Consider the following 110,108-nt stretch of genomic DNA (forward strand, 5'->3'; position numbering starts at 1 on the left):
ACTTCCTGTTAAGGCCCAGACAATCGAATTTGACAGTCGCCAAGAAAATGAAAAACAGTTCAGCTATGAGACTGGGGGTGGCGCTATGTGCCCAGAAATACAAGTTCATCGATCAGAAACTCAACGACTTCTGCAATTTTTAAAGTCTCAATTGTATTCATTTTTGTGTGGTGGTAGTGGTGGGCTGGGTAAATCCAATTTTAAATTACATACACAATTTTAACTCAAATGCCCAAAAAAAGCACAAAGGGGTTGAGGGGTTAGCACATCTGAATTACAGAGCTGATGTTCCAGGTTTAAATCTAAGCCGTTCTTTACATGTTTTCCCCACGGGTTTTCTCCAGGTGCTCCCACTTTCCAAAAGGACGTTCAGTTTCATTGAGTATTGTAAACCGTCCATACTTGTAAATGGTTGTTTGTCTATGTCCTGTGATTGACCACCTCCCGCCCAAAGTAGGCCGGAAAAGGTTCCAGCTGACCTGTGATCTGAATGAAGACTAACGCTGTAAAAAAATGGACGGACACACAAGAAGTTTAGTAAAAGTACTTTTATTTAAATTACAATAAAAAGCAAAGAAAAAATATGACATTTAATAAGACTACTGGCAACTTCTAAACTCTTAACATGGTAGAGCTTAATACATGTTTTTGAAGTTGGAAAAAAAAAATACTATAAAAATAGGCTGTGGTCTGTACATTTTCCTCAATATTTTAAAAACACTTTTCTAATGACGTGTGTCACATGATGCACTTTCTATAGAAGAGATTAGCGACGTGTTAGATGGCCTTCACTATGAATGTCACAGGATAGAAATTGAAGTGGCAGCATTGCATCCAGAAAAAAAAAAAATGACACTGTCCATTCCCATCCAAATTTAGGTCTTATAACGGCAGCGCAAACCAGAATAAATTCAACATTTTGAACTAATACATTTATCTATGAAGCAGCTTTCAAGTACCTGACTTGGTGTCAAAAGTATTGTGCAACATTTTAAAAACAATAGTATACAGCGGGTATGAAATGTATCCAACATGAAATGAAAATGACTTATTGAAGGTATTGTAGATCAGCAAGCCGCAGCTGGAGGCTGAAAGGTTCATGCAAGGTGCACTGTCACTGTTGCAAGGGTATAAAGAGTAAAACTTGTAACTTATGTACAGTATGTCAGTGGGAAAGGGGGCAGTTGGAACAGTAGGTGATAAAGGGTGGGTGTCAGTAATGATGTGGGGTCTACTCTTGGGCTTCTTTTCCAGTCATCTTGTAGATCTCAGTGGGACCGTCAACGTGAGTGATGGTCGTAGTCAGCTGGATGTCTTCCCCACTGTTTGCAGCGGCATCTCCTGCATAAATAGATATGGCCTCTATTATCGCAGGGCTTCTCTAGTTTTCTGCGTCCAAGGACCACTTACTAAGGGAGAGATTTTTACAAGATCCTCCTCGTAAACCTAACAGCAATCAAACAAACGACCCCATGTACCCCTACATGTCACTGAAATTAAAAAGTTGCCCGTTTTAGCGGGGACCAAAAAAAAAAAATAGTCAAAGTTACAATAAGACACAATATCTTTTAGAGGAAAAGGGTTTTAATTAGGGATGGTCGAATACCGATATCGGCCTAATTTTAAGGTATCAGGTACTCATGGAGACTGTAGATACCAGCCAGCAAAAATAAACAAATAAATATATTATATATATATATATATATATATTATATATATTATATATATATATATATATTATATATATTATATATATATATTATATATATATATATATATATATATATATAAAAAATACATACATATATAAATATATATACACAAATATATATATATCTATATATATCTATATATAAAAAAAATAATCGTATTTTTCAACTACAATTTTTTATGAAGCTTGTAACCGTTATATACTTGAGTAAAATCTTGGAATTAATGTGGAAAAAAATGTAACATGTTTATTTGACACAGACAGTTTCATCAGTGCCGATTTGTCTTCGGAAAGATTTTTGCAAAGATTGACAAGAGGCTGCGCAATCTTAAATTATGATCGTGCTCGGCAATGACTGCGCACGTGTAATTTGTGGTGGCATGCACGGTCACTCGTTGAAGTCGCGGTGGCAGATGTGTTTGTGCGAGTGCATTCCAGCAATGCGCGAGAATAACTAAGCGCACCAACCGAAGCTTTGTGGCCAGGGTCCGCTTCATGGCGTACTGGCACTTTCTTCCGCAAGTTGAGAACAGTCGTGCAACCCCAGTTTCAGAACCTCTGCTTTACAGGTCACGTGTGGTCTGCCTTTTTGTAACTTGCTGTCGGTGACTCGACAGCACTAAAGGCCAGGTGAAGTAAATCAACACGGTGGTGCGAAACACACATCTCATGAGACCGGTTGATGCATTTTTGGGAAAGCCTCCAAAAACATCAAACCCTCCAACTTGTCTCTGACACCGGAATCGTGAGAGATGAATGGTTTCATTACTTCCTAAACCCTTTTTCTCTCCGTTGCCTTACTTTGAGGCTGGAAGGAAGCCACTCAAATCTTATTCTCCAGCCAAAAAAGTCTCAGGGAATTCCCCACCAAATAATTAATTTTGCTAACGTTTGCTGTTTTAAATATCCCAAACTAAGTAGAGTTTTCGGCCTCGAATTTACTTATTGTGGAATAAATCAAAGTCCCCTCCCTTCCGTCTTTATTACAGTTTGTGCTCGCTAAAATGATCACAAAGTTTCTGATAAAAAAAGTGGAAACAGCTACTGTTTTTGTACTGATATTCCCTTTATCAGGGGGTTATGTCCCAGAACCCCCCCGCAACAGTCAAAATTATGTGACGTAGCGCTCATACACTTATTGTATTATCAATATTATTTTTAAGATATATGCATAATACTGACACGAAATTTGCATATGCATTCTTTCTGTCCACTTGTGGATCGTTATCCTGACTTTCTACACTGTAGCATCTGTGATTTTGAATGTGTGTGGCTTTAAATGGTAGGACCTGGCCTGTAGAGTGATGTGAGAGTCACACAGTGAGAGTATTAAATTGGGCGTTGGCTGAGGACAACAGCCATGCCCATTCTTGGCCACCTGTGGAGGGATTACAATTTGTTCTAACTAGCGGTGGTAGGCTAACGATGTTTACTTTACCATAGACGTGCTGTTTCATAGGTTTTGTTTTGCTGGAAACAGACTGCAGTGCTTTGTTGTTGTTTTTTTTTTTTAATGTGAACTGATCCAAAACTTGAGACAATCTTTCTTTTACGCACTCTTAGCTCCTGGCTCACATTTACATGCATCCGATGTAAAATGCTTTGGGCTTGACCAATACGGAGTTTTTGAGGCCGATGCCAATTCCAATATTTGGCAGAAAAGAATACTGATTAATCGTCCGATTACTTTAAAAAAAAGGCGTCAGTTCGAATGCACGTTAGGGCACGGAGATTTTGAGTGCCAGTCTGGGCTCTAATTTTAATGTATACTGTACATATCCCACCTAAGCGTAATTTGCAGCAGAAGTCAAACCATGAAAACAGTGCATTTTATACTCCAAAAATATGGTAAATAAATGTTTAAAACAACCATTAAACATGAAACGATTGGCGGTGATTCTTTTGAGTACTTCTTGTGATGTACTTGAATGTGCTTTATAAGGTATTGTTCCACTGCACTGAAATGGCTCTGTACTTCTCTCAGTTTGGGACGGTCGGTTTCCCACTTTATAACAGCACCACAGGAAAGTAAGAAAACCGCCACTGACAGAATGCAGTATGAAAGAAGCGGTTAATTTAAACAACAACACATGAAAACAAGTCTCCGTCCGATATTCGGGTGAAGTGATGCGGCAGTAAGGAGACATTTATTTTGACAGAAGAAGTCAGATTTGCGCGCAGAGTAAAGTTTTCAGAGGAGGGAAAGACGACGTAATCATGTGGCGCTCTGACTATTCAAGAAATGAAATCAAACGTTACCAGTGATGCATTGTCCACTTGACTGGTCGTCTCCATATCGCTTGTGAGAAGGGGCGTACAAGAACATGATGGCGAATACATACAGATTCCACATTCCGTAGATGCCTGTGAAGAAGGCACTGTTGACCTGCACCGTGTGCTCCCCCCAGTGCCAGTGACCTTCATTCACCTGGACAAAGATAGGCAAGTACAATATGGTTTGTCCTACCAACTGCTCCAAAACTGTGAATAGACACTACTCACAAAAACTTGGGGATATTCAGCTTCCTGGTGAATTTGAACCCAAAATACACTACAACTTTTACACGAGAACTAAATGATAAATTTGTTTTGGCTCTTATTCTCTATGAGCTGAACTGAAACATAGATTTGAATTTGGACGTATAAGCAAATTTGCGGGTGTTCGCCCCCCCCCCCCACTCACGTATCAAATTTGTCATACACAATCAGATTTTTTTTTTTTTTAATATTTAGATTTTGTTTTTTTATCCCCCCCAAACACACACATTTTCCTCATTTTATGTAGAAAGCGCATATTTCACGTTTATCAGCATTATTTTTATAGATTTTTTTTGTCTATTCCCCAATGGCCCAACGGTGCCCAATGTGTGTGTGCTGCACAAAGACCGACTGCGTATGACACATTGAAGTCTTTTGGCATTTTGTGTGTGCAAAAACACATTTGAAGCGCCAGAGATAAATCAATTTTACTCAACTATAACTGTAAACCATTTACGCTGCTTCTCTAAAAACAGATATTTTGAAGTGTTTTTTTTATTATCATATTTGTATCATTTAATTTTGCTCCCTTTCGAGGTGACTCAGCACCCAAGTGCCCTCTATTGACAAGGTGCCACTGAGGGTATATCAATATGATGATTAGACAGCAAGATTATTGCACAGGTGTGCCTTAGGCTGGCCGTAACAAAAGCTCACTTTAAAATGTGCAGTTTTACTTTTTGTGAGTCGCGAATTTAATATTACAAGACCCACCTGACTGATGATGAAGAAGATGACAGTCATGGCAGCACAAGCCAACGTGACCAACATGAGGAATTTGAATCTAAAAATCAAACCCTGTAAAACATATGGCAGCATTAAATTAGGGTTGAGTGCACAGTCATTACTTTCTGGACAAGTTGCATGGAGCAAATGAAGAGACACATGTTGCCAATAATACACACCTCATAGTGGAGGCGTCTAGCCTTGGACATGGCGGGCAGTGAAGTCCTCTTACCACTGATGTTACGGAAGACTTGGAAAACCATGAAGCAGAGGAAGAGGAAGTACAAGCAAGCGCAGATCCCCGCCACTATTATGAAAGCCATCTGAGCAAGCAGCAGTCAAGGAAATAACATCTCCCCTTCAGGGAAATAAAATCTCCACTTCAAAAGGATGTTATCGTCTAATAGAACATACCAAAATAACAGACGTGTAATAGAAAAACATTTTACTATTAGGGATAAGCAATTCCCAATTGACAACCGAGCACTATTTCAATCTCATGGCAGAATTCTTCTAAATATTCCAAACTCCTGCTTCCATGCCGGTCTTGTACTGAAGAACATTGATGCCCGCAGGAGTGGCCATAGCAGAGGTCAGTGTGGATGTGCAGTAGCTCTATTTTGACTCACCTGCTCGTGAAAAGAATTTACAAACAAAGGATTCTGCACATTTGACTACCGGTAAATAATTAACAATAGCTATCTAAAAATGTAATGCAGCATTTTTTTGTCCATCAAAAGACCAGCACAGATAGACAAAAGACTGGAAAAGTGATGTTTTAGTGCTACTTTTTAAGATGTCAATTCTCTGCCTGCCAAGCTCTGAAATAAACAACAACAAAAATGCACCCATCCTGGTGACAGCATATGGCATTACTGAATTATTCTTCCTCTTATTAGTCAAGGGAGCCAATCTAATTGAGAACAACAACAAACCATGAAAAATGTAGTGAACCTTCAAAAAGCAAAGTTGGTCTTTTATCATGTACATATCTTGAGATAGCGATTTCCAAGTTTAAATATGGTTTTGGAGTGACATTCATCTAAAATGGGACATGTTAATTTGCCAATTTCCTGTTGTTGGCCACAGACTGAGTGCAAAAAGGATACAGCCAGCTCAGTCCCAACATCAGATGCCCAGATGCTGTAGAAGGGGTTTGTCAACTGGACACCTCTGGTGACAAAACAAAACAGTACATTTATTTATGAACATTTATAACACAAGCAAGACATTTAGTGTGAATCCTTTTTAAAATAATACTATTGCCATTTTAACAGAAACAAAAACACTTCTCACCTCTCGCACATGTCAAAGATGAAGAGACAGAAAGACCCAAACACGATGGGCCCGACTTGCTTCCAATACACTGAGAAACGATTTCTCTCCGTCTGGTCCTGAGAGAAGGGAACAAAATAAATGTCTTCAAGATGACTTGTGAGCAAACAGCAGTTGCCAAGCTCACAAAAAATAAAAATAAAACAATTTAAAAAAAAGAATAAAAAAAAAATAAAAAAAAAAGAGTGCCAGACACAATACCATGAGGTGCTCCCCGCAGAAGATAATCCAGAATGAAAGCAACATGGAGTAGAAAATGCCTTGTCGAATGTCTCCAAAAAGCAACATCCAGGTCCAGTTGAAGCCAATTGAGAACCACTCCACCGGGATGTTGATGAATGTCATAGAGATGCCCAGAGCAAAGATCACTCTGCAAGAGCAAAACATGTTTTTGTTTTTTGTTTTTAAATACAAAAAAATATTACTCTAAATTAATTGAAAGCTACGTGTTGGCATAATAGACCCCCGAGCGAGGGTAGCCAATGTTGATTTTTCTTCAGGGTTCATTCAAGGTCGCAAAGACGTTCGCCAACAGTTTTAATGGCCGCAAACAGTTTTTCTTGTCGCCTAGAATCGTCGAACCTCAACCTCAAAATGTCTTTGTTGTTCTCCCGTTCAGTGGGTTATGTGCACCCTTTCGAGTCTGTGACTCTCCCTGAAATCCTAAAAGTTAAGATTGAATGTAACAATATACTGTAGTCTACTGTCAAAGTCTGACTGTGAGGTAATTAAAGCTTCAAAGACACCGAATAGAAGTTGTTTTGCCAGCGGCCTCAGCAGGTCCCTGCATGCCACCAGCAGATGAAAGACGATCATAAAATATAGAAGCTAGCAAAACAGTAATTACAGCAACCACAGTACAGTACCGAAAGTACTGTATAGAAATATTTAAATAACATTCAGGGTCAGCTGTTTTGGCCAAAATAAAAGCCGACTGAAAAAACTGACTCCAAGTACAATAGTAGAAATCTGTTTTGACGCAGTGTCAGAAGTTCAAATCATTCACATCATCTCCAGACTCAACTCTTCAGCAAAGCTTTATGAAGCGAACAAGTGAAACCTCACTCGGGTGGTATGCGTGGAATGTGCCCTGCGCAAAACCAACAGAGTGAAGAGCACTATGAGTGTTACCATGAAGGTTTCAAGAGTGTTTTGGACACATGAAATGAAGGAGACAAAAATCCCCATGGAGGAAATGGCGTATAAAAAAGTGCACTTTACCAACAGAATGTGACATAGACACATGTCCACAAAAAAGGGGTAAAAGTTCTACTTCCTAAGAGCCTGCTGCTCATTTGGGAAAAAGAGCTGTGAGTCGCAAAGAGCAAAAAAGAGATACTGGCTGTGTGTGTGTGTGTGTGTGTGTGTGTTGGTTGAGTGCTCGCAGATTTTGTAACGTGTTTCACGCTTCGCCAGGCTCTCCTTGTAGCGCGGCACACTGCCTCTTACAAATGTCTTCCCAGCATGGCAGGGGTTACACGAACACTTGCTCCCAAGTCCTCAGCTTGAACTCCAACTACCCGTGTGTTACTGGATTTTTGCATTATGTTTGTTGCGAGGAATGATAACACTCAATTCATCCATACGGGTGTTGAATAATAACAAGTCAAGTGCTTTCGGTTTATCCGCTCAAACAAATCAAATGTAAGGGTAAAAAGGTGACAGCAATGTACCTCTATGAATAAGTCAACCATCATCACGCGACCCTTTGTTTGTCCAACACCTTACTGACGCAGTTAAGCAATATGAATGCTCCTCAGACGCACTTATCTTGCTGGCCCTAAGTGCAAAGTTTGCATGACCCACTTGCAAATTTCATTCATAGTTAATAAGCGCCCTAATGCAGTGCCTCAGTGGCTTGTAATGAAACTATTCGTTTTTTATGCTCTGGCTGCAGTACTATGCCCCACCGTGCCTTCTTCATCTCGTCGTGGTCATTTAAGTTGCAAACACAAATCATTTCAACTGTGACGTCACATTACTAGACGTTGTGGTAGGGTGTGGCCTTACTTCTCCAGCAGCACAGGGGGTCTAGTCATGAGAGTGATGCGCCTCCAGTACCAGATCATGATGATGAGGATGCTGGGTGTCAGGAACGTCTTCATGGCAAACCAAACCTTAGTGAAACCTCCATTTTGGTGGATGCCCTTGGAACAGAAAACAAGATGCCTTGCAAACTCATGCGCTAAAATGCACATGTTCAAAAGGAATCCCTTCTTGAAAATTTCCCCACTGTGGGATCAATAAAGGCATTCTTATCTTAAGCCATGTGATGGCATAACAAACAGACACCCGAGTGTGTGCTCGTGTGGGTCTCAAGTCTGGGATGCAGGACAGTTATGCATCTATGTAAGCTTGTGATAATAATCAATAGAATTTTAAATATAGTCAAAACAATTGTTCTTAAAACTATGCTGGCATTGCAACGAGACACCTGCATGTGGCCTTATGGGTCTCAAGGCTGGGACACAGGACCGTTACAATGTAATCTTGTGAATACAATAAATATAGTCATAACAATACTTCTTAAAGCTACATGTTAGCATAATAACAAGATACCTAAGTCAGCGGCCTTGCGGGTCTCAAGGCTGGGAAGCAGGACAGTTAAATGTTGCCTTTGTGAATAGAATGAGTGTAATCATAACAATCCTTCGTGAAAGCAAAGTATTGGCATAACAAACAGGCACCTGAGTATGTGGCCTTGGGGCTCTCCAAGGCTGGTACACGGGACAGTTATGTGACTATGTAACCATGTGAATTCAATGAAAGAATAGAATAATGAATTGAGTAAGATAGTGAAAAATGCAATCACCATTACATTCCAATGAAGCTTCACTGTTTTACAACTATTAGAATCTAACAGAATGCCAGATGATCCGCTGTTGAAGTTGTGATGATCACACAAGAACAATTAGCGCTCTATGAAAAATGTCGAGACTGCTCACACTTAAGTTAGAGCGAGAAGGCAACTTACAACCAGGCGAACGTCCTTAATTTCTCCGATTCCAACATTGATCTTCTTGCGCTCATTGACGGGCAGACGAATGTTGAGGAGATAGTACTTATGAGCCACGCTGCCGACCTCCATGAAGGGCAGAAGGTCACACTCATAGTAACGGCCCTCATTTTCAAATGTCTGAAGAGCGTAAACAATGTCTGGTTAACGCACATTGCGAGAACGAAGTTCAACTTCAGACAGGACAGCTTAAAAAAAAAAATCCTCATTGTTTACACACCTTGGAAGTGGTGAAATTGCAGTTGAGCTTCCGTTGTTCAAAAGAGTGAGCCATCTCGGTCCACTCACTGACTGTATCATCTCTGTAGGCCAGGCCCACGTCAACAGTGACCATCGCTCCATCTTCTGTACACAAGAATAGCTGATTTTAACACAAGGTCACTTGGAAAAAAAACGTTTAGTGGTTAAAAAACAGAAAGAAAAAAATGCATTCACCCCCGCCCGTGCAAAATTTGAATTCCTGATTTAACTTTTTAATCGTAAGAGTGATGAGGTCATGGTGACAGACGGTCGTGGCCTTTTTTGCAGCGACAGGGAGAAAATCCCAACCAGACTGCAAACATAATGTTCCTTTTCAGCTAACATATAATGGGATGCTAATGTATTCAGAGTGGCAGAAGTAGAGAGGATCATTAAATCATTAACAGTCTGCGTTTTTGGACACTACCACACTTGTAACCAAAATCTGTATTTTGGCCGTTCGGCTTTTATTGATTTTTTTTTTTTTCGCCCCAAAAAACGGTTTACAGTAATACATCCATCGGCAAGATAATCATGCTGTCCCAAATCTAGGTTACTTCTCAGTTGATACAACAACACATTGAGATGGCCTCCATGAACCCAGCATACAACTCCTAATCCAAGCTATTAAGACAGCATCTTTAGATCCTGTTACGAATCCAAGTGTTCTCTCCTCCACCCTGCATGAGAGCCCTCTTGTGCCGTTATGAAACAAGCTGGAATAAAGAGAAAGGAACACAGTATCCTGTGCAATGGGAAGGGCTAAAATACAGGAAAGGGCAGAGGGAGTCAGATGAGAGCTGGCAGCAGACATCTCTGTAATGCCCTTCACAGTCATTAGTCTGCCAGTCCGGCGCGGATGTGAGCTCACTTCATGCAACATTCCACTCCAGTCCAGTGGCCATTGCCACGGAAACTAAGCCTCCTCAACAGCTGTGTTATTGCTGGAGCTCAGCCAAGGGGTGCTGCAGGTGGGTGGAACTCTTAATGAGTGTAAAGCTCCTCTTTGGTACAAACACGGTGATCCAGATATGGTCGTTGACCAAGGGATGGGCCCCCGAACACAACTTTCTAATATTTGCCAAAGCAAGGGTTCAGAGGTTAGAATTAAGAAACATTTGGAAGTTTTCACAGAAAATTACATAAGACCCAGAGCGTGACAAAGCCTAACCTGACTGGGATGGACTATACCCCACCCTCCCCGCGCCCCCCAAAAAATAAAATAAGACAGATGAAGACTCACACCCGCACATTGAGCAAGTGGGTCCTAAATTTCAACAGACTTGTTAAAAAGGAAAAACTGCAACTCTGTATCGGGTTTTGATGCTCCACACACAGTATATTGTATTGTATTACTTTTATTACGCCGGAGGAAAAGAGAGGACAGGCTTGAAAAAAACATTTGAAATAAACCTTCACACAATTTTTTAAACTACACGCTGTCAAAATTTCTAGAGGAAAAAAAAAATCTATTATTTGTAAGTTTAATTAAACTGGGATCATTTCTTTTTGACTCTCCCTTCAACAATATTTTTTTTTAATGTGATGTTTGAGGGCGGGTGGTGGAACAGATTAATGTCATTTCACTTGATTTCAATAAAGAAATTGAATTTGATTAAAAAAAATAATAATAATAAAAAAAAAAAAAGTACAGAACAAATTGATCTCGTAAGTTAAGGTACCAGAGGCGGAGCTACAGGGTGGCCCCCTGGCCACAACCATACCTAGGGGAAAATTTTGATGTCTGTAATTTTTATGGCATTTTCACATGGATGCTTGATTGTGAGTGTGATAAGCATTGTTCGGATTATTTTTGCAATTTATTCATGAAATTCATGACTTTGGATGGTATGATAAAGAATGACGGACACGCACGCCCACCCTCACTGAAAAGAAAAATGGCTATGGCCCCGTAATGTACTGTAGTTTTATCTGTCCCAATAGTGAGTATTTCTAACACTGTGTTAAAAAATGTCAACATCATATTTGTCTTACAATCATTCTTACTCCTACAAGCACTATCCCTTACCAGGCTGACCTTGCTCCATTAACTCTTCATATTGTGGCACTTCCTGTGGCTGAGAATCATCAAAAAGGCTCTTCAGTCCATGACTGAAACATCTGTCTGAGGTCCAGCTGAATCACAGACTCATCTGTCTGGCAGCCAGACAGTAAACAATCCCCAGTTTGCTTATACACTTCCAACAAGGCAGAGAATGTCGGCACATTAATTGTGCAGAGGAGCTGCCCATTACTGTGACATGACTATTTAGACAAGCAAGGCCAGAGAGGATGGCTCATAAATAATTACAACGCAAGCATTTCAACTTTTTGTCCACAAAGCTGTTGCCCTACAACTATTTTATTACTCAGCTCGCTGCAATGACGCACAGTAACGGCTGCTTTGTGTGTTAAATGGACGTGCTCATACTGCGACTACTATATATTCTTTTAATGAAAGAAAGAAATTACAGTGGTGCCTTGACTTATGAGTTTAATTTCTTCTGTGACCACTTAGGTAACTCAAAATACTCATATCTCAAATCATCCCCATTAAAATGAATGGAAATGCCCTAAATCCATTCCAGCGCCTCGAACAGAAATAATTTTGTAATGTGTTGTTTTTTTACATTTGAAAATAGCACTGAACAACATTTTACTTTATCAATACAAACTGTAATAACAAATGGAATGTCAAAAAATTCAACAGTGCATCATGATTTCATGTAGGGCTGTCACTCGCAAATCTTTTTAGAATCGATTATCCCATTGATTACTCGGGGAAATATGGTTCCGGCCGGTGCAAATGTGGTTTAAAATTATTCATTAGAGTTTCGAGGCAGAAATTATTGTGTCGACATATTATTGTGGTCGACTTAGCAGAGTTAGCTGATTTTATTCCTAGCCTCCCATTTGTGTTCAAATAGACGTTTACAGGTTTGTAAATGCTGCTATTTTTATGCTAGTTTTGTTAGCTCGTCAATGCTAATGGCGTTTCCCATTATTTGTTAGCATTAAACTATCATACTTTAAGGCAAACTTATGTGATGTGGGACACACGAGGCAAATGTCTTTGGTTTATTTATTTTATATTTAGTTTTGCAGTAAACTAACAGGGAATGGCAATAAACAGCTTGAAGCAAGCGCTTGCCTCTTTTGAAGAATTGTTCACGATCTGCTGCTTGCTGTGAAATTTACTGCCACCGTCTAGCACTCGTAACTCAAATTTTTGCTCGCAACACAAGACAAAATAACTAAAATAAGTGGCTGAGTGACTACTTGTATCTTCAAAAGAAAAACTCGGGTCCCTCTCAAACTCGTCATTAGTAATCTATTGGGGTCTCACATTCTTGTGGCCATGCCCTGACAACAGGTTGGAACACCTGACATCCTGCCACATTTATCCAGTTTTTTTCATGTTCAGATATTAATGCCCATATAGATGGGCTTATCAAACTAGTAATAGAGAGTAATCTCCTCACAGCCATTAGCTATTTGGGTGTGAACCCTCCAAACATGTTGGTATGGTTTTAAGTTGTAGTGGCACCACACACACACTCAGTTAAAGGGGTGTAAATAGTCAAATCCACCTGTTTTTGTCCATCTCAATAGGCGGCCATTTTGTGAAAATGACATCACAGTTGCTCAGGGCTCAGGTAACAACCAATCATGGCTCAGCTTCAGAAAACAGGTGAGCCATGATTGGTTGTTACCTGAGCAACCGTGACGTCATTTTCAGTCGACAGAAAGTGACAAAATGGCCGCCACCCGAGATGGCTAAAAATGGGTGGATTTTGCAGCTTAACTCATATTCCATAAATGCACTATCAATCAGAATGGCATATTTAGACTAGTGGAGGCACATAGTTCATATTATTGTAAAAATAAAAATAAAAATTTGCTTGACTCCCACTTCAACAATGCTGATGGAAAAAAAAAATCTAGTATGCTACATATCAAGTTTATTGACAAAGCCTGAGGACACATTTTGAGATGCCAATCACAGTGGCATGATACTGTACAGTACACTAGTGCTGAATGTAAGAATGGAACAGAAATAACTCACTGCCAAAAAGAAAATAGAGTGGATTATGATGAGAGAGGGTTCAAAGATGCGTCTGTTTTTTTTTGTTTGAAGATTGTCAGCACCCAGCACTTTCACTCTTATTCACTTGTGGAATGCCAAGCCAGGTCAGGGTTTTCTGTGCATCTATGAGTTGAACTGAAATGCTCCATGGAAACATGGCTTAAATCACAGGTATCCATACGTGACTGGAGCTCATTTAATTTACACACATTTTAATTTGAAATATAAACCTTGATAGGCTTATGTTTCACAAACCCAATGAAATTTTATGCTCAAGAGCAGCATAAGAATTTATCAGTTTACACAAATCAGTGCATAGTAAATAAAAATGTGGGTTATTAAAGCCAGTGTGGCCAAGAGTTACAAAGCTACAGAGCTGGAGTGTGATCGGTGCTGAACCTCATCACCCTGAACAAGAGCAGTGACGTCTCGTTTACAATAAACAGTGAGGAGGGAAATTATGGCAACTGTAAACAATATCAAATCATCATATAGGCACGTGCGCTCAAATACAAATACCTGTGATAATCTTGACTAATAAAAGTGACAAATTCAAAATCAAATACATTTTAGTGTGACTCATGTAAGCATACAAAAATCTCAATTTCGGGACAGGTGGCGTGTAATGATGTCTTTCATTGCTCAAAGGCAAGAAGCTGGAAAACAGATCCAGCGAATGACCCGTTGATTTCTCTTTATGCCAGTCAATTGTCTGTCAAGACCAGCGAAACCCATCCCCCCTGCCCAAAGCCCCTGGCCTGTGCCAACTATAGAGAACATTACACAGGGCATCCATCACTGTTTGCGAGCTTTCAGTCTAAAAGGAATGCAATCATATGAAAAATGGATTGTAGTATGTTCTATGATAGACTCAGCAGAGTGAGGGAATGTGAAGACGGTTAATTCTAGTAGTTGCATGACTGTACTCTTGAATTCATTATGTGAGGTGCAAAGGGATATGAATTTTTCAGAAGCCAGCTCAGTCTCAATGAGTCGCTGCAAATATTTGCCACGAGTTTGAAAAATAAAGAAACGGGATGGAGGCCAACATCGGCTACTTTTACATGGACACATTTCGCCAGATTAAATGCTTGATCAGAATAAAAATGCTTCATGTACAGAATATTCCAAATTGGGTCCAATTGGAATATTCTCACCCGATCAAGCCCATTCCGAACAAGATTTTATTCAGAGCGAGAGGGGTGTTTCTTGTCGATTGATAAGCCGATGAAAACAATTATTCAGAGAATTTGGAATAAACCGACGTTACCGCGCATGTCTGTGACGTCAGTATACGCGTTTCTGTTATTCCCGGAAGCTAGTAGAAGCAGAATGACTGTTTGTTGTTTGAGTCAATAAAGTTCGGAAAAAACAATAAGCATAGCAAGCAAAAGACATGGCGGGCACAAGACTGAAATGGTACTTTTGCAGGTTACGAAGTGTTAACTCGACATAACAGCGCAAACAGGAAAAATATGCAAAGTAACACTAACGTTTAAAGTAGAAATGGACGGAGCGATGTTTTGTCGACACGGAAGTCACTACGGCTTCTTCTTCCACTACTAATTACGGTATAAAATAATTTGCTCCGATCCGATATCAAAATAATTTGTTCCGATACGAAAGTGTGATGCATGAACACGCAAATCCTAATCGGATCAATATCTATAGTATCCATGAAAACAGTGCATCGTATCATAATTTTAATCCGAACTCTGATCTGATTAAAAGAATTTTGTCTGCGTAAACATAGCTACTGACACTTCATAAGAAAATACAGAAAGATACAGCACACAGACAAAAGCAGACAAGGCCGTATTCAACCGATATTGAAATCATAAAGGATGCGTTTCTCACCTATCTGGTTGTACATCTTGAACGCGATGTCAAACTGCAAGATGACCAGCATGAACTGGAACCAGGGGCTCATCTCCTTGTTGGGCAGAGGAATGTGGACAGCAAACACAATGTTGTTGGCCTCGATCATCTTGGCCGGGGCCTCGTCAAAGGACCGGATCTTGTCGCATTGATTGGGACCCCAAGGCATGAACCACTTTGCTTCCTGGCGGTGCTTGACAGTGTCCACGCATTTGGTGGCCATGTAGTGTACTGCCGTGGTGGGGCTGGGAGCTGATGAGACAGGAAAAAGCACAGATGTCATTTCAAGGAGATTCACTTCAAAGACAAGAGCTGCACATGAAACATTCCGTGGAAGGGGCTAATATCAGAGGATAGCAAACATTCGGGATAGTCAACAGATTTTGATTGAGTCCAAACACTTCATTTCCTCTTCACACAGCACTATCTCTCGCTTCCAGATGGAATGAGAAACATTCCTGACCACACCAATTAAAGCGTCTACACATTGAGACGCTTGAGCTTTGGTGGTGTTGTTGCTCCTCACCGGGCTCTTTGTGGCACTCGGGAAATGCCCATCCTTTGTTACGAGAACACGATAACAGTGAAAAGGAATCAAGTGTTGCGTTGTAGCCTCAAGGAAAAAAGCAGAAGATTGCATCACTCCAGTGACTGCACTTGAAATGTCCGATAATGTTTAGATTTGTTCGACATGTTTCTTGTGCACGGGCATTTCCAATATTAGGTTTACTGAAGCCCTGCCAATTCACTGTTCAGGATTCACGTTTTTTTGTTGTGGATCCTAACCTTAGCCATTCACTGAAAAACTCACCTATTTACATTTGATGTGCTTTTTCTATAGCGCTTGAGAGATACCTCAAGATTAGACTTTTCACCGTTTTTTTTTTTTATTCCACAAAAACCTGACATTAGACCGGGCATGTGTAAACATTTTCACTCCACTGTATGTACAACCAAGACTGAGATTGGCAATGAGAGCAAAGTTCCCACTTGAAGCAGTTCTGAAAGAAAAAAAAAAAAAAAAAAGGAAAACCACCCGTTTCTTCCAGGCCCCTAGTGACAAATCCAAGACGACTCCCTAATCCGTGAAGATGAGTGATTCAGGAAAACACAGACTCATAGACGTGCACTTCAAAGGATGAAGATTTCACATTCGGCTCATGAGAAAGCACATATAAGAAGACTTAAAAGTAGTAATCGGTGCCAAATGTGCTCCTAAGCAAGCAACTGCTCAGTGAAAGAAACACATTTAGTTGACGGTCATTCTGGAACTAGAAGGAAAACTGTTTAAAATCAACATCTCGGTCACCTTAGCTTCACTGAAGGCTTTGATCTCTCCTTTGGCGGTTATGAAGGCCAACTTTGCTTCATGCTGCATTTAGTCGCACCGCATCACTCACTGGTCCATTCACAAAACACTCTTCCCTTTTACATTCTTGCACATGCTGCTGACTAATAGGAGGAGAGAGCGATGTCACATGGTCTGCTGTCATCGTCTGGAGCCGGGGGGGGGGGGGGACGGGCTAAATTTACATGCTGCTTTCACAAGATATTTTATAAATAAATATGTACTTTTTAAAAAAAAAATGTGTCATTTCGGCTGACCACGACAACTGCGTTTTGGGGATGGATAGCGCACCAGTCGGTGTATTTCAAATATTCCAATCAGATGATTCTAATCTGTGCATTTATGTTGCAGGCACATTGGTAGAGTGACAGCAAATCAAATCAAACAGTAAATCATGCAGTGAAATAAGAGCCGTAGTTCCGCCTGGAATCTGGATTTTATAATCTCACCAAGGCATTTTGGGTAGTTCTATGCTTTGCCTCCAAACTGGTGTGGAAGAACATAGAAACCCCGATCTAAACCCCATGCTTTTTTAAATCCTATATATTGATGCACGTATCGATGCAGATACTGTCCGTCGCTACTTGTATCTAAATCGGGGGGAAAAACAATCCAATACTTACAGTGGAAGTCAACCCAAACATTTTTTTTTTCAAGAATATCTTCTATGCAGGCCCACTAGTTGAAACAAAGCAATATGATTAATATCGCATCTATGGAATGAGAGTTAATCCCCCCGTTTTTTAACGACCAATCACAGCTCACCTGTTTTCTGAAGCTGAGCCACGATTGGTCGTTATCTGAGCCCCGAGCAACTGTGATGTCATTTTCAGTCGACAGAAGCGACAAAATGGCTGCCCCCTGAGCTAGCTAAAAATAGATGGATGTCTCATATTCCACAAACGCAATATTAATCAGAATGCCTTGTTTCAACTAGTGGGCCTGCATAGAAAATATTCTTGAAAAAAAATATGTTTGAGTTGTCTTAAACACCGATACTATAGGTGCAATAGTAGTCATGTCATCCATGTGGAGATAAAGAAAAACAAATGCCAAGTACAGATGTGGGCACCACTATTTTCAAAGAATGCTGTCAAAACAATGACACCAAAGTGAATCAAATCCAGTTATCTGAATCCCCTTGGAGTTCAATTATCTAGTGACCCTGAGCCCAGCGGCTGTTTCAGAGTGCACAACAGTGTGTCCAGAATAATGGCCATCCCCGCAGCCCGCCAACCCCATGCCATGCTCTCGGCGTTTGTTGCAAAACGAGTGTGTGTGTGTGTGGGGGGGGGGGGGGGCCTTTCCACTTAATTGTCCCCAGTGCCCCCCGGGCCACCAAGCAAGCACAAAGGAATCCGGCTTCATTAAAAGCATCTTAGCCAGACGGGAACCAAACGGGCTAATTTGTCAGCGAGAGCGACGTTTCCAGATTAAACGTACACAGGAAAGCCCTTCTTCACTTCAACTTCTGTGTGTGTGTTCTGCTTGTACGTGAGTGGATTTGAAGAAATTTGACAGTGAACCTAGCGCAGCCCCCTGAAGACAGGCTCTAACTTTGACAGCTGTGTGCGTGTCCCTGTGCCTCGGTGCAGCTAAAAGTAGAAGGAAAACACAAATGCGTTTGCTGGGAGGCCACTGGGATTTGGGGAGAGTGGGATCCACACATGGGGGGAGGTTAGCGGAAGGTAGAGATGCTGCCTGGGGCCTCGCACAGCAGACAGACATGACGTGAGGGAGGAGGGGTGACGAGGCCTATGAGGATTTAGATCCAAGAATTTAAAAGTAAGAAACAGCTGGTTGTAATTTATGACGGCAATCAAATGTGAACTACAGGGCGATTGAAAAGAATGTGTATTGGGTGTTTGTGTTTTAAAGTGGTTAATGTGTGCAGATACAGGTATTGTGACTAAACTAGTTTGTGTGACTTGACTTACAACTTACTCAACCCAAATAATGAGTCGACTTGCTCGAAATCTAATGAGAACTCAACCTGACTTTTTGCCAGAGTAATTTGAGACTTGCTTAAAACTTGAAGGTTAAAGACTTGACACTCCCACCTCAGCCTTTCAATATTTGTTGTATCTCAAAGAATGAAGGAAGGACCACAACCCAGTCCAAATACGCAGTTACTTCCCAACACTGAGACAGGGTGATGGAAAAATAACTTCTGATTCAGATTTGTACTGACACATACATATTCTTTTTTTTTGGGGGGGGTACCTGTAATTTGTGTATTTAGTCTTCTGACTACTTTTTACTTTTGGTCTCTAGTGCTGTACTTTCAATTCAACTTCTTTTTTGATACATTTTTTTTCCAACCTCAGTGGATGACAAGATGACGTAAACAAGACACTCACAGAGTGGTGAAGTCAACTGGCGTTGAGACGCAGTGATAGGGAGAAACGTGAACTAGGAAGCACAACAATAATGGCAACAGATTCAGAGAAGCAAGATACTCCCCATCCACAGCCCCATTTAAGAGACTTGTTTGACATTGTCTGTGAATGTGCTATCTTGCACCTGCACCACCTTTTGATGTTCATAAATTCTCCATCTAATCTGCAAAAGCACACACAGTTAAATGGTATATTTAGAGCTACATCTAACGATTACTTCAATAATCGATTAATCTGTCCATTGTTTGACGATTAATCAATGAATCAGATTTTTTTACGCATGTTTTAATTTTTATTCCTACATTCAAAAATAGGACAAACCTACAAATTGACAGGGCAGAAAATGTACAAACATACGTTAATTAGGATTCAGTTACTGGTTTGGTCCGTAACATATCAGATAATAGGCAAACAAATAGACAAAAAACATCCGTTTTCCAAAGCACAAGCAAATGTTTGTTGATTCAATGCAAAGACCAAACTGCTGTCATGGAGGACAACACAAATATAATAATAATCGTAATATTTACTGTTGAGAAACTTTAATTCAGAGCATTTGGACAATTTTAAATTAAAATGGGTATCTAATCAAATCAAAACTTATTTGATGATAATTTGATAATTGACTAGCTGTCGATTAATCGTTGCACCTCCAATATTTGTTCGGTTAACATCAGCTAATTGGGCGTTTGAGTCAGTTCACATGCTAGCAAAGCTATGGGAACACATTCTGACAACAACATTCATCCATAGATTACCTTAACTTCTGTACATTTGAGTCAGTTTTTTTCACGTTACGTACAGCAGTTGAACCAGTATTTCAACTTTTCAGTATTTTCTACGTCTCTTTTTACTCAAGTATCTGCACTTCTGCAAGAACTGAAACAACACTCAATTTTATTCACAAGTGGCGTGTAAGAGAAGAATGACCGCGATGCATAGCAGTGATTTAGCTCAAAGTTCCGTGTTGTTTCAAGGCCAGGCTGAACAAGGTGAACACATAAACGCGTACTCTTTTCTTTGTCACAAAAAGACGCGTATTAACAATAACATGGAAGCACGTTGATAACTACCTAACTTTTCGGTTTTGTCGTTTTGCATTCGACATTAAAAAAGGTGCAAGATCGCGAAACAAAATGATAAAAGAGAGCGATAAAGAGGAAAAACTTACCAATTAACCCACCGACCATGAAAGCGAACGCCTGGAACAAAAGCAGTATAACTCCCACTATCACCAACTTTTTGGTGCTCATGTTCTCGATAATTGCCCCCGCCATCGTGATGGAATAAGAAAAAGGACAATGTGGCTCCACAAAAGAGACGAAGTCGTTGCATCCACGACCAGTGTGGGAAGGCAAGAAAGTGGTTGCTCCTTTCCGCCGCTCGGCTCCTGCCTTTCAACTTCGAAGGAAGAAAAAGAAGAGCAAAAAAAAAAGGGGGGGGGGGGATCACATGACCGTACGGCGCTCGGCTTTAGTTTATCCCCCCAATGAGCAGCGGGAGGCGGGGAGAGGTGCCGGGGAGCTCCGCCGCATTACATTATCCAGGTTAGCATGCCACTGGATGCCTATCATAGCGTCCCTGTTGTGTCGCTCCTATTTAAAGAAGCTTGTTCCAAGTCCCATCTCATGTTGTTTTGTACTTGATGACCCGCTACACATCTCATTGACGACCTTCACCCACAAATTTGTGTGTGTGTGAGCTCTTTTTTGTCCATCACCATCAATTCATTTTTTTAGGATTACAGTAATCCCACTGACACTATTCACGTACTCAACTATTTTATCTGTGGAACCTAGATGTTCACTGAAAAGATTCCTTTTGAAACGACCAAAGATGCCACAAGATGGCGCCAAAATCTTGTATAATAGGAACATAGTACAATGAATGATAGACTGAGACCTACCGCGCAAAGTAAAAGCAGTGATTGATGATTTGTATATATATTGAAAAAAAAAATCTTGAACGAACAGTCAAATCTGGGAATAAGAATTTTCCATGGAAAACAAAGGTTGGCGCACCCAAAAACCCAAACAAAAACACCCGAAAATTTGACAAAAAAAATCTTTAAAAACATTTTGGGTTGTTCGTGGATGCCGAACCGCAAGGATCTACATTGTAATTGGATACTGTAATTAGCAGTGGTAGACATTTTACAAAATTTTGCCGGTCCGTCATTCGTCATCAGTCAGTGGCCAGGGTACCCATCCGTCATTCGTTAGTCCGTCATTTTTCATGACGAACTGAATTGTAATCGTCAGTCCATCAGTCAGTCTGTCAGGAGTCCGTTGGTTCAGTCCCCCCAAAAAACATCAGAAAAACGGGCATCTGCCAGTGACGGCCAAAGGTCCGTCAGTGATGGACTGACGGACGCGGTTAGTGACATTTACACTGATGAAGGGAAACTCACTAGTCAGTAGTCAAGTCCATCATTTTTAAAAAGTGTCTCATCATTGATCAATCGTCAGCAAAACGGGCGCCCGTCAGGGACGGACTGATGGACCGGTCCGTCAGTCTAACGGAATGCGCACCTCTAGTAATTAGTACTCATTGTCTCTTGACTTGCGACTTTAATTCATTACGTGCCTATGCTAGCAAGTGAAGACAGTCATCTCAAATCACCTTTTCTCCTTGAAATCCGTTCCAGCCCCATTTCACATTATTTTTGGTGTGTGCACCTTGGCCACCAAGGACCAGTATAATACACCAATGAAAAAGCTTTTCACAATATGGGTTGTTTTTCGCTGAGGATAAAGAATGTATGCCTGTGAGTACTGCATTAATATTGTCTGTCTACAACTGTTGCTGCACCATTTGTGTTTAAATATTCAGTGCTTAAAAGGTTAATAAATTGCAACATACTGTACACATGCTATTCGTCAGCCCATTTATGGCATTTTGCATAGTGTATTAGAATTAAGCAAGCAAGAAAAATATGTCAGTGATAATCAACTTTGACTCTACTTTCAACATGTCAACTACAAAAAAAAAAATTGGTCAGTCAGCCCACTAGATGACGTGAGCACATTCCGCCTTCCTTGGATTAAAGAGGTGAGACATTCTTCTGTATGATTGCCCACGTTCGGATTTGTTCCATACACGTACAACGTGTTACAACTCAAAAGAGTTTTATTTCAAAGCCTTCCATGAGAGCATTTCATGGACACAGTGCTAAATTGTGGCATGTGTGCATGCATATACTTAGACACGTTTCACAGCAGGATAAAAAATGCAGCATGCAACTTCTAGTATGTGCAACATGAATCCCGTACTAACTAGCGACAACACAACACTGTGGTAATGGATTAAATGGTGTGGGTGCATGTTGATATTACAACTGTCTAAAATGTCTTGCATATATAGCTTTTTTCAAAACCAGAAAAGTTGACAAAATGAGGATGGCACATTGTTGAATGTAAATGACAATTATTTGTCAACTGAAGAGGGAAAGCATCATTTTCTAAAACACTGCACAACTTCCTCACCAGTGCGTGCTATCAAGCTTTAAATGTGATTACAGTTTTGCGTTTGGCACTTAGGGATTAGAGGTAAAAACAACCAAAATGGCAACTGGCGCTAAATAGGTACAAAGTCGTCGAAAGACTTTGCAGTTTGGTGTTCAGAAGCGAGCGCAGATTCTGTCCAAGGGGTCCGTCTCCCACATCTTGGGGTCCCAGGCATGGAACCAGCCAGTGAAAATTGGCGGTTCTGCTCCCTGCTTGATGGTGGTGATGGGCAGCCCCTTGCGGCCGGACGGGTCCGAATCCAGATAGTCCCTTGCTGGAGGAGATGGGTGGAAAAATGGGAATGTGATTAAAAATAAACAGACATCTTTCTGAAATGTTCAGTTTCATACAGTTTATCCAACTGCACATGCAAACATCAAATGATAGGTGGATACAATTCTAATATTCTCTCCTTGACAAATGGGTGGAGAAGAGTAAGAAAAGGGAATCAGCACAGCATTTACGTCGTAAGCAATATCGCTCCACTTATGGGGCAAAACTGAAAAGCAACATTTGAAAGCCGGCGACCTTCAGTGCCCCAGGGAGCACACCAATAATAATCTACAAAGGATAAGCCCTGCTTTGACTCGGGAAGAAAATATACTGTACAGCTCCACAACCTATACAAGATTTGGATGAAAAATTATGTAAAAAAATAAAATAAATAATAATAATAATAAAACATTTTGATTAACACTGCCAAAAAGAGAGATAGTTATGTTTATCATTGTGGTTGTAGTTTTCAGTGGTGAACAGCCGAGAGGAGTTTCTTTATCTCCTATGTCACCAATTTAAAAAATGTAATCAAAATCCGTATTAAAAACACTATGACATGGTGGTACCTTGACTTATCAGTAAAATGAATTCCACGACAAATCTAACTCTAACTCTCTCTAAGTTTTACTGCTTCAACTCAATTTTCCTCATTGAAATGAATTGAAATGCCATTACACTTTTCCAGTCCCTCAAAAGACAAAATGATTTAAATAGCGCTTCACCGTAAAAATAAATTGATAAATAAATAAATAAATAAAAGGGAACATGAAGAAACAGATTTGTTTTGTTAATTGTAATTACTGTACACACCGTAGTATTTGTGTGTTAGATGTGTGCCTTGAGGGGGTGTGGTCTAGTGAGTGAAGTCAGGAGCACGAGTTGGGTTATCTGCGTGTGAGCGTCTGGGCACGGGTTGTGGCCAACAGCAGCTCCTTGCTAGTGTTCTCATTTTGAATTTTTGTGTTTTTATTCAATAATGTGTATTGACAGCTCTCCTTGCCCAATGCAAGGGCATTACAGTCCCTTCTAATTGCTCCATTTTTTTTCTCCACTCCATCAGAGAGGCGGGCAGTGTATCTGAAGCTCACTTGTGAGTCAATTATTTATTTATTTATTCTCATAACACAAAGCTATAACTCGACCAAGCTCATAATATAAAAAACTAAGTTGGGGCACTTGTATGTCGAGGTAGCATCGTCTATCTTTGCAGATTTTTTTTTTTATACGTCTCTTGTTGTCCCTAATAGAGTGTCTGCAAGCCACACTGAGTGTAATCCAGAAACACATTTCTGACATCTCTAAAAAAAAAAGTGCACTCATTGACGCCGCTGCCCTCGAGCGAAAGAGTAAAAGGGCCATCGACATTGTTACCGCTCAAAAGGCCACAATGTGAGCGTGTGTTAGGAGCCAATAGCAAGATGGCTAAGGTGCACATCTCTTGAAAGCACCACTCAAACTCAAAGGCTTTGAGCGTCATTAGGCACAGTCATTGTTCATTTTTAAAGGGTGATTAGTGGAGATTTACTGTATGCTGACAGATGTTGACATCAGCGACATAATATGGACAAATAGGGTGCAATATCAAGTTAAGTTAATGATTATGATGAAAGAAAACCACATTTGTATTGTATCTATAGGCCAAAATTACATGACCTCTAACACACACAAAAACTCTGAGACGCACTCAAAAACTTCTCATGAACACAACCAAAGACATCTAATGCTTACACAAACACACACATAAAGATCTGTTTATCACATCAAAACACTTATACACAAAAAAAAACGCACACAAATACACACACACACATACAACTCGCATCTAATTAAAAACCTCTCGTTTACAACAGACAATGCCTCTCACGCAACAAGAAATTCTCACACGTACCCCTAAAACTCATACTCAACTAAAAAACTCATGCACCAAACAAACAATTAGGGAAAAAAACCCTCACACGAACCCAAAAAATTCCTGAAAAATTGTCACTCATCAAAAACACACATTCACCCAAAAAATAAAACACACATACACATCCCCCCAAAAACTGTAGCACACCCCAAAAAAAACACACTCACATTTTTTTTTTTTTAAAACACACTCAACAAAAAAATTCTCGCTAACTGGCTCAGCCTAACAATATATACAGAAAGTCCCTCCTCCGAATTCTTACCGAGAGGTGTGTGAGAGCGGTGTGAGCTGTGTGTATATGAGAGAGAGAGAAAGACAGAGACAGAGAGAGACAGTGATGCAGAGAGAGAGAGCGAGAGAGAGAGAGAGAGAGAGAGTTTAGTGTAGGGGTGTCCAAACTTTTTGCAAAGAGGGCCTGCTTTAGTGAGTGTACCAATTTCTTGGGAGGTCAGTGAAAATTTGTTTGGTGCGTGTGAGAGGTTAATGTTTTTGTTGGCCTATACCACATCTTACACTTTTTGTACAACCAACCTAATTTGGGAGCGCCACTCCTTTCCTGTGCGTTAGCTTCATTGCCAATCCAAAGGAAGAGCTGCGTGGAACACAGAAGAACATTATGTCACTTGTAAAATATACACAAATAAGGACACGAGCGAGAACTCTCCAAACATAACCAAACGTGGGCATCTTACTTGGGCCCAGGTATCCAGAATCATGACATCATCTGTGGCCAGGTCAGACTGAGTAAAATCTCCTGGTACTTCTTCAACCTGAGAGAAACATACAGTAGGGCATTTACTGTAGTATAACGTGTCAGACGATTAAAGCGCTATTCTGGCTACTGTATCATGATTTCACGTACAATGAGTCGTCCAGTTTTGTTGGAGCAGCCAAACAGACGCGGTAGCTTGATCACGTTCTGCAGAGTCTTGGATGTCTGGTATTCCTTTTTGCCACCCAGAGTGGTCCAGAATGCAGCTGAGAGGATGAAGGATAGTTTGTAGCTAACACAGTCGCACACTCAATCCTTCAATTAGAGTAATGTTACCAATTTGGCGGTTTTATTCTTCTCATTTAATTCGCAATGATACACAGTCATGACCCACTTCATTAGTTAAAAACCACTAAGATCAAATCTATGGTATTTATTTATCTATGCTATCGATCTATGGTTTCAAGCTAGCTAGCAAACTAGCTATCTGGCTAATTATCTGTATGTGTCCATCTACAGTATGCAGCAGAACCAGCATTTTAAATGTAAATACTATACTATATACTGTATATGTCTGCCTCTGTATGTGTATTTATTGAATCAAAACCTCTGACTTTGCATCTTATTAGATTGTGCAGGTGTACTGCATGTAGTGACCACTCCTGAATATCATCAAAGTTGATAATGAAGCATCAATATTTGCTGTTCGGCATTCATAAAATTCGCCAAATCGTTGACCTGTTAGGGAAACACTATCCTCCATTATTCACATAAAAATTCAACATGCCTAATATAAATATATTTCTTTATGACATCTTGGGGCCATGCATCTATGCGGAAATGAGGGGAGGAGCTTCATTTAGTTAGGCAATAGCCTTGTCTAATAGAAAAAAGTGCTTTGCTCCCATATTGTGGTATCTATAGGGAATTCTAAACCTTGGGTGACGTCAATTACCTGTGGATTTTGGCTGTATTGTCGGTTGATTAACAGTAGACACCCACCTGGCTCTTTTCCCTCGGAAACATTGCTGGCGCTTCCCACGAGGAAGCCCACCACGTGCTTGGCGGCCTCCAACTCGTTGTCGCTGGCGCCCACGCCTCGCCACACAAACAGAGCGCTTGGCGACTTCAGCACAAACACATCGTTGGTGTTCAGGTTGGAAGCCGAAACATCAACCTGAGAGAAAAAAAAAATGAAGACCCGTGAGAGGTGGGAATCTCCCCGGTGGGTTGAATAACTCAAATAAAATCGATCCTCACCTCCACAGCCCGTGTAGCGTGGGAGGTGCTCTGGCGGATGTGGAAGAGGCGAGTGCTGCCAGTTTGAGTCTCTCCACCTTTACGTGACGTTCCTCCGCTGTGGATGATCATGGGTCTGCCCTTGAACAGGCTCATCAGGTGGGGGGGCTCCTGGCCCTGAGTCACCCTCACCTGTAGGTCACAACAACGTAGTTGAACACGCTATTGTTTGTGCCAGTATTCAATAATCAGAGCCAATGTCTAAAACATTGCTTCTCAAACTTTTTATATCAAGTACTGCCTTACAAAAAATACTTGGCTCTCCGAGCGCACCATCAAGACCGACATTAAAATATAGTAGTGGGCCTCAGGTGTTCATCAAAAACAAGGCAGTCTTTATTACTAAAAAGTACATTTAATATTATTGGAAGCCAGCCACTGTAACATTTTGCCCTTTGGTTAAAAAAACAAAACAAAACATTTTAGTCATAACTAACATGTGTAAAGCTAAATGACTCCGTAGCAATTTAAAAGTCATTGGAGGAAATCAAACTAGTTATGTAATGTGAATAAAAGTCATTTTATTAAATCTTAGAAGACGTAATCTTACAAGGATAAAGTGGTATTCTTCCAATATAAAGTGGTAATATTTTGATATTCATTGTCAAAGTTTAACAATGGAATAAAGTCATTTTGAAGACTGAATTTCAAAAATGTGTATTTATTGGCATTATATTATTACTTTTTATTCTGGTAAAGATACCTTTGTTCCATAAAAAAATAGGCCTATATTCTCGCGAAAAAACAATGACGCATTTCCACACAATCCATTATATAGTTTGTTTTTTCACAAAAAAAATACAACTACATGGAAATCATTGTCATTAAAAATATTTTCCCATTGTTTCATTGATTCTTGTTGATTTGTTCATTTCTTTGATGAAAAAAACAATGTTAACTTCAAAATACAATTGCATGGAAAGCGTTGACGTTAAAAACTGTCAATGTCTCGTTAATTCTAGTGTATTTATTCATATTTCCAATTTCGTACACTGTGCGATAACTAAAGTTTCAACATATTCTATAAGAGTACATTAAATTACTCAATTTAAAGTAACCACACAGTTGCACACAATCCACAATATTACATGGCAATAACTGACATGAAAATTATTGATTCATTTTATTTGTGACATAATTTGTAGCAGCTTCTCCTGACGATGCGGAATGAATTAATTCATGGGCAATACTCAACTCAGTGTATCTACCGTAATCAGTAATCCATTTCGCAGATATGTCTGTAATGTATGATTCAACATTATTGGTATGAAGACTTGAAATTTCAAGGCCACTGATAGAATTGATAGAATATCGCCCTCTGTTGGCCATTCAAAGGTGTTGTCTTTTTCATGAAGGAAGTAGCAGTTGAGAGAAGTCAGTTTCAGTTCTAGCTCTCACCTTTACAATTTCTAGTAAAATTATGTGTTCCGAGTTCTTAATTAGCCTTGGCTGCAACTTCCACCATCCATTTCTCACATCATCCGACTGATTGCAAGGACCACAGACAGATTGTTAAGCAGAAACGTGATAAAGAGGTGTGGTCTCCTTCGACAAGCTCTAACCTGAACCGGGGATCCTCCCAGTGAGTCATCCAGCTTCACGGTGAGGAACGCCGAAGCAGCTAGTTCGTCCTGTGTAGCCTTCAGCCCCTGCCTGGCAAAGTCACACAGACATATTCAGAATATGGTTTAAGCAGTTTAGCCAAAAGTCTAACAACATCAAGTCAAGAACTAGCAGCTCCATATAGACACATACCAAGTGTATATGATCTGTCCTGTCTTGTAGGTGTAGAGGATGAGGTAACAGTCTCCACCAAAGAAGTGACCATAGGATGCGGGATCCACAGGAACCATTTCACCATTCTCCGCACGCCAAATCTAAAAACCACACCAGATCAAGTCATCAATATTTTATCCATTATTAATTAAATGCACATATTTGCCGCAAATAAAGGTACGTCTGCACAATCCAAAAGGAGCTAATAGTAAGGTATGCATTTTAAAAAATGTGAGATGATGAACAGTTTGAAAGTAAGTAGGAGGATTTTGAAATGTATTTTTTGGTGGGATTACGGAGAGACTGTGAGTTGATTTGGACTCCAATAAAAGTAATTTGTTATTGTGACTGTTAAGTTGGAGAAAGTTTGCACTAAACCAGGGTTGGAGTTCATTGAGACGGTCTATAAAGTCGGGAGGTAGTAGAGTTGGATTTGCTCAAGAGGTAGAACTGGTTGTCACCACAGTATCACTGAAAGTAAATGTATTTGTTGAAGAAATAGCTGATGGGAATGAGACGAGGAGGGCGCCCGTAAAGGACCCCTGAGGCACACCTGCGGTGACTGGTGACAGCTGGGAGGTGAATGACTGAAGTTGAATGAACTTAGATTGGTGCTGACTTTTGACTGACAGTCAGTGAATATGTTGCACTATTGTAATTTCAGTTGGTAGAGTCATTGAACTGCACCGCGATGACGGTTTTTAATACAACTTTTAGATTATCTCTCATCATACTGTATTGTGCACGTGTACTTGCTGTTGTTATGTGACTATGCAACACAAATGTTTTACCTGGAACTTGCCCTTGCCATCATCTACCATGCCATGCTGAGCTGCCATGGCCTTATTGGAGTGCAGGCTGGATGCGTCGAAGGGCACCTGGTCCACTTTAGCAATGCGGCCAATAGTGTAGGCCGGCCTCGGCCCGGTGGTCTGGTCTTTGTCCTTCCAGTCACTGAAGAACTGCTTGAACAGGATGGTCTCGGCTCCTGCAGGAAGCACTTGGAGCTGCAGGTAGAATCAAGAAAAGTATGATGTTTTTTGGCCCACATGTGCAATTTAAGTACAGAGGGTACCATGACTTACAAGTGCCCCAGCTTAACTAGTCAAGGTACCGCTGGACAGCTATATACTGTCGTAGCAGAGCATTCACATAATGTGACAGATATATAATAATTATGAGACGTGTACCTGACACTTGCTGCTGTATCCTTTGTCTTTAATGAATTTCTGGCCCGCAGACATGGCGGCTTTACGCTCCGACGTGTTGGCCTTTGGACCTGATTTGAAGGCAATGACAATGAGACAAACGCATACCTGAATCTTACAAAAGTTGTAATTTGCCCCGTACATTTCTGTATATAATCTTACAAAGTATCCATATATATAATCTTACACAGTATTTATCGCTCAGCGGGAGAGGTGGGGGAAACGGAACGGACATTTCTATATAGAATCTTACACAGTGTTTATCGCTCAACGGGGGCGGGGGGGAATGCTATGCTCGTGAAAGTCGACCGAAGTTTACAGTCGCAATTGCTAACGGACGCTCCGTATTAGAGCCGAAATGGGCAAGACAAGATCGGTCTAACAAAAAACTAGTTTTTTATATTTTTTTTTTCCCCGTACAAAAATTGTTATATGGCGTACACAAGTTGAAATGATAAAAAAAAACGTATAAAATACGGGGAAAACGTATAAGTTGACAGTCCGCTCGCTGGACACTTCATTAGGTACACTTGCGCAATCTAACCGGGTTCAATAAAAAGTGTTGAATCAAGGCCTTCTCTTTTGGCCTAAACACTATCAAAAGCACTGACTTGTGTTTACAACGTAACCTGTGATTAATTTAATACATTTAGATTACTTCATTACCTTTCCAAACAAATATGTTCTTGTCCACTCCGTTATCCAGAATGTAACACTCCTCAGGTGACAACATGGCCTGTTTGAAGGGGCTGGATGGCGCCACGACAGACAACTTCATGGAACCCGAGGCATCAGAGATCTGAAAAACAAAGGGACATTTCAGACATAATGGCTGTAATCACCTTTTGCAAAGAAAATAAATAAATAAATAATAATAATAATGTTGATTGTATTCATTCATTTGCCAATCAATTGTTCTCTTTTCTGCACTCAGATTACTCAATTCTAAAATTATGAATTATTAAAAAAATTCAATACATGAAATCCGTTTCCCAAAAAGGTTTTCTTTCTTTCTTTCTCACCATGTAGAGTGAGCCCTTCTTCCTGTTGACGGCGTCCACATTTTCATCATCAGGAGTGCTTGGTGCAATGGTAGTTTTGGGTCCCAACACCTACCAGAACCAGAGGGGTTAAACAGTGTCAATTAATGTGTTTTTACAATGAGATGTACTGTGCAGCGCACCAATACCATAATTAAGGCGTGTACCAAACATGTACAAACTGATGGCTCAATTTATGTACCGGTATGTTTCTCTCAACATTAATAATTCTTATTAGACTTGCAAAGGAACAAAGCACTTATCATTGCAGTTGTTTTTAAAGTGACTTAAATATAGGGAAATAAAAAAAATAAATAAAAACTAACTAATGGTTCAAACAATGATAAAATATATTGCACATAAAAGTAAAACTTGTTGCCTACAGAAATAAATGTTTAGAAACAAATAGTCCTTAAAGTAAATAAATAAAATGAATTTTAAAAAATAACAAAAGTTAAATAAATACAACTGAACTTTACTTGCCCAGTAAAGTAAAGATTCTTTTGTTAACCACTTGAGGGAGCCTGTGTGCATTTCAATATTTGTTTTTTTGACCATAGCGTCTGCAAAAATGAAATAGATGTCATAATTCCAATGTGGCCTGAATAAGGTGCAAAATACACTGGACAACAAATTTCACAAAATATTTAAATCAGAAATGCAAGTAAACTATTCTTGATTAATATTTTGTGCTAATTCTGAATCTGCCCTCATTTTTTCTCTAGCACATCAGGTTTTCATAATAATAATAATAAGAAGAAGATGTAATATAATGTAATATAATATGGAATATACTATGTAATATTTATGAATTAAGGTTATGTTCAGCAACAGGTGGATTTTTTTCTGAAACCATCATAGCTATAAATTAAAATACAAGGTAAAATCCGGATTGCACAAGGATTTTTATAGGTAGAAACAAAAAAATGAAAATATATTTAAAAAAAATACCTGATGGGCTAGAAAATATATTAGTAAAACATTTTTCAACGCAGCTTCAAAAATTCCTTTCGGGACACTTGAAGCCATCTTGGACTAAAATTTGCTGTTGCCCAGTGTTATTGACAGAATTTTTAGTTGCCCTGCATATTTTCTAAGCTATAAGGGGAAAAAAATGTCCCTTTGGTGTCCTCTCATTAGTCTTCTGTGGACTTTTGTGACCTCCCTTCGAGTGTTTACAAGACAGAGCGCGTTGGCCCCAATTTGGCCCACGAGCAGCTCATTACAAATGACAGCATTGTGTGTGTTTGTTCCCACGCTGCCTATCTCGCTGGACGTGACGCGCATCATTACAACTTACAGCTTCTGCTCACAAGAGACCGACCACCTTTGCGCTCAAACGTCAAGTGCCTGTCTGGGATACGCCAAGGGAGGCTGAGAAAATTAATTGCGCGTGCGTTTGCGTCGCCGTCACCTCCGTGATTGCCTGGGGCTCTTGGCCCTCGTCCACCATGTGCAGCTTGGCTCGGCCGTTCCTCTCGTTGTCTCGGATGTGGATGGCCATGTGGGAGGCCTTCAGCCTCTCGTAGCGGTTACACTCACTTCCGCACCACTGGTAGATTTCCTGGCGGCACGACACAAACATTGATTGGTCACGTGACAGACATCTGGGGGCGGGGCAGACCAGAGGTGGGAGTATGTCACATATGAACAATAATTAATTAAGTGCCAAGTCTTAACCTTCAAGCTTTAAAGGGAAGTCAACGCAAAGTTGTTGTTTTTTCAAGAATATATTCTATGCAAGCCCATTAGTTGAAACGGGGCATTCTGATAAATACTGCTTTTATGGAATAAGTGTCAGTCCACTCATTTTTAGCCATCTCCGGGGGCGGCCATTTTGTCTTCTGTCGACTGAAAATGACATCGCAACTGCTCACAACGACCAATCACGGCTCAGATTCAGAAAACAGGTCAGTCGTGATTGGTCGTTGTGAGCAGTTGTGATGTCATTTTCAGTCGACAGAAGACAAAATGGCCGCCCGCACAGATGGCTAAAAACGAGTGCATTTTGCTGCTTAACTTACATTCCACAAACGCAAAATTAATCAGAATGCCGTGTTTCAACTAGTGGGCCAGCTGGGAACATATTCTTGATAAAATGTTTTTGGGTTGACTTCCGCTACAAAGAGTAAGTCAACCCAAACATATATTTTTTCCAGAATATACTCTATGCAGGCCCACGAGTTGAAACAAGGAATTCTGATAAGCATTGCGTTTGCGGAATAAGAGTTAACCCACCCTTTTTTAGCCATGTTTTTCCTGCCCCTGAACTAAGTACTTTTGGGTAAAAGAAGTATATCTGCCGCATGTTTTCGATCTTGCGTTGTGTCCGACGAATCCACACTGTCACACACCCATCCAAATGGCGTGAAATCTCACCTTTCCCAGGTCAATAATGAAGGAGTCCCCCTTGTTGAAGCTGGCCCAGGCCATCTCCACCTCCGTGGCTCTGATGGCCCTGCGACCTTTGATGTGAAGCAGTCGTTTTACGTTGGCCTCGTTGGTCACCACATGTTGAAAACCGGACGCCACGCCACCTTTCTGTGAGAACATGCATATTGTTAGCCATCTGACATACAGTAGTGGATGGGATGTGAATTAGGGCAAACGGTGAACACTTGATGGCGCTGAGGTGAGAAATACAGATTTTAGCTGAAAGTGACTGAAAGGCAAACGCTTAAAAGAAGTTGCATTAAGTGATGGTATCCGTTCACTTTCTATATTGTGTTTCTTCTTTAAACGGGAAGTCAACCCAGACATTTTTTTTCCAGAATATGTTCCACTAGTTGAAACAAGGCATTCTGATTAATATGTTTGTCTAATATGAGAAATCCACCCGTTTTTAGCTAGCTCAGGGGGCGGCCATTTTGTCACTTCTGTCGACCGAAAATGGTAACACCCAATCACAGCTCACCTGTTTTCTGAAGCTGAACTATGACATGGCCTGTGACAAAATGAATTTAACTACTCCCTATATTAGGGTGTGGATAATTTGGGTATTGACTGTGCGTGTCTGGGTTGGATATTTGTTTAGTTGGATGATTCATGAAACAAAGAGTTCACAACTGAGAATGACTTGAACTTTACACAGCACCGTGAAACACCAACGACCAAACGGCTGTCAGCCAAAAAGACATTGCCTGCATAAGTGTCAAACATTGAACAGCGTCAAGGAGGAGGACCTGTGTTGTACCTTGGAAGTGGAACTGTCTCGTAAAGTGCCGTCCTTTGAGAAGCCGTGAAGCAAAACAAGTATATTTATTTACAAGTCATGCATATTATAACAAATCAACATCAGACATATGCTCATTAGTGGGAGAATGGAGACAAATGAACGGGCCCTTTAGTTCATGAGAGGACAAACAACATTTCTTCTTATGGAACAAAAGCCTCAGTTTGCCTACAGGGTCTCGCCACAATCTGGAGGCGTGACTTCAAAATGGAAACCACATTCACGCCGCTCAGCCTCCTCAAGGGCCACTCTGTAAAATTTTCCATGGCAACAATGTGGCCTGTGTTTTTTCTGATGGAAAGATTGTTTCCTGAAAGACTGGCCAAAACTATGAGAAGAATGGAAGTACACAGTGCTCTACCAATGAAAATAGACCGCTCTTACGAAATGTGGTTTTAAAAAAAGAAATAAGAAATGAAATTAGGAATATGACTTAATTTCAGCAAGATTATCTGATACGAGAACAGGATCATTTTATTCCTTTAAGAAGTAACCATAACAAACCAACCAATATTTAAAACACACACACCAATGTCTCAAAACTAGTGTAGATATACTTTAGAGTACTACCTTCAGTAGATATTACCGCATTTCTCCTTTGAGTCTTAAGTAAATTAGCCTATAAGGGTTTGCATGTCTGTTCTCATGTTAAACAAACAACTTTTTTGTATATAGTATGTAACTTCATGCCAGACTGTGTTTTGGGCCATTCTTGCAGAAAGAATGAGTGTATGGGGGGATAATTACAGCCAGCCAAAGTTAGAGGAGGAAGTTTCGGGTTTAAGAGAGCAACTCAAAACAGATGGGCAGTGGAGAAGCAGCCTTCCAACATGTTAGCAGCCTCAGTCATTGACACGCCCTGGCATGGAAATACTGAAAATGGAAAGTAGTTGTCGGTGAACTTCAGACTCATCAGTGTAGCTAGGCGACAAAGTGCACGCGGGGCTGACAATCATTAAACCGCGGACACATGTACGAGTTATTTATCTATTTCCACTTACCCATTGCAAGTTACCCATTGCAAACTTATCTAAATGTTTTTTATGGCATGATATGTGCAGAAAGAATAGCGAACCAGCCATTAGAGCAGTTAAACGTCACATGATTGTGGGTCTTAAGAGTTGGGCAAAAATATCTGCTTCTGTGGAGTTGAAAAAAATGATGGTACCACTAGAAAAGATTACAAATAATTTTGCCCATAGGGACTTGTTCAACCAAGATGTGTCCTCTACTTAGCATCACAGGTGTTTTAAAACGTGTAATGAGTTACTGTGCTGTTTGGTGACATGGTGTGTAGCACACTAAACATGGGCCAGATGAAGCAAAGGAGTGAGTTGTCAACAGGAGATTCCAAAGCAAATTATTCACAAGCATAATAAAGGCAATTAAGACCCTTTTCAAGCAGCTTGGTGTTCCGGTGAGTACAATCCCTACTGTGGGTTTTTCTTTGCTGAACGGAGGAGTAGCAACAATTTTGTCCATGCGTGTACACTGTACGTGGGTTATTGTTCTCTGTTGAACTCGCCTTGTATGTGATGCCCGTCTTGAAGTAGCCCAGGAAGGTGTGGGATTCGCTGCTCTGCGCCTCCCGGTACTGCACCGGTCCGCCCCCCAGGAAGTCATCCAGCTGGGTGGCAAAGATGGCCGCCGCGCCGCTCTCGTCCTGCGAGCACTCATCACCTGGAAGGGAGTCACAGCGGTAGAGTGGCGAACACCTGTAAGTAATTGATGCTCACCCAAAAGGTTTGCAATTGCCTATCGATGCCACAAGATGGCAGCAAAGCACCTTTTTGCTATTAAACAAGGCTATGGCCTGACTAAAATGAGCTCCTCCTCTCACTTTAACATAGTTCAGATGTATTTAAAAAAAAAATCAATGAATTAGCGAATGATTAACTACATATAAGCAGGTCTTTTCCTGCATTATCACATTAATGATCCTCTTTGAAATGAAATGCTATCAATGTAGTTCAATTACGGTACATACTGTGGAGGTGTGCCTTTAAGAGGTGTTAGTTTGTAGTCTGCTTGTGAGCATCTGTGCACGAGTTGTGACCTACAGCAGTTCAGTGCGAGTGTTATCATTTTATGCGTTTGACTGTTTGTCCCGTTCAATAAAGTATCTGTAACTTCGGGCTCCCCTTGCCCACATGCAAGGGCATGATAGTACTGCAATTCCTCCATTTTATTTCACTCAATCATCATTCGTTTTTCTTTCTTTCAGCGCTCCTAGATTGAGCACGGAGCAGTGTCCTAATGGCACCTCTGAGTCAGGCACGGAGACGCTGACTCACTTCAACCACAGCTGCTGGATGCATCACGAAACAAATCAAATTTTCCCTTAAATCCACAACATTCCAAATCACTAAAATCCATGTTAGACAAAGCGATTCATTTTTGAATCATATATTATTGCCACTGGTGGGAAACAAGTACAAATACTTTTTTTTTTTTCAGGTATCTAGACTTGTGTAAAAGCCTTACTTTGTCAAAACAGGCTCATTACTGTTTATGGCCTCAGTCACTAATCTTCGCCCTCATGGCATAAACTAAGATTTAATGTTCAAGTATATTAAAATATAGTATTTACTTTTGTACTATACTACATTTCACTGCACTATTTTTTAACTTTTACCTCAGTATAAGAGTTGTATCAGAACTTTTTTTTTTACTCAAGCACACCCACAATATTTGTGCTTTACAGTGTGAGCACTTTCGCCAACTCTGATTCTTGCAACTCCAACACGTCGGTAGCAGAAGCCCATCTGTCTGCCAGAAAAACAAGTATGGACTGGTTCCTGTCCCCCATGGCCCATAGGAGTATTCCCGATGTGACTCGGCCTGGCTTTACCAACATTTAAAGGGCATGAGAAAAGATTATGTTGGAGCCAGATGTCACTCATATGTGAAGTTGGTTTGAATGTGAAGAGAACTAAGAATGAGTACAAAAAAGAGGGAAGTGCGGATTCTCACGAACAGCTGCAACTTTTCGAGTTCCGCAGCTATAGCGCTTGCGCTACATGTTTCGACAGTGACGCTGGATGCCTGATCTGGTCTGCAGGCACACAGCAGCCACACGTGTTATGTAATGTTCAAGTCGCACGAGAAGCTAGACTGTACCACAGCGTTAGGAGTGGGAAGTATGACTGCACCGAAATTAGAAGAAAAACTGAAACATTTTTCAAGTCCTGAAAAGGGTTGGGCATCGTTTGAATTTGGTCGATTTCAGTTTCGATTCGGGTTCTTTAATTCAATTCCAGTTCTTAACGATTCCGATGCGTAACAAAAAATATGAATTATTTTTGGGAAAAAAATCACATGAACTTCTCTGTTCTTTAATTTCATGAACTTTTTGTTATGTACAGTATGTATGCAAATACATACATACTGCAGTTGCGTATGCTATAAGCTAAATATTAGCTAGAAATGTGCATTTGTGTGTTGAACTTGTTGGCTCAATGTTGGCATTAGACGTACTTAGCTGATTCTGACTTTGGGTCATGAGCCGCATCGCGGCAGTTCTATGGCTAGGCGCCGGCCGAATGAGCCAGCCGGGCCGGCCCGGGAAGGATCACCGAACCAGCGAAGGGCGACTGCTGCCACAATGCGGCCTCCCAGCGGCCGCCCCAGCTGTGGAGATCCGTGGGTAGGGCCCAGCGCACGCCCAGGGTCAGGCAGGCTTGTCGGCCGGCACGAAGCGAGCAGAGGGGCTGACCGAGAGGAGCAGGCGGGAGGGGCTGCGTGGCTAACTAGGAATCGAGACTTAGCACCAACATTCTAAAATCTGAATGGTTCCGGGAGAACCGGAATGATGGTCCCGGTTCCACTCGATTCCCGGTTATCGATGCGCAACCCTACTCCTGAAATTCCTATTAATTCCCATTATCGTTTATTACTTTTATTTTTTTTTTTTGATATAATAATAAGCATCAAACGTGCTATGAGATAAAATTAAAAGAAAAATGAATCGATTTTTTTGAATTTATAAAATCCCAACATCTTTGAGAGAGAGAGAGAAAGAAAGATAGAAAGAGAGATAGAACGATAGAAAGAGAAAGAGAGATAGAAAGACAGATACAGAGATAGAAAGAGATAGACAGACAGCGAGAGAAGGTTAGAGAGAGAGATAGAAAGAGAGAGCACGAGAGAGAAAGATGGAAAGAGAAAGAGAGTGACAGAGATCGAGGGTGAGAGAGGGAGAAAGAGACGACCTGGGCAGTTGCCCAGCCCTGACACTGGTCCGCGCCATGTGTTCACTTTAAAAATCAACTGTTGAAATAAAGCCAGTGTATTCTGTTGTGTGTTGTGATGCATCCTGGTCTTACCGAGCCACATGTGTATGTTGTAGGCAGGCGCAGAGGTGGTGAAAAGCAGCAGGTAGGCATCTCCGGTGTAGAAGTTTCCATACAGAGCCTTGGGAACGGGCTTCAGGTCCAGGTTTTCGATGCGCCACACCTGCAGGCCTGGCTGCTTGCCCGCGTTCGCAAACTCCTTGTGGGACACCATGACGGCTCTAACGGGGGAACGAGAGAAAGAAGGTGAAGGTTAAATGAAGCATTTTGCATTGCAAAGTTGCGCTGTGGTCACAACCTTGCCAAGCACATTCAAGCACAAAGCACAAAGCACAAACTTAATGATCACATTCATTAATAGTGCTTCTCAAATTTTTGAAACAAAGTAGTAGCAACAAGTTACTTGGATGTGCTGCGTTACTACTATAATAGCCATTTTCAAATTCAGTTTCTTTTCTTTCTTTTTCAAATAAGAAAAAGTGAACTTTGCACACTTTGTAGCCACTGGTCAATCGCTTAAAAAAATTGTAATGTAAATCATAAAACAATTATATTACCCATGAACATTATATAAAAATTATACCTAAATAAGTGTTTGAAAAAAAACAGTTCTAAAAAAAATGCTATTCAAATGTATTATAGTTAAAAGCTACATACTGTGCAACTGAAGTGTACTTAACAAATGCACTGTCCTGGTTTAAAAAAAGGTTTTCCTTTTTTTTCTGAAAAGGAAAACAAAATCAGAAAAGATGGACTATTACGTAGTTTTACTTTAAAATGTTGCTCAACGACTCATTGGAGAAATCCAAAATAATTTGCATAGTTTGCAAAGCCAAATTCAAATACTAGTTAGTTGTACGTCTTTGGTGTATCATTCAACAGTTTTATATTCCAGGAAAAGAATCAGATTCAAGGATGAAAGAAAGCGAAATACTTTTTTTTTTTTTCCCACATTAATTACATGATTTTACTCAAGCGAATGTTGGATTCCAAACTTTGTAAAAAACTGTATCTGAAAAATATAATTAATCGCAATTAATTATGGAAAGCGATTAATTAGCTAAAAAATTGTAATCGCTTGACAGCAGTAATAGACAGCGCTCTCGCTTGTACTTTCCTAATTGAATTCCTGTTATGAAAATTCATCTTTTTTTTTTTTAAACGCAAGATTTCACAGACTAGCCGCACTGAGATGAAATGAGGAAGTTTCTGTATTGCACCAGCACAAGTAACATATCAACAAAGTCAAATGAATGACGATGGGTAAAAAAGAACTGCAGACCTTTTTTTTTGCAGAAGATAAAGAATATGTATGTTTTTCTGTTTTCATGTTTTAATTTTCCAGTAAACTTAAAATGGGTGTGGCAATAAGATGCTTAAAACCTCTTATGTTAAGAACTATCACCAAAATTGTAGCTTGTTGGAAAAGTTCGCTGCCACCATGCAAGCACTCCTCACTCAAAATTTTGCCCACAACTCAAGACAAAAAAACAAAAAAAAACTGCCACGCGACGCCTTGTATCTGGAAAAAAATCCTAAATCTGATAAAAAAAAAACAAAAACATGAATTTCCCCATACGCCATTCTCAACGCAATAAAAACGTGATGTGTATGAAACATGTCCATAAAAATCAAACTTTGTCAAACCAGCATGACAAGAATTTGTTTAAGCACGTTCTATTTTTGCATAATCCATCCGCAACACACACACAGCACAGTAGAAATACGGTGACGTGTCATGCCGCCAAAGATGCAAGATTATGCAGATTATTTGCCCCCCACCCCGATTACACAAGAGCCAGATTACAAATGATTTTGAGGCAGTCGGATTATTACTGCAGATTTTTTGGAACACACTCACATACAAACTCTTGCATGTACACTTTTTTTTTCCAGAAAGTTCAAACTATTGCATTCAGAAAGGACATTTCAAAGAGTTCTCATCGTAGAGCACCACTAATGTGTCTACATGGTCTGTGAGCTGGTTTTATTGCACAGCTCGGGTTACAGATGCAGGAAAAGCCTTTGGAGAGGAGCTGGAACAGGGCGGATCAATACATTCTGTAGCAAGCACTCAGTTTGGTTTCTGGAGGACTGCATTAAAGTTCCATTATCAATATGTGCCAAACACTTTATCATATGTATCTGTATTAAGACCATTAAAACTGAAAGAACAAAAGGATGGGTTTATGGGAAAAATGCAGAGCCCCAGACATGGCATGGAGGGATTTTTTTTCTAGGTAGTCAATAAATCCAAACTATTGTGCAGAACACTTTTATACTTTCACAGGTTGAAGAGAGTAGTAATGTGCATTTGCATTTTGGTTTTAGACAACAGAACTGACAACGCGAGCAATATTACCACGCTTGGCTCCCTCCCGTGACATAGACAGCTGAGACCGAAAACATAACATAAGTCACGCCCCAAAAGGGGGCGGGGCAATTGGTCATATATCTAATCACAAAAAAAGACCTTAAATCACGACAGAGTCTTTTGGGAGGGGCACTTTAGTACTGATGTCATTTTTACATGCAAACCTATTATATAAGTGCCAATCTTAAACTCACCCAAGTGTCGCTTTAATGTTATTAATTTGTATGCACATTATACCTACTTCAAGGCCAAAATTGCAGCACCTTGTGGACACGTTATGTCTAATTTGTGGCCAGTTGGATTTTGTGGCTACTAAATGCTAATTTGTGACTACAAAATAGCTATAACGTACACATGAATTGTTACTTTGGGGGTTTAATATGATAATCATAAACAACTCTGGCTGTCTTGGTAAAAAAAAACATGGCTGGAAACTGCAATAAACAATCTCTTAATCTTCCTTTCTAAATAAGGTGCGCTCCATTTGATCATTTGCATTATGTGCGTGTATTATACCTACTTCTAGACAACAAATTAGGTTTTATGTATATGTATGCATATGTTATACATGATTTGTGGCCTCATTTTTTTTTATTTCAGGGATAGTTAATGCTAATTTGTGGCCACAAAATAGGTATAATGTGCAAACATAAATAGTGGGTTTAATATTATTCCATTGAACAAATTGGCACGCCCACGAAAAGTTCGGCACACGTTTACTCCCATCATCTCCATTTGTTTACCTGACTGTGAATACGATTGATTTAATATTCAATTAATGTGCATATTATACTTTATTCATGGCCAAGGATTAATATTTTGTGGCAACTGGTAATTTTTGGCCTCGAGGATAAGTATAACGTGTGCACGAGATACTAATTTAGCAATTTGTGCCAACAACTACGGACGTCGAGGTACACAAATGGAGCGCACCTACAGCGAGCACTTTCAGTGCACCGCAGTATTACCGCTTCTACTAAGGTGCGCATCATTTGCTTATCCAACTGTCCAGAAACTCCATAAATAATATCGGCCACAAATGAGAATTTTGTGCGTAAATTATCGCTATACTGTGACTGCAGGTTAAAGATTTGCCCCAACTTGTCAAGTTATGGGGACTCGACTTTTAATGCACAATAATGGACATTTTGCAGATACTAATTCAGTCCTCGTAAGACTGTGAGCAACAAATGGCAACAGCGACATCTTTGTTGCTGCTCTGATTTCCATCAAGAATGTCAGTAACTTTACGAGAGCAATAAGAACTGTGCAGCGTGCCGCCTTTATTACTACGTACGAAATACTCCAGTGTTACATAACGTCGCTCTTTGGGTTAACGCTCCCTTCATGTTTTTTTTTTTAATCTAGTCAATGGCTCAAAAGTAAAAGGAGCAAACAAAATCATTTCTTACAAGAACAGACTTGGATATAGGAAGACAAATCCAGTATTTGCAATAGTCGACCAGAGAAAAAGAAAACAATAATGTAGAAATAAAGTTACAAATGATAAATAAAGGAACAGACTTACAATCGGTGAGGATGAAAGGAAGGACAGAAATGTTGTCGGAGGCTGCAGATGTGGGAGTGATCCGGATTCAGACGCGCAGTGTGTCTGTGGCGTGTGTGTGTGTTGTCCAGGGGGAGAGTGAGCTGCAGCGGAGGAGGTTGTCTATCTGAAAATACGACGCTCTGATTGGTTGACAGCAGTAAGACAAAACAAACATCCAAATGCCCTTTCTTTTAGTGCAAACAAACACACGCACAGAGCATGTATTTTAATAAACTTACTGATGACAGATGATGGCAACTTCCTGCTCTTTTCCGGATATGAAATATGTTCAAACAGGGAAGGTACAAAGTTCGCCGAGTTCACCTTAAGGAGCAATGTTAGCAGTAGCACGGCGGCTGTTTGCTTTTGGGCTTTAAGAAGTCATGTGTTTGCCTGAAGGCAGGAAAATCTGCGAAAATACTTTGATATATTTTCAAAAGTAATTCTAATAAAGGTTGGAAAGCACTGCTAGCTGATATAACAATCTTACCACTTGTTGCTAGGCAGACTTTACGAACCACGCTAATTTGTATCCTGTAAACCTGGACATCCAGCCAGTGCGTCCCACTTATCTACTTTAACTGAATGTGTCCCAAAAATATTATTTATCAAATACAATAATGTATATTTGTTCATCTATGCCAGCGACATATCGTGACAGGTAGAACAATTAAATACTCTCCCACTAGATGGCAGACGGTACATGTGTCCACCTGTTTCCGATCATACAACAGAATGCAGCGGTGCATTAAAATACGGCTTTAATTTGTTCTGTTGCAATGCTCGTAACTCAAAATAGCTATATCTCAACTCGTCTTTCCCCAGGGAAATGAATGGAAATCCCATTAAACCATACATTTTTTTACTGTTTAAAAATCCCACTCCAATATACAATATATCAAATATTGTACTAAAAACAGAAGTAATATTAGTGGTGCTTTGCAGAGGATCAAGAGCATTGTTGTATTATCATGTTGCACCGCCGTTCGAGTTTGAATATCCATCCATCCATTATCTATACCGCTTATCCTCACAAGGGTCGCGGGGCGTGCTGGAGCCTATCCCAGCTGTCTTCGGGAAGTAGGCGGGGGACACCCTGAATTGGTTGCCAGCCAATCACAGGGCACACAAAGATAAACATCCGTACTCACAATCACACCTAGGGACAATTTTAGAGAGTCCAATCAACTTACCATGCATGTTTTTGGAATGTGGGAGGAAACCAGAGTACCCGGAGAAAACCCACGCAGGCACGGGGAGAACATGCAAACTCCACACAGGGAGGCCAGAGCCTGGATCGAACCCACGACCACTGAACTGTGAGGCGGACGTGCTAACCAGTCGGCCACCGTGCCGCCCGAGTTTGAATATCTGTTTCCTAAAAGGTTATAACATAGATTCTATTTGTTAGCCCATCTATGGGATGTTGCATTGATTGTTAGCATTAAGATAAACTGTCTTATCTCGAGCAAAACTTGTTTTAAATACAGGGGGATGCAAAAGTAGGTATACAGTTATAAATAAAAAGAGAGAAAATGTACAATGGTTATTCCTATTATAATACTATCTTAGAAAAACTAGTAAAAAATACGTCACTAATTTCACTGATGCGATACTACTGTACAACTACTTTTACAAGCACTCACTCATCTTTAAGTAGACAAATCCTCATCGAAACCCATGTGTGGGGTTTGTATACATTATTGACACAAGGATGAGTTTACACTGTACAGAAACAAAACCATAGAGGGAGTAGCAATAAAAGGAGCCCAAAACAATAAAAGCTCTTTTTTGACAAAAAACAGGCATTTGAACATGTACCTCCTAGTCCACACTGAGGTCATTTGTTTACGTCGGAAAACCTAACTGGGTGCTAAAGTGGCAGCATGGTGAATGTTATCATTGAACAGGAAGTGACAGCGGAACTCACTGGCAGGCCTTAGACAGCTGATGGTGCACATCCTCTGCCACAATGGATTACAATCTTATGTCAGGCGAAGCTGACTTCTACACAGTTGCAAATAATTGCAGATTTGTTACTAACCATCTACTGCACCAACATGTAGCATTTTAATCTTCTGGGGTTTTTTTTCTTGCTCTGATTAAATTTCATTTTCTTTCAATTCCTCCTCAGTGCTGTTTTTTTTGTTTTTGTTTGTACTTTGTTGGTTGTACTCTAATATTATTGCAAGTGTCTAATCTATCTTTTTGGGAAGGGGCCTTTTCTATTCGAGTGCACAAAACAAGCTCCATAAAAAGGCATGGTTTGTTTGTCAATTCTTAAACGTCATCATAGTAACCACTTCTGCCTTTTATGCATGGCGCTTGACTTGAATCAAAGGAAAAAATTGAATATCCATCAATATCCAGCAATTGAATATCCATCTGTAGCTGTTAGAAATGCGCTATATAAATCAAGTTGTATTGTATCGTACTGTGAGTGACGTGGGTGTCATGAATGAAGTGCATAGACTTTCCTGGTGTGCCTAGCAATGGAAATCCACGTTAAATGAGCAAACATCCATTTGTTACCTTGTGTACTGCTAACGAACATAGATGTGCTCTTGAGGTACTTGAAATCCTTTGAGTACAAAGTGCGTGACTTATTACAACCTAGCTACTGTTTGTCTGTCCACGAGCCTCATATATAATTAAAGTATATACACACTGGAAGTCATCTGGCGGAGTCGAGCTTTGTGTGCCTACCACTTCACTTTCATCTGCCCTCAAATTATCCCTGCAGTCATAACCGCAGCTCAAGCTTAGCAGCTTTGACAGCTCGCCTGTCTTTTCCAAACATGCCCAGCAATGACACTCGTCCGTCTCGTTTGTCCAGTCGTGAAAGAAAATAAGATGCATACCTGTCAACTTGTACGTTTTCCCCGTATTTTATACGTTTTTTGAACATTTCAAATTGCGTACGCTGTATAACAATTTTTGTATGGGAAAAAAAAAATTAAGAACTCGTTTTTTGTTAGACCGATCTCGTCTTGCCCATTTCGGCTCTAATCCGGAGCGTCCGTTAGCGATTCCGACCGCAAACTTCGGCCAACTTTCACGAGCAAAGTTCAAGTATGCAAATACACAAGAAAAACTATACACTGACATCTCATATCATTAGGTACACCTGCCACAGTCATATGCACATACCAGGCCTAGAGTTGTACAATTGACCATTCATTCTCCCTATGAAATGGGCATGTGCGAGGGAGACAAAATAAAATCATGTGCTCGCAAAATGGAAACTAATATTGAAAGTAGGATCTAGACATTTTGAAACCTGCAAGTCTGTGTTCAAAAAAAGACAGCAATAGGAAGTTGAACTAGAGGAACTAGAGCGCCGAGTGATGGCATTACAGAATGTCAAACCATCAACCACATCCTCAGTCTACAAGGCTCTTAACATGCAAAAAGCCAAGAGGTAATCTCTGAAAATGTAAACGCTCTCAAAACATTTGATTACTTCAGTGAGACTTCAATGAGCAGGTTGCTCTTTTATCTGTACAACACAGAAGCATCACACACACCATCACATCGCCCCTTGCCCGCCATAACCACACACAAACCACCACCGAGATGGCAAGGCAATTAAATGCTCTTCTACTATACCCAGTAGGTACGTTTACAATTAAACTGCGCATCATCCTGTTATAGCCCCTGAGATCCTCTAGGGGGTGCTAATTTGCCAACAACTGTTGATAAGGTGATTCAGAACACCTGTGGCACTCAGGAGTCCCGGGTCATTTAAAACAACCGTGTCATGTCAGTTTTTGTTGATTATGGCGGCGCCATGTGGGCAAAAGCGGTAGTGTTTTGACAAACGTCAACCACGTTTCCCATGCCCGCCATCGCGTCGTGTCGTGAAATCCTGAGCCCTCGCTGGCCTGTAAGTTGGACTGAATTACATTTATATTTCCAGTGGCTGTGTTGAAAATGAATAGCGATGAGGTAATGAATCTAATTTTGTTCAAACAATACTAGTTTTTTGTTTGTTTTGGTGCTTCTGCCATGAAACCAGTAATAGCACGCAGATGTTCGAATCGACTTCCGTCCTTAGAGCGAAAGGAGGAAGTGAGTGTGCCCGTGAAGCAATTCCGGACATTTGTATTTTTGTTTTATGTGTGCCAGGGTTGCTTCCATCCTCCTCAAAGTTGCTTAGTGCCAGTAAAAATGATACAAGCCCCCCAGGGTATGACAAAAGTCCCATTCAACTACTTGTAAGTCAATGTTTCATCCAAAAATTTGTGAAAACAATTTTAAGATCGATTTCCTGCCCAGTGTTGCTTTAAGACCTGCTTTGAAGGATATTCAAGGGCCTCTTCGGATTCTGTTTAGGAATTCTCCTTTCCTATCCCAGCGAGTTGACCCGGTAGTAACGGGAGGAAAGGTTGTTAAAATTCTAAAAATGCTTTGGAAAGACGCCTGAATGCAACCTTTAACTATAGTGACCAACCTTTACGAAAAGAGATATTTGCCGTTATTCTTTACAACAATATTTCAAGAAACAGGCCATTATTTTAAACAGTGCTGTCTATTCCTTTGTTTGAAAGGAAGCATGTTTTGATCTCACAATTGATGTTTTCACAAAGGAAAAAGATTTCGATTTTTCTGCAGGGGCCTTCACTTTGCTTTTTCTCAGCTCGCCTCTGCGAGTCCTTTTCTCTTCTTTCTCTGGCTACGAGACAGAGCTCACCCAGCCTGCCATGCCATTTATACAACTTTTTTTTTTTTTTTTTACTATCTCCGTTATTTGCTGAAAAAAAATCCACTGCTTGTGTTTTTATGCTCATTCTAATTTTCTAAGATGACACAAGATGGTGCCAAAGGCCTTTATATATGGGAACTGGTCTCAAGGAAGTATGATGAAGTGATACATCAAGAGGGGAAGACTAGCTTTGTATGTCAGGGTGGAGCTAAGTTTAGCCTGGGTTGTTAGGAGAGTCTTATGTTAGTCCAGTCTCCAGTCTCTTATGTTAGCCATTTATTTTTAACGGTCACATAAGATTACTTTTGAGTGAAATGAAACTGTAGCTTTTATGAAATGCGCTATATAAATAAAATTGTATTGTATTGTATTGTTTTGGTATCATAGTTTGTGACACGTTTACAGTTTTAACAATCAATAGGGGCAGTTATAAACATTTTTAGGGGGGAGGAGTCACTCACTCATAGTCAGGATTACTGAAAGTAAATTTATGAGTAAATTGAGACAAGATTATCATAATTTCAGTATATTATATATCACTGCTGTCGGGCCAAAACCCTGTATGTCCAAAATGGTCACTTATAGGAGACCCCAAGAATGACAAGTTTAAACCATTTAAACCAAACTATTAGCATTGCACCATGAAAGAGAGCAAGCCATTTAAAACACTTTAGAATGGTCAATAAAGGGTAAAAATAACACCTATGTGGCTGTGAGATTTCTCGAATGTAAGTATGTTCCCTACAGGTTTGGAAATACTCAGTTGGCGGCTTATCTATTTATTTATTTTAAAGTAACAGTACTAATTTTCACAAAAATAGCATCATTGGATTAGGATGCAATTTTAAACAGAGTCTCTGGGGGGCTCATCCAATTGTAAACCCCTGACCTTATTCCCTTAGAGGGGAATGGTGCACAGTTGCATATGTGGAGAACAATTAAAACTACGGATTTCAGTGATTTTTGTTAAAATGCCATTAATTGTGTTCCGGTTATGTAAGCCACACAGTTGGATCCCAAACCAGTTTGAGTCACACAGGACTTTCACTTTGACCTTCATTGAGGTTACCGAGCCAAAAATTCCTTTCTTGGCTTGAAAAGACACAGTTGCTATGGTAACAGGAAACCTCGGCCACCAGTTGCATGAGAACTAAGATTGAAACGTCTCTGTAGATTACACTAGGAAAAATAAAAACATTTATTGAAGTCTTAAAAATGAAAACTATTACATAGTTTAGAAAGGCATCTGACATACACATTCTATGTAAACATAATTCACAGGCTGTAAATTGTTTCCCCGGACAATAAAACACTTTTGAGCTCGATTCCAAGAACAACAACTACAACTTTAATAACTTACGTACATTAAAAGGAAAAGAAAGACACGTTGACAATGATGTAAACAGGACTTCTCGTCAATGCTTGTCACGCCTCCCTGGCGTCCATCTGAGGGCAAACATGCATGAGTCAGAATCACAGAATGAAAACTAATCAAAGTCATTTCACTTATTTGTCACTGCTGATTTTTTTAATGCAAATTCCCTCAGTTATTTGACAGGCTTGGTGAATGAATGATGCCTCACGCACACAACAGCTGAGTTGCAAGTACGTCTCCTCGGCTAATTGATGTTTGGAGCACAGAAGGCACACTGTTTCCATTCTCTTGCCGCTATTTCAGCCAATTTTTTGGACAGTCTGCTAGAACTTGGCACTGAAGTCAGGGTTCTCAAGTTCTTGTACGCCACACGCAGTCGAGTGTACATTTACGGATTGTGCTTTGTGCACTGGGACTTTACCACGATATACAAACCACTGTACTACAGTGGTGCCTTGATATACAAGTTTAGTGTATTCTGTGACCACACTCGTAAACGCATCGTAAATCATCTTTCGCCAATGAAATGAATGGGGAAAAATCCATTCCAGCCCTTCCCAAAAAATGCAAAGATGTTTGTAATTTGTTCTAATAAAAAAATGTACTCTATAATATTGTACTTAATAAAAACATATAGTAAAGACATAAATAATTATTATATTAAATAATAAAGACTTAAACCATAGTTTTTGCATCATCTTATTGGACATTTTGCTCTTCCTAGTGTGCAGGCCATGGCAGTACAATACAGAGACATACAGGAACAAAGTGGACCCCAGTCAAACTGCACTGATTTTACTAACCCAACCCTAAAAAAAAAAAAAAAAAAAAAAAAACAATTCTTGGATAAGCAGGCATATTCTGCCAATAAGAATTTCCATGAAAAAAGGGAGTTGGTTCCCCCCAAAGAAGAATATGAAAAAATATATTCAAAAACATTGGGGGAATCAGACGATAAGCAGTGTTCCACTGTACTTTATATGCCTGTGAGTATTTGTGAGAATCTGTCTGTGTTGCTCCACAGTTTGTGTTCAAACATCAAAATGTCAATACAAATTAACAGAACTGAAGTTGCATTTTGTATTTTTCTATATTTAAGTGCAGTGTTAATGTTCCAATTGTACATATTAAGTGGCTTTACCTTGCTTTTTGAAGAACACTTAGGCCTACTACACTACTATATTTTAAAAATGCACATAATAGTGGTTAGTTTGAGAGCTAGGCATTTTTGGAGGTGGTACTTGGTTTAAAAAGTTTGCGAAGCAATGTAGGGAATGTGATCATGATGTTTTCACAAACCAGGAAGTCAATGTCATGCAGTGTGTTGTCTGCGTTGTGTGCTACAGCCTGCCCTTTGTCCTTAAATTGAATTTCCAAGTTTGTATTTTTCAAGGTAGTACTTGGTGTAAAAACTTATTGATATATTGGAATCAATTACACTACAGAGAAACTACAAAATTGCAAACTCACATTACATTATGGGGAATGACTACTGCCTATGTCGCCTTACATGGTTGTTCTTAAATTACTATCGGAGCGATGCAGTTACCTGGAGGCTGCGTCCGCTCTGCGATGACCCCGGGGAGCTCCACGAGGACGGCTCCTCCTGATTGGCTAAAGTCTGATTGACGAACCGCAGCATTCCCTTCAATGAGCTCATGTGCTCGTCCGCGTCGCCCCCATCCACCCGCTCATCATCCCCCTCCTCCGTGATAGTACGCTCCGAACCGGAGCTGGTGTCCCCCGCCATGTAGGTGAGAGGGTCGAAGGAGAGCTCGCAGCTGGATGGCGGTTCAGTGCTGCTGAGCCGCTGCCAGTTGTGCTCTCCCGAGTCCGAGTAGGACGAGTCCCACGGCTGCTGGCTCAGCGCCTCCCTCAGCGTAGCCTTGAGGCTCGGAGGGAGATCTAGGGACAGGTCGTTGCTGCAGCTTTGGAGCAGCAGCTCAAGATCCGCCTCGGACGGAGGTGAGCTTCTGGTTTGGGAGGGAAGGGAAGTCATGTGAGCGAGTGATGGAGAGATGGTGGTTGTTGGATCCATATTGGGAGAGGAAAGAGGGCAGCGCGTTGATGAGGATTTTTCTTGGGGGTGTATCAATGGCCGGACAGATGACGGGGAGCCAGCGGGATTGTACGGGGCTGGAGTGTGACGCTCAGCTGCTCGCTCCAGACTGGAGATCTTGGCTTGGAGACGAGTCACCTCGGACTCCTGTTAGTGGGGTAAGAAGTTACCAAAATGACCAAATTCGGGGTGGAAAGTAATTCCCTGGGATTTTTGCAGAGGTGGTGAAACCATTTAAGTAGAAGTACAGATACTAGAAGTATTAATAACATTTCAAATAATCCAAAGTATTGATTCGACTCCTTTATCAATACTTAAAGCGGAAGTCAACCCAAACATATTTTTTTCCAGAATATGTTCTAAGCAGACCCACTGGGTGAAACAATGCAATATGATTGATATGAAAATATGAGTTAAGCAGCAAAATCCACCCGTTTTTAGCCATCTCAGGAGGCCGACGTTTTGTCGCTTCCGTCGACTGAATATGACCACAGACCTTCAGGGCTCAGATAACGACCAATCACGGGTCACCTTTTCTAAAGCTGAGCCGTGATTGGTCGTTATCTGAGCCCTGAGGGTTTTCGATGTCATTTTCAGTCGAGAGAAGTGACAAAATGGCCGCCCCGAGAGATGGCTAAAAACGGGTGGATTTTGTTGCTTAACTCATATTCCACAAACACAATATTAATCAGAATGCTGTTTTTCAACTAGTGAGCCTGCATAAAGCATATTCTTAAAAATGTTTGGGTTGACTTCCCCTTTCAGTAAAACTAAGGGAGGACAAAACCAAAAAGTGAAAATTCTTTTTTCTGTTAATTATATTCAATACCTGTTTTGGTAATTATGTAAAATGAGGGGGGAGGGGGGGGGGGGACTTTTCAGAAAATCTTTTTTCAAATGTAGGGAGTAAAACTAAAAAGTCATCAGAAAAATAAACACTGAAGTTCCGACACCTAAAAAATGGTAAGTGGTGATTTACCTTGATGAGCAAGGACTCACTGGAGGTCTCTACGGACCTCTGAGAGGATTCAAGCTGATTCCGGAGCTGAGCAACGTGGTCTCTCGCTTCTTTCGACTGAGCACTAAGATGCTCCAGCTGGATTTGGAGCTGACTGTTCTGAGCCTTGACTTTCTCATACAAATTCCGGCTCCTCTCCAGCTGAGTCTCAGTTCGCAGCAGCCCGTTCTGGCTCTGCTCTAACTGATTCTGGAGGTGACTGGCTTCGGCCTTGGTGCGGTCCAACTCCATCTTAGCGTGCTCCAGCTGGGTTTTGGCCTGGTCCAGCTGGATCTCCTGCTGCTGGAGTTTAGAAGTGAGCTTCTCCTGCGAGGATGACATGTGCGAGGACACTTTGAGGAGCTGACCTCGGGCCTGCTGCAGGGACTCCAGCTGACCGGGAAAAAACAAAACACATATTAGATTATTGTGGGACTGAGAACAGTCTGGCTTACTCCCACAAAATTCAATTGAAAAAAAAAATAACCATGTTAGCCTCTCATTTCAGACTCTTGTCTCAGTGATTCTCCAAGTGTGGTGCAGGTATTAGTGGTACTTGGGCTCCCTCTAGTGGTACGTAAAAGAATCCATAAATAAGACAGAAACCCAAGTACAGCACAGGTCTATTTAACTTTTACGTACAATACATTTGCATTTTATCTTTAGGAATGGTTTGTTTATACACAGTGCAATACAATCCACTTACGTACATTCTGTCACTGAGAAAAAAAAAAGACATTTGTGGCCGTATGTGGAAATCTGATGAAGAAAAATGAGGGGAAAAAGGAGAACTGGAATAACCAAAAAAGGAACATGCATTTCAAAAAAGGAAACAAAAGCAGACAGAAAATAGACAATGATTGTTCAACATTACATAATGAGGAGGACTTGGGAACTATCAAACGTTGTCACCATATCATGATAATCGTGTCCGACCGACTACAACAGTCAATTTGAGAACGTGCAAACTGAAGGATGTTTTTCCTACTTTTTTCAGTTTCTTACATAGACCTGAATAATATCATGAGACAACAGCTGCATTGCAAATTTCAATAAAACCAAGCCCTGGCGCAAAGAGTGCAAAACTGCCAATAAATGACCCCCATCCCCCACCCACATTTTATTATGATGATGATGATTATTATTATTATTTAATAACAGCTTAAACTGTAAATATTTTTCAAACCATGGCCTCAAAACAGTTCAAATTCATCTTACATTACCCGTAAGTGGCTGTAAGTGGTCACATGATTTTCCAGGCACCATCTTGCAGCTCAAAATACATTTCTTTAAAAAGTAAAAAGTGTTGAAAACCACCGATTTGAACAAAATGCACTGGAAGTGCACATGTAGACTCCCCTAACAACCACTAACAACCCAAGCTAAACTTATCTCCTTCCCAACAAGCAAAGCTTTTCTCGCAATCTAGACGTATCACTTGGGCATATCCCCTTGACACCGATTCCTATTTGGAGACTTTTACCGCATCACACCAACCACCAATGTGAATAGTGAACCGCAAATTATGCGGCTGATTAGTGCATGCATTTTTATCGGCAATGATCTTTGCAAGGGTGTCGAATTGTTTGCAATTGTAACTACGGTAAGACTTGACTCTCATGTATTCCAAACGATAGAAACAAGCCTCAATACTGGAGTGTGTACCTCCTTGTTGTGTTGATCCCGCTCCAGATCCAGCTCCTGCTCTAAAGAAGCGACCATGTTCTGCAACCTGGCCTCTGACTGCTGCCGGCGTGTCTCCTTCAAAGCCAGCTCCTCCTCTGCATGGCGCAGCCTCCCATCCTGCCCGCGTATACGCGCACACGTTGGGAACCACGACAGCACAGTCCAGACAGCAGCGAAGCAAGCTAACACGTGCAAACATATGATATGACAAATCTGAATGGTGCTTACCAACTCATTCTCCTGCTGCTTGATGGTGTCCAGTTGTGAGGTGAGAGCTTTACAGTGACACTGAGCTTTTTCAAGTTCCTGCACTAACGTCTCAAGTCTATGCTGATGGGATTCCTGAAACACACCAGCATTCAGATAAGCGAGCGAACATATCCCACAGCACAGGCGGTCTGAAAATGTGTTCACTTAAGACTCATAGTGACAGGCGGGACAATGAAATGCTCCTCCACCCGATGGCAGATTGGTACAATTAACCTGTGAATGCACCTGTTGTTATTCATACAACCGTACAGCTAAGCAAGCACCGATTTCGCGCTGAGTACATCGCATTTGGTTAGACGTGCAACTGGTATGTCGCCCTGCCTCACCCCGACATCTACATTTTGGCCTATTTTACAGCCGCTTCTCCTCTCTCCTCCCCTGCCCTCTACCCACCTGTTTTTATCCATCTCAGGGGGCGGCCATTTTGTCACTTGCTGTCAACTGAAAATTACATCACAGTTGCTCAGGGCTCAGGTAACGACCAATCGTGACAGAAAACCGGTTAAAAAAAAACAAAAAACTCGATATCGGCATCTACTTAAAGAAGGAAGTTAACCCAAACATTTTTTTTCAAGAATATGTTCCATGCAGGTGTGAGTGCGGATGTTTGTTTGTCTCTCTGTGTGCCCTGCAATTGGCTGGCAACCAATTCGGGGTGTCCCCCGCCTACTGCCCGAAGACAGCTGGGATAGGCTCCAGCACGCCCCGCGACCCTTGTGAGGATAAGCGGTATCGATAATGGATGGATGGATGTTCTATGCAGGCCCGCTAGTTGAAACATGGCATTCGGATTAACATTGCGTTTGTGGAATATGAGAACTCCACCTGTTTTTAGCTAGCTCAGGGGGCGGCCATTTTGTCACTACTGTCAACTGAAAATGACATCGCAAATGCTCAGGGCACAGCTAACGACCTATCATGGCTCAGCTTCAGAAAACAGGTGAGCTGTGATTGGTTGTTACCTGAGCCTTGAGCAACTGTGATGTCATTTTCAGTCGACAGAAGTGACAAAATGGCCTCCCCCAAAATGGCTAAAAATGGGTGGATTAACTCTTATTCCGCAAAAGCAACATTTATCAGAATGCCTTGTTTCAACTAGTGGGGCTGCATAGAACATATTCTTGAAAAAAATATCTTTGGGTTGACTTCCGCTTTAAAGCCAAATATTCTGACTCGAGTGCCGAAAAAGTATGAAAACAACTGTTCCTTCTGTTCACAGTTCTCTCTCGAGGCTGTCACATGTGCTGTGTACTTTTTCAATTTTACCAAGGACATTTTCTTATATAATAAAAAGTCACAGGGCATTTGTGACCCGATTCGGTGTGTTATGTCTTAGTCTCATGACATAACTCATGTCGTTTGATGCACCAAAATAGACACTCCTCAAAATGCCAAATGATTTGGGCTATGCACTAATGCACTATAACCATCACAGGTTAATTTAATTTGACCTCCAAACATCTGAATGCATATGTCCAACTGTTCAAACTTGCAGTATTTTTGGCATAACTTGCTGCTCTCCAACGAGGAGCTAAATGGCAGAATTCGCACCCAAAATTCACGAATTCACCCTCGACGCATATTTTAGAATTCTGAACTCTTTGCGCCATCTCATTCTACCCCTGACCTTTGTTTCCTCGAGCTCCCTCTGAGCGTCTCTCAGCTCTTCCTCTCTGGCCTCCAGACATTGCCCCAGTGCCTTGACCTTGATCTCCATCTCCTGCTTGTGCTCCCGAATGGCCACATCCAGCTGGCCCAGCTGAGGAACAGACGGCGAGACGGAAGCAAGTAAAAGTGCTGTCGACAAAACGCACCTACAACAAGGACGTTCATTTTTGTACCAGTGTTGCTCTTTGCTGGAGCTCCCCCTGTCTTTCCTTCAGTGCACTGTCCATGTCTAAAACCTCATGAGTCCTCTCTTCTAACTCCCTCTGCGTCTCACTGTGAACATGCACGCGGCAAACACACACACATTGCCTTATTAAGGTCATCATAATATATAATTGCTTGTGAACATCAGTAAAGGTTTATAATCAAACAATGTATATTTCGCCAATTGTTATTCAATGTCATACAGGAAGAATACACATTAGATTGCAGATTTTTGTGTATAAGATTATTACGGCATTTTTTTTTTTTAAGAAACAAGGTCTGTTTTTGGAGATATTTTTGTGTGTGTGTGTGGGGGGGGGTCTGCTTATCCCAGTAATAATAAATCTTTATTTGATAGGGATAAAGCAGTCAAACAGATACTAGCTTGCAGATGATGATGATGATGATGATGTTGCATATAGAGGTTACAGCTAATGCTAATTCTCAACTCCGGTCCCCAGTTGGGCTCTTCCACCAATGAACCGAAGTCTTGTGTTCATAGAGTGAAATCTTTATACTGTTTGCGCATGTTCCCTTAGTGCTTAGTGTACAGTAGCTGCAGGCAGTAGGTTACAAAACAGCTTTACAGATCATTTGTACAGTGTGTACCATCTTGAAATAGCAAAGTATTACATCACAAACAGAACGTATCGTCCATAAATGGCAAAAATCATATTATACGCAGACACGCATGTGGTTACATCACAGTCGTCATATTGAATTCTCAGTATAAAAGTATAAAATTCTCATATGGTTTAAGAAAAGAACAACTGTTTTCAGACACAGAGAAAGATGTCCGCATGACTCCATGGCGTCCATAGAAGAGTTCACGAGCGAGAGTAGCCTCACCTAAGACGTATGTTCAGTTTTTCCACCTCCACTTGCCGCTTGTCAGCGATGGTTTGGGTCCTCTGCAGGACGTCTTTAAGCAACTGGAGCTGTGTCAGAGTCTCGGAGAGCTCCTCCTGCACCGTCTGCAACTGGCCCGTGAGGAGCTGGACCTTCTGGACGCAGTTGTGCTTGTCCGCCTCGCAGCGATGGAGCTTCTCCTGCAGGTCCACCACTAAAAGACGGGAGAAGGAAACTGTGAGCGGGATGAATCAGAACGTGAAGCTGATAAACTTGCCTACTGAAATAAATCCCTGTTATATCTAGAAAATCTTTGGATGATAGTGACTGGTTTTTTTTTTTTTTTTTTTTTTAAGCAGTACTACACACTGGTTCCTTGACTTACAAGTTCATTTGTGACCAAGCCCAATTTAAGCCTATCAAATAAATTTTCCTGATTTAAATGAAGTGGAAAAAAAAACACCCCTTTTTTTTTTTTTTTTTTTTTTTTAAGGAAATGTTTTTAATAAGGAAAAATAATAGCACTGAAATGTATAATAAATGGATAAAAGAAAATGTTAAGAAATAAATTGGTTTTACAAATGTATTTAAGTTAAAAATCTCACACACTGTAGTATTCGTGTGTAGATGCGTGCCTGTAAGAGGCATGGTCAAGTGACATACAAAATGTGCTTTTATGAATTTCAAAGCGCGTGGGAGGGTTCAAATAGAAAAAAAAAAGTTATTGGATACAGCATTGCAGATTTTCACATCTGCAAAATATCACTCGCGATGAATGGAGATTTGGCTTACCCAAATCGTTTTTGTGTTCAAGCAGGCTCCTTGTTTGCTGCAGGTCCTTGTCGATGAGGCTGATCTGAGTCGTCTTGATGGTGACGTCCTTCCGCAGACTCTGCAGCTCAGACTCTTTAGACGTGAGCTCCACTTGGTAATTTTTCACATCTGCTGCCACTTTGCTTCGGGAATATGGAAAAATAACAAGCTTATCATTATGAACAAAAAATGGACATGATAATCACACACATCTGACACTGGATAAAACGCAACGCATCGAGTCTTATTCGCCTCACCTTATCATGAGCACAGCACCCATTTCGGATATAGAGAACCCGCTGCAATTGTTAGGAATGCAACAAAAATGCTTCACGTCACATGAAAAAAAATAAAAATAAAAAATAGCTAAAGTGTTTTTCATCCAAGCTTTTTAAGGCATCACAACCCAGCAGAAAGGAATAGCTTGATACCGAAGCGGATCCTCACTTATATACGCACACGTATTCATGGATGCAAGAGGCAGAGCAAGAGAGGCTGTGTCACGCCTACTGCTGGATGTGGTGTAAGACTGAGACAGCACAATGTTTCATTATCAAACGGAACAACATATGACTTAAGAAAAAATCTCATCTAAATGGAATTTGCTTTCGTGATGGGGGGGGGGGGAAACAAGCTGTTGATGAAATTATTCTGTATATCTACTCGTGTGATGGCACTGCTGTTCTTACTTGAGCGTCTCGGATAGTTTAGTGTTCTTTTCCTTCACGTCAAGTAGATCTTTGTCTTTTTCCACATTGTCTTCCCATCTGGTCCTCGCCTCGTCCTGCAGAGCCGCTCGAGCTCGCTCCAGCTCATGCTCAAAAGCGGACACCTACGTAAAAAGACACCGCGGCGTGCCGTTGTGCTTTAGGTTGCTGCCCCTACGGTCATGCAATTTACAATTCTACCAAATGTGGTGGGGGAAAGAGGCAAATTTGGAACTGCCGCCATGCATCAGACTTCAAACCTTAATTCCACTTGCATGAGAGAGCTAAATCCGTCTGTGTTGATATTTTGTTAAGATAAGTGAAGAGAAGAAGAATGTCGGTAGAAAAGACACTGGAAGTTATGTCATACAAGTAGCAACATTGCAGTAGTTCCCCAGCTACATTATTGACGGGGGAACCGGATCGTCGTGAAATTCTCATTTCTAAATCTGGGGTCACCAACCTTTTTGAAACTGAGAGCTAATTTGCAGGGTAGTGAATAATGCCAACGTTTATCAGCTTGAATTTAAGATTCCGAAAAAACAAATTTGACACGTTAACTCATTCCCTGCCGTTGACAAATTGACTTGTCTTTTCACAGTCCAGCCATTCAATCCCAGGAATTTATTTACATTTTTTTGTCAACGTTAGGGCAAAAGAGGGTCTGAAAATGTCTGGCAGTGAATGAGGTAATGGCTTCTCACAATAATTACCAACAATAATTTAACAACGTAGGGAAACCAAGAAGAATAAGCAACACTTATACTTTAAAAATATCCGCAACGCTTAACATTCTAGGTCCATTGTGCATGTCAAACACTAACCAAACTTGTCTGTGTGTGAACACTATGTCGTGAAATAAATACTGGCTGGTCATTTAGTGTCCAATAATGTCAACACAGATGCTGTTTCCCCCCCCCCCCCCCAAGTTTCGAGCATGTTTTTGTTTAAATTGACTTCTAACACCGTGCCAACTGTCTGATTAGGTGTTGCCCTTCGCCACTTATCCTGACCAGAACTCGATGCTTGACTATGTCTCTGTAAAGCAGAATGGGCAACATTGTTGTCCGATTGTTGACATCAAAGTTGCAAGCTACAAACACTTCTGTGCTATTTATGTGATCACAAGATCCAACTGCTTTCCGACCCCTCCAAGCAATACTTTGGTATCTTTTGCAGATTGAACACTTTGAAGTCAAAGTTCCCACTACATTATCAGCTAGGTCGTCTATTTGCTAGTTAAACCACAATCGCCGCAAGTCATGAGTTTATGAGAGATTACGTCATCAACTACTTGGCAAAAATAACTGCTCATGAGGTTGCGTCGGTTCTTCTTTACATAAGCATAAGGCATATTTTCAAAACCGTTTCACAGCCAAGTCAGACAGTGATGGTTTTATCCATTCAGTCATTCGTTTCTTGTGCCACTTTTCCTCACTTGGGTTACGGGTGTGCTGGAGCCTAGCCCACGCCGACTGTGGGTCCTCCGAGGACATTACAATAGTAAGTATATAGTAAAATCCCATAAAAAATGATCCCATAATAAATCTGAGAAATAGCAGGCGTTCGCAAGACTGTACTAGCAAATTTGGACAGCTACGTTCCAACGATTAGCATGAAACTGTTAGAAACCAACAACCTCGCACTCGCCTGTTGCTGCAATTGACTCTGGCTCTCCTCCAGTTCAGCGATACGAGCCGTGCTCTCAGTCAGCATCATCTGCTGCTGCTGCAGAGAAAGCTGAAGCTGCAGGTTTTGCTCACCGGAACTCTGAGCCACCCGAGTGACACCGTGAAGCTTTTCCTGCTGAGAAAACACCTGAAGAGAGGAGAATAAAGAGTAGGTGATGAGGATCGGAGAATCTTAACTGTGTCATTGAGCTTTCTTCATCAACGCTAACGTGGAAGAAAAAAAAACAAGAGGACAAGACAAAAAAACAACAACTTTACAAGCCCATTACTTTACACAAGTATTTTCCAATCTTTATTGAGTTAAGGCACACAGTGTATACAGGCATTACATTACAAAAATCTAATAGTGCACCACCAAATATAAATGTTACAAAAAGTATATATACTGATGATCTAGTGTTAATTAACTCATAAATTTAGTTACTTGTGTCATAAAAATCAGGTGTGCCGTAGGAAATTGTCCAATGGAGAATAGGAAAAAAAAAGGCAGTAGTCAGTAGTCTTTTATATATATATATATATATATATATATATATATATATATATATATATATATTTTTTTTTTTTATGTTTCCGCCACACTTCTGTAGAATTATGTGAAGTTGTCGTAGTGAATGCTTAAAAGACTGCAAGTCAAAGTAGGCAAAGTTGATAAATAAACTGTATTTCAAATTAATTCACGGTTCATTTCCCTTCTTTTAATAAAAGACCAACCAATAAGATAAAACATGTACATAAGTATAATGGAAAGAGGACCCCGAAAAATATTAAACCACAATCGCCGCCATATTAAGGGTATCAAAAAAATAAATATATGTTTTTTTTTATTTTTAAAATCGCAATTATATCATTTTTGAAAATCATTCAACCCCAGCGGTGACTGTGTACCTGGTCTTTGGATTTCTGCAGCTCAGACTCATAGCTCTTTTTCATCTCCTCCATCTGCTCATGATGCCACGTCAGCTCATCTCGACAGGCTGACAAAGACGACTGGAGCTCACACATCTGACACACGCGCACACACACACACAAAAAAGTCAAAGCCAACACTTGCGGAATTTAAAACATTTAAAAAGAGAGATGACGGGAAAACGGGCTTTTCAATTGTCTGTACAAAAATAGTTGGGTTTCTCAAGTGCCTGCCCACCCATGAAAGGTGAAATTAAACAACCAAGTCAGTCTATGGTTATCGCCCTGAAATGTATCTATGAGCAAGCCCTTCTAAATTTAGCAGAATTGTGACATAAAAGACTTTACAAAAGCACCGTTCAGTTCCAGTCCGGACTCTGGAGGGATGAACATCTTGTGCTGTGGAGGGCGTCTCAAGATTCCCCGGAATTTTTCAGTCACGCCACAAAAAGTATTTTGATTTGTTGCTCATCGCGTTTTGGAAAAATAGTCACTAGAGAGGGTTCGAAACTTTAGTAAATATAAAGCCGTTGGTAATAGATAGCCCCTTGCTAGTGATCTGTCACTATTAGTTTCAAAGCAAAAAGTGGTCCAAAAAGTATTTAGATTACAACAGGATGTGAAAATCAAAGAAATGATTCTTCACTCAATTCATTCTTAAAACAGCGTATGCGTCTACAATCTCTGTTCCTGCTCATCTCCAAGGTCATAGATTAGGGCCACGTGTTGCCGACTGTTGTTCCGCTGACCTTGGTGGCAGACTCGGCTGCCTGCTCCTTTAAACTCTGGAGCAACTCCTCACTGTGTCTCGCTGCAATCTGCTTCTCCTGGGGCCAAAAACAAAACGTGTCGTACACAACTTAATAAAATTGTGTTAAATACAGTTTGTTTGATAGGAGTCCTTACCTGTGTGAGCTGCTCAACGGAGGTCTGCAGCTGTAAAGACGCAGCCTCAGCCTCATCCCGTTCCTTCTGTAGAGAACTCACCTCCTGCTCCATCTCTAAAACCCGAGAATGAGCCTCGTTCACAGACAGCTGCAGCTACAAATGTGAGAACGCAGCCACTTGACATCTGATTTTGCTCATATTAGATGATTAAAATGCAAAAAAAAAAAAATGCAAAAAAAAAAAAAAGACATTTGTCATTTTCCCCCTGACACCCAAGTGGTGAAATACAAAAATGAATGAACAACCCAGGCGCTATTCATTCTAGCATGATTAAAATCTGCAAAATGAACGCAAAGTGAATCCGGTATACAATGTTTGCAGGTGAAGAATGTTAAAAAATCATCGATGTAAATTCAAGTCACCATGTCTATTCTGTGCTGCTGCTGGGTGCATTGCTGACTTTGTGATTGTTTTGTCTTCTCCAAAGATTGTTGGTACTCTCTTTGCTTTTTGCTCATCAGTGCTTGGTAGTGTTGAAGAGCGCTGGCATTCTCCTGCATTAAATACAAGAACATAACAAAATAACATAAGAAAACAATGATTGTATAGTTGTAGGCAGCGATAAAAGTCATTTTGATTGTTTCTCATGTAATGCAGTATTCTATTTTTTTTTTTTTTTGGAGATGGTGAATTGAAGTCCTTTGTCAGCTGTAAGCATTCCAATTATAACTAAATAAAATCATGAAGTATTTGAGTCTGTGTGTAGTGAATTGATGTAATATATGAATTTCACTTTTTAAATTGAATTAATTAAATAAATTAGTTATTCATAACTCGAATGTCACTGAGTTAAATTGCAGTTTCAGCTCTAAAACCGTTAATTGTGGCAAAAAGTTGGATGTGCCATATTAGCCTGACATTGAAATCTCAACTACTGCTGGAATCACACAAAATGTGGACTCATTTTAAAAGTTGTAACCTGTGTTCTGCACATAAAAAAATATATTTTGTACTTGTACAAACTTGAGATACGATATAGTGGCAGCAAACCACTCAGCTCCCTTTGCAATTAGCACAAGTTTGAAAGATAAGTGAGCACTCCTTCAAAAAAGAGGCTTCACACTACGTATTTAGCGCCACTCCCAGAAGACTCTTACTGTCAAAGTAAACATTAAACTAAGAGAAAAACAACTAAAAATATTAATTAAATAAAAACAAATTAACGTTATGTATTCCAAACAAAGAAATGCCCCCGCTAGCTCAATGCTAACACATAATGGAAAACGCCATAGATGAGCTAATGATTCGCATCGATGAACGTGGAGTAACCTTATAGGCATACTTGAAGACACATGGTGATGCAACACAAGTAGACAGACAACACTACAACACTGACAGGCATATATTCTTTAGCCTCGGAAGTGGCGTTGCTTTGTACCTGCAGCTGGTTATGCAGTTCTGTATTCTTCAAGGCAGCCTGACTGTAGGCGGATGTTTTCTCCTGTAACTGTTTTTCCAGCGCCGCAACTCGAGCACTCTTCCTCTTTAGCTGAGTTGAAACAAAGAACAGTGCAAATCTTTGACAAGCTCTGGATCCAAACTGTGAAAACATTTATAAGGTTACAAACTGAAGTGTTAGAATATCCCATGTCAATGAAAGAAAAGTGGCATTACTTCTTTCTCTGAGGCTGTGGCTTGGTTGGCTTTGTCCATCAGCTCTGTCTGGAGGTTCTGGTGGTTAGAAGCTCTTTGGGCCAAGGACGTCTGCAGGGACGAAATCTCCTCCTGCGCTCGGCTGACGCGGTCCTGAAGCCTCTCGACCAGGCTATGTTGTTTAATCCGCTCGGCCTCCTTTACCTGAAGAATTTGTAATAGATGCTGGTAACCTTCACCTGAGAAGATAAAAAAAAAAAGTAAAACGATTGGAAGGGCTGACGTTTATTATGTGAATGTCACACTATTGATGGTTTATTTCGTTGATGGGATTTTTTTTTTTTTTTTTAACGATTTTTTAACGATAGAATGTGCTTTTCTAATGGACCATGAGTCTGCTTAATAAGATATGATTGATTGATTAGTGTATTTACTTCTGAGGAAAAGTGTATCTATGTAGTCTACTCCTCAAAGCTTGCATTCATGTTTATGCCTCTGTTTTCATGTCTTGCTTGCTTCACATACTGTATGGAGTATTACGCCCGTATGTGGTGAGATAATAAAGAACAATAGTGCTGTGCTTTTTGTTTTATGCATTTAGGTTAATAAAGGCAGAAAGGCAGTCTAATGGTTATCACATCTGACAAATTGACACATTTTTAAAAATGGCTGGACTAATCATGGCCGGAAGTGGATTTTAGTCCGGCCCTCATGCGTGTGACGTACTCGCGAGGCGGCCAAATTTCATCTCAGCCTACTCGGTGAAAGGCTTCTTTTTAGGCTTCTTTCAAAACAACTAGTCTCTGGGAGTATATTCAAGCTGCGCGCAGCACTCAAGTATGGCACATCATGCACTTTCCTACTTCCGGAAATACGCCGTAGCAAAACTGCTGTGTAGTGGTTTGCTGGCATGCTTTTATTTTGAAGGCCGGGAAGTGTGAAGGAGGGGAAGTGTGGAGAATAAATAAGTAACTTGTTGAATGCTTGCAGACTTGTCGTCTGTTGGACCCAAATGATTATACAATACGACAAAACCAACCCCAGGGCTCGCAATGGAAGTTAGTACACGCAGCTGGGTAAGTACGAGAGTAAGTGGCCCGTTTGAAGCGTGTCCACAGCGGGTTTGAATAGTAAGTTCGCCAGCTAATTGTCTTTAAATAAACCTATTCTGTTAGCATCTCTCCCGTGGGGGCATCATGCACACGTGCCTGCGTGGATTTTCTCCTGGTAATTCGGATTCCTTCCACGTTCCAAAAACATGCACGTTAGTTTCGTGGAGAACTCCAAATCAGGGGTAGGCAGAATTTTTGTGCTCAAGGGTCACATTTAAGTTTGAAATTGGACAGAGGGGCCAGGCCCATTCATTCTCTGAACCGCTTTTATAATTGGAAATGGCATTAATTCCATCACTACCGGCCCTCCCGGTTTTATGTTATTGATATAGCTGCGTGTCAACAGGAGTGAATGAGTTAAAAAAAAAAAGTGGGCCGCCCACCTGTCGTCCATTGTAAAATGTGTCACTTGATCGGCATACAGGGCAGGCAGTCATAGGCCTGTTGCATGACTCACCGCACATATATAAGGGTTCATGCAGTTATGCATGGTGCACCAATATATATTGTACATATAAAGAATTATAAGTATAATTGAAATAAATGAATAAATAAAGTAGGTAAGATCATTTGAATTTTAGCACGTTGTTTTTGCCAGACTTGCTAAGAACCATATATAAAAACTGCAGATGACGGTCCCACTGTACCGGGTTTCAGTTTCAGCATTTGTGCACTTGCTGTACAGTCCACCGGGGGCAGGATGCAGGGTCTGACACACAATGGTCCTACTACATCCTACAATACAGTAAACAACACATTATATCATCTGAGGTAAATGTCTTTGAATAATTTGGCTTTGTGAATCATAATCCACAGGTTAGTTATGAAAGTCTGTAAGAAAATCATGTGAGGCGTAAACCAATGATCTCCCCACCTCTCGGAGATGCAGCAGGGATAATATGGCCTCTAGGCTAGCGGCCTCTGCTTGGCACTGCTGAGTTGCTCTGCGGCTCTGGGCCAGGCACAGCTCCTGGTTCGTGGTCAGAGCGCGCAGGTCTTCCAGTTCCTTGCGCAGAGGAACCAGCTCCCTGCACTCAGCGCTGCGCTCCGTCAGCTGCCTCCGGAGGTCTGAGCTCCGCCGCCCGGCATCCTCCAGCTGGGCCTGAAGGTCTGAATACCCAGCGGCAGAAGTCTTTGCCTGCCTCACGTCCTCCTTTAGCTGGCTGCAAGGCCCGTGAAGAAGGAAGTCATGGTAATCATGAAGAAAAACGCAAAACTCCCGATAAGAGCAAAGCTCGCGGAGTTAACGTGCAAACCTGATCGTATGACTCCGATCTGCCTTTTCTCTCTCCAGCGCAGTACACTTCTGTTCCAAATCTTCTTTTTCTCGATCACACTCAATCAGACTGTCTTTTAATTTGATTTCATTCTCCATCACCTACAAGGCACACACACTGTTTTAACTGTTTTAATTGCCCTGATGGCCAAAGAAGAGTCGATGTCACCTTGAGTTTGGATAAGTGTGAGGATAAGCGGTTCACAGAATGGATGGATGGTATTAGTGTGATGTCTACATTCTTTTTTGAATTTCATGAAAATGTGGCGGCTCGCAAGATGAAGAAATCATTTGACGAATTTTGATTCACCTTTTCTATAGTCATATGTTTAAATAAAACATTCAGCTTTAACTATTTTTTATTTGTTTGTTTTTTTAAAATATTGTGTTATCTTTCAACATGTTTACTTGTTTTTAATTTTAGTATGAGAATAAAAAATGTAGAGAAGGCAACAAATGGGCCTAGGGGCAGACTTTGGATAACCCTGCTGTAAAACCTTATCCTGTTTTTTACATACCGAATACAATGAGACTGCCAAATTCGAACACCCTAAAGCTAAACATTGTACAATTTAGAAAGTAAATAACAAATACGCCTTAAAAAGTCACAAGACAACTTATGTCTAACTGTTATTGCGAGAATCTAATGAGACTAAGGGGGATTAACTCCTCAAGTGTGTTTTTATTCCTCTTTGGGTTACAATCATAAAAGGTTCAAATGAAGAATTGCTGTAAAGTTAATAGAGTTTTTATGATGGCAGCAGTTTCACCCTGCAACGCTTTATTTCCACGGACAACCTTAGAGCTTCCGCTGTATCCCACTAGAAAATATACCTTTTGAAATTTAATGGTAACGGTGGCTTTGTACTCTTTGAAAGCTTCTTTGAGTTTCTCTGCATTTTCGAGGGCTTGGTTTCTTTGTTGCTCCGACCTGTTAGAAATTGGACAAAACAGATAGAATGCTGTACAAATATACACACTCTACATCGTTTTTTTAAATTACGTAACAAATTAACTGGATCTCCAGCACAATTACATTCAACCTAATGCTGAAACTGTGAAATATAATAAAATAGAATTGTATAATAAAATTGCATGCAAAACTATTCCATCCAAGCTCTGGTAAAGGCTCTGTTACCTTTTGGCCAAAGCGGTCTTGTTTGCAAGCTCTTCTCTGAGAGCGCTTAGTTTCTCCTTCAGAGTTGTTATCATGATGTCACCGTGAGCCGCTTCCTCCTGGCAACGCTCTGCCCTCAGCTCTGCTGCCCTAAGAAACAAAAAGACAGACTGGCGTTTAGGATATTCACAAGGTAGACATGACAGGAATAGAGTCCACAGCTATAACACGATATGAAACACTAAGTTAAAAGATAAAAAAAAACATTTGTGAAACTGTTTTTAATGAGCCCTCAAATACACTTTATTTAGATGTAACTGTTGATACTAGACAAATATGTCAATTCACATTGTTGGTAACTTGAAAAATACACTCCATGCTCTAATTAATCTTAGATTATAGCATAGACTTGGAAAACAATGAGGAAAAAAAAATGGACGCTTCCCCTCTAAAAATAAATATCCTAAGGTGCCAGAAGGAATATGTATACATATTCCTATAATGTAATTATAATTACATTTATTATGACTGACAAGGTATGTCATTTGTAAAGCTGACATTCATTGTGTTCAGTGTGATACAGTCCAGAGGAAAATTAGGTACATATTTTAACACTCACTCATGAAAAGTATTATGGATTGGAAAAAAATGAAGAATTTATACATAGTGTTTTATTCTGTGTGGTATGCAACAAAAATATACAGCAGTGTAAATTGGATGATGAGGGATTTAAATCAGTATAATAAACTTGATTTAAGAAAAAAAAAAAAAAAAACCAACATGGTGTGCCTTGCTTATTCCAAGTGGAACAAAGAACAGCAACTTAGCTGTACCCTGAAAGAGGAAATCAACCCAAACATATTTTTTTTCAAGAAAATGTTCTATGCGGGCCCACTCTTTGAAACACGGCATTCTGATTAATATTGCTTTTGTGGGATATGAGTTAAGCAGCAAAATCCACCCCTTTTTAGCCATCGCAGGGGGCGGCCATTTTGTCACCTCTGTCGACTAAAAATGACATCACAAATGCTCAGGGCTCAGGAAACGACCAATTACGGCTCAGCTTCAGAAAACAGGTCAGCCGTGATTGGTCGTTACCTGAGCCCTGAGTAGTTGTGATGTCATTTTCAGTCGACAGAAGTGACATGACAATGGCCAACCCCAGAAATGGCTAAAAACGGAGGGATTAACTCTTATTCCACAAACGCAATATTTATCAGAATGCCTTGTTTCAACTAGGGGGGCTGCATAGAACATATCCTTGAAAAAAATATGTTTAGGTTGATTTCCTCTTTCAGGGTACTATTGTTGTATACTGAGTCAGTCTAATATATTATAGACAACTTCTCCCATCTATTTTCTACACTGTTCCCTGTGACCCTAATAAGGACAAGTGTTATGGAAAAAGCTAGAGAGCATTACAAAATGCTTTAGAACAAATAAAGGACTCTCCCCTGATAAAAGCCTTATGCCTAATAGACACCTGGTATTTTATCCAGTTGAGTAAAAGTAAACAGCAGTCATTAAACTAGAGTACAACAGCTATTCATTGTGAGCAAACAGATAGAATCGACAATACAGCAGCATGGTTAATATTTTTATAGGTTTTGCCACCTGGCCTTGCAAATGGGCATTTAATACATAGAATTAATCCTTCAAAATCCCCCTATCAGGTTACATAAACAACCACTTGACATATACTGTAACTACAATGTCAAGTGGGACAATATCGTGAACATGTCATGTCATGTCATGTCATCTTCCAAACCGCTTATCCTATATAGGGTCGCGGTGAGTTGCTGGAGCCTATCCCAGCCGTCAATGGGCGAAGGCAGACTACACCCCGAACTGGTCGCCAGCCAGTCGCAGGGAACACATAGACACTGTCACTGAGCGGGAATTGATCCCACGCTGCCCGCACACAACTCAGGCGTGTGTACCACTACACTATCAGCGGACTTAATATCGTGAACACGTCATTACTTACTTTAGTTCTTTGGCTTTGGTCTCCACTTCTGTTTCAAGATGCAAAATTTGCTCATTCATCACCGTTAGATTGTTAGCGGGCTGTCCCCTGGAGCATCGCAGGTGGCTCTGAAAAAGAAAATGTCCATTATTACACATTAAGTTGTGCGATATAACAATATATATCACAGATAAGATATGTAACATCTACCGTTGGAGATAACAGTATATTGCTTATATCATGTTTTTTGTTTGTTTTGGGGCAAATTGTACACATAAATAAATATCACATGACTTGAAGAGATGCTTGCACCAGATTTAGCAGAAAGATCATTTCCATCTGTAGTCCATCTATGGTTTGTTGTTGTTGCTACGAAAGAAATGCTGTCGGGTTTTTTTTTTCCCTCCACTAAATAATATGCTTGCACTGATCGGGGGACTCATTTTTTTCATTCACTTCATTTAAAGCTCAGCACACAGAGCCAACATGGCATCTATCGATTACCCTTATCGTTATCCATATCACACAACTCAAATTACATTTGCCTCTACATCCAGCATGTAATGAATTAGCAATATCCACTGAAGACATGAGATCCAAACAGCTTATTTGTTTTACTTTCAACAAAAACTGTATGAACAAAACAGATACACAATTTAAAAAATGGACAAATTAAATACTGTCTTTATAGGCTGTTTTACCTGAGAGCTGGAGGATAGGAGTTCATACGGTGTAGCATCCAGGTCACTGATGAATTGAACATCCTGCATGGCAAGACGTGCATTTTCTTGGCGCGCGTAACCCATTTTTCGCTTCACAGAAACAGGCTCCATCTCATGGACGGCATGAAGCGGACTGGATAAGGATGGACATAAGTGTGAATTAAAGATGTTTTTCTGTGGTTTGGAGGATACAGGATTATTTGATGCACCAGTTACTATTTGTATTCAATGTAGTGATTCCTAACACTGTGCAGTAAGAAATTATCTGGGGGGGAAAGTGTACCAGAAATGATCAAGTTTCACTTAATAGGTCAGAAAAGTAATATTAGAAATAACGCATCTATATTCAGCAATTAATCGTTGCAAAGTACCGTGAAAGGCAGAACAGTTAAATGCTCTTCCACTAGATGGCAAAAGGTATGTGACCCGTGTATCCACTCTTTTGCCATTCAACAGAAGAAATTGTGTTCCACTAAACAGGCCCAGACTTGAGATGAGATCATTAGTTCTGTAGTGTTCCGCGAGATTTTTCCTGTGTAAAATATTTGACCTCGCTCAATCAAGGTTGGGAAACACTGGTACAGAGAGAAAGACTGTGTGGTCTAAGGTTAGTGGTTTGAAGAGGATGACTTAAGACTACACTCAATCTTAAATCATAAATGGAATCAAAACAACATATCCAATCCAAGTCTCGAACAATGGCAATTAGATACGACATTCATGCAATTTAATACAGTACACAAACACAGCAGTGAATTAATGGGTATGTATCGTGGACTCACCCTGTTGCTGCCCTCCACGTCTGGGCAGATCAAGTGTCTATTAGAACTTCGTCATTGACATTCTGCACAATAATTGGTTACATGCAACGAGGTATGTGACCAACAACTTTTACAGCGGTCGGCTTTAATGGTATTTGTTGAACACTTTTAAGAACAAAGGATAAATGACTGTGAACATACTGTGTAGCATGTTAGCAAGCTAAATGTAAACAACGATGGTTACTAATCAACAGGTGGCTAGCCGAGAGTTGTGACAACGCTCTGTTAAAAGTAAAAGCAATCATGCAACCATCTTGGCCATGTTAAAAAAAAAAGTTAAAAGAAAACAAAACACTAATTTGAATTCAAGTTCTCATTCTGTCGATGTCTTGGCATAAGCCACCAAAACTTGAACGAGTTGTCCCCCCCCCCCCATCTTTTTTCAAAAATCAGTTCGTGATTGGTTGGAGCCAAAGAATAATACAAAATGATTGGTAGAAATGTCTGATACTCACACAAGCCGCGGAAGAATGAAATAGCCAATCGTAAGCGTGGAAGAGGAGCGTAAATGAATGTAGCAATGGCGATGGTAATGTTGCATTCGAGGACGGTGGGAAGCCTGACTACTGCGACCTCAGACCAGGATAAGTACACCGGAACGCCACTTTGAACGAGTTGCGAAGTCAGAAAAAAAGGACCCCGACTTCACCGACCGGCCGGCTTTACATTGACATTGACACTGGTTGACTAAGTTTTGTTTCCATGTAACTATTTGGCTATACCGAGAGTGGAAAGAAATCACAGTAAAAACTAAACTAAATATGGTTCACAGAAGTAAACTGAAATCACTGAAAACCATTTTTCAAGGAGGCGAACCTATTAACTGCAGAAAACAGTCCAGTATAAGAATCGCTGATGCAACACTTTATTTTTTTTATCAAACAAGGAAAAACTCAATAGGTCCTTAAAGATTTAAATCACACCACTTAATATATGTATTTAGTTGTCAAAAAGTTTGGGTGGAGCCAAAAATTAAACACAATGTATGTATGTATCTTTTAGAATGGCCTAAATACGTACAAAGAGTCTGCTGAACAACACATTTTGTTGTTAAGTATATAATATAGAGGGACGTTATAACTCTGCAAACACTGTACAAAAATAAATGTTATCCAAGTCGACACAAAGGTTCATGGTGCAACATCAGTGGCAAAACAAATCTTCCCCTTATTCTCTCCCAGATGGCAAGTTTAACAGGCTACATTCCATGGGGAAAATGTAGTTTTATACTCAGCTGGTATGAAATTGACAAGCATATTAATTGATCTTAAAATAAAACATCTTTGAATGCCTACAGGTGCAGTGCATTGAACAGTTTTATGCATAACTGAGGGCTTGTTGTAAACATTCCAAGCGACAACAAAAAAAAAAATACCAAAAGAGATACAATTATGCCAAAGCATCATATATACAACAAACTGTAAGATATGTTTGCATGTATTATATTCACAGTGAACTGCACTGAACCAGTAGGCTTTACAGAAAGCTTCATAACACTCCAGTCTAAACTGAAAAGGTACATGTTACATTAGCCAAATAGCATAATTGCCCAAGTCATTTTTAATGACAATACCAATATGCTTGCAAAAAAACAAAAAGAAAAGAAAACAATACGCTTGCAAAAAAACAAAGAAAATATCTTAATCTCCGTCAGTTTTGCAGGTGACGGTAATTCAGAAGTGAAGCAACTGGACTCTTCAGGTTTGTTGAATGTGTTGTCATTTTACCTTCTTTTCTGAAAAACGACTTGTGACAATTATGCTATAAGGATAAGGAAATAATGCTCCGATTATAAGCCGGGTGTACAGTCAAGACACCTTTATGAAGGACCAAGAGTGCCAAAATTAAATACATGTGTCATGAAGTACAGTATTTATTTCTATATTTATTCATTTCAATGCATTTATTGAAATGTTTATTTCAATATAATTTTTTTTCAAAATGTATTCATTTCAATGTATATTTATTTCAATATATTATTTCAGTATACATTCATTTCAATATTTCAAAATGAGAAATAAATATTGAAATAATTGTGTTTTGAAAAAATAAGTATTGAAATGTACATATTTATCAAAATAAATATTGACATAAATACTGAAATAAATATTTCATAACATGTATTTGACTATTTAATTTGTGCACTCTCGTCCTCCATACACCACATCCAGTCTAGGAGGCAGTGACGCCCTCCCACTGCACAAGGTACTGCACCTTGCCGTCCAAGGTGACCCTTCGAGCCAGGACTTTGTACTTCTCGCCGCAAGCCAGCCTTCCCGCCGCTCCGAAATAGGTGCTGATTGAGCTCTTGAGGTGAGACAGCTGGCTGTTGGGGTCCATGCCGTGAACTATGTCTGAAGAGTGCAGTCCCGGAAGTGGAGTCCCACCTTCCACGCTGGAAGGGTTCGGGTCTGCTGGGCTGTGGGGGAGGATCTGAGGGTCGGGGGGAGGCAAGGCCCGTCGTGGCCGCCCGCGTTTTCTTTTTAAAGGTGGAGGGGAAAGAGGCATGGTGGAAGTCGTCGACTGGGTCTTGCTGGAGCTGCACAGGCTGTGGGGTTGTTGGATAGAATAACAGAAGTTTAGTTTGACTAATATTTAAATCAGTGTTTCCCCAGCCCTTTTGAGCTGCTGGGCAAAATAGAGACTTTAAGGACTGCACTTTTAGTGAAATCTCAACAATTTAACCACCTGGTCTGTTTTTGTCCATATTTCGTAACTAACACTAAAGATGTGACTCTTTAGTCACAGCTGGTCACAAATATTCAAGTCAGTCAAGTGCTGTGCATGTACATCTGAAAAAGCTAATGCTAGTTGAAGAACAGACTAAATCCTCAGGTAAGTTGTCAATATATAGATTCACCAAACACCCTCATGTAAAGAGTGAAAACAAACAATAGAACCTAGTGTCCCACTTTGACGAAACGAGGACGAGTGAAGGTCGATCGACAACCTTATAATTGAGGAAATTAATGGTCAAAGTCGACCGTAATTATGTCAAAATGTAAAACCATCCAGCTAGTACAACTCTTCATCCTACAGACACACAACAGCAAATTCCTTTTCTTCATCTTTCCACACACCCCAGCCCCCAACGCCCTCACCCACTCGCAAATCACTTGGACACCTTAAATGCCTCACGGACAGTCAGAATTTATAGCACTCTAGAAAAAAAAAAAAAAAAAAAAAGCATCAGTAACATTATAGGAAAGCATTCCCTCTTCCTGTGTTTCAAAATAATAGTAATGTAATGAGTAGTGACCCTGCTGTTGTGTTTCTACAATTTTCGACTGTCTGTGAGGCAGTGAAGGTGCCTTAATTTGACTGAATGAATGAGGCGGGAGGGGGTGGGGAGACTGGTGGTGTGGTTAAAACAAAAGTGGCCCATCCCTGAGGCTAAAGGTTGCATAGCTGGCTTACCTGGACGGCCTTGAGAGGCTAGTTGAGGTAGTTTCTGTGGTGCTCAGGGCGCCAATAGACTCCACATCTGAGGTTCGAGATGACAGTAAGGACCGGTCACTCCTGGATCGTCACGGAAAAGAGACGAGAAAACAGAGACAGAAATGCAAAATTTGGACAGATGAGTCACTCAAGTATTCATCATTGAACTCATTGTGCAACTGCTTCCGACAATGCATTTAAAAGGCCGTCACTGTAATTTGCAGCATATTTCCTTACTTGACAGAAGAAAAGCGATCCAGTGAGTGGGATTCTAGTGGTGTGGGCTTTCTTAGTTCCTGTTAAATGATCAAATAAAGTTGTCATTTCTGGTACTCAAAGTTTTCCTCCAAGAGGTACTTACACCAGTACAATAAAGAAATACTCATCTGAGTAAAACTATGTGCACACCCAGTTCCCGCCCACTAAAACACACAAATGTACACACCTGGGACAGGAGTTCACTGGAACATCTGCGTTTGGCCTGCCGTTCCAGTGAACGGGTTGCTTGCTTCGTCTTTTTGGACTTCTTCTGTGTCCTGCAAGTAATAACAGTTTAGTTCAACATTTAAGCGAGTTCCTGAAAGAGTGACACAGGAAGCTGCCCCAAGGTTCAATGCAAGATTAAATACGGATTTGTTCCTGAATGTTGCAAAGCTACTCTAGAAGATATTAGAACAATCAAAAAGGAAAGCGGGTAGAGAGACTCGGCACGACTTAATTACTAAGCAACTGTGATACATATACTCAACAGAAACTTCTTCACGGTGGATTCATTTTTTATCTGCGACTTTATAAAAAGTGACCACTTCGTAGCATTCCTTATGTCTTCTTGTTTTTGTTGCCTACATCACATCCTCTTCTACGGTTTGCAGCTTTGTCCATTTGGTAGCAGCCGAAAGACAGCTGCTACTACTCAGAAACTCAAATTACAGTTGTGCCGATGATTTGAATTTGAAACTGTTAATACAAACACAGTTCATTTTTAAATCGTTTAATCACTAGATGACCTCCGACGATATTGTTAACATCAGATCTATTTAAAAACATACACTCTTAGCATCTTACCTCATGTCAGATGGCGCTTTGCTTGAGTTGACAGTGATCCCATGTGAGGGGTGCTCCATCAGTCTGCTGGCTGGATGCTCTCCACTGGGGGGAGTGGGAGGAAATCGAACCCTCAGCCCAAACAAGTGCTTTTTCTTCTTTACCTCTTTTCCAGACATGAATCTAGCAAAGACAGAAACGGAAGATTTACTTTTAGGCCCTTTTCAGTGTTGGAAATGTAGGCCATATAACAAAAATATATTATAGCACATGACAAGAACCTACTTGGTTGTGTTGCTGTTTAATGCCTCAAGAACACACGTAAATCGCATTGATCTTGGAGTACTGGCAAGCTGTTGAGATTACACCAAAGAGAAGAAAAACCAACAGCTGTCAGTCAAAAAAAGGTTGACATACAATTTAACCAGACTTAAATACCAAAATACTCTACAGTAATAGAAAAGCATCATTAATAAAAATGTTCACAGGCAGTTAAACTGATCAAGGACATTTTAGAATTATGCACATTAGATCAGGTTTCACCCTTACCTCGCCAAGCTGCAGCAACTCCCAGTTGTTGTTAATATAGGCCATCAGGTCCATCTCGGAATCAAAGTACTTCTTCTTGTGGATCATTGTCAGGTTGTACAGGCTCAGGTGTGTCACATCCTCCCTGCAGCATTTTGGTACCAGTAGTTAGGCAGCTTTCTATCATATGTGTTTCATACAGGAAAAACACCCTTGTGAAATTATTTACCAGCTGAGGTCTAACATTTAATGTAAGAAGCGGTGACCAGTGACCACATTTTCTTGCTCATTAAAACAAAAACAAAAAAACTAAAATGGCACTCTAGATGTCGAAGACAAAAATAATAATGCTTGATAATAGTAATGGTTACTATAATACTCTAAGGTAAAGAAAGGCAGGAAATAGACATTTGCATGTAGTTATGTTGACGCACATCCAAGCAATTATCAATTCCATTTTGGGAGTTGAGTTTGAGGCTTTGCCTTTACAACCAGTAGATGGCAAGAAAGCAAAAGGATTTGTTTGTACTACCATGAAGCAGTAGCTTACCATCCCAGAGGCAGACGGCTCAGATACTCAGGTCCACCGTTGCAAACGGAGCAAATGAAAAGATAAAATCTTAAAGGAAAGGGAAAAACAAATAATCAGGATTAATATATTTCAAATCAGTTGATATCGGTAATTATTTAAAATATAAATAAAAATAATTACATGGATTAACTCATCCAATTCATCCATCATCCAATCCTACTCACGGGCGTGCTGGAGCCTATCCCAGCTGTCTTTGGGCAGTAGGCGGGGGACACCCCGAATTGGTTGCCAGCCAATTGCAGGGCACACAGAGACAAACATTCACACTCAGAATCACATCTAGGGGCAATTTAGAGTGTCCAATCAACCTCCCATGCATGTTTGTGGAACGTGGGAGGAAACCGGAGCACCCGGAGAAAACCCACGCAGGCACGGAGAGAACATGCAAACTCTGTTAAGAAAATACTGCCTTATCACCTGTCTCCATAGAGCATTGGCATCGGTAAACAACGGAGGCAGGCTTCATGGAACCACTGCTCGCAACTATTGCACTGCAGCATCTTCAGGTACCAGCTACACATACACGAGACGACAAAGGGAGAAGTTAATTGGTCGAGGGGTCCTGCTCTGACGAATGACATTTTTTCCATCTTGTGAGATCACTCACTTTCCTGGTCCTCCGCAGTAGCAGTAGCACTGTTGCATGTTGGTCCGGTGCTCTTCATCCCACACCAGTTGCTCCGGGGCGTATGGGAAGGACAGCTCCATGGATTGTGTATCCTCCTGCTTCAAAAAACTAAATGTTAAACTATTCGCCTGGCTTCCATGATTTTGTGATTGATTGTACTTGAATAGTGACTGAACGCATTAGGTTTGGGTATTACAGTGTTCCAGCACCAATATTGCAGTTCATCATTCGCAGTCCCGCTATATCACAAATTTTAAGGCTATTTTGAAGTTTTAACCGAATACAGTACATACGGGCAAGTCTGAACTTGGATTCAACGCGCCTTCAGTGTAGTGGCACGCTGTGCTATAATATGCCAGGCCGGAGTGATCTCTACAAGAGAGCTGCAGCGTAATTAATTGTATGTTAAAATAGCACTTATTTGAAGGATTATAATTACAAGTTTTATGCTAATTTCCGTTAAGCCATCTATGGTGTTACATGTTAGCATTACGATAGCAGACTTGCGTTAGATGAGATTGAGTGGCTTTGTTAAACGTTTTGTGTTTAAACTTGCGATGATGTTTCATTTATTTTTCTATTGTGTTAATTTTACTGAAAACTTCAACTAGGAGTGACAAAGAACTTGAAGCAAGCATGGTCTCGCCTTATTTGGAGAACAGGCACCAAGGAGTACTTTGAAAAGTGTGTTTTAATAAGCGAAACTTGGTTTAAATACATTTGAATGTTTTAAAGCATGAGGGAGGGGTAAAACGATAATAAAACATTTTTTTTATATGAGTCTTTCTATATTGCGGATTTTTAACTATTGCTATGGAAAGTATGCCCAATAATAAATGTGGCTCACTGTCCCTTAAATTAAAAACTAGCTGCACCTTTGGGAAAGAAGTGAGTTGACATTCAGAGCAAAGCCATTTGTCGTCTGAGTCAATGACAGCAGCATCAATGATGGGCGAGTGGCACAGCTGATGGTAGCCTGAGTCACGACAAGCACATTGGAGTTATTAAAGGGGAGGGGGCGGGGGAAAACACCAACCAGTTCATTCCAATGTAAGGCATACCTTGCCCACACTTGTCACAAATGACAATCTCATTGGGCTCCTCGGAGGTTTCATCCTGACATATGGAGCACACAATGTCATCGTACTCTTCTTCGTCCTCATCTTCGTCTCCTAAAAAAAAAAAACACACAAATACCGGTACGTGAAGCCAAAGAACATTTGCCCAAAACTTTGGATAACATGTTAACAAGATTTGTCGACTGATCACGACGACATCGACAATCAAATTCGTTCTTATCATTGTGGGTAAAGTAGTCTAAGTGCTATCTTGTGTTGGCAACAGAGTCCAAAGATTACGCCGCATTTCACCAAATATACTCAATGCAATGCAAACCTGCCTTTCATGGCAGCAAGACGGGGATGCTCAACCCTTAAAAAAAAAAAAAAAAAGGAAGCAAGTTGTGGCTTATGCCTGATTTCATTTCTGACATAGGCACAGTCATGTCTGGAAGCTAGCTGTAGTTAGCATACACATCTTACAGTGGGTGTTTGATGTAACATTGTAACACAATGTCCTATTTGGTATGGTAACTTATCGTAGCGTCTATTATGGATTAAGGAACTAGTCAGTGAACTCACATTTATTACCAACCAAAACAGTGTTACCTATTAAAAACTAAAATCGGCTAACTCGACTAAGTCGACCGCAAAAATTGGTCCTCAAAAATGTCTGCCTCAGTACTGTAATTAATCATTTTAGAACCATATTCGCAACACGCGCAATATTTGGCCACTTTTACTGCACAGACATTTGTTGCTGATGGTCCAAAAGATGCTCAATGTTTGGGGTCGGTTTCAGACACGTAAGGACAAAACTAAAGTTTTACGTAATTACTGAAGCAGAGCTGGTGAAGCTTGGAGAGGGAAACACGGGAACGTGTACAGTACGTGTGATGACGAGCTGGCCAGCCGGTCGGCAGATGCGTACTACTAGAAGTAATAACTCAGTTTTGGTGCTTTTTCAGTAAACTAGCACTGAACAAGCTTAAGCCTCATTACAGTACCTCTCAAAAGCTTCCCCAACTAACTTAGCTTAGCGTACTCTATCAACACATTGCTCAGCAGTGATTAAGTGTGAGTGTGAAGTAACATGATTATTGTGGGAAACAAAAAGTGCAGATGGATAGCTACTCATGTTGTATACTTCAAAGTGCAGAACTAATTTGCTCCTGCTCACCAGTCTGAATATCTTTCCAGAGAACCCAAGATTTGGATCGATCCTCAAACACCACAAAGCATCGCTGTTTGTCCCGATCGATCTGCAAGAGTCAAGAAAAATAATTCAATCAATTCAGTCTTCCTTTCTTTTCCTTGTTTAGGGGAGAATTTGACCAAAATGCTCAGGAAAGAATTAAGTCAAATTCCAGATTAGATGTTCAGAGTAAACAAACATGGCGGAGCAAGAGGAGGCAGTGGTTTGTTTTTAGCAGGAAAAAAAGTGACAAAAAGAAAAGGCGTTGGTCAAAGGAGTGGAGATTGCGCCAGCATGGACTTTCTGTTGTGCCATGAGTCATGACTGTTTTGATTTTGTATTCCCCACCTTGCTTCCTCAACGCCTCGTCACCTCGCTTTGATTGCACGGCACTGTCAACAGGCTGCGTGCTCGTTTGTCACACACAGTGAGAAGTCGGGCCAAAACAATCCAACATGTTGAATGTCCCCAATTTGAGATCGGATTGTCCCAAACGACCGTCGGTAGTGGTTGAGATCAGTCTGACCACACCAAACGCGGCAGACCTATCTTAGCTATTACGATAATCGGAGCTACTTTTTTGGAGAACTGTTCACTATCTGCTGTATTCCCAAACATGTGGTATCATTTTGTTTTTTTGCAGTCTCAAGTGCCAAAATGAGGGAGCGAGCTGAATGCAGGCTTAAAAAGTCATTTATAAAGCAAATAATGCTAGTTAAGTTAGATGGCCATTAACGTGGCAAAGCAAACATCTAGACTTGGATATTTATTTATTTAATTTCCAGGAAGGGTTTAACCTGACCCGAGTCACAGATGACCTCCGTCTTCAAACAGACAGAATTGGAACGACCGGATGTAATTTTTTACAAACACACATGCCAGACACTGACTGAAAAGTTGGCTACATGCAGTGTCGAGTCCTGTCCTTGTTAGTGTTCGTTTTATTTTATTTTTATATTTGGGTGTTTGTCTCATTCAATAAACAACTGAGAGTGCATTGCCGACTGTGGCTCTCATTGCCCGCATGCCAGGCAGTACAGTAACTTCATTTTGTTTTCCACTTCATTTGAGCAGCGTCGTATCTGAAGCAGCACAGCAAAAATAAATACATGTCTCGTAACTTGGAGAAACTCAGGAGTTGGGACACTCGTAAGTCAAGGTACCAATGTCCTTCCTTGCGCACTAACCTTAGCGATTGTCCCCAAGTAGATCAAGCCATCTGACCAGCGGGCCAAGACATCCTGTCCCTCAGTGAACCTGCCTTGTTCCCCATAGGCCACCCTCTCTCGGCTTGTGGGGGACAAGGGAGCAGCCTGCTGCCCTGAGGAGTGGGATCGCTGATGGACGGACAGATGACTTAGAACGCCCGAGTCTCTGGGGGATGGACAGGACATAGGGGGACATGTGGAGTGGCAGAAACATTAGCAATAGGAACATTTGGGAGCTTTGAAGGGTTTATAAGCAGTTTCATTTCCTAAAATATAAAGGTAAAGGACAATTACAAATTTCTCTTTAATACAATAATATTCCCACAGTTCAAGTGTCTATGGTAAGTCTAGTAGTAGAACTATACTAGTATAGAACACCGACATTGGCTTGTATCGATTCCTGAGGTTCGTCCACATCACTCCAATTCTGCCATCTTAGCACTGAAAAAACAGCAATGAACTAATACAATACAAAAATACCATAAGTGAATTGAATCCAATGTCCTCAAACCTTTGAGCTGTGCATTTCCTATAAAACATGAGTTTTTCTTCCTGTTTTGACCATTCTTGTGCTTTATTTTTCAACCATCGTGTGACATCACAGTCATATGGTGGAGGTTGATATTTCAAACAATATTGGTTTTGGTTCTGTGCCTACATATAAAATGGAAACTTGTTTTGTATTGATATTTAAAGAGTTAAGACAATCAATATTAGGTTCAATGTATAATATCATATTTGGGGTTTAATTGGGGAAGTCTCATTATACTTTAACCTGAGGTTTTGACTGTTAAGTATCGACTGTGCGTACTTTTGTTCAAAACATAGCGTTCTTGATTCGTTTCTTACGTTGGTGTCCATTCGGGAATGTCCCTTTGTTTGAGACGCTGTGCTCAACCACATGTTAAACATGATAACTCGCCAGCTAGAGGTGACACTGAGGAAACAAAATTCGTCTTCTTTTGGGGTTGTAACTGCAGCAGAGTCGAAGTGTTTACTAATTAATCCACGAAGCGAAGTCTTTAGCCAGGCCACCAGACCAGTCGGACCCAGTCCCACACCCCCACATCAAAGGAAAACATGACAACAATACCTCATTCGGGCACCTCCGCTTCTACAGCTTACGGGAGTAAACAAAGTCAACGTTCGAGTGTGGCTCTCGTGCTTCTCGGTTAGCCTGGGATTGTTCCAGCAAACGAGAGCGGGCCAAACGTGTCGACTTTGCGTCTTTCTCAGAAAATAACAAACGGTTCATTTACCCCGAGCATGTTCGCCATTTTGGTTTCCCGCTGACGGCTCGGCTAGTGCATTGTGGGAATGGAAGCGCTTCAACGGCCGCCTCGCTTCCTCATCCGTTTGCATTTTTCTTCGGAGTCACTCGAAAATCATTAGTGGACATGTGGCCACGTTTTTGCATTTTGGCAGTTGTCATGAACTGCTATATGTTTGATAATTAAAATGTGTCATGGTGTACCTATTTAGTTCTGCATGTACTAACTCGTTTCATTATTTCTTTATTTTTGTATTTATTTATTGACATTTGTTTATTTCATCCATCCATTATCTACACCGCTTATCCCCACAGGGGGTGCTGGATCCTATCCCAGCTGTCTTCGGGGAGTAGGCGTCGACACCCCAAATTGGTCGCCAGCCAATCGCAGGGCAATTTGTTTCTTTTTATATTTATTATTTTGAGAGTTGTGAATTTTTCACATCCTTACATATTTATGTTGATTTCATTTGGGCACTCACACTTGTTCACCTGTCCATCAGGAAATAATTTTATCTGTCATTCTCTTCCATCAAATTCAGTGGGCGGGCACTGAAGCGCTTACTTTCGGCCAGGGGCGTGAAAAGGTGGGGAGGGGGCGAGGATCGCAGCCCCCTGCCCCCCAACAACGAAAAAAATGTAAATCGTCAGCAAAACGTCTTTTGCCAGGCCATCAAATATCTGTAAAGTAATGGAGAAAATGGTTAATGAAAGAATAACTAAACTGTTAACAAAAACCTATTTAGAAAAAAGAGGATAGGCTATGTTACAAAGTGCAAAAGTGGATTCAGATGAAGAGGAAATACTATGGATCCAGCTTTATGTTTAGAGTATGAAATTAAACAAGCGTAGACTGAAAAAAACAAAGTTATGTGCAGTTTACCTAGAGGGGGCTTACAATATGTTGTGGGGAGAAGAATTATTAATAGATTTAGTAGTTTGGGAATTAAAGGTCATATACATGGATGAAGAATCTTTTTTTAGAAAGAAAGGGATTATTCAAGTGAATATAGGAAAGACAAATAAGGACATTTGGTATACAAAATGGAACAACTCAAGGTACTATAATCAGCCTTTTGATTTTTTCAATGATTAATGATGTGTTTATGGAATTAAAGAGTGGAATTGTTGTTGTTGTGTGTGTGTTATTCCTTGATGTATCAGTTGCTATGGAGGTGTAGGCCTGATGTCTCAGAATATAAACGTGGGGTTGGTGACACATTGTCACTACATCAAGCTTTCTACATTCCTTCAGAACCTTCAGACGCTTATTTGGGCAGCCATTTGGCCATATATCTGGGACCTCTGCAGGGTGGCCAACATGGACAACCCAAGTAAAAGTGGTGTCATTCTGCACCTGTCACCAAGCCACTTCACTTCCCCCTTTTTTCCTCACCTCGTTCCTTCCCCAGTTCCTGTATTTCCGGTCCCTCGTGTCTCTTGTGCACCCCAACCTCTATGGTGGCAGGCTGATGAGGCAGGCCCCCTTCCCGGTTCCTCTGCAGCACCAGGTGTCATGTTTGGTCTGTTTCGGTTTTGTTAGTTTGATGTTTTGCTTTGTGTCTGTCTCGTCATGATTGTGTCCACCTGCGTGCTAACCAATCAGCTCCTTCATACACTCTGTGTCTTGTCCAGGTGTTCCTCGTTGTCCCCAACTTGTCTGTATTTAGTTCTCCGCTTTCTTTCAGTCCTTGTTGGTTCGTTTTGGTTTGTCTTGTCATAATTCTAGTGTTTGTTTTTGGTTTGGTATTATACCAGCACCTTGTTTGCCTTTTGTTTTAAATTAAATACTATATATTACACACCATTTTGCCTCCTGCGTTTGGGTTCTCCTCCATGAAAACCTGACATGAGGCCCCATAAACTATCCATCCATTATCGATGCCGCTTATCCTCACTTGGGTCGTGGGGCGTACTGGAGCCTATCCCAGCTGTCTTTGGGCAGTGGGCGGGGGACATCCTGAAATGGTTTGCAGCCAATCGCAGGGCACACAGAGACAAACATCCGCACTCACAATCACACCTAGGGGCAATTTAGACAATCCAATCAACTTACCATGCTGGTTTTTGGAATGTGGGAGGAAACCGGAGTACCCGGAGAAAACCCGCGCAGGCACAGGGAGAACATGCAAGCTCCACACAGGGAGGCCGGAACCGGGATCGAACCCACGACCTCTGAACTGTGAGGCGGACGTGCTAACCAGTCGACTACCGTGCCGCCTCCGCCGTAAACTAGTGATGGCAAAATGAAGCCCCATAAAGCAGTCAAGCCCTGCAGGGAAATACCGGTACACACACACGTAGGTGCTTCAAGATGATTCATTTCCTCGACTACGCCATCGTGTGGACAGAAATGTTTATAACATGCTTGGTGTTTGCAATAAAACGGTGGAGTGTAAATCATGCTCCAAATACAAAAAGTAAAAAGAGTGTTTTAACATGAATTGTTCTGTTACTTTGTTTATGTTTGTGCTTATGCAAGAAGTGAAAATGTGAAATAAGGAGGTAAAATAAAGTGTTCATTTTTATTTAAAAACAATATTTTTTCCCAAAGTTTTTAGACTCTGGCGGTTTTCTTTTTTTTGCAGAGAATTTCATCCGCTTGAAAAAAAAATCTTTCACATGGAACTGATGAAGCACGGGTGCATAGATATGAGATCGCAAGTTTGTATAGATTTCGAAGCATTTCACTGTCGCTTTTATTTCGAACTACTCTACACTCAAACCTAGTGAATAATTTCCTGAATCAGTCACGTGGTACACCCGTTTCGCGGGGCTTCAAACGTCGCCACGTACGTCATAAACACTCGAATCGACCCGCCGCTCAAGAACCACTCATATAGATTACTCGGCAGTCGGCAGTCGGCAGTCAGCACATGCTTCAGGGATTCGACCCAAGTAGCACATCACTACCGTAAACGTCAGCGAGGGTCTTTTGTCCACCAGAAGTAGTCATGTTTGGATTTTGCAATTCTACTTTTTTTAAGATGATGGCTGTACATTGACAATGTAACCAGTTCTACTAGAAAAAAATAGTTTAGAAATATGACTATCGTTAGCGGAAAAGCCGTTGGACCGATCATGCTTTTATTGTGAAAGACAACGGAAGTTAATTCACACCACAAACAGCTTGGAACTGAAACGACACTCAATTTTATTACACTTTTAATTATATGAGCCACTGGAAAATGCACACTAGCATACACATTTTGAATTGTTTTCAAGTAGAGTGGAAGCTACTTTTTCCTCTTTTTTTTTTGCTTCGTAAACACCGCGCATGCGCACTGACGCGATCCTGTGCTGCTGTTTTCTGCTTTTGGGTCCAGCGGGTTTGCTTGGGAAACTTGTGTTTGCCTGTGAAAAGCAGCTGCCGGAGCGAAGCTGGCAATGTGCAGGCAGGCACAGCACTCTACCTCACACGACAAAAGCAACATTTGTGACATGGAAAAATGTGCATTCATTTCTAATCGTTGTACATACGAGGCGAGGCGCTTGATCCTGCAGTGGATAATCTTGACTGATGTCCTCCAGTTTTGAGATGGTCTATTTTTGTGATGGCGAAAGGGCTGTTTCCACGGGCCTGGGTGAAGAAGTCGTTCTATTTCCAGGTAAGACAATTTGCTGTATATTTGGATGTATGTGTGTTTTGAATGAGAAGCGTATGTAATATGTCACATCAGACTGACAGCTGGCGCTAAACGAGTTTTTTTTTACTCGTTATTATACCTGAGGAATGCTGATGAAAAACTGTACTTTTGACCCAAAAGCTTCAATAATCAGAGCCGAGATTAAGAGTTTGTTTAACCACAGTGTCTGTAAATGCAGGGAATAAGGCATATTTTGGTTTTAACAAAACAACGCAGCGAGGGTTGCAGGCTGCATTGTAAACATGTTTACAGCAGAAGGTATACGAGCTGTGTCATAAAACTTCCAGGACTGGTGTTACGACAGGTATATTTCAAACCCAATTTATGAGTTACCCCCCGTCAGTGTAAATCAGACAATCAACTCGCGCGTTTGTTTCGTTCAGTGCACGAGCAGAGGTGAGCGTTGTGGCAGGACAACTTGCGCCTGCTCACTTTATGCATCTGACAATTCCTGGCTGAGAAGAACATCGCCGTGCTGGAGCAACCTTCCTACATGGGAACTATTTTGAAAACATGGCCGTGACGACGGATCTGTGGAGGGTCCTGGATGAATCTTTCCAGGAGGGCTTGGAAAGTGTTGAGTCCTTTCAGACTGCATTTAGCAGGGCATAGCACACCACGTCAAATCCATTCATTGTGTATGTGGTTAGGTACAGGGACGAAGGAATGGAGCGTTGCTGGGCGGTGCAATTGGAAAATGTTCTATTCGAGATCCTGAATAATGTCAAGCAAGCACCTCCAATTGGAGATGAGCTGGTGGAGGGATATTTTGGCAGACTTATTCACAAGTAATGGCATGATTAAACTATCCAAGTTCCCGGCGAGCCATTCGTTTTTCTCTGCTGCTCGTCTTGTCCTCCTACTTAAAATGAGCAAAATTCATCAATGAAAGATGGAACTTGTCAAGGTGGTGTCCAACCAGTGATACAATCTCAATTTCTACTACCTGGTATGCTGCTTCATCAGTACCTCCAAATATGGGCACGCTGGCAACCTCATTGTTGTATTGCGGTGCGACTCGTTTACACTGAGTGAGTGCAGTGTGAAAAGGGGTCATAGCCAATTTTTTGTTTGGATTTGAAACACGTTTTGTGACACCGCTCCTGGAACAACTGTTGACACAACTCTTATACTAAAGTCTTAAGGCAGGGGTTCTCAAAATTTAGGGGCCAGGGACTAGTTACCTGGGAGATTTGTTCCAAGGACCACCTAATAGTGCTGACGCCAGTTAAGCACAAATAACATGTGCATCCCCCAAATGATGTAACAAGTGAAAAGTTGCCTATTTTCAAGTAAAATGATACCAATAAATGTTTTAGAGGAAAAAATGGTATTATGAGAATATCGTATTCCAAAAAGACGTATTTTTGAAGTCGTAACCTTATGAGCCTATAGTAGAGCCATCAATATAATTAAAATTAGGTCAAATTTGGCCCCTTTTCCTTTTTGACTCATTTCTTTTTCACTTTTTTTTTTTTGAGTAATTGTTGTATTGTGACAGCAACGGTTTTGTATTTCTTCATGCTTTTGAAAATATATAGAGATTTTTGTCAAAATTACGGCAATAATATGGCTGTTTTTTTTTCAGATACGATTGCATAATAGCAGTCACCATAAATAAATGGAAAAATATACAGATATTCCATGTGATCGGTATCGGCCGATCTCACTCATGCATGATCGGTATCGGTATTGGTCTCATAAAACCTGATCTTAACATCCCTACTTCAATGTCTTCAAAAAAAAATAGGACTCTGCTGTAGTACCTTGATTTACATGTTTAATTTATACCTTGACTGGGCTTGTAACGCCTTGCCGGGGTGCGGGAAACTCAGTTTGAGAACCACTCCTCAGTCTTAAAGTGCAAACAAGTCTTTGGAATTACAGACTGACCCAACTGGATAGCTAGCAGCCGGTCCCCTCTGCAATGCAGTTGCGCAAAGGAAGAACAGTGCAAGAAATGTTGAACCCTCCCAGTAAAAACACTCATTGATGCATTCTTCCCATAGCTACTGCAAGATACTGAAGTCAAGGTGAGAGACAAACAGGAAGGTAAATAATCCTGCTGCAAAATGTAAATTTTATAGGTGTGAGGAGAGTAAAGAATGGTAGTCGTGGGCATTCATTTCTACGTTGTAACCTCCTCGGGTTCACGAGCAACAGGTTGCCTGGCAACGTGTGAACATAATACAGTACTGACGGGCTTTTGTCGTCGCTGCAATACTGCGCTGAACACTCATGAGGATTAACATGGCTAATTACTAAATACAGGAGGATTTGTGATGATATTTGTTTGAGATGGTTTTTCAGAGAGGGCAGCATGGTGACTAGCGGTTAGCATATTTGCCTGCTAATTTTGAGGTTCCTCGTGTGGTTGGAAAATCTCCAGTAAATTTCCAGAATGTTTCCAGTAAATGTACACTTTTTGGATGAGGTTTTCCTAGGTGCGCTTATGTCTTGTTATTACTGTTTTTGCTTTATTGCATTTTATTGGTTTTGTATCACCCCCCGCCCCCCCATTCTTATTTTTGATTTTAATTTCCTGTCTCCAATCGCAGGGGTGCCGAAGTTTTTCAATTCATTACAGTTCTTCTGATGTCCGCCAAAGGCAGAAAAAAAAAAGTTTTTTATTGAAAACATAAAATAAAAGTAAATGTTTATATTCACACACGAAAAAAGCAAGTTGATTGGATGTTTATCTTAGCGCAGAAATGATAACTCAAATTTCATCTACAAAATTACAAAAAAAGAGACCAGGAAAGCCAGCGACTCTCTCATTCACTGACGCACACATCACTCACCAGGCCAAGCCTCAAATTCAAAAGCCACACACATTCCAAGTCCCAGATACTACAGTGTACAACATGAAGATAGCTGTAGGAGTAAGAAGAAATAAAAGTTATTTCAAAGTTTTTTGTCACCCAGACAATTTTCTGTTTTCCATGAGAACACACAAGTGTGTATATATTTACATTACCATTCAAAATTTCTGAAGGTCACTTAAAAATATCCTTATTTTTTCAAAGGAAAAGCACTATTTTGTATCACATCAACAATTTCTAGACTGCATTTCTGATTACTGGCTAACTTTATTGAAAAAAAAAAAGTGCTTTTCTTTCAAAACAAGGAAAATTTACAAGTGACCCCATACATTTTATAATGGCCGATTTTACATACTATTCTATGTATATTATGAGAATATGATCTTGAAATGTTCTTGGGCTTTTTGTTTCATAACAGCTCTCTGTAAAGGATGATCGTTTTGTATATATTTCACTTGTAAACTGTGTGTTTGTGCGTCTTAATCTAAGTATCATCAATATGTTGCGGATTAGTAATTCATGCATTGCGTACGTGCAAATACTGTGTCCATTGTTATATGGTCCGCATCAGATCAAATGGCAAATCTACTCGCTATTCGACACAAAAAGGAGGTCAGATGTGATCATAGTGTGATGTTATCCTCCCCTGTGATACCTTCGCTCCCCTCAGGCCCACCTTTTCTTCTTTACATCCTCATCATTTCAGGCCCGAGTTGTGTTTCAAGTGGCCACCTGAAAGTGCTCTTAAAACTACAGTATATGGGTCAAATGCTTGAAAGGCGACGGAGGGAATCTGGTTTTCCCTTGACCTTCTTTTGCTTTTCGTTAAAGTTGCAGTCCTCGTGACATTTCTACAACAGGTCATGTGCCTCTAATCGATAACAAGATGGATTAGCACCACCTTTGTGATGTCATATAGGTCTGATGTCTTACAGTATCTAAGCTTGAGTTACGTGTCAGTGACACGTTGTCAAGCCTTCTTCAAGTGAGGATGCAAACTCCAGTACTGTTGCTTTTGTTACTTTGTATTTGTTGATAGATTTTCTACTCTACGACTCCCATGCCATGTCTACTTGTGGGTCCGAATCCTGACCATCACGTGACAAAATGGTACCAAAATATGCGGTAATGAAGCTCTACACCAAATCAAAATAGAGAAAAACCACCCGATTTGCACTTAAAATCAGGTGATAAAATTCCAATCAAAGAAAACCTGCGGAGAATGATTTAGAGTACAGTGATACCTTGACTTAAGAGTGAGCTGGTTTGTGAATTTTCAAGATAGGACTTGCCAGCAAAAATTAGAGTTATGGTATTGCTCTTGTCTCTTTGCAGGCTCGTATTTCCTTTGTCAGGGTGAAGTACTTGTTCCTCACCTGGCTGACAGTGCTGGTGGGGAGCTGGGTACTCTACGTGCAATACTCGGCCTACACGGAGCTGTGCAGAGGACAGCAGTGCAAAAACGCCATTGTAAGTTTTTGATGAGCTTGTGCTTGTAGGGACTGCATTGTGGGATTTACATTGATTTTTTTTTTAAGTGAACACTCCACAACGTTGTGATAGCTTGTCAATGTTCTTACACAATATGTTGGCTGGTTATCTGGGTCAAAGTTGTTTTATTTGGACTCTCACTAATTTGCGCGGCCCTGCCCATGGAATGGTAATTGCGTTTTAACTCATTTATTATGTTCAAGCGGTTGATCAAAGTTCACCACTTAAACACACCTTAGGCCTGGCACACCCAAGGGTATTTCAAATCTTAAAAAAGCCGTACCCTTTAAAAGAACCAAGACTGATTTTGTCGGATTCTTACGAAGAAGGTCGTATTTTTCCAGAATAAAGTTGAAATATTAAGACATTAGTCAATGGTTAACAAAGGAAGAAAGTAATTTTTTAACATGATAATTCCTAGAATACAAGTTTATTCTTTTAATGTTACACCTTTTAATCCAGAAAAGATTCCATTATTCTCTAACACCAATTGAATATATCTAATATATCGTGTGTACTCTAAATGCCACAGGAACGAAAAATGCTGCCGTTTTTTGAGAAAAGTCTTACTATTACGACAATAAATTGATATAGTTCAGAGAAAAAAAAACTGTAATATGAGAATTTAAAGTTGTATTTATTTATTTTTTTTAAGAAAAATGTCAGAATCTTTATAGGAACTTTTTTTTCTGGGATAAAAATGCGGTAATCTTAGGAGAATATGGGATATGAGAATATTTTTCCAAGATAATGTCGTAATAAATCAAAGACTGACAAGGGAAGACAGCCTTATTTTAACAAGTGAATTAAAAAAAAATAGAACTTTTAAAGGAAAGGATGTCTATTCTCAAAGAAACAAACCAAAAAACAGGACAGTATTGCTGGAAAAATACGGCTTTTGTTCTTGGGAAAAAAAAAAGAATAATCCTGTAATGTACGCTTTTTGTTGTAAGAATAATAATAACCCAGGGATGCAGGGATGTCAGGGTTATGCAATGAAATCCTATCATAACTTTTATATGGCCCTAAATTCAGATAGGAAGCAGTAAATAAATAAAGTGCCTTAATCCAAACATTTGTTTAAGGTAGCAGGTGCACGGTTCTTTTATGACGGCCCTGCTTCTGACTAACACAATTTGACTACACGATGCAAGTCAACCTCTTTGTGGTCTTTGGAACCTATTAGTGAATAAACTTGACGACAGACTTGTTTATTTTATTGGCCTTCAAGTGTGACAAATACAGACGAGGGATCATTGATGGCTCGGCGTGCAGCAGCCTGTGTGATAAAGACACATTCTACATGAGCAGATGTCTGTCAACGCTGCCAAACAACCAGGTAGGAAACTATCCGCAAAGTTTTCCCTTATCGTACGGATCAACATTTACAATTCAAATTTTAATATTTGTCCCATGAAATTATATTTATTTCCAGCATTCTATTCTCTTCATTTTGTAGCATTTCTCTTGGGTGAACTGCTTTCAAGTACCTGTATGTTTTTTTTTTTTTGTGGTCCAATCAGATTTTTGCCTCTTTGGGTTGCCGTGTTAATCTAATCTGCCCAGGGCTCTCAGAATCAGAAATGTTGGCCCAGGTAAATTAAACTATATTACAATTGGCAGTGCTGGACACTCGACCCTTTTTTACCCGTCCGGCCGCGACCCCACGGCCATGTTCATAAACATTGTGGGCCGTAGGGTCCAGCGACGGACTGTCCAGCTCTGACAATTGGACTGCGTCTTTAACAAATCGGTATTCAAATTCCTCCCACACAATGACGTCAGCATTTTTGCATCCTATGATTGTTTGGCCGCAGCAAAGGTGTTTGACATTGCATACACCGCATTCATGATTAAAATATGGCTGTTTTATCAGGTGTACACGGGAAGTTGGGGAGACCACGAAGGGATCATTCGCTGTCATTTGGGAAAAGTGACGCACTACGAGATGGGCGAGGAGCCGGAGCCGCACAGGGAGGCGCCCGTTTTCGATACTCCCACCAAAGGGACGTCGGTGGAGAAGTTCCGAGAGATGGTCTATAATCACCTCAAGGTAAAAAAAATAAAATAAAAAAATACAAAGGTTATAAAAATATATAATATAATATATATATAATATAACATAAAAATACAAAAAAATTATGTGACTTCTTCCAGTCCGTAAACAAACAAATGTATAGAATTGATTCCCAAGTGGTGTGCCGTGGGAAATGATCTAGTTTTCACATAATTGGTTGGAAAACGATTTAATAGTCATTGGCGGAGCAAATAAAGCATTTAAAAATGATCTCCCTTGGCACCTGGTGTGTGTGTGTGTGTGTGTGTGACGTTTCTAGTCCAAGCTTGGAGATCCGACCAACCTCGGCGGTCTGGTGAGCGTGATCCTGTCTGTGGCGGACGGCAACAAAGATGGAAAAGTGTCCCTGCCAGAAGCTCGCTCCACATGGGCCCTCCTGCAGATTGATGAGGTCAAACAACAGCTGACATCAATATTTCCTTTGTGGTGCAGAGCAGTGGTGGCAACTAGCAAACTACAAATACTTTGTTACTGTACTTGAGTGGATTTTTACAGGTATCTGAAGCTAACTCAACTCAATCATTGTTTGACTTTGATTTTTATTGGAATTACATTTGACCGATCTGTATTTGGACTCAGTACTTCTACTTTTGTACAGAGAATGAGTACTTTTGCAATCTGAGTATTTTTAAAATCAAGTAGTTTTACGTGTCTGCTTTGACTTTCATTGGAGTAACATTTGATCTGTACATGGTACTTGACTCATTCACTGCCATAGACAAATTTACTTGTCTTTTCACAGTCCAGCCATTCAACCCCAGGAATTTATTTATATATATTTTTTCACATTTTTTTCAAACGTTAGTGTAAAAGAGGGTCTGAAAATGTCTGGCAGCGAATGAGTTAAAGAACCCAAACCCAAAACCCCAAAATGTGCAGCTCCACTATATTGTGTTTGTGGAATATGAATTAAGAAGTCAAATCCACCCGTTTTTGTCCATCTCAGGGGGCGGCCATTTTGTCACTTGCTGTCAACTGAAAATGACTTCACAGTTCTTCAGGGCTCAGGTAACAACCAATCATGGCCCATCTTAAGAGAACAAGTGAGCCGTGAATGGTTGAGCCCTGAGCAACTGTGATGTCATTTTCAGTCGACAGCAAGTGACAAAATGGCCACCCCCTGAGATGGCTAAAAACCGGTTGGCTTTGCTGCTTAACTCATATTCCACCAATGAGATATTAATCAGAATGCCGTGTTTTGACTAGTGAAGGCGCATACATATTATTGCAAAGAAAATTTTGGGGTTGACTTCCCACTTTTAGTCATTCACTGCCATTGACGTATTTATTTGTTTTTTCACAGTCCATCCATTTAATCCCAGGAACGTATTTATATTTTTTTTCACATTTTTTCAAACGTTAAGGTAAAAAAGGGTCTGAAAAATGTCTGGCAGTGAATGAGTTAAGTATGGAGTTTTTCAAAGTTTTGCCACCTCGGAGTATTTATTTTTTTTTTAAACAATTTTACTCAAATCAGAATTTGACTTAGCTACTTTTATTGGCGTAACATTTGACGCACGAGGATCCGTACTTTGACTCTGTAAGGTGTGTTTAGCCGCTGCTATTCTCTCAGGTGCTTCTGGGCCTGCTGCTTCAGGAGCGCGGGCACACTCCTCGCCTCCTCGGCTACTGCGGCGACCTCTACATGACCGAAAGGGTCCCCCATGGGCCCCTATACGGTTTCTCCATACCCTGGCCCCTGGTGTCCTGGGTCCCCGGTGGCTTACAGCGCACCATGGACCAGTGGTTCGCCCCCTCGTGGCCTCGCAAAGCCAAGATCTCCATGGGCCTCCTGGAGCTGGTGGAGGACGTTTTCCACGGCACGTACGGCAGCTTCCTCATCTGTGACCTGGCAGCGGCTCGCTTCGGCTACACCGACGGCCACGAGCTGCGTCTCACCGACACCCGTGCCGTGGTGCCGGAAAGCCAATTCCGACGGGGCATGCGATCGCTGCGCTGCGAGACGGACGCCGACTGCGTGTACGGGGCGGATTGCCGGACGTCGTGCGACGCCGTCGAGAAGCACTGCAGGGAGGAGCCCGTCCGGCCCAATTTGGCCAAAGCGTGCAGTACGCTGAAGGATTACCTGCTGCACGGGGCGCCGTCCGCCCTGCGGGAGGAGCTGGAGAGGCAGCTGTACGCCTGCATGGCCCTCAAGGGCGACGCCGGCCAGTTGAACATGAAGCACTCGCTGCTCCTCAACAACTTGAAGGCTCTGCTGTGGAGACAGATCTCGCACACCAAGGACTCATGACCACTCTGATAATGCTGTGATACAACATGCAAACAAGAGCACATTTATTGAAGTTATTACACGAGTCACAAAGAAATTGGCGGGGGGGGGGGTATTTGGTCTTTGGACTTGAAAGTTCAGGATGAACTGAAAATAATAATTTGACCTCAACTGGACATGTCCAACTGTTCAATGAAAAATAGCTGAACAGTTAGAGTTCACGACACATAGCGCCGGTTGATTTTGTTTTGCTTTCTTTTGTAATTGAGTTATTCAAGTTGCTCAATGAGTCATTTCAACACAAAATTTTGTTTCAGTCGTTTTGCACAACTTGCTGTTCTCTAACAAGGATCTGAAGACGAAAATTCACAACAACTAGGGCTGGTCATATGGCTTTTCTCTTGTAATAGAATGATTGAAATTATTTGAATAATCGTTTCAGCCCTATTCGTTTCCGAACTTTTTTGCACAACTTTCTGTTCTCTGACCAGGGGTGGAATAGACAAATTCTCAACTTGGGCTGTTCAATATGTTGTTGTTGTTGGCTTTCGTTTGTAATTGAGTAATTTAAATTATTTGATTGCCCTAGTTTGTTTTTAATACTTTTTGCATAACACCATGGGGCTTGTTAATGTTTTTCGGTGTTTTTTTAATTGAATTATGCTAATTGTATTCTATTCTAATTAATCCGTCGTTTCAACCGTAATTTGATTCAACGCTTTTAACACAACTAGCTGTCCTTTAACAACAAGCCAAGGGCACAGCGTTCAAGTGACTTTTTGTTTTTTGCTTTGTTTTGTAATCGAGTTGTTGAAATTATTCCATTTATCGTTTTTAGCCCTTGTTTTGTTTCATTATTTTTTTCAGCCCTTGTTTTGTTTCATGACCAAGGATCTGAGCAACAGCAGAGACACTGGAAGCCTCATCCGAAGACGGACATGGATGCCCTTGTAAATTCTCATGGACTGTTTTCAATTTTGTCATTCAGCTCCCTGTTAGAAATCAGCGAGTTGTGCAAAGTATTGAAACATTGAACAGCTGGACATAAGTGAAGGTCGATTAAGTTCACCTGTAAAGAGCATTTTAGATTGATCCTGAAATCTCATCCCAAAGTCCAATATCCCCAACATTTTCTAATACACTACATGGGCAAAAGTAACAACTAACAAAGCATCCCTGTTAATCAATCACGGGTTGGTTAATCATCGTAGTTCTTCATAAATCATTGTAGTTCTTCATTTTACCAAGACATTGTGGACAATTGTTTTCAAACGTATTTTTTTATTTTTACGAAGATGCAGGGGCTTTAAATGATAATCGGGCTGAGGCATACTTAGGAGAACTTACTCTTAAAACTTTGTGTTTCATCACAATTTGGAAAACTAGCTGGGACACTCACTGAAGACTGCCCAATCGTTGTATGCGTACGGATTATTATTATTCTAAACATTAGTTTGGGTTTATGTAGGATCACGAGATAATGTAAGGTCCCCATTTAATATGGTGACTTTTGCATGTTTATTTTTGATAAAGGTATTCATATGTTGGAACTAAGCAGTTTCGGTACTGACATGGAATATGGTATGATTAGTTGTAAAGGTTACACTTTTTTCTTCCTTGTTACATTGTCAAAACTGCGACACTGGTTCATGATGGGTTTTGTTCCATGTTTGGAAAGCAAATGATGCCTCTTGTCACATTTACAATGGATTCAGTACTCAGTGGGACATTTTGGGGCATTGCTAAGCAACCTAGCGGTGAATCTACTACGTATATAGAAGCACAACTCGTGAGACAAGAAGGCTTTTGTTTTCGAGCCTTGATTTGTGTTAAGTGTTTGTATTGCACATGAACTCGAATGATGATCACAGAGCTGTACAGTCATTTCTCAACGGTAGCCACTTACCGTATTTTAAGGATTGCCTCAGTTTTGGGTTTCACCAATCACAGTGCCATGAAACATGCTGAAATAGTCTTATGAATGTTTTAAGTGTAGATCTTTTTTTTTTTTTTTCCCCCAATCCTGTGGCTGCACTTGAATGCTGTATAAAAAATGCACAAGGTCTATTGAAGTAACTTTTGAAAACTTGTCGTGATCTCTAGAAAAAGCTGAAGCGGTGCTCCATGGACTAAGATGTTTAAACAGAAAAATGCATGCATGATTTTGCACAACTGATAATACATTACACACTTTGGCTGTCTTTGACCACATGCCTCGTTTCCTTTTTTGAGTCACTAAGTGGGAATATTATACATCAGTCGCAGAAAGTGGGCTTAGGGGTGAAATTTGAGGATGAACCACGAATGAAGCATGACAATTCAAAACTACCGCACTTGCTCACAAGAGGACTGTTGTTAATTTTGCCATCCAAGCCGTGAAAAAAAACATACCGAACCGCTGACAATTCCAGTTTGTGCGGTTGAAAGTTTAGATTTCAAATTAAGTTCACTTGTTTTCACCTGAAAGCCAGATATCACCATTTTGTGAGCTGTGTATATGTCATGGGACCAAATGTGAAAAATTAAATCAAGTATGCCAAGTACGTACTAATGACTTAGCATAAATGATCATCAAAGTATTAAATGACAAACACTGAAGTTTGATTTTGGAATACATTTATTTGTTTGCGATGCGCAGTGATGCGCCGGAGCGGGGCCGCTAACCGTCCCCGGCCTCTCGCTCTTGCGCTCGTAAGAAGCTGGCCTTTTTCTGGGCGACGCGGTCCTTTCTTTGTGCCAGGGACATTTTGGCGCGGTTCCATCTGGCCACAGAGGAGCAAAGAGTGGCACCATTAACATTCGGCAGTTGGATGAGAACTCAGCGGGCGGTTAAAAATAAAAATCACCAATTGGATGGACTAATTTGGCAACAATGTCACAAGCCTGTTATTTTTTTGGAAGGCATGAAGTTTGGTCATTGATTTGAAGGGAAATAAAACATACAAAAAAACCCACCTCTTCTTGTTCTTGACCTCTTTTTTGGGTTTCTTGTCGTGAACGGGGTTCGTTCTGATGGCGGTGTGTGCTTTTTTGTACATTTCCTCTACCTGAAAAGTACAGCAAAAATCATGTTCATGTCATTACATTACTATATGATGGAACTACGGTGCAGTATTGTGCTTCTCTCAGCCCCGTCTTGAAAGGACAGTAAACATCAGCCGGTGCAAACGAAGGACCAACTACGTTTTGCTCAGCGCGTTTTGGATCATCACAGAGAAGCAAGAGAACCACCATTAGCTTATGTCATAAAGGGAGAAAAAAAAAAATGGAAACAGATTTCTTTAACTGTGGCTCTTATTTTTGATGACTTAGCAATATATATACACAAAAATGCCATGTGGTCACTAAGGAAATTCAATTTAATTTAGAACAAAAATGACCACATAATTCAGTGAAGCCCGCCTATTGTGATTTGAGCGGACAGCCTTGTTCGTACCGTGTCCGGTGTGACACCGTTCTTGATGAAGCGCGAAAACTGCCTCTTGTAGGCGTCCTGGTCCTCCTCCATCAGGTAAGACATGTAGTCGGCCACGTTCATGCCCATGATGTGCTTCCGATGCACCTCGGCATTAAACTCTTTGCTCTCCGTGTCGTAACCAGGGAAGCGTTTCAGGCTGGGAACGACAGGCAAACGAGACCACGGCAGCTCATTCCCGGCCAATGATTATGTCACACAAATTGATCGGATCAGTGATAAGCAATCACAGTGCCATGAGCAAAGATAGGGGCGCAAGGTGAACAACATACGCAGCCTTCAATATCTGCTGAGACCAAGCAAAAAATGTTACATAATGACGAGTGTATTGACTTATTTACAGCTCTTGAATTGTCAACCAAGATAGCATTTAGCATTAGCCAAAGTAATACCACAACCACCGGTCACCAGACTGACTAGCGACGTTCAAAGTTTTGTTCCCCCATCAGTTAGAGCATCCCCTACTTCGCCCGAAGCAACCCCCGTGAACAAAAGCAAGCGAGACACGCGGCGCTACCCGATGTTTTCAGCCGGTCTGAACCTAGCATACTAGCGCTAGATCCATCAAATAAACATATGGTTGAATTATAATATATATTTCACATACAATGCTTCACACAAAAGAAAAATGTGCATTATGACCCGTATGTCTTACGTATTTCTAATTTTTTTTTTTCCAATTGACCCATTCAGCGATATTGCGCCTAATAATATAAGGGTCCATAAAATATAGTACGTTTGGGAATTATTGCTTTATTGGAATGAAAACCAAAGCTGTCACAATTATGCACATAGTAAACGTACATTTCATTTTTGCACTCTGTTGCCAAATGCACATTTTTCCTCAATGTTTTTTTTTTCTATCCTGAAGTTGTTAAAATGCATTATCATTATTCTAGTATATTCACCTTTTTTCCCCAGTTGTGTGACATTTGATTTTTCTAATGTCAAACGTGGCTCAGTAAAGGTCGTAAAACGTCATTGATCATATCAAGCTGGTTCTGTTGCTTCGCTCAGCCCCGTCTTGAAAGGACAATAAACATCAGCCGATGCAAACGAAGGACCAACTACGTTATGCTCAGCGTGCTTGGGATCATCATCAAGATGCAGAGAACCACCTCACACAAATCGGACCAATCAGCTGCTGCAAAAATGACCACCTAAAGAGTCTTTCAATTAAAACGAAGTCCAGAAATTTTCTACAACTGACCTGTGAGGAATGGCCAGCCCTCCGTCAACGGCTCCTTTCAGCGCTCCGAAAACTTTGTTCCCCGTGGTGGTTCTGGTCAGCCCCGCGTCCAGGTAGCAGGTGAAAGCCCCTGGCTGACCGTCCACGCTCTCCACGTTGAACTCGTCGCCCGTCACCTCCACCTGACCCTCGTACACCTGATCCATGCCGAACTTGTGCAACAGCTAAGGCAAACAAAACACCCCTAAGAGCGGTTCTTCTCAAAGTGGGCGCCAACTCATTTTGCTATAAAAAAACAAAACGATGTCATTTTGATTTATTCTTAAGAGTCGTGTTGAGCGCGAAATGATACAATAGCAGGGAGCATGTGCTTCAGTTCTTACTCTGCGGGCAAGCAGCAGTCCAGTGCAATAGGCAGCGGCATAGTTTGTGAGACCTACGGCAATGCCATATTTAGGCAGTTCGTGGGAGTAAGCGGCACACACAATGTGGTCTCCCTCAATCTTTGCATAGGCAATCTGTAAAGAGACAGAGTAGCTAAAGTTGTCATCAGAGTACGTGAGACCTACTCACATCTTCCTACAGCTTACCTGGCAGCAGATATCCCTGTTGGACAAGCGGACGATCAGTCGGTACTTGGGTGTGTTGTACTTATTTTTGTCCTGGATAACCAGGCGTTTGCGGGCGTAATAGTCCGTTCTGCCCTCTGGAACATAAAATGATTACTGTGACACAATGGCAAAGACATTTGGAGTGCATTAGTGGATCTGTCGTATGTACAATGTCATGTTTACTTTTCAATTATTTGTCGCGGGAATTTATTTTTTTATTTAACGGCAAGGCATTTGTTTGCACGGCATACTTGGGAGTCGAGGCCACCATCAAGAAGCAGAGGAGCACCATGTACAGTATTAAAACTAGTGTTGTTCCGATGCCGATACCGGCGTTTGGTACTAACAAATTAAACGCCGATGCCAGTTATCGATATTTATCGATCGATCATAACCTTGTATGTTGTGATGGTGTTAAGTGGTCACGTTGAAGATTTGACAGCCATTGTGCGCGTCTGCTTTCAAACAAGTTCGTTTTTGCCTCCGGTTAATTTGAATCACTGCCGGTATCACAAAATAAAATCTCTACTTGACCGATTAGGGCAACCATAAACAGCACAGGTGTTAACCATTTTTAGAAACACATAACGGACTTCTGTTATCTCACTCACTCGACCGCCTGCCCCTCTGGCAGCATACAAATGTGACGTCATGCATTGGTGGGTCGGTTAGAATCATTGAATATATTTTAGAAGTACAAATGCTGCACCTTGCTTTATTACAAATATACATTCATGTGAATACAGTATGTTACCCATGTCTCACTCTCACAAGCACGAAGAGCTATGAAAATAGGCTGTTTATTCAACATATGTATTTTGTGTGTATATGTTAAAACAGATACTTTGCAAGTGATGATTTAAATATGAATCATTTTACATCCAAGTGAGTGTGCAATTCTTTAGAATTACAAAAAAAAAAAAGCACTTATTTTGGATTTCTTTCAAACGGCGAGTTATCGGTCTGTGCCGATACTGCACAGCCAGGTAGCGGAATCGGTGTCAGGGTCAAAAAGTGGTATCGGAACAACACTAATTAAAACTGGACTGGTCACACAATAACAGACTCGTAAACCCACTTCATATGAGAAGAGCCTTGAGGAAGAAACATATCTGTATTTTCAACTCCTCATTTTATCAAAATAGGCTTTTTAGGCAATGTAGATAAACTGCAGGACTGTTCGGACATGTTTTTTTTCTTGCTGATGTATAAAGTTACCATAAAAGGTGTTGTATATTCATTATATTAATAGTTCTTAGTTCATATATTAATAGTTCCTAATAGTTATTTTGTATTAAGGACATCTCAGAGTGTTTTTTTTTTTACCTAAACGATTTGAATCATGCCTTCCTTTAGCAGAGCATTTTTTAACTTCTATTTATGTAGTTTTTGTACCACTTCTACCTCTGGCCTTGAGGTGTTCGATGCGATTTGGTGTAAAAGTGTCATTAAAACTGGAACTGCACTTTAAATTCAGTAAGTAAATGGATAAATTAATTTATACCTCTCCTTCGCCTGAATTTGACTTCATATCTTTTGAAGTAAGCCTTGTTCTTCACCACTTTCACGAAACCCTGAAAAGAAGCAACGCGTTGTCTGTTAGGAACCCCAAACATGCTTTGGGACTCAAACAAATTGTATACACGTTGGAATGTTTACACTTGCATGCAAACATGATTTTGCGAATATTTTATTAGGTCAGCTTGCGGTTCGTCATCCACGAAAAGCGCCACGCTGGAACTGAACACCCGCCGGCATTTATCAGACGCCATCCGACCACCGAACGACAGCAAACGCTCGTCTAACATCAAAAACCTACATTATACATACACAAAGGATGAAAACATGACAACATCGCGAAGGGTAACTCACCATTTTAGAGGGGTTTTCACTCTTTCCTCAACGATCCTATGACACTATTTTCGACTCCTCAGCGGAAATTAGCCGGTTTTTTAAAAGCAGCATAAGGCCACATCGCCACCTCAGCGCCCCCTGTAGCATTGGAGGCAACTTGACAAACCAACAGAGGGCAGCAGAATACAAACATTATACTCACTGTTCGTCCTCGGATTTGTTTTATCATCTCGACAGATATGGGAGTGGGGTGGGGGGTGGAATCGACGAAGACATGTTTTTTTTTAACTTCAGTCATGACCAAAAAAATCACAAAAGGAACAATCCAACAATGAAAATAAACATTGACAATGTACAGTATATATGATTGGATTTGAACAATATGCAGGAACACCAAAATAACTGTAAGAAAAGTCATATGGATCACAAAGGAGTATGTCTGGGAATTGTATTGTATAAATTTGAACCCCACGTTTCACAGGTACTGATTATATTTCTTGAATCATTTAACCGGCAGAAAAATGTTTTCCTATTATGGTCTGCCTTGGCTATTATGTTTAAATAAACTTCCTGAGAGTACTTTTGCAAACTTAGCTAAATTAAACCATTTTGCTAAAGTTGATCCAAACCAGAAATACAAAATAACAGGTGTATTTCTCTGCCACAGCAATAAAGACAACATATAAATCCTCAAACCTCTGTGTTCAATCAAAGTTGTCATACTACTTTAGTGATTAATTCTGCCAGTGTGACTAACACAATAAGAGCAAGTGAGGAGCTAAAGTTGTGCAGGGGTGGTTTATATTGAACAACATGAGCAACAGAAACAGGAAATATGACATGGCTCACACTGTGGATCCACCTATTCCCACACACCAGACACTCAAACACCCACCAAAGTCATGATTGCTATGGGCCCGTGCATACATGTTATTGCACAAATCTTGCACATCATTTAGAATAGGAAAGTAATGTTTTTAATGTGTGTTTACAGTATACCTAATTACTGTAATGCCCTTGCATGTGGGAAAGGAGAGCCACAGTTTCCAATACACTTTTCAGCTGTTTATTGAATGCTGGGAGAACAGTAAAACACGTAAAAACAATGAGCACACTCACTCAGACGCTGCCGTCAGCCACAGCTCACACCCAGACACTCACATGAAAACCACAGTAGCCAGCGTCTCAAGCCACCCCACCAACCACTGCCTCTTTAGGGCACATGATTGTACGCAGATGCTACATGAACAGTAGTTTCTTTCCTGTTTATGCTTGTGACAAAATTGTTATGCTTTAAAGGGGGGAAATCAACCCAAACATATTTTTTTTCAAGAATATGTTACCAGCAGGCCCACTAGTTGAAACATGGCATTCTGATTAATATTGCGTTTGTGGAATATGAGTTAAGCAGCAAAATCCACCCCTTTTTAGCCATCTCAGGGGGCAGCCATTTCTGTCGACTGAAAATGACATCACAACTACTCAGGACTCAGGTAACGACCATTGACGACCTCAGCTTCAGTAAACAGGTCAGCCGTGATTTTCAGTCGACAGAAGTGACAAAATGGCCGCCCCCGGAGATGGCTTCAAGTGTCTTTAAGAGGCCAACGGCAGCAGTTTGAACCAACTAGAGATGTTTGAGGGAGATCTGGCTGACCAAAGTAAAGTGTATCAACAAGTGGAACCGTCAGATATTTCAAGCCAACCTCTGCGTTCTACAAAAATCTTTTCTTAATCAAATGATTAACTATGCACAGTGAATTTACAAAAATACAAGCAAAAAGCAGAACCAAAATCTTCTGCTTTACAGTACGAGTCAGATAAAATATCTCAGTGTCATTCTCTGGCGTTCTCATAAAGCGATAAGAAAAGTCAAAGTCACTCTTGCGGGCCGCTTTTTCACGAACGTACAAGCTTGGTTTCTGCAGAACTGATTTCACAATGAGGAGAAAGCAAATGTCCAGTCATCTGACTGCCAGGCAGTTCCACAGCTACACAGTAAAACGGTGTGATCTGATGCAGAGTCTGTGTTCCGGTCAGAACTCTAAATGGTCATATTGGGAGCTTGAACTGTTTTCTTTTTCCTTTTTTTTTTTTTTTTTTTGCTGTGAAAATGTGAAAGCATTTGTTGGTTTGTTTGCGGTGCTATTCTGAAAATGAATAAAAATGTGAAATAGTGAAACGACTCATAAACCAAAACCAGGTTTTGTCTTCTCTGCTATACCTATGATTTATCTTATTTATTTATTTATTTTTGCAACATTTTCTATTGAACCATAAAGTAGTCCACTAATTAAAATAAGTACAGATGAACATTAATAATGTGATCATAAAATTTAAAATGTTTTTTCACTTTTGTTTGAGGAATGTTATTCATTTGTTTTGACTGTTTCGGTCACAATAAAATGAAAGTGTTTTTTCCCCATGCTCCAAGGTCTCCTCAGGAAAAAGTCTGGTACCAAGGTTGAACTTTTCTGGCCACAATTCCAAAAGGTATGCTTTGTAAACACAACACTTCCCAACATCTGCGGCCTTCCACATAGTGGAAGGAATTAATAACAGTTCCAAACGGCAATCAGTGTTTGCAAAAACCTTTAAGCTTCTGTTATAAAGCCAAAAGTCAGGAAAAGCCTACTAGAACATCTGAACTTCATATGATTAGTTAATCAGAGGCCCTTTTAAGTTGAACTGCACAACTTAAAATCATATTGAAGTTTGTTGCCTTGACATTTTGAGTTCACCAAACAATTTTTTTTTTCTTACGGCGGCGCAGCTCCTGTGCTGAATGCTTTTTACATGTCAAATACAGAAAACAAACACCTGTATAAACATATGAAGGAGCCACGGGCATGAACTCTGACCTTCCAAACACCCCCGCAACACTATCCAAAAGACACGCAGAGAGACGCACAATGAGCAGGAAGTATTGCGCAGCTTTCTTCACATCCACACTCCAACGTTCCCTGGATGAGGTCCTAGTGGGGGTAGATTTCTAGATTTACAACCAGAAACGGGCTGCTTGCAAACAAGGGGAGCTGCTGATCACAGTGATGGATGAGTGGGGCTGATTTGTGGACTGTTTAAATCATAAATCCCAGCATCCAGTTTGGTGTGGAGTGTTTCTTCCGTTGTTCACACTTTCAAGGATCTGACCTAAGTTTCGGCATTGCTGGCTCATATATTCCAAGAGCAGAGGTGGCCAAAGTACTCAAACTCTGTACTTAAGTAGAAGAACTGCTACTTGTGTAAAACAAAGGCTCTGGTAAAGGAAGAAATACCGATTCAACTGATTTATTTAAGTGAAAGTGAAAAGGTATGGTCTCTGAAATGCACTTAAATGATAAAAATGAATTTATTGTGACTCATATTCATTTTCATGCATTTTTTTATACACACAATTAGATATTTTGTTCTGCTTTATATGCTCTCAATATTCAATGTTTAATAGTGATATATTCTTTATCCTCTGCAAAGAATGACTAATACTACTGCTGAGGAGTGGTCTCCATTTATGTATGGTAAATCTGTATGTCTGTCCGTCAAGCATTTGCATTTTGTTACTTCCCACAACTGTCCAACACTCCCATCAAGTAAATTACGAAATCAAATCAGTAATAAAAAAACAGATAAATGACAGTAAGATTTGGTGTGAGAGCAGTCAAAAAAAAACAAAAAAACAAAACATGGTGTCAGGGCAGCACCTGTGTGAAAGAAGAACAAATGTCTTGTGGTCAGCGTCATCCAGAAAATCATATTCACTGTGTTCACACTTTGTTTCTATCTGAGGGTTGCACTCAGGCCATCTTAAGGGGGAAGTGATTAAAGGTGGTAGGCCAGGAAATTGTATTAATTCATTCCCAGCAGTCTACTGGCTTCATTTTGTAGCATTGCTCTCTGGGTGCACTGCTTCCAGCAGGTGGATGTTGGACTTCTTTCTTCATCCAATCAGCTTTCAGCACCTCTGTGTTGCCGTGTCAATCTAACCCGTCCAGGTCCTTCCGAATCAACAGTGCTAGCCCATGTAACTTAAACTATAGTCGCAATGGGACTGTTTAGCCAATCAGATTTGAAATTTCACAGCTAAGCTGGCCACAATAACGTCAGCATTTTCCAAACCCGATTGGTTGGTCAGAGCAAAACTGTTCGACTAGCGAAGCGCGTGGCAATCTTGCACACATGAATACGTTCCATAATCAGCCTCTCTGGTGAGTTGGGTTTATTTTATTGAAACTATTTCTGTTTTTTTTTTGTCATATCATTTGACAAATATTGATTACGATGTGTGTTTTTATATAGTATTGATGGTTTCTCTAATTTTGATGATTGTGGTGGAATTAGTTGGGTAACTAGTAACTAAAGGCCAGGGTAACAAATGCACAGCCCACCACTGCAGGCCACTCGCAGCACAGGGCCTGAATGTGTTGAGGAAAAGGACTCAAATCAGAATGGAGCATCATGCAGAGATAGTTTACAAGGGGGTGGAGGGAGCGGGGAGCGGGGAGGGGTACTTGTCACTCTGCGGTTAGGCTGCAGGAGCCAAAGGAACCCGTGAGGGGATGAGATAGCGATTTGTGGTTTGCATTGAGATGCAGGACAAACGGACTGAACAAAAACTCACACCGGGGAGAATCAAGTTGACAGTTCAGGCTTTTGGGTCATAAATCCTGTTTATGTTTATTAAAAATCAGTTTCATGTGACAATGAAGGCTCTTAGTAGACTATCAGACTGACTACGCTGCCTTCTTTGTTTATTGATATGTGATACAGTTTTTACTATGTCTAATGCTGCTCCCTGTCGTTCCCATTCACAGCTACTTTATACTACTTGTAAAATTGTTCAGCAACCAGTTTACACCAAATGAACTTTATAACTTTGTCTCACGCAAGTCCACTATAATGCTAACACACACTGGGAAATACCATAGATGCGCAAATGAAACTAGTGGCATTGATCCTGAAGCAACATTTAAACAACTTATATTTGAACATAAGGTGCTTATTATTGCAGCTTAGTTGTGACTGTTTTATTATATTGTATATTATTACGATATTTACGTGTAGCATGTTTGTATCATGTATCTGTTATACTGCCACCTGGCCAAGGCGTGCTCACCAGAAGGAGCAGCACAGTGCCCACGATCCACATTTGATTGTTGACATTCTATTCAATTGTTATTATTGTACTGTAAAAAACAGAACTCTTATTTTTTGGGACTAAAACAGTCATTCAAATCAGAACAACTTTAAAATATAAATCAGTGAAATTGATGGCAGCAATGTTAGCTGAGCACAACAAAGCAAGCAAGTTGTTTGCTCCAAAACAATATGCTGAGTAGTTTTTCCTTATATTTTTAAGGTGGGGGAGAATACAAGGGAAAAGAGTTCTTTAAACTCATGTTTCTTTGTAGTGAAATGTGGCAAAGCCAAATTCACAACAGCAAAACTTAAAATATTTAGTTGAATTGCCTAACTTAAAATGTTATCAGAGTTTGCTGCCTTGAAATTTTGAGCTCACACTACTTTTTTTACAATGTACTAAACTGTAGTGCTATTTTATTTAAAAAAAAAATGCATTACATGTTTTTTTGTTGGCATTTTGCGGTGAACAGATGAATTGCATTTCTATCCATTTTAATGGGGACAGATGATTTTGTGATGTTTTGAGTTACAAACGTGGTCACAGAATGAACTAAACTCTTAAATCAAGGCGGCACTGTCATTTTCTTCCTTTATTTTTTTTTGCTGAGATGAACGATCAGTTTGAGAAATGCCACTGTGCCAAGTGGCCTCAAATGACTCCACATCATCAAACGATGGCAATGCCATTTAGCAAGTTTTTCGCAACAAATCCATCCTCCTTTAGCAACATCTCCTAAAACGAGTTGGCCACAGTGGTGTGTACACAGATGAGGACTGTTGGTGTGTTTGCGTGTCAGTTTGTTGGCTGCAGTATCAGTGCACTGTGAGTACAGGGCCATGTGCTCTAAAGTGTGGTGCCTATATCACACTTGCCTCAGCTGCATCAAACAACCTCAGTTCCCACGCGAAAGACAAATCCACACCACTTTGACCTTGGCTATACAGCCCAAATCTCTGATAGGATTTGAAACTGACAGATTTCCGAACAGATGTCATGTTGCAGTTCCATATTTGTGTCCCATTCCAATCGGCAAGGTCCCCCTCCGCCATCGCGTGCAGGTAAGGGACTTTAATGGTGTAAAACAATCAGGCTGAAGTCAGTGGCGGTAAGCTGAAGCAGAGCAACTGTAAAGTTACACCCCGAGTCTCCACCGGCAGGCTGTTGTGCAAGGCTGCCGGCCGGCTCATTAACAGGATCGGCTTACAAGCAGCCAAACAAAAAAGGCCTCTATATATATATCAACCTGCCTGGGTCATCCACAATACACACACAAGCTCATTTATAGGTTTGATTGTATTCACGTCAGTTACTCTCTATTTGTCTTCTAGCGTCATCTTATCTTTCATTACTTCCAATGGGACTGAGGAAATTTCAAAATATTGGCAAGAGTCAAATTTGAGCTATTAAAGTCAGTTCATGTATTTTAAATATCAGCATTTAGAAAGATGACAATGCTCAGCGTCGATCGACATTTATTTCTTATTGTGGTTGAAATGCACCGTATCATTGTAAAATGTTATCGTATCGTTGTAAAAAGTTCACTTCAATGACAAAAATATGAAAACTCATTGGATGGAAAAAAAGAGTGACTTGTGAAAACAGATTTGAATAACTTTTTGAAGTCGCACCTACTTGTTTGATGCAACGAGTTTGCACTTTTTTTTTAAAGTAAAGTCAACTTATTAGGTTTTATAGTGTAAGTGACCCCAAAGTTTTGAGCAATAGTGTATATAACAGAAATACATTCTCAATACAAATGAGGTTAACTAAATATTACAAACACCTATTGGCTTTAATACAGCTCTTAAGATCTCAGTGCATGCCTAATGTTGTGGACAGGAAGTATATTTCACAACATGATAAATTGCAATTTTTCTTTTTATACAGATATCAGTATAATTCAGTTCATTTGTACATTGCTGCTAACTACGACCACAGCAATAAATATGCACCAGTAAAGCACTAGTGTATATGTAACCTGCATGGATAAGTTGAATTTACTGAAAAAGTTTGAGGGAATCGGTTGCCCTAAAAGAATTCACCAATGTAATAATGAACTGAACTATACATGTACAAAAAAGTTCAAACAAGTTGCTTTAATTTATACTCTTTATATCTCTATACAGATATGGGGATATCTACTACTGTTCAAAGAGGGTCAATTAGAAATGCCCACTTTTTTTTTTTTAAACAAAAATACATTTAATTTTTAATGAAGATAACTGTAAATTAATCATAAATATTGTGATAATAGAATAAATACATTTTTTTAAATGAGCCCAACATTTGCAACAGCAATGTACATTATAAGTAAAGAAACACATTGGTTTGGTTACATCTCTTACATATGATCTCATTGTGCAGGTGTACCTAATGTTGTGACCACAATGTGCATTTCACAACACGATGGTTTGCAAATAAAACACAGAAAATGTCAACATGAGCTGTTGGTATACAGTATCGGCAATAGTACGCAACAAACAAACAAAAATAAATTACATAATGTACATAATGAACATTAATAGCTTTGGAGGGGGGACCTGCCATGCAACACCTGGCAAGCACTACGGTCTCTCTGCGCATGCGTAATAGTAAGAAAAAAAAATCCCAACCCCAAGTGACTCAAAAGCCAAGATGCGCTCCAGTCTAGTGAGAGGCAGTGACAAGTACGGAGAGTTGAGTCACTAAGCAACATGCCGAGGTCTTTCCTGGTGAAGAGTAAGCGGGCCCACAGCTACCACCAGCCCCGATACCTGGATGACGTCTACATCGGCCTGGACACGCTTCTGGCTCACATAAGCGCAGGTTGGTCATGCGTAATTAAGCACGGAATCACACACCGAGTGAAAACGATTTTTAAAGACAATGTCGAAGAGATAGACTTCTAACAATAATGTCGTCTTTTGCTAACTTTAGAGACAAAGTTAAGTCACGTGAACTCGAGTTTGGAGGCCGTGACCGCGGACCGGCTGTGCCCGGGGCAGCAGGTCCTGTCCCCGGGTTCACTGCCGTCAAGCTCCCCGCTGAGCTACGGAGCGAGTGACCGAGCCTCGGACTGTGATTTGTGGCGTCCTCCGTCCCCGTCCTCTCCAGGTTTCAACTTGTTCCAAGTTTATTTTAAACTTTTTGGGGGGGGGCAACAGTAACGTACAGTCAATTGTAATTGCCATTATTACTATAGCATACTGTATGAAAAATGTGTCTAACTTTTGACAATGTAGGTGAGTGTCTACTGCTAAAAGGTTGCCGTTTACAAAAAAATATAAAAAATACAAAAACACTTGGAAATGTACAAAGTATTAAAAAAAACACGCAAATAACATAGAAATCAACATAAAAAATATAATCAGCCAAATTAATTACAATTTTACAAAGACAACCAAAAAGAATCTCTTTTAGGTCACTTTTAATTTCATTTTTTGCATTTATCGTGTTTAAATCATGACCCCAAAACATTAACTAGCTACTACACACCTTTTTTTGTTAAAATTAATGTTGTCTTTTATGCCACTGAATCAACTTACATGTAGTATTATTTTCTTTCATTTATATAACACATCAGACTTGTATTTCCTATATATCAATAAGCATTTCAGTCAAAACGAAATATATTAGACTATATCATATATAGTTTTTTTTTTTTACATGTTTTTTTTTAATGCCATTACGTTATACTTAATTTCATATTTTTCGTTTTTCATTTAATTCATGAGACTATTATCCATGTCAATAATCACCTAAATCAAAATAAAATATAGGCCTATGTGTAATGGCCAGTTAAAGAGTGAGTATATTTTCTTCTTATAATATGAACACGATGAATATGAAAATGAGATTTGTAAATGGCTTTATAAAATTACAATACTTTTGGTTACCGGTAATTGTATTAAAAAAACATAAATTGGACATACATTGACATTCACATGATATCCATGTGTCATATTACATTTTTAAACCATGTAAGCAGCCAACATTTAACAGTTGACTTTCACTTCTATTTCAAAAGAGAGTAAAAGTTTGTTTAATTAGCCTATTTGTGTCACACCAGAATTGGAGGACAATTTAGGTAACTTTGATATTAATATATCTTTTCCTGCAAATATGAGGAACATGGTTGCATATAGTTGGAGTCACACACTCCCTTATGGCTCAAAACCTTGAAAAAAATATGAAAATAGAAGAGATGTCTTGCCTTCGTCTACCCATGGTCAGTGCAATTAACTTGATGATGTCATTTCTGCTGAGTCATGTAGCTCAAATTTTTTTTGCACTCGTTCTCTCGATGGCTAAAACGGTTTATGTAACAGCCGGGGCAGCGTGTATGTTGAGAGACACAACTTTGGAGAATCATTAAAACTATTTCAAATATCTGTGCTCAAACAAAATGTTTTAACAATTACAAGAAAGACATATTAAAAAAGTCAAACAAATCTAGCTGATTCCAAACTTATATTAGCTGTTGCAAGCGGAAGGAATACGAGAAGAAAGCCGCTTTAAGGGGTAACTCGAAACATTTCTGTCAAATCATCTTTCTCCGTTGAATTGATTGGAAAGTTATTAATCTGTTCCAGCATCCCTCCTCAAAAAAATGGAATGTGTTTTTCAATAAGGAAAATATCACTGTTTGTTATCCTACTTTATAAAAACAACATGCATTGAATATGAAGAA

General features: G+C 40.4%; 7 protein-coding genes and 1 long non-coding RNA gene across 15 annotated transcripts in view; 3 read left to right on the forward strand and 5 right to left on the reverse strand.

Moving 5' to 3' along the window:
* Positions 1-533: 533 nt before the first annotated feature.
* wls (Wnt ligand secretion mediator) lies at positions 534-20,784 on the reverse strand. Its single transcript, XM_086043755.1, has 12 exons — positions 20,450-20,784; positions 15,511-15,783; positions 9,547-9,671; positions 9,285-9,446; positions 8,321-8,457; positions 6,512-6,680; positions 6,272-6,369; positions 6,085-6,148; positions 5,155-5,298; positions 4,964-5,047; positions 3,971-4,139; positions 534-1,341 (listed from the first exon to the last, which is right to left on the reverse strand). Exons 1-12 carry the CDS (start codon positions 20,553-20,555, stop codon positions 1,232-1,234), a joined length of 1,641 nt encoding a protein of 546 aa, XP_085899881.1. The 5' UTR covers positions 20,556-20,784; the 3' UTR covers positions 534-1,231.
* Positions 20,785-22,389: 1,605 nt separating this feature from the next.
* Positions 22,390-42,568, reverse strand: scinlb (scinderin like b). Of its 2 annotated transcripts, XM_086042547.1 has the most exons (18): positions 42,431-42,568; positions 38,562-38,749; positions 35,762-35,916; positions 34,198-34,230; positions 33,384-33,545; positions 32,419-32,568; positions 30,987-31,076; positions 30,631-30,763; positions 29,947-30,035; positions 29,548-29,763; positions 28,736-28,857; positions 28,543-28,633; positions 26,942-27,112; positions 26,684-26,858; positions 25,832-25,947; positions 25,662-25,739; positions 25,501-25,561; positions 22,390-23,058 (listed from the first exon to the last, which is right to left on the reverse strand). In XM_086042547.1, the coding sequence occupies exons 2-18, from the start codon at positions 38,740-38,742 to the stop codon at positions 22,898-22,900; spliced, it is 2,184 nt and encodes a 727-aa protein (XP_085898673.1). In that variant the 5' UTR covers positions 38,743-38,749; positions 42,431-42,568; the 3' UTR covers positions 22,390-22,897. The 2 variants fall into 2 exon arrangements, with proteins under 2 accessions (XP_085898673.1, XP_085898672.1); XM_086042546.1 differs by lacking the exon at positions 34,198-34,230.
* ccdc18 (coiled-coil domain containing 18) lies at positions 42,445-70,490 on the reverse strand. Of its 3 annotated transcripts, none has more exons than XR_015088306.1 (26): positions 69,901-70,288; positions 69,098-69,251; positions 68,418-68,524; positions 66,452-66,580; positions 66,148-66,244; positions 65,294-65,415; positions 64,912-65,200; positions 64,685-64,772; positions 62,947-63,164; positions 62,711-62,821; positions 61,695-61,826; positions 61,291-61,425; positions 61,134-61,211; positions 60,364-60,480; positions 59,435-59,602; positions 57,767-57,909; positions 57,057-57,220; positions 56,265-56,478; positions 55,385-55,484; positions 55,171-55,302; positions 53,502-53,615; positions 53,253-53,390; positions 51,570-51,980; positions 50,081-50,737; positions 48,521-48,602; positions 42,445-42,575 (listed from the first exon to the last, which is right to left on the reverse strand). XR_015088306.1 is itself a non-coding variant. In XM_086042544.1 (26 exons), the coding sequence occupies exons 3-26, from the start codon at positions 69,227-69,229 to the stop codon at positions 48,582-48,584; spliced, it is 4,017 nt and encodes a 1,338-aa protein (XP_085898670.1). In that variant the 5' UTR covers positions 69,230-69,251; positions 69,901-69,962; positions 70,395-70,490; the 3' UTR covers positions 48,478-48,581. The 3 variants fall into 3 exon arrangements, 2 of the variants coding, with proteins under 2 accessions (XP_085898670.1, XP_085898671.1); XM_086042544.1 differs by lacking the exon at positions 42,445-42,575 and adding an exon at positions 70,395-70,490 and having other exon boundaries at positions 48,478-48,602; positions 69,901-69,962; XM_086042545.1 differs by lacking the exon at positions 42,445-42,575 and having other exon boundaries at positions 48,478-48,602; positions 53,502-53,516.
* LOC147140897 (uncharacterized) lies at positions 56,867-61,971 on the forward strand. The gene is made up of 3 exons (XR_015088307.1): positions 56,867-57,192; positions 59,468-59,623; positions 61,281-61,971. It is a non-coding gene; the product is annotated as an uncharacterized LOC147140897 (long non-coding RNA).
* A 298-nt stretch (positions 70,491-70,788) lies between the features above and the next one.
* mtf2 (metal response element binding transcription factor 2) lies at positions 70,789-82,472 on the reverse strand. 3 transcript variants are annotated; one of them, XM_086043993.1, is made up of 15 exons: positions 82,297-82,472; positions 79,610-79,796; positions 78,408-78,489; positions 77,231-77,341; positions 77,045-77,145; positions 76,149-76,264; positions 75,959-76,054; positions 75,500-75,568; positions 74,971-75,094; positions 74,707-74,774; positions 74,443-74,604; positions 73,823-73,913; positions 73,615-73,673; positions 73,357-73,458; positions 70,789-72,487 (listed from the first exon to the last, which is right to left on the reverse strand). In XM_086043993.1, the coding sequence occupies exons 1-15, from the start codon at positions 82,416-82,418 to the stop codon at positions 72,112-72,114; spliced, it is 1,866 nt and encodes a 621-aa protein (XP_085900119.1). In that variant the 5' UTR covers positions 82,419-82,472; the 3' UTR covers positions 70,789-72,111. The 3 variants fall into 3 exon arrangements, with proteins under 3 accessions (XP_085900119.1, XP_085900118.1, XP_085900120.1); XM_086043992.1 differs by having other exon boundaries at positions 76,149-76,267; XM_086043994.1 differs by lacking the exon at positions 82,297-82,472 and adding an exon at positions 80,724-80,969 and having other exon boundaries at positions 76,149-76,267.
* Positions 82,473-83,761: 1,289 nt separating this feature from the next.
* On the forward strand, positions 83,762-95,381 carry dipk1aa (divergent protein kinase domain 1Aa). Of its 3 annotated transcripts, XM_086042887.1 has the most exons (7): positions 86,581-86,599; positions 88,409-88,494; positions 88,705-88,839; positions 90,092-90,199; positions 90,737-90,913; positions 91,197-91,328; positions 92,511-95,381. In XM_086042887.1, the coding sequence occupies exons 2-7, from the start codon at positions 88,477-88,479 to the stop codon at positions 93,189-93,191; spliced, it is 1,251 nt and encodes a 416-aa protein (XP_085899013.1). In that variant the 5' UTR covers positions 86,581-86,599; positions 88,409-88,476; the 3' UTR covers positions 93,192-95,381. The 3 variants fall into 3 exon arrangements, with proteins under 3 accessions (XP_085899012.1, XP_085899013.1, XP_085899014.1); XM_086042886.1 differs by lacking the exons at positions 86,581-86,599; positions 88,409-88,494 and adding an exon at positions 83,762-84,508; XM_086042888.1 differs by lacking the exon at positions 86,581-86,599 and having other exon boundaries at positions 88,332-88,479.
* Positions 95,382-95,769: 388 nt separating this feature from the next.
* Positions 95,770-100,464, reverse strand: rpl5a (ribosomal protein L5a). The gene is made up of 8 exons (XM_086042889.1): positions 100,318-100,464; positions 99,950-100,019; positions 98,425-98,540; positions 98,218-98,352; positions 97,856-98,058; positions 96,607-96,784; positions 96,126-96,217; positions 95,770-95,932 (listed from the first exon to the last, which is right to left on the reverse strand). Exons 1-8 carry the CDS (start codon positions 100,318-100,320, stop codon positions 95,830-95,832), a joined length of 900 nt encoding a protein of 299 aa, XP_085899015.1. The 5' UTR covers positions 100,321-100,464; the 3' UTR covers positions 95,770-95,829.
* A 7,630-nt stretch (positions 100,465-108,094) lies between these two features.
* gfi1aa (growth factor independent 1A transcription repressor a) overlaps positions 108,095-110,108 on the forward strand; it is a 6,496-nt gene continuing 4,482 nt past the window's right edge. Inside the window, exons 1-2 of the mRNA XM_086043290.1 lie at positions 108,095-108,244; positions 108,356-108,532. Of these exons, the coding sequence (XP_085899416.1) occupies positions 108,133-108,244; positions 108,356-108,532 (289 nt within the window). The 5' untranslated portion in view covers positions 108,095-108,132. The remainder of the gene's footprint in view (positions 108,245-108,355; positions 108,533-110,108) is intronic.

Source organism: Filicampus tigris, chromosome 10 (genome assembly GCF_054856515.1).
Source record: "Filicampus tigris isolate MCC_2025a chromosome 10, RoL_Ftig_1.0, whole genome shotgun sequence".
NCBI classification, from domain to species: Eukaryota; Metazoa; Chordata; class Actinopteri; order Syngnathiformes; family Syngnathidae; genus Filicampus; species Filicampus tigris.

Excerpts from the sequence above, each read along its gene's own strand:
- dipk1aa (XM_086042886.1), top strand. The coding sequence starts at position 84,455 with ATGGCGAAAGGGCTGTTTCCACGGGCCTGGGTGAAGAAGTCGTTCTAT. Across the intron at positions 88,840-90,091 it reads AGCAGTGCAAAAACGCCATT|TGTGACAAATACAGACGAGG; the intron begins GTAAGTTTTTGA and ends TTGGCCTTCAAG. Across the intron at positions 90,914-91,196 it reads TGGTCTATAATCACCTCAAG|TCCAAGCTTGGAGATCCGAC; the intron begins GTAAAAAAAATA and ends TGACGTTTCTAG.
- ccdc18 (XM_086042544.1), bottom strand. The coding sequence starts at position 69,229 with ATGGAGCCTGTTTCTGTGAAGCGAAAAATGGGTTACGCGCGCCAAGAA. Across the intron at positions 68,525-69,097 it reads TCCTATCCTCCAGCTCTCAG|AGCCACCTGCGATGCTCCAG; the intron begins GTAAAACAGCCT and ends TTTCTTTTTCAG. Across the intron at positions 55,485-56,264 it reads AAACTGAACATACGTCTTAG|TGAGACGCAGAGGGAGTTAG; the intron begins GTGAGGCTACTC and ends GCATGTTCACAG.
- rpl5a (XM_086042889.1), bottom strand. Across the intron at positions 98,353-98,424 it reads ACAGGGATATCTGCTGCCAG|ATTGCCTATGCAAAGATTGA; the intron begins GTAAGCTGTAGG and ends GTCTCTTTACAG. Across the intron at positions 96,785-97,855 it reads GGGCTGGCCATTCCTCACAG|CCTGAAACGCTTCCCTGGTT; the intron begins GTCAGTTGTAGA and ends TGTCGTTCCCAG.
- mtf2 (XM_086043992.1), bottom strand. The coding sequence starts at position 82,418 with ATGACACCTGGTGCTGCAGAGGAACCGGGAAGGGGGCCTGCCTCATCA. Across the intron at positions 74,775-74,970 it reads AGTTGCTGCAGCTTGGCGAG|CTTGCCAGTACTCCAAGATC; the intron begins GTAAGGGTGAAA and ends TAATCTCAACAG. Across the intron at positions 73,459-73,614 it reads GATCGCTTTTCTTCTGTCAA|GAGTGACCGGTCCTTACTGT; the intron begins GTAAGGAAATAT and ends GTGACGATCCAG.
- scinlb (XM_086042547.1), bottom strand. The coding sequence starts at position 38,742 with ATGGTGTCCCACAAGGAGTTTGCGAACGCGGGCAAGCAGCCAGGCCTG. Across the intron at positions 27,113-28,542 it reads TGGGAGGATCCCCGGTTCAG|GTGAGGGTGACTCAGGGCCA; the intron begins GTTAGAGCTTGT and ends TGTGACCTACAG. Across the intron at positions 25,740-25,831 it reads ACAAAACTGGACGACTCATT|GTTGAAGAAGTACCAGGAGA; the intron begins GTACGTGAAATC and ends TGTTTCTCTCAG.
- wls (XM_086043755.1), bottom strand. The coding sequence starts at position 20,555 with ATGGCGGGGGCAATTATCGAGAACATGAGCACCAAAAAGTTGGTGATA. Across the intron at positions 5,299-6,084 it reads ATGTTGGGACTGAGCTGGCT|ATGGCTTTCATAATAGTGGC; the intron begins GTATCCTTTTTG and ends CTGCTTGCTCAG. Across the intron at positions 5,048-5,154 it reads CTAGACGCCTCCACTATGAG|GGTTTGATTTTTAGATTCAA; the intron begins GTGTGTATTATT and ends TATGTTTTACAG.